Below are 144,179 nucleotides of genomic sequence, written 5' to 3'. Positions count from 1 at the left end.
TTCCTTAAACCTACAGCTACTGGATTTGAATGAAGACATGAGACTCCAAGTTTTGTTCAAGAAAAAAACACTAGGGTATATTTCTAGTTCCCATGGTCTGGGAGAAAAGGATGAAAATACAAAACCCAAAGGACAAATTGAAACTCAATGTGTGGTTTTTTTTCTAACTCTCATGATTACTTAGTGTTTCATTCATGATTTTTAACCATTGGAGTTGGCAATATCAGGAGCCTTGCACATGATTATATCCTCACATTTAGTAGAACCTGTAGAGTGGGAGTCATTGCATAAGTATTGTTTCAAAACGTAGTAACTATATGGAATACCAGCTTGTATGTGGGCAGCCTGTGTGTAGGTTACCAGCTTGTAACTAATGCCTGTAAGTGGATACTGTGCGGTGCAAGAGTGGGGCAAAGTACCACCTACAGCTGTGTCTCCTAGACAGAAGCTAATCACAGCTCAGGTGCTTGAAATCACCTCTATAATGGGTCACACTGCACCAAAGTGGACAGGAGAAGTTATGAAGAGAGTATGTCACATGTCTTGCTCCCAATGTAGACGGTGAAGCTTGCAGGCTTGGGCCAGGAAGGCACAACGGAGCCTCTTTAGGCATCAGACTCCACATGTTCTCTAACACAGAACCTATAGCATCTGTAGGCATGTGTGGATGAAATGGGGGCCCTAAACTGAAGCTGTGGGTTTTTAAAAACACTGCTTCAATTTAGGGTGAAGTATACCCAGATGTTGTGCACACACCCGTGCACTTACCTGCTTCTCTGGTGGCGGGGAGGGAAGGGTGAGCTAGCAGTGGGCAGAGCGGTCTCTGGGCTGCAGGGGGGACTGGTGCTTCCCCCAGCAGCAGCACTGGGCCCCCCCCGCCCACAGGCACCTGGCTCAGGCAGTCCCGGGGGGCACCTCAGCTGCGGAGGGAAGCACCGGGCTCTCACACACCTCAGAAAGGTAGCCAGGCTCCAGGGAAAAGGCAGGCAGGCTCCACTGCCAGGTAAGCAGGATCTGGGCTGCCACCTGGTTGCCTTCATGGGCTTCCTGCAGACCCCCTGAGCAGCACGGAGCCCAGTGCTTTGCTCTGCGGCTGTGGGGCAGCAAACTCCTCAGAGGAGTTTTAGTTTGCTGTGCCCCAAGTCATTTAAGGCACATTACGCAGCCGAATTTGCTACAGTGGCTGGAATTACTGCGCGATACGCCACCAACGCATGCACCAACACCATTAAAGCGTTGCAAAAGCATTTAACTCGCTTTAAAGTGTTGTGCACCCATGCCCCTTGTTTCATCTGCATGTGGCCTAAGAGAACAGGTCTACATTGGCTGGTCTGATTGCATAGAAAGACTATGCATGATGGACCAGAAGCAAAATGTTCTGAAGGAAGCATGACAAATATATGGGTCTTGTCCAAAATCCACTGACTACATGGGTTTTGCATAAAGCCCTATGACAGACTATACACGTAACAGTAGAATTGTAACCAACTAACAGAAAGGGCCAGAGCTGTTTGCTAAGATCACAATCAGAAAGGGAAACAACTATAATTCTTCTTCCTGGCTTTTTGCCCACCTCCTCTGACACACTGCAGGAGAAGGGATCACATAGACTTGCTACGTCACTAGAGCACTGTGCCACCATTCCCAATGCATCTGTAATGCAGATCATATGTATTTTGCTTCATTTGGCAGTTCCCCCACTTCACATCAAAGCCTAATAAGGCACTTTGGACGCTGCATCTTAGTTGCAATCATCCCGTTGGCATTAACATTCCAGTCAGAAAGGCACTACATTCAGCCACCTCTGAGATCACCCTATCTCCCCTTTCGCCTTGCCAGCAGGGAAACCTCAATGGGAATTATGGCCCTAAGCAATGTCTTTCCCCTGCTATGCTTCCCCCCTTTCTCTGAAGTCCAGCCTCCATGGAGAGCACATGCAGCCTATTTTTATTGAAAGAGCTAAATGAAAATCATCAGGGCAATTATTTTTCCTTGCTATAAGGACTTGGCTCTAGGGTACGGGGACGGCACACACTCTCCTCCATTATTTTATATGCCACACACACAAGCTGTATTAAGTAGGGTTCAGTGGACAGCATGAAAGCATTTGGATTTACATATCACTAAAGGGCCACTACAGCAGACAGGCCTCTTCGTCTCATGGCATCTGCAGAGCGGTGCCCAAACAGAGCACAGTACGAGACAACGTGGGGGAAACTTGCCAACTGAAGATCTGCCATGCCAAGATCCAGGCCATTCTGTTCGGTTGTGGCATCTGGCCTAACTTTACAGTAGGATAGAAAATGGCTGAGGAACTGGAAGCAGGCTTGCTGAGATGCCATGCCCTGGGGGTTATAGTTTAAATATTTATATTGTCTCAGTGTCCTGAGAACCACCCTCCATTCCCTCTGTATTTAGACTTTGTTTTTTTAATCAGGACGTTAAGTAGGGGATTTTCACAGTGGAAGCCAGGTTTCCCTTTGCTTCCAGCAAGGACAGTGCACACCGATGCTGAATCACTTCCATTGCTACCTTTTGTCTTTTTTTATGGAGTTCAATGAATCATAAGGTAGACTGGGCCAGGTATACACTGGCCAGGCCTAACTTGTGACTCAAAACCCGCTGAACGATGACAGGTAGATATGAGAAGCAAATGGGGGGCAAAAAATCACAAAGAAAAATGGATGTTAAGACATATCATGCACATCCTATGGAAAGGATGTGAGCCCTTTATATAAATGCAAATAAACAGATGAATAGCCATTGTTTGAACTTGGACGGTTGGGGGCACATTTACCTATCCTTTCTGTGATATGCATACACTGCCCAGTAGCAGTTTGCTATTGGCACTGAAGAGGTTAAATAGAAAGCTTCTTTTCCCTAGTCATCACACTTGTAAAGGACAGGACCCAGTTCCTACACTGCTATTTTCTTTAATAAAATCTTTATTTGTATCATATTAGAAAAACAAATCACCTTCTACCAGCCCACTGAAGCAGTCAGCAATGTACCATAGGGTGCCCACAACAGGAGGGCTCTGAGGCTGGAGCCACCCAAAAATTCAAGAGCACTGTCCCACTAATAGCTTTGAAACCAAAGATTCTTGAGACCTTCTTAAGTTTCCCTATGAAATTCTGTCATGCTTTTCCTAACCAACCAAAACAACAAAGTACAAGTCGACACAAGTAAGAGAACTGCAGGAAAACCTGGTGCATGTTAAAAAACAAGAATTCCAATGTTGGTGGGCTCCAGAGCTAGACTATTGTGAACAGTGTAATAATTTGACAAAGCAACCCGCCTAAAGTTCATACAGGACATGTAAACAGCAAGCCACGACTTCAGAAATTGAATTGGGTTCCTTCTGTGGGGCTGTTTCTTTAGGCAGACCACATACATGATAAAGTAAAGCATAATCTCTGTCTTTTTCTGGCCTCTTTCCTTGCAGCAATCAGCAGGTCTGGACCCTAACACCAAGGAGGTGACAGACAGAGCTGCAGAACTGCAGGCTGCTTTCTCATGCATGCCTTTATTTGCTTATGCCTGTGTTTATAGCAGCAAACACACAACAATTCAGAATCCTACTTTCCCCCCAAGGTTTTGCTTCAAAGCAGCAAGAGGCCTCTGGTTTAAACTATGATTTAAAGTGCACCACAAAAAATTAGACAAACAAAAAATTATATCCTGGATGGTCAAAAAATACTCATCCATGAACTATGTGTTCCCTCCTGTGTTAAACACTTGCTCCCTAGCTGAGATCAAGTTAAACTGTGTTGTTCTGTGAGTTGTGTAACATCTTCCCCCAAGAGTTGCTGGACATGAAAAGCTGGACATCTACAAGTCCATGGTCTCAGACCAGATGCACACAAAGGTGCTGAAGGAGTTGGCTGATAAGATTGCAGAACCATAGGCTGTCATCTTTGAAGACTCATGGCGATCAGCAGGGGATGTTGTGGGCGATTGGAAAAGGGCAAACATAGCGCCCAAAATTAACAAAGGAAAAAAGAAGGATCCAGGGAACGACAGACCAGTGAGCCTCACCTCAGTCCCTGGAAAAAGCATGGAGCAGGTCTTCAAGGAATCCATTTCTAAGCACTTGGAGGGGAAGAAGGTGATTAGGAACAGTCAGCATGGATTCACCAAGGGCAAGTCATGTCTGACCAACCTGCTTGCCTTCTGATGACTGGCTCTGTTGATGTGGGGAGACCAGTGGATGTGGTGTACCTTGATTTTACCAAGGCTTTTGATATAGTCTCCCACAACATTCTCCCAGGCAAGCTAAGGAAGTGTGGGCTAGATGAGTGGACTATGGGATGGATAGAAAACTGGCTGGAATATTGGGCTTAGAGGGTAGTCATCAATGGCTCAATGTCTAGTTGGCATCTGGTATTAAGTGGAGTGCCCCAGGGGCTGGTCCTGGGTCTGGTTTTGTTCAATGTCTTCATTAATGACCTGAAGGATGCCATGGAGTGCGCTCTCAGCAAGTTTGCAGATGACACCAACCTGGGGGGACAAATTGGAGGATTGGGCCAAAGGAAATCTCATGAGATTCAATAAGGACAAGTGAAAAGTCCTACACTTAGGACAGAACAGTCCCATGCACCAGTACAGGATGGGACTGACTGGCTAAGCAGCAGCTCCACAGAAAAGGACCTGGAGGTAACAGTGGACAAGAAGCTGAATATAAGCCAACATTGTGCCCTTGTTGCCAAGAGGGCTAACACCATACTCGGCTGCATTGGTAGGTGTGTTGCCAGCAGGTCGAGGGAAGTGATTATTTCGGCACTGGTGAAACTTACTCAGCACTGGTGAGGCCACAGAGGGAGTACTGTGTTCAGTATTGGGCCCCCCACTACAGAAAGGATGTGGACAAATTGGAGAGAGTCCAGCGGAGGGCAACAAAAATGATTAGGGGGCTGGAGCATATGACATCTGAGGAGAGGCTGCAGGAACTGGGTTTATTTAGCTTGGAGAAGAGGAGACTGAGGGGATTTAAGAGAAGCTTTCAACTACCTGAAGGATGGTTCAAAAGAGGCTGGAGCTGGACTGTTCTCGGTGGTGGCAGACGACAGAACAAGGAGCAACGGTCTGAGGTTGAAGCAAGGGAAGTTTAGGTTAGATATCAGGAAGAATTTTCTCACTAGGAGGGTAGTAAAACACTGGAACAGGTTACCCAGAGAGGTGGTGGCATCTCCATCTTTGGAGGTTTTAAAGACCTGGCTAGACAAAGTTTTCACTGGGATGATGTAGTTGGGGTTTGTCCTGCTTTGAGCAGGGGGTTGGACTACATGACCTCATGAAGTCCCTTCCAGACCTAATTTTATATGATTCTATGATGTGTATTCCTTTAATTATATCTCTGGATCTCTAGGTGTGGCAAAGTGGGCTTCTCTCAGGCCAGCCATCACTGGCCTCCCACCTGCCTACGGGCATGCTGCCCACCTTTCTCGCTCACCATGACTTGCTGGAAAATTAATAAGTAGATGTTGATTAAGCGGGAGGCTGCCCATTTCTTGCCCCGATGCCAGGGGACGCTATCTGCGGCTCCGATCCTTCCCTACACTGCAGCCCAAGCCTCGCAGGTGGCATCCAGATGTGACAAGCACACCAGCCCCACACTGGGCTCCAGAATCCTCCCCATAGGACCCTCCTTTGGTTCCTACGCTCTGGCGGCCTATGCTGCCTTCATCCAGGCTGCCGAGCTCCACATAGCTGGCTCCCCTCTCAGGCATGGTCCCTACTCAGGACCTTCGGCCCTACACAGGCCCTGGCCTTACCTCAAAGGCCAGGCAGGGTCCTAGGCCCATGATTCTGAGTGCCCCTCGTGGTGGGCCCCTGGCCCTTTTGACTTTCTTTGTCCTGGCCCCAGCATGGGTCAGTCGAGGGGGCACTCTACCTCTGGCCTCACTAGCCCACTCTCTCTCCAGGTCCCCCTTCCTGGACGTGGGGAGCTGGGGTACCTCACACCATAACTGGTGCCCTAGGGTCTCACAGGGGACTCTCACTTCTCCCTGGGGCAGCAGGTCATGGTGCTACTCTGGATGTTACTTTTGACCCATTCTCTTCCTCCTAGTGGAGGACTTATCGGGGTCAGGACTCACCTCCTTCACTCTGGGGCTGAGCACCCCCGTTCACTTGGCCCCTGGCCCAAATCTCAGCCTCAGGCATCCAGAGACTTATCTGGGCCTGCTCCCCTTGCTTGGGGCTCCACATCACCCCCTGCCTCACTGGGGCTTCAGATCTCTTCCCCTTACTAGGGGCTACCCCCTCACTGGGACCCCATTACTCTGCCCCTCCCTTGGAGCGAGCACACCACCCCTCACTGGGGCTACCAATCTCAGCCCCCTTCCCTGGGGCTCTGGGGGGGTGGGGGGGGTTACTCCCTGGTGGGCTCAGGTGGTTGTAGCCATGCCTGGCCCCAACTCTCCCTCTCAGAGTCTCACACCCCCACAGGGCTCAGGCAGCCTTTGCTGTACCTGGTCCCACTCTCCCCCTTGGGGTTTCAAACCCCCACAGGGCTCAGGCAACCTCAGCCGTACCTGACCCCCACTCTCCTCCTTGGGGCTTGCACCCCCACAACTACCTCCGATGGAATGCAAACCCACCCGAAGGTGAGGGCTAGGGTTAAGGCACCCCTACCCGCCTTCCACCCGGGTGGTAAGTGGTCTGGCATTTCCTGGGGGCTCCCATGTCACTGACAGCCCCACCAGGCCACCCACCCCCAGCAGGGTGCAGTTTTAGGTCAGGACCAGGAGCCTCCTGACCATCCCCTACAGCTCCTCCCTTACCTCCAGATGATACCAACAGCCCTACAGCCAGGTGATGTTGTTGCCTGGCCTCCAGCAGCAAAATTGCCCTGTTTATATGGGCAGCCCTAGGTCCAAAATGGCTGCCCTCATCAGGCACCTGGCAGCTGCCAGCATCAGGCCCTTAAAGTGGCTGGCACCTATGGTGCCCTGCCACACTAGGTACAGAGCATGGTCTTCATGGGGCACAGAACATACTACCCATGTAATGTATATATTAAATAATAATTAGTAACATAACTGAATGAACCATGTTGGTGGGCAGTGCCAAATGGAGGCACTGTGGACTCAGGTTGCTAGCAGTTCCCCAAAACATTTAATGCTGTGTGATTCATCTCAACATCCCTTTTCTGAAATTGGAGATGTGTTAAGGAATAGTCTCATACTGCTCCCCCCGCCTTCTTCCACCAAAGTGAAGTCTCATTATCTCCTGAAACTCTTGTGAGTTACCTGTAAGAAAAATCGACTGGGAAGATGACATATAGGACAGTAACCCGCTGAATCTCATACATGTAGTGAGTCAACTGTTACACTGTGTATCTGCTGGCATAGCTACAAGCTTAGCAAGAGCATATTTGAATAACGATTATGTGTTTATGTAGGTTACATTGGAATGAACCAAGATGTGAGCTCTGTAGCAAGATGCACTGGGGTCCTGTCATGGTTTTATGATTGCAATAATCATTTCACTCAGTATTTGCTCTTTTTTTCTAACTATGCACTCTCTGTGGCTTTTAAAGTCTTCCGAATCTCTTTCTAGTCATTTCCAGGGAATTTTTGAGAGAGCTCAAGGCATTACTATAGACTTCTGTTTGTCTTTCTGTTACATAGAGTATACAGGGCATTGCATTTCTTTGGCCACAAATAAATAAAAATTAAACAGAGGACAATACTCCATAGAGTCGGGACCAGAGCAGAGCGCTCATCCTTGAAATGACACATTAAATAAAAAAGCTTTTATTCTTCTATTCTTTCTGACTGTTTGAGGCCTCTGCAGTGTGAGCATGGGATATGTACCATGCCTGTTTGGTTTTTTGTTGTTGTGTTCCCAGAGATAAGAGTTTTGTTTAGTGTCCTAAAGGACTATGCAAACCACGCATGGTGCCTAAGGCAAGGCAGAGTGGAATGCAGCCTGGAGAGTGACAGGGTGGAAATGGACTGCATGAAAGCCTGTTTGTCTTCCAGTATGGGGCAAGGGGCAACACAGAGTGGAAAAAGACTCTTCACTGCTATTATGTTATATCAGACTGTTTGTTGAAAGACTGTTCATTTTCCTTTTCTCTTTTTCTGTCGCCCACCCAAAAAATCTAAACATTTAAAACCTCGGTTTGAATAGTGGAATGTGTGTTGCATTCTTTTCCTGCCTGGTGGGACAATGTGTGTGCCATGTGGGATTACTGTGGTAATTATTTATTGACCTTGAGTAATTCCGGGAGCTTATTGTAGGAAATTCCAATGTAGCATATCGTGTCAAAACTTTGGTTAATTTAATATTTTGGTTCAATTAGCAGTTTTTGCCCTTCTGTCTGTATTGAAGGCTGCTGAGGAAATGCTGAATAATAGGAAATGTATTTTACAGGCCACCCTTTCCCTCCAGTCTTCTAAAAGGATTGGAAATAATTATTTTTGTTTAGCATTTCAGAGCTTTCCCAGGCAATTAGAAGAAACTTTTTAGGCTAGTCTCAGAAATGATGGTTCATCATGTTGTCATTCTTATCAATAGTTCAAAATGCATTTAAAAAATAGAAGATAAAGCAATAAATGCATTACATCATTTTCAGGCATCCCCCTCCTCTTTTTTTTTTTTTTTTACCATTCTCGCATTTGACTGAAACATCGGCATCTTCAGATAATTTCACGTTGGAATTTCGTATTTTAAATTCTGCTATAGAGTGGATATATTTCAAGGAGAGAAAGAAGTAATGAATGAATTCCTTATTGCTGTTACTTTTGTGAAATGAGGTCTCTGCAAACTTGGTGTGACACCATGTCCCCATTTCCCCGTTCTCATTGAAGCTAGTAGGCTACAAAAACTACATACTGGGTGGGTTTACACATTGCCATGCGTTAGTACTTCCAAAAGGAGGTAAAGCATGGCACAGTGGTTACATGTGATCTCCAGCTATGTTGCTGTAACAGCGTGCATGGTTAAATTTCATCACTATGTCGCTGTAGTGGTGCGCTATACCCGGGGAGCACGCTGTTACAGCAACGTAGCTGGAGATCACATGTAGACACATGTGATTGCTACTTTGCTGTAGCGCACCATAGGGTGATGTAGCACATTGCTACGTCACTGTAGGGTGATGTGTAGACCCACTGAGAAGAGAAATCACTTCCAGAAGAAAAAAAGAAGAATCAAAACTTTCCATTCAGAAATCTCAAAATGGAGCATTTGGACATTTTAAAAATTGCTTTTCTAAGTTTTTAAAGCAACCAATTTCATTGAAATTGATATTAAAATGTCAGTTTAATCCAAAAGGCATTTTCCAGTGAGTATTTTCTGTTTTGACATTGTTTTCCAACCCATTCTAATGGCAAAGCCCCCGCTTTATAGATTCCCCTCTCGCCGTCCACTAGCTGCCTTCTGCCTGCATCTATTGTCCTTAAGTGAGATGCTTTTTGGCCTTTTGTCTACCAGCTGGGAGGCAGCTGATTCCTACTGATAACAATTAAGTAAAAACATTTGATGTGATCTAATTACAGATTATTTTAAAATCAACATTTTTTTTTAAAATTAGCTTTTAAAAAAACCTACACAACCCTGCATTATACCAGCTTTTAGTTCCTATCTGACTGTGGCTCAGTAAAGGAGGAATCGAACAGTTCAGCTGTGCTCGGAGCATGACAAAACAGATGCAGCAATGTACCAGTCATGTAATACATGTGATCAAATTAGATAGGTAATTTAATCCATATACTTTGTGGTCATTGAAAAACAAACAAAGACCACAAACAGGGAGAGATGTCTGGAGATCTCCTAACAACTATTAGGAAGACGTTGAGCCTATATAAGCAATACCATATATTTGTCAAAACAATACAGATAGAGTGAAACCTGCCATTTCTGCCATGCTGTTTAGCGTAACCATATCCTACAGCAACAATTTGAAAATTCAAGTACCTGTTTTTTAAGTAAATTGTTTCGTGAAACAGGCTCCTTAATTCTTTTCTTGTTATTTGAGGGATAACCTCAATTTGGGTCTGTTTTAACAGTGAAGTTTCCCTGACTTCAGTGGAGAGTAGAATCACAGCCGTGGACTAGGTACAGAGGTTCAAAAAGTCTAAGGCAGATTTGCACTAGCTTTTGCACTAATGTTTCTAAGTACCCTAGATTAGTTCTAGAGTGAACAGAACTCATGTTCGCTCTGGAGCGGGGAAGCCCAGAGGTGACCTGAACTGGCCGAGACCAGCAGGCTGGGGGTGCTCGCTAGGGATGTAAATTTTTTAAAGTATCTGTTTAACCTACTCTAATTATATTGGTTAAATGGTTAACTGATAACACAGCAGCTCAGACGTGGCTGCTGCTGGGAGCCACTCCCCGGCCCTTTGGGGAGGGGGAGGAGGAGGAGGTGGCAAGACCCCACAGACAATACAGCTGACCTGCAGCTGAGGGCTGGATGGGAGGGAGCACCTGTGAACAAGCAGCTAATTGCTTAATTGACAAGTCACATTAGGCTGCCCTTTGTTTTAATCTTTAACTTCATTGGCAAAGGTGGTACTAGTCTCCCCTTGGCCCTCCCTACCCTTACTCCTCTCTCCCTACATCTCTCCCTCCCGGCCTCCTGCCTTCCAGTTCCTGCTGAGGCATGGCTTCTCTTCCCCTCTTCCCTGCCAGGCTGTGCCCTGCCCGGTGCCAAACAATAACCAGTGAGCTATAACCAGTTCTCACCAAACTTACCGGTTAAACAATTAATCATTTAACCTTTCACATTCCTAATGCTCACAGAAAAGGCTGCTGGAAAATGTCAAGCCCAGCTGAGCAACTGGCCACCTCTGATTGACCAGTGCGGCCCCAGTCCCATCCCCCCAACAGTTGTCAGTGGGGGCTGGAGGGGAAGAATGGAGCCCCCTGTGACATGCCCCCCTAAGTGGGGGAGACGGGGCCAGGATGCACAGCTGTCTGTGACACCAGGAACTGGGGATAGGTGGTGGTGGTGGGGAGGGGAAAGCAGAGCCCCCTGCTTTGTGGATGCCCCCCCCCCATTTGCTGGCTTGGACCCAGGTTCATGTGGGGGGGGGGGTGGCAACTGCTGCAAGCTGCAACCAGGAACAATGACTTTGTGCTGCATGCTTGTCTGCTGCTTTGGGGACCAGGGGGTGGAGGGGTGGGGGGAAGCAGAGCCCCTTGCCACGTGCCCCCACCTCCTGTCCTGGATTGGGGCTGGAGCTGGGGCTGTGCAGCAGGGGGGGCGCCATCCCCCCACCTCACCCTCCCTCTCTCCCCTTTGCCTGGCCACACAGGCAGGAGACAGAGGGTTTGCTGCCTCCCATTTGGGGCAGCCAAGGGGTGGGGCTGGCCCATCCCTCACCTGGAGCAGATGAGCACCGCCTGAGGCTCGCACACTGCTCTGCAAGGGGCGCCTGGGATGTCAGAGGACAGCAAACTAAGGTGATTCACTACAGGACCTGAGACAGACGTTCGATATACTGCTCCAACCTAAACTGATTGTGTCTAATACAGTACATCCCCCCGGGTCCATCTTTGACCGGGTTCTGCCATTTTGAAACTGGTCCATGTGTGCTGAACTTATATTTTGCTACAGGTTTAGACTGGTTTCCCATCACTTGTACTAGTTTATGTGCAATGTCTGTACCTAGCCATGGTGTTTAAGAAGGATATTTTTGACACAAAGAAAGGATGATTCAGAACTGAAGCCCCTATTCAGATTAAAACAGACATTATAGGTTCTCACCTGCAGAGCTCCACAGCCTTTCTGTGACAAGTAGTAAAATGTTTCTTTTTCCCTTGTTGTTCCAACATGCAGCCCTCCAAGCTTCCCTTGTGACACAACTGAACAATTACGTACAAGGGACTTTGCAAGTGTTGCTCAGGATAGTTCTCCAAGGATTAGCATGCTGGATGGATTATTTTGCTGGAAGGCTTGTGAGTTTTGTCTTAAGTGGCAATCCAAGGAAAGAAACAGCAAAAAAAAGGTATGTCTGCTTCTCGGATCTCTTACTGGGAGCAAAGGCCTACGTTCGTCTATACAGATCAGCCTGCATAATGTCAGGAAATACATTACAGAAACAGGAATATGTAAGGGTTTGATCTCACATTCAGTGAGGTCAATGGAAAGACTGATTTCTGTTGGCTTTGATGTTTTTCGAGGGGAGAGGAGGGGTCAGTGATCCTGCAAGCTGAATACAAACAGGAGAGAGCTTTTGATTATTTTATGGGTGAAGGGCAGAGATGGAGCTGTTTGGTCCACTCCCACAGAAAGAAAATAATCCTTGTTGACAAAAATCCCAGGGCAAGACAGAGTTAAAGCATTCTGCAAAGCTCTGTGGTGCAAGCCATCGATCCATTCAACAACTTGCCATGCCTCCAACATTTTTCATAAGGCCTCTGTGGGCAGGTGGATTTCAGGCTGAAGGAGCCAGCTGGGTGCAAAGCCAATTTTTCAAAACCTTGTGCGCTACGCTGCAAAATATTTTTGTCTGTATAAAGTTCTTGCTGTCTGGTGAGGGTTTTTTTAAACCTCAAAAATTAATAAGATGCTTATAGACTTGTTAGATTCTTGGCATGTTGGGATGCATAAGGACTTATTTAATCAGGCAGATTGCAGAAAGTTGTTTATTTTAGTGCACCTGCTGCTTAATTAGATATCCTTCAACTCTCAAGTAGCAAACACTTTTCTTAGGCGAATGAGAATATAGTGAGATGTGTATGTATAGTTTGGGGAGGCTGGGCTTTTTCATTAGATGCATGTGCTATGCCTAGCATTAAGTGTCCCTTTACCCTTACCCAAGGCCTGTAACTGCTACCACATGAGCGATAATAAATTATAACAATATTAATTGATCAATACCACAATTATGTTTTTAACCAGGCTGGAAATGTGGAGGATGTTCAGTTTCCCTAAAAGGGACCTTGTTATTATGGAAACTTAAATGGGGCATGAAGGATGCACAGGCATTGCACTGGATCTCCAGACGAAAGACGGGAAGTTCTCCTGCATTGTGTAAATGGCTAAGTGAGCTTCTTGCATTAATGCTTCTGGAAGGCATTTGCAATGCACAAGCACACTTTACTGGTCCTACAAAAACCTTGCAGATTCAGTATCCGGAGATGTTGGCACAATGCTCAGCTACATCTCATTTAGCTTTTATTCATAAATTCACAGATTGTGGCTGAATTCACCATTCCCATGACTATTGATTACAGCTTTTTTCAATTATTCTTGGCTGTGACTGTACACAACCTCACCTCACTTTTGATTATGAAAAAAACAAAGGGATGGTTCAGCACTGAGACCTGGTTTGTACAATGCCCTGAAGTTAACTGAAGGAAAAGGGACATGTTTTGCACCCACCTGTAATTCAGGGATAGTAGCCGTGTTTACAGGGCAGCAGAATCCTGTAGTAATTGGCACTGATGTTCTGCAAGCCCTACAGCTGAAACTCAGCCTAGTGTTGAGTGCTGATCTATGGCTGGGTTATGTATATCACTGAAACTTTACATGCGAGGCACGCATGCCAGCCATAGAGCAGCTCTCTTTACTAGCCTTACACAGATCAGGGAACAGCTGTATGGATGGACGAGGGAAAGACCACAACATGCGGTGTGCGATCACACAGGTTTGCCTTTACACCCCCTTTGTATTTCACAAGCACAAAGTCCAGTTACTTATATTTCATGCAACTAAATGGAATGCTTCCCTATATTTCTAAATAATTAGTAAAAATAAGCCCCAAACTCTTAGCTTGGTAAAGAAGCAGCAATTCCCATTAATTATTGACATTCATTGATCGATTTGGTTATTGATTCATGTGTGGTGGAGGGGTGTAGCTAATTTTTGCAAAGACAAAGGATGTCATTCTGAATGTGCATCATAGGATTGACTCTTTCAGAAGGACTGTAGTTATTTTAGTGTAACGTTGGTGTGAGCAGACTTGAATCAGGTCTGAGGGTAGAGTTGGCAGGCTCCCAGAAGCTGCCTATCAATGTCCACAATTTTTTATAAACCGTGACTGAGCACAATGAGAATATTAGTATTTGCTTTTCACCTGGACTATAGACGGGAATAAATACTATTATTGCCATTTGTAATGCCTGCCTCCTTCCTCACATGGGGTAGACACATGGACTTCAATGGCATTGTTCATTTATACAGGTCTGAGATTTAAAAAAAAAAATCTGTAGTGCTACTGATTTTTTGAAAGAGTCAAAAATTCAAGTGGGAAGTATTTCAAGAGATCCCTGAGTCTTTCCTGAATGATGTGATAGATAAACAGGGTAAATTTATATTTAGTCATTCTAAAACATCAACTTGTGGGGGGCAAAAAAGGTTTAGAAAGCGCTAAATCCAGGAAATAGAAAGTTTTCAAAAAGATTCTGTCTGTTTGGGGGAGATGTTTATTTAATCATCAGCATCAGACATTTCTTTTATGTGTTTGGCAAATGGTAACCATTTTTTATTCATTTTGATTTGATTAATTAGACCACAATGAAGACATTGGAATAAAGTGGATGGGTTGCTTCTTTTCCTTTTGTTTGAAAAATAAACATTTGGTTTGAGACCACATTTTTCCACTCAGGCACATGAGAATATATTTTCATGAGCTTTGATTTTTTTGAAGATTTATTCATGAAATGTCAAACATGTTTCTGGTTAGTTTTTCTTATTTGCAGCTATGATTTCTTTTTTTATTAACCTGTAGTATTGAACCATGGATAGTTTTCTTTACAAGTAATGACTGAAATACACTGTTCTCAGCTTCTATATTCTACACTGATGAGGGAGACTCATCAATTCTAGAAGAAAAAAAAAATTAACAAAAATCCCATCAAAACAAAATGCTCTTCAGCGATCTTCAACCACACAGATCTTTAATAATTGTTAGAGGTTATGTGTGTTTCTTCCGAAGAGAAATTTCATGCTCTGGATGAAAAAGATACTTGTGATAACATCTATAATTCTCACAAGCCAAATGAACCTACATGAACGTTATGGAAGGTATGTGTTATCATTTACAGAGACATGGACCCTAACAAGTCTGCTTATATGCAATAGTACATTTTTTTCCAGCATTTACTTTGGAAGAAAAACAGATCTTTGTTCTTAAAACTTCTAACTCCTGATACTTATTACTCTACAGATCATCAGTCTGTGACATTTCACCTGGTTGTGGAGGAAATGGTTTGTGCCTCCTAGCGCTGCCTATTCCCAGCCAAGTGAAGGGAGCTGAATGGGATGAGATGATGCATACTTCCATCAGGGACATCTTCACTTCCTTACATTGAATCAAAATTAAGACACACAGGGTATGTCTACACTTGAAGTTACGTCACTGTAGCGATTTGCTAAAGCAACGTAGTGTCCACGGGTGTCTATATGTGACCAGCAGCTACTTCGCCATAGTGCCATGCTCCCCCCTTATAGCACTCCACTATGGTGAAGTAGCTGCTAAAAATAACTGTGTGCTGCACCTACAGTGCAATACAGGATTACTGTGCTGCAATTTTGTACTTCCAAAAGGAAGTACGAAAGCATGGTGCAGTAACAATGTTGCTGTAGGGCAACATGTAGAGGCACCTATAGTGCCCAGTGCAGGTCCTAGTTAGTCTATCTGTTCCCTTTATAGGAAGTTGGATGGGGATTTTAGGAAGGAAATGTGTTTAACATGTATCCAATTTGCTTTAAATGATTAATTTCTGCTTGCATGTACACTTCATTGAACAGCAGGATACTTCAAATCATTATAGGCACCTTCCCATCTCTTAACAGTCTGAAATATTTATTAAACTTATTAAGCCCAACAGTCTCAGTAGCTAATTACAACAAATGTACGTTTACAGAAATAAATCCAAGGATGAAGATTAAATTTAAATGAGTGCTAAAAACTCCTTGCCTTTGGAGGTTTTTGTTTTTCTTCCTGTCTTTCTTCTTTTTTTTAAAATTTGTCATGCCGATTTGCAAAGCTTCCGACTTAACCTGGCGATATTGGCACTGCTGATAACAGCAGACACTGTTTGTCTTGGATCAGAGTCAGTATTCTAAGCACATATCTAATTTGTCCGGACAGTTTTAGAGTCTCTTAAATTAAAATTATAAGCTTACCAGCAAGCGTTGTAACAACTAATCGCAGACTGCAATTCTGTGAAAGCAGTTCTTAAAGAAATGAAGTTCAGGGCCCTGTACAAAAGTGGTAGGAAGTACGAATGGGTACCGGCAATAAAGGTATTCAGATAGGGATTTCAGAGGATTTTGAGAAGCTCATTAACATTCATTTATTTAAAGGACAAAAATGATTCGGTGTTCTTATTCAAGGGGTAAACTCATCAAGGCTAATGGATTTTACTAACTCAACAAATCAGAGAAATGGACAAAGAGTACTGGTGGCTTCTGGGAACTTTGGGATGGGAAGGAAGCTGCAGGCAGAGCCTCGTTAACTCCTGACGGTGGATTACCAGTGTGCTCATTCCAGAAAAAGACCCTCTCCTGCTCTGATCTAAACTTATCTTGGCTAGAGAGGGTCTCAGGGAGCCAGCTTGATTCTTTGATCCATCCTGGTATTTCTGGTGATGATGTTACTAGGCAGCTTTACGTTGTACAACAGACACCGAGTCCCTTAGTGGATCCTGAACTGAGCAGGACTGCTTAGGTAGAGAAAAGGTTTTCCCTACCTATTTCCAGCACACTTCCTTTTGGCCTCTTCCTCCATAGAAAGGCCTCCTGTGCCAGAAGGAAGGGGATGCTTCTCTCCCAGCATCTGTGCCAGCCAGCAGTTCTCTCCTGCAAAATAATTCTGTGCTCACAACTTACAACAGGTTTCAGCTCTGTTGCATTTCCTGACAAAGACCCATTCTGGAATCTGGCTTGCGCGTGGGATTTTCAAAGGGCTGTGCTATTCTAAAATGATGCATCGCATAACTCCCCCAGCTATGAGCAGGAGAGGCCTGGGTAGTAATGGGAGCAGGCTGTTTATCATAATCATGAAAATGTAATCAAAACATAGACGATTTGTAAAGGGAGCCCCTAAACTTGCTCATGCCCCCAGCTCAAAAACCTAGAAAAAGTAATTGGGTACTCCCAGCCACCTTTAACACGAAGAACTTCCCCACCTCCAAGCGCTCTGGGGGAATATCTGCACTGAACAATGCAGCGATACATAGACATCCCAAGAAGCAAGGATAATTAAGGTGTTCAGTGCTTCCTGCTTACACAAATCTATTGTTTCTAGTATTCAAGATAACTTGTTTAGATCAACCTAGGGCAAGGGCGGGCAATTGTTTTGGGCAGAGGGCCGCTTACTGAGTTTTGGCAAGCCATCAAGGGCCACATGATAGGCAGCCAGGGGCATATAAATATTCATTTTCTAAATTTTTTAAGGGCCCTGTGGGCCGGATAGAATGGCCTAGTGGGCTGCATCCAGCCCACGGGGCTGCATTTTGCCCACCCCTGACCTAGGGTATCCACAGAGCACTGCATTGTGCACCCTGACATCATAGATCGATCTCACAGCAATAAACTTCAGAAAACATAGCAACAGAATATATCATATGACTATGGAGCAAAATCCCCCCCACTCACCCCAAAAACTTCACCAGTAAGCCAGCTAACTCCCTTCCTATTGCTGTAGAGAATGACCCTCCACTTCATCACTCCAGGGAACCACCAAAACAAGTAGCAGTAGTTATCCTACAGTCTCTCTGCGTGTCTCTTTCAGGTGCTGAAGGAGTAATTTATCTGGTCCTAAGTGCATCACTTTCCTTTCCCATGTGTGAGTGCTCCAGCTTTATTAGGGTGCTGAGTTGACAGGGTCTCTCCAAAGTCTACTCAGTTCTGCTGCTGTCTTCTCCCTCATCTTTTACTGCAAAGTCCTTAGTATATATTTAGTATGATCTTCCACGTGTCATTAATAGATGGTGTCTTGGCAGCCTACGCAAGGGAATAGGGTTCTCCTTTCTCACCCATAAAATAATAAAGGTGCTCTTTGCTTAATGCAGCTTCTGACCACAGCGCTTCCCGGGTATTACAGATTATTTGCGGCAAAGATCAATGGGAGGCGTGTGAGCTAGATTGAATAGCTGCTTGAATCTCTTTGCAATCCATGGGTAAACATTTCTGTACATTGATCCAGCTGCGTTGATTTGTCACACTCCTAAGCTGATCTGAAATCTAGGAATAGGTTGCAGTGAAATATGAATCTGGGGGGCTATGACCATTTTTACCAACAGAGAATTTGGTCCCATGCTCCCTGCCAGAAGGCTGCAAGAAATGAGGGCTCATTGATTTAACGAAATGATATCTAATGGTGTCATAAACATTTTTGCAGGAAGATTAAAAGTAAATGAGGGAGTTGTGCAAGAACTGTCAGGCCTGTGGATGAGGTTGATTCTACTGCATATTAAAACTAAGACTACATCTACTCTGTAGTCAGAGGAATGACTGCACTGTAAAGTGGCTCAAGATAGCATTAAACTAGCTAGTTCAGGCACTGACAGAAGTCTTATTGGATCAGCAGAGTGCTCCATCTGGGCTCATTTAGCCTATTTAACAAATATGAGCGCCTTCCACATTTGGTTACATCATCCCCATCTATTTTAGCTCAAGGTTTATGATAGAATCAAGCAGTTTTGAGGCCTGCTCCTGAAGTTCTCTTACATGAAAGTCTTGCATGGTTCACTACTTGTTAGCCCTGCCTCCTAGAGTCACGCTATTTCATGAGAATCTTAGATTTAATTTATTTAAATAATAGTAAGCTTCTAGTCTAGGCAACAGCTTTGACCTATGATCCCAGAAAGTCACAAAGAGTCAAAACACCAAGAGGCAAGTAAAAAGGGATTCAAAAGTATCTAACATGCTCCTGGATTTGAACGTGGGGTTGGTACAAACGCACATGCAAAATCTCACGTAAGCTCTAATGGGAATCTTACATTTGGAACATCTGCAGGATGAGACCTCAGTAATTCTGTGATGGGCAGGAAACCGATGCCACATTTAAAGTAGATGGGGTCACATTTGCTGGTGCAGAACTTTCATGATTCATAGAAGTGTAATAACAGTGTGAAAACACATAAACCGGAACGAGTAATTGGAGTTATCAGCAGAAATAAGAAACAAGATGTACAAAGCAAGTGCTCCAAGCTGAGACGGAGGTTTCAAATAGCATCCTGAGGCTTGAGAGTTTAAAACTGGAAGGCAGCCAATAAAAAAGGACAAAAGGCCTTGTACATAATCATCCTTGCAGCTGGGTATTTATTAATCTTTCAATAGAGCCATTTTCCTTTTTGATTTTTTCCCCCATATATGTCTATCATTTCTCATCTCCTACCTCTCTTATAAAGTAAATGAAATGAGTGCCCTAGAGAGAAACAAGGAACAACCAACAATGTGTAACATAAATAGCAGTGTGTATGGGTCACCACTACTGTAGGGATGGAAAATTAGACCTGCTCAAGTATGGGAATTTGTCACCCTCTAGTGGATAAAAACTAAAGAAAATCTAAACATGTAATGGAGAGAATCTTCGAGGTGGAGTTTAGGCCTAGAATATTTGGGTGGATGGTCCCAACTTCTTTCCCCATTGACAATTATACATTTATGCATCTATGCAACCCGGGTGTGTGGATATGGGGATAGAAGCTGGCTTTTGGTTGGTTCTGGTTGGATGCATAAATCCCATGGTAGCAGTTCTGGCTCCCAGATTGGTTGGAGCTACCATTTTCATCTGGAGAACTGAGAAAAAACCATTTTCATTCTGTTTTAAGGAGTGGTTTTGTGTGCTCTATATGGGACAAGCCAGAATACTTTGGAACAAAGATTGACAAGTTCGTCAAGAAATGATGACATCATGTCCATTCAACATCAATCGTTTTATTTTATCTTTAGTCATGATTCAAGGACTACATGCTTACCTCAAATCAGGATATAATGGCCATTATAATTTGAATATAACAAAGTAAATAATATAAACCGTTAATAGCTTTTGGTAGGTTATCTTTCAGCTGTACATAGATTATGTATGTTATGCCAACCATTGAAAATCCAGTATTTCATCTGTTATCCTGGAGGACATTCTGAAACATGGATTATTTTCCTTGATTTTGCCTCCAGCCTTGTATGCCACCCCATTTGTGCAGTTATACACTAACAGGAAAGGTACAGAAATGTCCTCAATATTTTTGTACATGTGAACATGGGAATTGGGTGCATTTTCATGTCTTGAAAAAAATCAACACTTTTAGGTCTATGTTTAAACTTGAGATTTTTTAAAGTTACTGGATGTGAACCACTTATATACCTAGATTTAGAAGGAATAAGACCTTATTTAAGGAATTTTTCATGAAATTTTCAATCTTGAATGTACACACATTTTTGACCAGAGACATGCTTGTAGGTTCTTGTGATCTTTCTGCGCAGAAGTGCCATTGATTGACACAATCATGAATCATAAAAAAAAGGAAGGAAGGAGAAATTCTTCATCTGGGGCCATTGTAATCTCAGACTGTTTGGTTTGGGAAGGTATGAGGAACATCTTCAGACTTTCTGTGCAGATTAAACTGATGATATTGATAATGAATAAAATGTTGTACTTATGGAGCTTAGTAAATGGGTGTATTCCTCTTACCACTTTCAATCCAATGCACACCTACCCTGTAAACAAACCCTGTATCTTGGGTTTTCTATTATTTATTTAAGAGAAACATCTGTGCTTCAAACCATGTTTTCTCCTCAGTTGCTAAGGCTTCCACTATAGGATCCTGCTATTCTGGTCTCCTCCAGAGTCACTCCAAGCATTGGGTCTAAGAGAACCCCCTTCTTTTAGCTGTAAGAACGAGTTCATGAGAAATGTGTCTTCATCTTTATGGAGGATCTTGGCATCTGAAGAGCAGTTGCAAGCAATGTTCTCACAGCTGGGCAAACTTTCCAACTCGAAGACTCGTTCACTTTTTGTAGAACATTTCCACTCCTACCTGTTACTTGAAAATGTTAAATATGTCTGCCACCTGTTCTCACTTCAGATCACCATATGGGGGGGGAACATATCCAAAAAGATTTTTTGTTCATAGAACATGCCAATAAATATTAGTCAGTTCATTCTTTTCTGGGTATGTTAATTATGAAATATTTTGTCTCACAGGCAGGATACAGATCTCAGGCAAAAAGTGATGTTGCATTCCCCGTTTAGCAATCTATTGCTTCAAAAATTAAGATGGCCAGTTGTTATTTATTCTTATGATGCTAACTGGTTATTAAAGATGGTCAGGTATCATCCCAATTGACAATATGCAATGCTACAACATATCATCAAGGCAGCTGGTAGGCACTGCTGCAAGTCAAACACGGACCATTTTGATGCCATTTTGGCATCAAGTCAAACATGGACCATTTTGGTTAGACAAAAGCATAGAAGTAGAAACCCCCTAACAGATCTGATGGGGGAAAGAAGGATGAATGAATACATTGCCAATTAAACTTCCCTCATGAGCAACTCTGTAGTGTTTTCCATTGAAATACTTTAACTTCAAAAGATAGACATTTGGCTCTAAGCAGATAGTTCCCATATTTACAAGCATCACATATAGCAAAAATCTCCCTTAAAAATGCCTGTGAAACAAATAGCAATAAAACTGCTCACATTTGGAATTTAGGGGATTTTTTTTTCTCTTCATTTGGCGCTTTGGAATATAAGTCAGTCTGACATGGTATTGCAAAAAGCCCGACAGTCTAGAATATTATAGTAATTTAGCCCACAAGCAATAGGTTAGAATAATCTGGCTGAAATATGAAAGTGTGAGCCATAATAAAAGCAGTGTGATTATTCAGGGGCTTTACAAGCCACATTTTTTTAGTTAATGAACAAGCAAGTTTTAACCATTACTACTGGGTTACTTGCCTCTGAAGTAGTGCCTTTTTCACACATCTGAAAAGACTGCGACTTAAAAACTTAGCACTCCAGATACTTCAGGAAACCTCTGAATCTACAGCCCATACAACCCGATGTGTTTGTCAACCGCACAAAATCAGAACAATAAAAATAGCAACACACTAAGGAACAGCAAAACCAACTCACGTTTAAAGAGTTAAATTCTACATGCTGAATTGTTTGAGCAGGTTTTTCCTAGACCTAGTAGGGCAAGTGTCTGCAGCTCCAAAATAGAAGTGGGAAACTGAAGAAAGCTTTGGATTTCAAACATCTTTCAGTGAGGAATTAGTTTAAAAAGACATACGACAATAAGCCATGAAATAAGTGCAGACACCATAATTCAGGGATAGAATATGTTATAAAACTGGCAGGCATCCAGGCTAGAGCCAGGTGCCTGTTTTGGACTAGATTCAAGTGGCCTTAGGCCACCTACAGAGCTTTCAGGTATAATCTGGAAGCTGCTCACCTCGGTGTGCCCTACCTTAGCTCTATTTCAGGTACTTGCAAAGGTTTCCCAGATGGCTGGCTCCCATCCAAAATCATATGCTTTCAGATCGCATCATTTGTGTCCTGGGATGAGACAGGCTTGCAAAAAATACTTCACAGGCTGCTTGCTTTGTTCAGTTTGCAGTGTTGCGGTCGGTGCATGGTGTGGTTTACACACGATAGCAGTATAGTGTATATTTACACATGATAACAGTATACATACATACATACACACACACAGACCCACCCCCGCTTTCACACTTGATGCACTTAATGCTGGCTGTGTTAAAAATAGATCTTTTTAAAAACAGGCGTCTCCAGTTGTGTTCTGTAGGTTATTCTCATACCATATTGCTATAGATTATTAACACTGAAAACATTTTGGCAGTCTAATTCACACTTTACCAGTTGTGCCCTTTATTTACTTTTTATTGGATTTCACGCCAAACTAGGAAAATAGACTCATTGGTTTCAATTTCTAGTTCTCAGACACCAACGAACGCAGCAATGTTTGCATTGCCCATACTTCACAGGAAGGTTCAAGTCTATTTTCATTAAAAATAAAATGATTGAAAAGGTCATGAAGTCACTTCTGGTAATATGAAGCTTGTAAACAGTTCCACAACAGACCAGAACAAGGTGGGGGTGCTACTTTGGGGGCTTTGTGTGCTTTGTAAAGGAGGGGATGGGGCAGTGATCATGTTAATAGGTAACTCCCTGGCAGATGCTTATACACATGCATCACTTTAAGCACATACATAAGCGTTTGCCTGAGTGCAGTCTCATGCTGTGTGGCTCAGATTTTCAAAGAAGTATGAAGGCACCAATTGGTGCTTAATTCTCTGAAACACTTTTAAAAATTCTTGCCTAAATGGAACATTTGTTAGCACGTAAGGTCCAGAAATACTGCCATAGGACCTAGTTCCATTCCCATTGAATCCAACTGGAGACTTGCTGCTACTTTCAATTGTGAAGGTTTATAGCCCCAAATGATTTAATTTCCTTTTTCTTCCCAACCTCTACTTCTTGTGAAAATGGAGGAAAGGAAAACAACCCCCTCTCATTTCACACGCAATACGGAGCCAGGAAATGTTGTCCCAGCAATCAGTTGAACCCTGAGTTGTAAAATCCTCAGCCTGTTGAAATAGTTCAGTTTGGAAGTGCATAGCAAAAGGCGATAGCTTTGGTTGAAGATTAACAATGGAAAGAAATTCTGCGGTAGATGAAAAGTGGTACGTTAAGTGAGGCTGGGCTCTCCCTTTTTTTTTCTGTTCGTGTTCAGCATTGCTGTAATGCTGCATTACAATATTAATGCTCCATTACAGCATTACTGCTATCATCCATGGAAAAGCAAACTATCTCTTATAGTGAGGTCCAACCTTTCTGGCAGGAGTGCCACAAATCAGCCCCATATCCTTGTCAAGTGTCACTCCACGTTCTTTCCCCTCCCCAATCTTTGGCTCTGATGTCTGCTTCCTGCCTAATCTGTTGCTCTACTCCCTTCTTTCTTCCCTGTATTCCCTGCCTAGTTTGCCGTTTTGCTTTTTGCTTCCTGCCCTGTCTGCCACTCTGCTACCTGGCTTCTTGTAGCCTCCGTATGTGATCAGGGCCATCCCTGATCTACTACAAAGGACACGGAGAAGATACCAAGGCAGAAGCTGAAGCACCGCATTCCTCCATTAGGAAGGAAATGGAGGAAGGAAACAGACTGATATTTAATTGAAAAGGGCTATTACAGATTATTGGTAGGTGCAGTCATTAATAGTTATGTGAGGCAGGCTGAAAGTGCTTGTGAACTTCTTTGCAAGCTAAGTTTCCAGCCAAGAAGGCTGGAAGTAACAAAGACGCATTGATGTGAAAGAGAGGGAAGTTTTTAATAGAAGAATCTCAGGAGCCAGCCAAATAAGCATTATCTTGTATTAAAAAAAAAAATCTGCAAATAATGAAATTCGGAGGAGAGAGAAGCCAGTTTTCTTCTTTGCCTGGCTTGTGAAATTAGTACCAAATAAAAGAAGAAACACATGGAAAAACGATTGGAGATTAGCTCTCCCCAACAGTATCCTTTACAAAGTAGGTCTTTCTTCCTAGTACGGTTCATTTTCAGATGGCATTGTCCCATGCATTCCCTGAGTGAGGAGGGAGGTTGAAACCTCCTCGTGGATTTTCTCTCTTGGGACCAGGGTGTTGATTTCTGGAGTTTGTGCTAGTGCAGGTGCTGGCTGCATGTAACCGAGAGACTGTGCTTTCCTTTTAGCACATTATGTGGAAACATTTCAGAAACCAATAGCCCCGTCTTCCAAGAGGATGGTTGTTTGACATGTATCTTTGCGATTCCATAACTGCATAGGGTAACGACGGTGCAAATCACTATTCATGAAAGGCATTTTCAAAGTGGATCTTTGAACCTGTACTGCGTGGTTGCTCCTGTGCTGTTCCGACCCATTATATAAATAGAGATTTTGGCATGCAGACTGCACTATAAACTGTATAATTGTTTTTATTAGAGTTCTGTGAGTTTAGAGGTACCTGTTCTTTAATTACATTTGGCACACTGCCAGGAAAACTCTTCTTGCAAAGCCTAATATAGGCCACCCACTATGACAGCTCTTATTTTTCTCCTATTAGTGATGGACATTTTCATTTAATTTCTCTCTCTCTCTGCGACTGAACCCCAAAATATCGAATCACAGCTTCTCCCTGTTCACTTACTAGCCATTGAATGTGCTGGGCAGTAACTTCTGATACTTGGAACCAGCCCGAATGAGTGGCATTTGCCCATTTTTTACACTGTCTTTGTAGCTTCCTTGGTTTGGAATTTCCCCTATTTTCTTTTAAATGCTGGTGACACTGGATATGCAAGTCAGTTAATCTCTTCTAAAATCTAAGCCTTAGCCTTCAGCAATCACAGGAAGAAAGCTGCAAGAGATCACTATGTGAAATATCTGTATGTCAGCCGTAAGTACCCAGCACAGAGGCATAGCCTTAGTTCTGCTCCTGAGCCCAGATCTCCTGGGTAGCAGGGTACAGCGAGCACAATACTAACATGTCAGCAGGATGGCTGGAACTTCATGCTCAATGCCAGAAATTAGGATGTCCAGCAAGCACAAATAAATGTGTAGAGCTAATCAAATTAGGAATTACATGCTGTGCAATACAGAGAAATCCATGTAAGCAGAAAATTGCTTGTAATATTTGTAATCAAAAGCATTTATTTTGGACTGTAACAGCCTAATGCTCCATGGTAGTCAGCGGAAGGGAAAATGTAAACACAATTTCTTTGATTTCATTGGGAGGTTGGGTACGGTAGGAATGCAGGATCAAGTGCCTTTTCCCGCTGTCGTGATTAAGCAGCTATGCAAAATGAATTTAGGGGCTTATTTACAGAAAACGTTACTGTAAATGGTGGTGAAAACCTATTCCACAGGGATCACTCTTTATTGCTTCAACTTTGCCAGAATTCATAGGATGCAATCCCAAAATTGTGGGTTTAGAGCTCAGTTGAGGAAATAGCTTCAGTGCTAACGCCACGTTCTGAGGCTTCTGCAAACATGGAATTTAACACAGAGACTAGGGAGATGGTGGAATTTCATTCTAGGATCTTTCAGGCTCCTGGAGAATGTGAATTAATGGAGGAATTGCACTAGTTCAGCTAGTAGATATTTTTGGCTTCCATGTCAGCTATAAACAGAATCACGGGTGACACTATGTGCGTCTATCCCATGTCATGTGTCACTTCAACATGCAATTAGCCATAATGCACAAGCAATATTAGCTGATTTGATAACCAGTGTGATGGTGAGAAATCCTGAAATGTGTTTTTGAGAATGGGCTACCATAATATTTTCTTTTTCAAAGGAGGTTATAGATGGATTCAAATTCCATGAAAATGAACAACTCCCTACACACAAGAAATATGGACATATCCCTTTTCAATACAGATGGAGGTGCTTTTAACAAAAAGTTCTAGAACTAGTGTTGGGGATGGAGCCTATATTTTGGAGAACATTTGAACCTGCCCAGGAAAACTGTCTCTTACTTACCCCTGGGATTATGCAGAACTGGCTAGAAACTGGGGGAGTCAAAAAAGCCACAAAGCTGCATACTCCAGCCATGCCCCTCCCATTCCCCATATCCAGGCTATGGTGTATATTAGAGTTTGATAGTTTGGCCAACAAATGGGCCAAGTGTTTGTTGCTCAGGGACCCCAACTTAGGCAGAGAGTATTTCCAAGGGGAGATTCATTAGGTGAGAGCCTAAATTAGTATAAATCAGTACAACAACTGAGCTGTGCTCACATAAACCAGATGAGGGTCCAGCTTCTTGTCTTGTACAACAAAGTGTTGGACCTCAAATTGTTATAGTCCTGAACCGTTGCTTATTTACTGCATTGTCTTTTGGAGGGTAACGTCTGCATGTCTTGGGTTGCTCATGCATTGCTGGAGTAGAATGATGTTAACTTGCCTGACAGAAGTTTTGTGTGAAGTTTTAGGTGAAGTTAATGGGTGAGATTCAGAGCGAGTGCAGATATTCAGGGAGGTTAGGGGGAGGTTAGATTGACCTAAGACCACCTGATCTAAGGTAAATTGGGATGGAGAGGGCTAGTGGGCAGAAGAGTTTGGGATTGGGGGACAAGCAGGGATTGGGGGTGAGATCAGGAGATTGGAGGCACAGGTAGGGTCTGTGGGGGGGGGACAGGAGATCAGGGAGAGGGACAGGTGGGGTCTACGGGGGGGATTAGTTGGGTCTGAGAGTCTCACAGGGTCTGCAAGGGGGATGGAGGGAGCCGTCTCTCCAACTCCCTGGCATGTGGGGGTATTTTTAGCCCCTGACCTCCCCCCACCAAGATGAACAGCTCCTCTTATCCTGCCCATCTCTCCCCCCATCCTCACTTGCTCGGCTCCCAGCACTGGCACTGGGAGCAGCTTGCAGGATGGGGGGAGGGCAGGGGTTGGTGGACTTGGCAGGGAGGGCTAGCTGGTTCATGGTGGGGCAGTTGTCTATCTGGGGGAGGAGGAGGGGCTCAGAGGCTAAAAATAGCCAGATTCCAGATGAGGAGGGTAGGAACTGGGGCTGGGGCTGGTAGCTGGGCTGGGAACGGTACAGTTAGATCAGTCTGAAAAAGCAAACCTGATCTAAGTTAGGTGCATCTCAGAGGTAGGGTTAACTTAGATCAGGTTGGCCGTTTTAAGACCAATCTAACAGTTCTGAACTTCTGTACAGTTTGACCTAACTAGTTTAAGGTCCATACCTGGTTAAACTAAGTTAGATCGGGTGGCCATTTTTAACATGATCTACCTTCCCCCTAACCTCCCCAAACATCTGTATGCACCCTTGAGGACCTGTGTCATGCAGGAAGCCAAAGCAGACGATCTCAAGGATCCTTTCTGGTATTAATGTGTATCAGTTAAAAACTGTTTTCTTCATAATCAATGCCTTTAGTTTCAGGGAGTTTTCCATGAGGCCTACTAGGCTCTTGACTAAAGTACTATTGTGTATGAAAGGAGCTTGAGCACCCTTCACTGTAACTGAAGTCCTAGGATGCCCGCCCTTCAAACGAGTGCCCAGCTTCCTGAAGAGTCAAGTCTGGAGTGTGCTCAGATGCAGAACTGGAATACTTCCAAAAATTCTCCATGTTCCTCTTGAATGAAAAGGCCACTTTCTTTAGCTTTAATTTTCTGTTTGTGTATGCCTGCCTTGGGATATTCTAGCTAATATGTTTCCTAAGAGGAAAGCTTTACGGAAACAGTTAATTGCAAATGGATAATTGCAGAAAGTGCATGTGTTGGTATTTACTCTGATTCTTACTGTTACAGTCCTCCATTCAGGGGACAGAAACAACACCATGTGACCTCTGCATCCAATCAAAACATCCATCATTTTTCCATTTTCAGATTTCAAATACTCACATTAAACATTTTACGGGCAGTTTAAACAGCAAAATTAATGGTACACGTTATCCAGATTGATTTTGAACAATGTGTATATTTGAACAAAATGATCCTGAATAAACTTGGGGACAGAGCAGAAGACTACATCTGTCAAACATGCTATGAATGAATCACTCATCTCTACTCAGTGGTCACAAATGTGTTGTGTGATAAAGAATCTGTTCTCATAAAGAAGCCAAAGCAAACACAATGGCATTTATATCCAGGGCATATTTGTTCTGCATGCTTGTCAGATCTATTGATGTTCATGTGAGTTCTGCACTTAGGACTTTTTCTCACTTCAACACTGGTTTCTCAAAGAAAAGTTAAATGAATAGAAAGGCAAGAAAAAGACATTTTTAATAGTTTTGAATATAAATGAATTATTATCCCCCTGTCTCCCCACCCTGAGATATTTAGTGACTTGTGACTTGGATTGTCTTCATAGGTAAGGAAGTGTGTCAGATGCACACTCCCTTTTTGGGCAACCCAAACTCATGGGTATGGTTTGAGGCTCTGAAATATACCTTTGCAACTTTTTGCTTGGGGTTTGAAAGAACATATAAAGGAGACAACCATGAGGATGTAAGATTTCTGGCAAGAAGCCTAAGGAACAATATTATGACTTCTTTTTGACAGACCTGAGAGGTCAATAGTATCTACTGGGAGCCACTTCTTTTTTTTTTTTTAAATGGAAATGGATATGTGCCCTGAGACTTTTCAGGGAACTTCTGATCTTTTGCTTTTTCTCAGGTCATTCTTGTAGCATTAAAGCACTCCATATGACTTTGGACAGACATTAGGCTGGGATGGTTTAGTCAGGGATGATCCTGCCTTGGGCAGAAGGCTGGATTAGATGACCTTATGAGGTCTCTTCTGTTACAGCAGACAAGCAAGGGAACAAGATGATAGTGGTCCACGTGAAAAGAAGTGAGGGCAGTCTACTAGCTGCTATCAGAGTAACAAGTTTAAAACCTAACTATATCAAAGTTCAGCTAATAAAGACCTAAAAGGATATGGACCTGCTGTTCGTCCGAGCTGGAAATTATTGAAAAAGAAACAAACTTTTGTTTTGAGCTTCATTAATGCTGGAAAAGATGTAGGTCTAGCAAGATGCATTACTTTGCCACAATGTATCATGGGGTGAGACTTGTCTTTTCTGCCTCTTCACACAGCAAGTATATTTTCCCTAATTTCTGCTCCAGTGTAATTATCTATACAGACACAGAAAAATGTGACTATCATTCCCAACTAAAAAACTCCTGTTGACTTTGATGGAGTCAGGCTTTCACCCTTAGTGTTTAAGATTATATAGTTTTATCAGTTCCCACAATTGCTGCAAAATATTGAATTTGATATTTCCCTTTGTAAATAAAATAAATGAAATGAAGAGAGAATCTGCTGAAAAAAACCAAGCATACTGAAAGCAGCCCGACCATGCAGATGGTGAGGAAACAGCTGCATCTAACTGGCCAAGTGTGTATTTTCTCTAAATCGTTCTAATTCAGGAAAGGGCTTAAAGGTGTGCTTTACATGCTTTGCTGAATCAGGGCTTTATTTGCATCCAGGTATTTATTTTGAATCTTTCTAGCAGGTGACAGATCCCAGAAAGATCTTGAAAATCAGGTAGAGGTAAAGACTGTATCATAATATGCTTAGCAAGATGATTATATAAGCCACTAGAAAATTGAGACAGGTGACAGAAGCATTTCATTCTAGGACCATAGACCTATAATCATCAGTACAAACTACCAGGTGCTTATTCCCTTGCTGTAATATTTTGGTGAGGGAGAGTTGGAATGAGATTTCAGGTAGATGTTCATTGGAAGGACGTCCAACACAGAAGGGAGGTCACAAGGTGAAGGACACTCATCAAAGTGCTGCCAAAAATGCTATGAACAACTTCTGCCTCAACTTCCAGCCTCTGCCAGCCCCACTGTCCTTGCCACTTTGGCTCCTGTTCAGATGATTTAGACCTTTCATCCTTTACTTAAAAAAACAACAAACCAAACAGCAGAAAATGCAACCTAGTAGAATAGGATAGGTCATTATAAACTGGAAATCGGTGCTGTATTTCACTTGATAAACAAGTATTAGTGTCTCTGGGGAAAACAGAATTTGGCATTACTGCCCTCTCATTCAGGGTGACTATCTGCTCATTCCCATCACCTGTCATGACTGTCACCTAGTGTTTTCTTCCTAGTACACTCTATGTTTTTTAAAAAAAATCTGCCTTAAAAATTAATCAAATAAGACTTTCTCCCTTCCTACGACTGAGGCTCCACTGCATGGATGTCTGTTACAGGACTCTCTTTCCCCTCGCTCATCTATTTTATGGAAAAGAAGAGTCCTGGTAGAAGTTGCACTCTCTTCTAAGATTCAAAAGCTGGTGTAAGTCTATCCCAAATATATAGCTGGTCCAATTAAAGAGATCACCCTAAGAGATCACTCTAAGCAGCAGTGCCCCTGCCCCTGAGGTTTATTTAGGTACCTGCATGCATTTTCACGATCAGTGAAAATCATTATTCCAACAAATATTTTTTACCTAAATATTTTTGTAAGAAAAGGGAAGCTGCAGTTTGAAGTTGCGGATCTAATGCAATTTTAAGTAATGGATGAGATGATCGGATTGATCTAAATTCTAAACTTTCATATTCATATTGGCACTGCTATTTCTTTAAAATTTGAATGTGTCCTTGGGCACAGAAACGTTGGGAACCCCTGCTCCAAGCCATTCAGTGCTTCTGCAGCCTCACACCCTACAAGGGCTTCTCCACTTCCATTGCCTCCTTAATCTGGGGACAATGCCCAAAGTGTGAGTGCCAGGGGTGCCAAGGACCAGCCTAGCGACCTTCCTGAAGCCTGGTTTGGACAGGCGAGAATTGCTCTTTGCCTTATGTCCTGTCTAAGTGGCTTAGCTGGGTGCCTGGCTTGGAGCTGGCCTGGAGAGGGGCACACTGAGCTGTCCTGTGCCCATTACGAAAAGGATGTGGATAAATTGGACAGAGTTCAGCGGAAGGCAATGAAAATGGTTTGGGGGGCTGAGGCATATGACGTCTGAGGTGAGGCTGAAGGAACTGGGCTTATTTAGTTTAGAGAAGAGGAGCTTGAGAGGGGATTTAATAGCAGCCTTGAGCTACCTGCAGGATGGTTCAAAAGAGGACTGTTTGCAGTGGTGGCAGATACCAGAACAAGGAGCAATGGTCTGGCTGCAGCAGGGGAAGTTTAGGTTGGATATCAGAAAAAAAACTCTCAGGAGGAGGGCAGCAAAGCACTGGAACAGGCTCCCCAGAGAGGTGGTGGAGTCTCCCTCCTGGGGGTGCAGCTGAACAAAGCCTTACCTGGGGTGAGGCATCCAGGTTGTAGCCATATTGGTCTCAAGGAAAAGGCAATCAGGACTCGTAGTAGAGATGATATATTTTATTAGACCAACATGATTTTTGCAAAAAAAAAAAATTCTTTAATCGCAATCTTTCGGGTATAAACACCCTTCATCAGGCACTGGAGAAAAGATTGTAAAAGTTCTCCTGGGTAGAAATGAAAGTTCATATTTCATAGCATTTCACAGAGGAGTCAATAGATGCAAAACTCCTCTGGGCAGTTAGTTGATAGCTGGTATGAACCTCCTCACCTCCTGAGAGGATCTGTGATGATGTAAATGACCTTGAAACAAAGGCAGGAGCAGGATCTCAGGTTTCAGGTGGTCACAGTTGCTTCTTCCTGCTTGGGAAAATATGAAGATTTCATTTTTAAAAATCAGCTAAAATTCGATACCTTCCATGTGTCAGGTATTCAGGTTGTAGCTCCATTGATCTAGAGGAAAAGTCAATCCAGACTCATAATAGAGATGGTATCTTTTATGAGACCAAAAAGATTTTTGCAAAAAAAATTCTTTAATTGCAAGCTTTTGGGCACAAACACCCATCATCAGGCACCAGGTTGTAGCCGTATTGGTCTAGAGGAAAAGGCAATCCGGACTCGTAGGACAGATGCTATCGTTTATGAGATCAACAAGATTTTTGCAAAGAAGAATGTCTTTAATTGCAAGCTTTCGGGCACAAATTGCAAGCTTCATCAGGCATTGGAGAAAAGTTCTCCTGAGTAGAAATGAAAGCATATATATGCCTGATGAAGGGTGTTTGTGCCCCAAAGCTTGCAATTAAAGACTTTTTTTTTTGCAAAGATCTTGCTGGTCTCCTAAAAGATATAATCTCTACTACCAGTCGTGATTGCCTTTTCCTCTAGAGCAATACAACTACAACCTGGTGCCTGATGAAGGGTGTTTGTGCCCAAAAGCTTGCAATTTAAAGAAATGGGTTTTTTGCAAAAATCTTGTTGGTCTCATAAAAGAGTTCATCTCTACTATGAATCCAGATTGCCTTTTCCTCTAGACCAATACGACTACAACCTGGTGCCTGATGAAGGGTGTTTGTGCCTAAAAGCTTGCAATTAAAGTTTTTGGTTTTTTTTTTTGCAAAAATCTTGGTCTCCTAAAAGATATCATCTCTACTACCAGTCTGGATTGCCTTTTCCTTTAGATCAATACGACTACAACCTGGTGCCTGATGCAGGGTGTTTGTGCCCGAAAGCTTGCAATTAAAGACATTTTTAAAAAGAAAAAAAATCTTGTTGGTCTCATAAAAGAGAGCCTCTCTCCTACGAATCCTGATTGCCTTTGTTTGGGGTGATGTGCTCGGTATCTGGGGTAATGCACTTGGGGTGTTGGACCTCAAATTGTTATAGTCCTAATGCCTGATGAAGGGTGTTTGTGCCCCGAAAGCTTGCAATTAAAGACATTTTTTGTGTGTGTGCAGATATCTTGCTGGTCTCCTAAAAGAGATCATCTCTCCTATGAGTCCGGATTGCCTTTTCCTCCAGACCAATACCGCTACAACCCAGTGCCTGATGAAGGGCGTTTATGCCCCAAAGCTTGCAATGAAAACCTTTTTATTTATATATATATTTGCAAAAATCGTGTTGGTCTCCTAAAAGATCTCTCTCCTACCAGTCCGGATTGCCTTTTCCTCCAGACCAACACGACTACACCCCTGGTGCCTGATGAGGGGTGCTCGTGCCCCGAAAGCTTGCAATTTAAGACTGGTTTTGTTTGCGTGCGTCTCCTAAAAGGGAGCATCTGCCCGGCGAGTGGGGAGTGCCTCGCGCGGGGTGATGCAGCCGGCAGCGGGGGGTGGTCCCTCGCCGTGCTCCACAGCAGCGCTCGCCCCGGCAGCGCAGGCTGGTCCCGCCCCCGCCCGCAGGGCCGCCGGGGGCCCGCGAGCCGGGCTGGCATTTGCGCGGCGCTTTAAAGCCCCGGCGCGTCCCGCAGCCGCAGCGCAGCGCAGCGCAGCCCCGGACCATGCGGGCGCCGCGGCGCAGGTAGCCCCGGACCATGCGGGCTGCGCTGCTCGCCCCGCTGGGGCTCGGCCGCGCCCTGAAGGCAGGTGAAGAGCCCGGCGGCGGCGGCGGCGGCGGGGCTCGCCCCGCGCTCCTCGCCCTGGCGCTCCTGCACGCCCTGCAGCTCTGCGGCGCCGCCGCGGGGAGCCGGGACAGCCGCAGCCTCGCGGCATCAGCCTCGGGTGCGTGTGCGTGTGCGTGTGCGTGTGCGCGGCGGGGCCACAGCGAGAGCCGGCGCGGGGTGAAGGAGGGAGCGGGGTGGGCTTCGCATTGCAACGCCGGGGCAGTGGGGTCCTCGCCGGGACGAAGCGGAGGGAGAGATTGGGTGGGTTCATGAAAAAGAGTCGAGGGACAAGTCAGCCCGCCGGGGAGACGTGCAAGCGAAGGAGCGGTACAGCAAGTGAGGACAGGGATCTATATCTAGTATCCAGGTCTCTAGAGATAGAAACAGTTAAGCATGTGCCGTTGATCTATCCATAGGGTGATGGGGCTGTTATAATTGAAGTTAAGGATGGACTTGCTGTGAATCAGGACAGTATGAAAGTGACGGACAGACAGAGAGACAGATGTGTGTCTGCGTAGATGCTATATCTCTATCTCTCCAGTAATATAGATAGATATCTATCTATCTATAGATAGCTGCTATGTATCTCTAGCTATATCTGTATAGCTATATCTATCTATATCTCTAGCTATATCTATTTATATATCTATTGCAATATAGCTAGATAGCAATATCTATCACAATATCTATCTCTCGCAATATAGCTAGATAGCAATCTATCACAATATAGCTAGATAGGAATATCTCTCTCTTGCAATATAGCTAGAAAGATAGATAGATTGCTATCTCTCTCTCGCAATATAGCTAGATAGCAATCTATCTATCTCTCGCAATATAGCTATAGAAAGATAGGTAGATGTAGTCCAGATATATATGTAGTTTTATTTTGGTTTCCAGGTTGCAAAAGACCTGAGCGCGTCACGTTATGCAGTCAGTGCCATTCAGAAGCCAGCAATACCTGTGTAGTTGCTCTGGATGGGAGCGGTAACAAGCCCAGTTCAGTATGCAGTGGGGGCTGGGAAGGGAAAAGCCTGTTCTACCCTGTGTCTGTTCACTGGGGGATTCCCTTCCTCCAGCAGCTGCTTGTGTTTTTGGCCACCAGCCTGCTTAGCGTCCTGAACTGCTGTCATTGATTAACACCACTGGAAGAAAGTGAAAGGCCTTGATGTATTGTTTCCACTGTCTACAGCAAAAAGCAACCTATCACTGGCTACATTTTCAGCATAGTAGGTGCCCAGTCAAATCTATTCGAGACAAGGAGATTAATCGGGGGGGGGGGGAGGGGGTTATTATTATTTTTGTTTTGCAACATCTGTTACTATATGAAAAGGATATTTGTCTTATCTTTCCTTACATTTAAATTTTCTCTTTTTAAGGGGAAAAAAGCAAAGTAGACTGTTTTCCTGTCAGAGTGCTGCATGCATTTGTATCGGCAGATCTGAATAAAGGGCAAAAGCTAAGCAGAGCTAGGAAGCAGGTTAACAGAGATATGGGTTTTAATATAAGCCCCTGCTATTACTTTCACACTGCCCTGATTCAGCAAGTCCATACCTAACTTCAATTATATAAGTAGTTCCATCACCCTATGGATGGATCAATGAAACTATGCACATGCTTAGAGTTAGGCACATGCTTCAGCACTTGGATGAATTGGGGCTTGTATTCTTTTCAGCTCCCCAGATATTTTGAATTAAACATATTTTTCTTCACGTGAAGTACCTTCTTTACAGATTCATGTATTTTATTCAAAACAGTAAACCTCTTTGACATTCATTTAGTAAGGCTGAGTAAACGTTCTTAGATCGACCCTAAGCTCTTTCTGTTGCAGGTCCATTACAACTGGAAACCCTCTCTAATCATGCCAACCTCAAAGAGAGGAATTAATAAATTAATCCTTTAATCATTTGAACAAGCGGCAGGACTGTCTACACGGTCTCAGTTATGGTTAAAACAATATAGCACTTAAAATATTTGTTTTAGGGGGAAAAAAAAAAACATTCTCCCCAGTCGACAGCTATTAATGTATGGGGAGGGGTGAAAAAAATCTGTAGACTTGCCCTTGATGACAAATGTCTTTACAAGAGTGATTGTGGGAAAGTTTGCAGCCATTCTAGTTAGTCTGTCTCTCTCAGTGGGGTGCAAAGGAAACAAATCCTGTTTTAAAGTCTGTGACTTATGTGGGACTAACGAGTTGCTTTGCACAAATTTCTGCATACGTACAGGTGTACACCTCGCCTGTAGGTCCTCGGTGTCATTCACAAATGAGAGAACTCTTCTTGCCATAATGAAAGTCTGCTGTTGAACATGACACCTACTCTCTTTGCTGGTTAAAAAAGGCTGATGGTTAAATATTTTACCGTTCCAGATTACATATTTGTGACACCCGTCAAAGTGGATTCCAGTGGATCGTACATTTCGCATGATGTTTTGCACAGCACTAGGAAAAAGAGATCGACTCAGAGTTCAAAAAGTTCCTTGCACTACAGATTTTCAGCATTTGGACAGGAACTGCACTTAGAACTGAAACCTTCTACCATATTAAGCAACAGCTTTATTGTCCAGGTCCTTGGGAAAGATGGAGTCACAGATTCTCAGGAACGTGAAGTTGACCAGTGCTTCTATCAAGGATTTATAAGGAACGATAGCACCTCTTCAGTAGCAATATCTACATGTGTAGGCTTGGTAAGTGTTTCTTGAAAGCTAATTTATTGCTAGATTTTCATAAAAAATAAAGCGCATGAATTGGATGAATTGATCAGATTTTTGTTTCCTTTAGGATATTTTTGCGTGTCATGCACACGTGACGTTTAATGTCAACTAACATCATCAGATGAACCTCTGCCGTCACCTTTAACAACAGTGTCTCAATTATAGGCAATACACTTTGTCATGTCACCAGTAGTCTATGGATCACTATTTTGAGGGGAAAAAATGTTGGTAGATATACATTAATTCAACCATGGGACATTTCATTCATCCTCAGGACAGTCGTGATATTTGCAGTATGCCGTATCTAGTTGTTCTTAAAATGTAAATGCTTGTTCTGCACTTAAAGGGCAGTCCTACCAGTCTTTAGAGAGAAGATTCCTCACGTAAGGAAGGCTTGCAAGGTCAATCCCTAAGTTTATGAGAAAATAAACAAGGTGTCTATGATTGTCCAGGGTCTAAGAGAAGAATTAAGTTCCATTTCTCATTGAAATTCGATGGGAATTAGGTGTCTGTCCCTTAGGATCCTTCCAGCCTACGCTGGGAAAGCAATCGTGTTGTTTCAACTCTTTCATGAATGCACCAAATATTATACCTACAATATTTGCTGTCTACTTCTGGTGTTGAAATTCATGAAGACACATTACTAAGAGCAATGCCTTTTTTTTTCTACAATACATTCTATGGTATCTTATTTTGAAGGAAGCTTTCATTGATTCCTTGGTACAATGCACAAAGATCATTCACAGATTTAAGTAATCACTGGAAGCCTCTTGGATAAAGATTCCCAGCTTTTTGTGCAGTCATGCTAGAAGAATGTCTAGTGTGCATGCAGGGGGAAGTGTGTATCGAAGCAATAAGATTCATGGTGGTACAGTATGTGGGGATGTGTTTCTTTGCGGGTCTCAAGCCCGGGTCAGGTGCTGGATGATACTTCAATTTTTTTTTTATTTGGAAGTATATTTGAATGTATGATTACTACTATTGTATGGCCAGACAGAAGAAGAAGGGGTTTGTGGAAAATACTGTTTCATCTGAGATACTTTTCATGCTGGTTCCTATTGAACTCCTGGGAGAGGTTGGTCCACTATGAAAAGCCATAGGGTATTGTTGAAGGCTTCTTGAAATGGTCTGGATTATAAATTGAACGTCATCTTCTCTGCTGGTAACAGCTACTGGAAGGTTTTAACATCTTCTTCTGAGTATCCCCATCTAGTTGAGACTAAAACTTTTGGAGAAGGTCCTGGGATTTGGAATGAAGCATTCATTGTTTTATATTTTATTCACATGATGATATTATTGACTGCTACAAGGATATTTAGTACTGACTGCTATAAAGATCTTGGCTTTGTTTTGAGTTGTCTCCTGTTTGTGAAGCTTGCTTTCCTGACCGCTGACTTTTTTATACTTGTTTGAAAACCTGGATATGCTTATTATTATTACATTTGTAGTTCCTCTGAGCTAGCTACTAGATATATATACTATGATATTTTGGAATATTAGAGTTGTTTTGGTAGGTTTTCTTCTTAATATTTCCAGGACTAAGTAAAATAGGATTTCAGCACTTCGTTTCTTTCCCTGGAGAACCAGGGTTCAAGTTTGCCTTCAGTTTATCTAAACTACAGAGAAGTTGAGTTTGTTAATTTTAACTTACTCTGAAAAGGATTTTTTTTTTTTTTTTTTTTTTTAGAGGAACTAAATTAGTCTAAGTGTAGTACAAGCTAGTTTATAATGAGTGAATCTACCTTGCCTTCTGCTTGACTTCAAGCTAACATGGATACCTATGTCTTTTTGGTCTTTTACCATTGTCTCACTGTATAAATCAATGCGACTGTCTGTCTGCTTAGGAGAGATGCAGGATCTGAACAGAAGTGAGCGAATAAAGTTGACTGAACAAATTTATTGTGGCAGAATTTGGAGAGTGCTTTCCAATGCCAGCTGTCTCAGGCTGTTACCCTCTCTTACCTAAAGCTGTCTTACAAATTAAGAGACATTTTAAGTTGACCGATTCATTTTAATGCATACTCTGTAATTATAGATTTAAAAAAACTGCAAACAAACCCTTCTTGTTCTTTTTTCAGCCTTTTTACAAACTTCAACATAACACATGAATGTTTGAGGGAAGGCGGGGACCCAAAAATATTCTCAGTGCAGAAGTTTACTACATTTTTCTGCTCTAAAAATATGTCATTGTCTGTCTGTACAGACAACCACATTATTTTTATTGTGTTCCAAATTCAGTAATCATATGTTAAGTCTGGACACTTTGCTGTGATCAAGGGCACCTTGTGAATAGCCTCTATATCCTCTTTGCACCAACTACTTTTGTCACTTGGTTGCCCTTCTTTCCTATTCCCTTTGTTCACTGCCGTTAAACCGAAAGTGGTGTTTCTTCTATATGGTTGGCAGCACTAATCTTTCCATTGTTCCTTTCATTAGCAGTAGCTTCTCTACAATAAAACAGCAGTGACCCATTCTTTCAAGCTTGGAACACCACAATGTGATTTGGAAGCAATTGCATTTCAATACACTACAGGGACTCTTTGATCTAATTTTTTGGATGACCTAGAGTATTCAGTCATTCAGCCGTCTGTTATCTGCCATTGCCTGCAGAGTAGACTTTGGGAGAGAAAAGATCTGTGTGGCTGTTAGGCAGAGTGACCCTGGACTAACAGTAAAAAGGAACAAGGATCTGTTGCTTTACTGTAGACTACATTGAACTCTATGTATCTAAATGAAACCTTGGCCTATAGTTTGGTGTGACATAAATAATAGAGTATTTGAGCCATGCATTTTTTTTCACACTTGTTTGTAGATTATGTCTAAAAGTTGTGTGTATTAAAATCAGCAGAAACACTTGACTGTAACAAGCAGGATTTGATCCAAGGTCTTTTAATTGGAAACAGATTTCATGGCACTGTGATCTATTCATTTGGCTAATAGATATCCCAACAGCTACACAGGGTTGTTTTTTTATTTTTTACTTTGCCATATATGGGCAGCTCTTATGGCTACCCACCCATACATTGTCATCATAAAATACAGTGTCTGGATATTTAGATGCTTTTCTACTTGCACTACAGCTTCATTGTCATGGACAAAAGTAAGTGTTTCTTTCTATTTGCAAGTGAAAGACAGGTTTCTTTGTTGTCTTCTGACCAGATCTAGGGAGAGAAGTGTATTACTTCAGGGGCTGCATCCATACGTGTCTGGTTAGAATATTTTCTACTGACATAGGATCACCAACAAGATTGCTACACAAGAACACTTAAGACAGATCTTCCCGCACATCTGTATCTGTCAACTCCATAAAAATGCCACTGTGCCTACTTTAGAGATAAGATATTTGTATATCAGAAGGCTTATTATGAGTTATTATTGAATTTCCACCATTTACAGTTTCCTTGGTATACATTTGTACTTAAAGGATTTAAATTATTGCCCAGGGCAGAGTACAAGAGAACCAAAGAGTTGCATCTCCTACCATGTGACCTAGTGTCATTTTTAATATTCGCATATGGGTTTATGAATAGAGCAAACATATTTTACCATTAGATAAGATCCTTCCACATAAAGTTAAACTGCCATAGAAGAGATATGCTATTATCCTATATGTGATGCATAGACAGTAAGGAAAGTTGTGGGTGAGTTACTTATTTGTCAACTTTTGTGAGAGTGTTATTTTACTGTGGGAGTTGGCGTATCCAATACAAGGTAAATATCAATGGATAAGGAATTCAGAGAGAGCAAGCAAATGACTAAGGTAGCTATTAGTACATGAATTACAGGACCTCTCCTGCAGTTGGTCATTTTGGGTCAGACCAAAGCCAATTACAGTCAGTGGAAAAACTCTGTTCGTTATATTATTCAACGTCCTGTCTTTGGGTCAGATACAGGCGTAAGCTAGTGTGGGATCATTGAGTTTAGAGGAGTTGCACCTGCATACACTAGAGCTGAATGCGTGCCTGTTTCCTTTGTATTTACATACCTCAATTATAGAGCAAACAGCCAGCTTCAGGCATTATCTAGAGTCCCGCTTTGTTTTTGAGAAGACGTGATTGAATCTGTCATTGTAAGGGTCCTCTTTGCCTTGTCTCAAGCTATATTGTGTCTGTTGGTGTCTAGTCAAGGGAAAAGAAAAAAAAGAGGAAAGGATGAGTCATGTTACACTCGCTGAGCTGTCAGAGGAGTCAACGAATAGGAAAAGGTTTGGAAATAGCAGCATGAGATCCACAGGAGACATGTTAATTCAATGGGAGTTGTATGTGTGCGTTTCTGAGGGCAGAGCTTAGTTCACAGTATCAAAGCAGCCACAAAATTAATGCCTTTTAGGCCACCAAAGAGGAAGGCAGGCAGGGAAACACATGTACCTACCATTCTTCCCAGTCATTTAATTGCACCCTTTATTAGCATTGAAGTGCACTCTCAACAACATCTGTCATTAGTAAAATACATTGAAAGAATCATAAGGCACTTCCTCAGGCAAATGTCAGTCCAAGTAAGTAGGCCAAATTCTGCTCATTTACACTGGTGTAAATCAAAAGTAATTCTACTGGTTTCAAGGAAGTTTATCCCAGTATAAAAGTAAAGGAAGCTTTTAGCCCTGTGGGATTTGAGCAAGAACTGAGGTTTTGACTCCTTCTGAAAAATATTACTAGTTTATCCAACATATCAATATTTAGATACTGTAATTATGGTGCCATTACACCAGAATAGAATGAATAATTTGAACTGTTCTTGAAATAGAGACCCTCTGCTGTTTCTGAATTGCTATTCCCTCGTATCCCGGAATTCATCCGTTACTGTAGTAGGATGAAGAAGTAGGAAAGCAAGCCTCCTTTTCACCTTTAGGAAAAATCTTCCTGCCATTGAGAAGAAAACAACACGCCTGAAAACATTTAACAGGGATTTAGATAGGGAACTACAGCTACTCCTCGCTTAACATCATAGTTACGTTCTTGAAAAATACGACTTCAAGCGAAACGACGTTAAGCGAATCCAATTACGTCACTGTAGTTACCTACTAGCAGGCAGCGCCCGAACGACGTTATGACCAAACGCTGCGCGACTTGAAACAAGTATGTTCTCTAATAGATCAGCGTCGTAATAATGAAACAACGTTAACCGGGATGACATTAAGTGAGGAGTACCTGTAGGTATTATAGTTCAGGACTTGGTCCTGCACTTGCTGACGGGAATGAGTTGAATGTCTGTACCACCAAATGGTCTTCTCCATCTCTGTGTGCTTAATCCCCTTTTTGTTGACTTCCAGGTGTACAGTCAGGCTTCAAGAATTCACTACTGTCTAAGTGTTGCAACAGAAGTAGTTGAGGCTAGGGATTAGGGAATGGCTGGGCTCTTGATGGCATTTTAGGTACATATGGTACAGCACTCCTTTAGTTCCTTTGAAGTAGGTGTGGTTCTACAGTATTAACTTCATTGCGGCATGTCATTGGCAGAGTCATTCATAGATGAAAAAATCCTTGCAGGACTAGAGCCTGTAGGAGCATTTGGCTCTACAGGCCCCAGCCTTTCCTCAGCTTCCCAGCTCCACTGCCCAGGCTCTGCTGAGGTAGCACAAGGATAGGGAACAGCTGCAGTTCCTTAACCTGGGGGCATTGGTAACATATATAAAAGAGCAAGAACAGCTAGCTCTTATGCCAGTTCACCCTGCAGCATCTGCAAGTGTAGAGGGCTTGGTAAGAGCATGTCTGGGGCATAATGACCTTACATCAGTTGCAGATAAATGGCAGATGATCCACTAGGGAAAACAGACAGATTTAGCTGGTCTAAGTAACAGTAGGCCAACCTTAAATCTAGCCTCAGGATCCAGAAACCAATCTGTTTTTTAAACCAGTTCCACCATCCTCTTCCCTTAGAGAGGCTGGCTGTAACTTCTGATTCACTGGAGGCTGACCCATATCCATTTCTCCAGCTACTCAGAAAACAGTAGTGTTTCTTTAGCTGTCACAAAGACTTCCCATTAAATTTGGTTCCCACAGTTATACAGGAGATTACACCCAAATGCCATAATAAAGGTCAGGAGAGGATGATCTGTCTGGATGGGGACTTGACCTCCTGATGACGGGATGTCTTTGATGTAAATGAGGATTTTTATTTTAAGCTGCATTATTTTGACTTGGACTATACTGATTATACACAGTAAGACTTTTTTTTTGTATCTTCTCTTGATTGTAGCATATGTTGGACAAATTAAACATTCCACTTATTCGAGTGGCAGTTTCTGGAGGCTACACTGAACATCCATCTGTGCTGGGCTTCATCGCCTTCCCCTTCAGAAACTGAATTTAGTATTGTGGAGGGTGGCAGATTTGCAGAATTGGAGATGAAAGGCCTGTGTTTACCCAAAACCCAATGCCAGCCAGGGAAATAGGAGTTCAAGGACCCCCATGTTCTAGGACTGTTGAAATGACACACGGAGGTGGAGCGGGTTGAAACAACATTTGTGCATTGCTCTCGTCTCCTGCACTGCGGCACATTCCTTTTACTGTAAGAAGATTATGTAGTGTCTCAAGTCTGTCCCTTGGAGCATGAGCAGGCATTTTCTTTTTCTCAGGCCATCATTCCTTAGCCATCCTGCCAAGCCACGACTCCAATTACGATGGCAGGTGGTTTTTTTTGGTTTGTTTTTGATGATTTGAGCACATCAACTGAGTTGACAACATTGTTTTGTTTCAAAATAAGCTTGACAACAGAGGTCGTGACCAATCTGGGTTGCTACAGTGACTTCCTAAGTCATTCCATCTTTCTGGGACTTAGGTTCAGTCATGCTTTATTTCAGGAATATTTACCATTGCCATAGATTCTGTTGGCAGGATATTCATAGCGATACTCAGCTTGTTCGGGGCACAGGCTGTTTTTGTCTTATGCAAGTATAGCACTTAGGATAGCAGAACCCTAGGCCATCATTGTGCTCTCTGGGCACTTCGTGATACAAATAATCAGCAATCATTATTTCTCATAACTTCTTTTGGAAAAGTCTGTTCCCATGATGCCCTACTGACTTCAATGGAGCTGTGACCAGATCCATATCTGAGAAGATCCATTTCTTAACCTCTGCAGCGAATAACTCATGAAGCTAACAGAATATCTTTGAAATACCTTGTTGAATCGACTCGCTTGCACCCTTCCTGTGACGAGGGTTGCACACTGAGCTTGAATTTGCTGCTTCGTTGAGCAGCCTAGGCTAACGTTGGAGTTATAACAATTTATCTGCGGGTGACACAAGTAGTCTGTGGAGCTCAAGTTTTTTTTCAAAGCATGGCTGCTCCAGCTAAGGCAATTAGAGAGGAGTTAACAGGAGGGGAGAAGCTGAGTTAGTTCTGCAGTGAAAACAAGATCAGTGGAGCTATATTGATTGACATCAGCTGAAGATCTGACTCCTTATCCTTTTGTATCCTTACCCTCTTTCCTTTGTATGGGGAGAGCTCCGACTAGCTGATAATACCTCTTTAAGAAAGCATATCTGAGTAGGACTTCCTTGAATGAATACCTTACAAACAGGTTTTCCTTTGTCTTTCTAATTATGACAATGGAAGCAGGGGCTTTGGTTCTTTTTTGCCTTTTCTTATCCGATGTCAACCCAAATTCTATTGCAACAGGTTTACCATAAACTACAGTATGCATTTTCTGTTAATTTGCACCGACAGCGGTTTGACCAGCCAGTGATGGTTTGATGAAAGAACAACTATTTTTTTCTTACAGCATAGCATCGACTTAATCATAGATGAAACAAATATAAGGAAGCTTGAAATCATAAGAGCTTTCATTAATGCAAAGTTTCCCGCATGGAAATCTCAAATCAGTTTACCAACATTCATTAATTAAGCCATAACAGGTACCCATGATTTAGATATGCATTTAAAAAGGAGAGCATAGCTCACAATCCTTTGAAAAAAACCTCACAGGACAAGTCAATAATCTTCTCTGAAATCAGATACTGAGGGCCGGAGAAATATTAGCCAATCAGATTATATAATATTATGCATATATATTATATATGCAAATAAATGAACCTTGAATGGCCACAGGTGAGTGCACCAAACCAACTATTGCCCTATGATGGGATTTGGAATAATTTTCCTGAACTTACACTTAACTTTAAAAATGTTTAATTAATTTATATGTTCTTAACAGGTGCATATTACAATAGCGTAAGTGAAAAATTATTTGATGGTAGACATGAGAATCAGGCATGGGTTGCCTGTGTGAGGCATTTGGTAGTTTGAGTTGATCTTTACTGGAAAGATGGCTGGCATGTGAGAGCAGGATTGCTTAATCATACCCATTGCTCAGGTAAGGAAACAGAGGCAACAAGATGATGTGATTTACACATCCCAGGCATGGGATGTTGGTTGGGTTTTTGGGTTTTTTTTAACCATTTTGTGGCACTTACATGCCATTCCATTAAACTCTACCTCCCACACACCCCTTCGCTCACAGACCTTAAGTGCTTGTGGATTTAACTTGTGAGATATAGATCTCTCTGTGTGTTCACAATGGAGTTGCTTTAATACTTCTGGTTGCCCTATGTCTTTTTAGAGAGCCCTTCTCTATCTCAACGTCATATAAATATTAATACTACTTCCCATTGAACCAACAAAAATAAACTAGACTAACACTAATTTTTCACTCCTGGTTTTTCAACTGATAGCAGAACACAGCACCAGTTCATTTAAGAGTGCAATATATTTTATGATATAGAATATATCACCAGATCCTGAAAATAAAGTGTGAAGACAGAATACCAAACATAGAGGTGCTGGAGCACAGAGGACTGACACACTTAGAAACCACTAGCAAGAAGAGGAGGTTGTAATGGCTCAACCATGTCAGGGGAATGGGGGGAGACTGTATTCCCAAGAATATTTTGTACAGTGAGATTTGAGACAACTGTAGAAAGTTGGGGCACCCTATATGGCAGTACCGTGATGTGTGGGGGAAAAATGTTATGAAGGATTCAGCATCAGGGTAGGAAGCTGGGAGAAGCACACAGAATCCTGTCTGATCTGCAAGGAACGTCTGGCACTGGATGCAGCACAACATGAAGTGGCTTTGATCCAGAGGATGGAAGCAAAATGAGAGAGAAGAAAGCAGTATGGTGTAAACTTGGACTCCAACTCAGACAGCATGGATCTGTGAAACTTGTAACAAGCTATGTCACTCTCGAATTGGGCTTGTCAGCTGCCAGCAGATTCATTAGGTACCTGACTTAGACCCCTTACATGATCCAGAGGATCGATGGTTGTCTATCATCATAGTCTGTGTTTAACAGACAAGCTCCTGAAACATCAATATTCTGTTTTTCTGCTACAAGATATAATCTTCATAAACAATTCCAGAAAAAAAATTAGATTTCCCAAGTCATCAAATTAAAAACAGCTCTGGTTGGGGTTTTTATTTTTTTTTAACACAAGTAATTATGCTTAAATGAAAAGTATGAATTCTAGTTTAAAAATAACTCTTGCTAGATCAGACTTGCTTTATGTACCACATCCCCATTCTTCCTTCCTTTTTTTTTTTTTTTTTTTTTTTGGAAGGAAGTCATTATTTGAACCACAAGTTTTAAAATTAGTTTAACCCTAAACCTCAGGAAATGTTTAAAGTTAATATTGTAATTGGAAATATAATACTGTAGGCAAAAATGAAAATGGTTACGGTAAGGAAATCTACAAATGATGCAAAATAGAGGATGCTGGGAAAGGTTTTGATTTAAAAAAAGAAAAAAAGGCCAAATGATGCATAGCACCTGTTACATTCTAGGATTCAGGCAGCATGTATTGCTTGTATTGAACATGTGCATAATATTGAGATCAAAATTGTGTAGCTGTGATTACTGGTAATGCCTGAGCCAAAGCCAAGTGAAATCCGGAAAAAGACATTTGTTGATGCCAATGCCCTTTAGATCAGATCCTACCACAGGGGAAAAAAATAAGGTGTATGGAGATGTATAGTGCTTCAAGGAGTAAGATGATCGTGGCAGACTGAAAGGGGATTTTAACATTATTTCATTATTATGTGGCTCAACAGTCAGCAGAAACATGGGGGAGGGGGAGAGAGAAGGAAGAGAAGAGAATATATCGCTGAGTCAGCAAGATAATCAAGAAGGTCGGTTTCCATTGAAAGCCAGTCGGTTTTGGCTTTTATAAGAACCTTGTAAATAACCCAAGGTAGCACCTTACGCTCAAATGTCACCCAATCCAATGTCATATACTAGAAAAATAACTAACTGAAGGATAAGGAAACCCATCTGCAGACTGACCCCATCCTGTCCTCAGGGGCTGTTATCACTGGTTAACAGCCAGAAGTGAAAATAAGCAGGAGGTCAGCCAGCTACCCAACAAACCAGCTGCTACTGCTGCCATTTTGAGACTACAGTGAAATGCTTGGCACTTGCCCTGCAGCTGCCAGATATACTTCAGTGCTTTGTTGTCAAGTGCATTGACTCTTCCTGGCTGTGAGAGCATAAGGACAGTGGGAAAAATTGAAAGGAAGCACACTGAGAAGCCAAAAGACAGGAAAACAAAGAGCAACACAGCTGGATTGTGCCCAACTCCTGAACCAAGTCCCTTCTGAAGGACAAGACCTGAACCAAGTCCCTTTGAAGTCAATGGATCACACTGCGATCACCGTTGACCTTCATGACTCTTGAAGGATACCTCAAGTGTAAACAGGGCAATGAACAGCTTTGCCTCCTTGTGACTTTCAGACAAGGGATGGACATAAAGTTCTTGAGGACTACCTAAGACCTTATTCGGCCTTAAGGGACTCAGGGGAAAAGTAGGGCACAGCCTCATGCATCTTCCACCCCAGTAAATAGAGGGAAGGGCATGTGACATCTGAAGAATGTTGTCGTTCTTGCATTGTCCTGCATGCCAGGCTGCTCTCGATGACCATTTTGCAAGCCAGAGGCATAGTATGTCCTCAGAGATGGGGTGCCCTGGACTGCAACTAGGCACTTTTAGTCTGCCTTGGAGAAAATCCTGGCTAAAATAGCTTGCAATCAGTATAGTGTGTCACTGGGCATCAGATTAGATTCATTGCAGAGGGACAAAGGGCTGCTTTCTCTATAAATCTGTGTGATGGCATAACTACCGATGTAAGGACAGTCTGGGATCAGGAGATGCGTCAGCGCAAGAAGCTGACAGACTATAATAAGGAGCTGAATCTCGGGATCAAAAACGGTATGTCAGGAGTTGGGACCTGATGACCTCTACATTGCAGCCCAGGTTTATGGCCTCTGGGATGTGTCATCCTGACAGGTTTTTACTCTGTAATTTTCTAGTCATCCCTTGAAAACAAGCTTTTTGATGTGCAAATTAGTAACTTGACAGCAAATGGGTTGATGAGTTTTTGTTGTTGTTATAGCTATTCTGATGCTTTATTGAGTCAATTTTTAAAAGTTACAGAAAAAAGGATGTAATATTCTGATAAGAAAGGAAAATGGAAGGAAAGAGAATCTTACTGCCTCAGAGATAAGGCTCTCTCAAATATATCAGCAAGTATTTATAACAGACATCAATATGCTGACACTCCTGCCTTATTCCCTAGCGGGGTGAAATGGGGGCATGATTGGGTTCAGGCAAGTACAGAAGATTATACAGTAGTTCCACTGAGTATTCAACCTTTTGCAAATCCTTGTGGACACTGCCTGTGTTGAGGGAAGGCTGGCCCACTGAGCTGGATGGAATTGCAACCTGCACCTGATGTGCTAATTAATAGGAAAGGAGATATTAAAAAAGATATAAAAAGCCACCTCATATACTCAGAAATTCATGCTAGCCTTTTACTCTTGCTTTTGCAACTACAGAACAGTGCAGTATCCAACTCCATTAAAATAGTGATATATACTAGGGGTGCACAAAACAGGCCCTATTTGATTTGGATTCGGCCTGAATTGGGGACAGTGATTCGATTTGTTGATTCGGATCAGTGTCCCTGATTCAATTCAGCTGAATCCGAAGCTGAAGATTTGATGCTGATTCAGAGAATCAGCGATTCGGCCATAGACACAGCCTTAAATATTTTTTCTACATACCTCGAGGTACCAGGCACGGCTTGTAAATACTTCCAGTCCACTTCCGGGTCCACCGAGGAGCGTGCAGGGGCCCCTGGCTTGGCAGTTGGCTGTGGGGAACCCCAGGTGCCCCCCCAGACCCAGGAGGCACCAGTCGCCGAGCTGGGCGCGCTCTCCAGTGGACTGGGAAGTGGACCAGAAATGCTTCTGTTCCACTTCTGGGTCTGCTGCTGAGCATGCTGAGGAGCCCCTTGCACTTCTGTGGGACACTCCATGTGCCCCAGCACCGCAGCATTCATGAGCCGCCTGCTCCCTTGAGGTATTTAGAAAAAACATTTAAAGTTGCGTCTATATCCAACTTGCCGAATCTTTCTGAATCGATTCGGAGAGATTAAAGGGTCTCCTGATTCAATTTGAATTCGGAGATTTGGCCACTGAATTGGGATGAGTCTCCACCGAATTGAACCGGGGACTGAAACTTTGCATAGCCCTAATATATACTATAACTTACAGAAAAACACATTGCAGTACTCCTCAGTCCTAACCTCTTTTTGGTGTGATGTTTGTTATAAAGCAGCAGCTACAAAACTACAACAGTTTAAAAAAATATAACTTCTTCATACTCAAGCAATTATGCTTTAATATAAAGGATACTTTACCATGCATACATTGCACGTGAATGTTTAGTCTGTGGCTAGGCACACAACTACTTTCATGCATATCAGTGAGTATGTTATGATTGTTATGATTACAACAAAGTCCATACAAATACATAAAAGAAGTAATTAAAAGTTCATTAATTGGGCTTATAGCATGGCTAATGTATTCTGCAAGATTGCAACGTGTATTTAGAGCTGCAGGATTTCATGAAAGTGTGTGTAATTGTGCAATATGATTTAAATGACTGTATGGTGCAATTTTGTGTTGTGACTTTCTCAGTTTGGTGAATTCAGCATGCAAATACCAACAGAAGCACAATCAAATAGTATCTCGGGGTGAAACTTTTTCAATGTGATTGTGGGGCGGGGAACTTAAAGTCTGGCTTATCTTATCTTGGTTTTATTTAATGCTCCTAATGCAGAATGGTTCTCACCCATGATATATTTGATTGATTCATAGCAACTGATGTGCAGTTTTAAATTACAGTGTTTTCAATTTCCTTGTTCCTGACAGATAAGGAGGGCGGGCATTTCCTGATTATATGGTATAAATTCAAAGCATTTTAGTTCCCTTGGGTGCTATTTGGGGTTAATTTACTTCCACAGAACATTAACACTGATGGTTTTATGCTGTGGGAGGAGTATATTGTGTAACATGCTGTGAAGAAAGGAAATGTTTCACAACAAGAGGTCCTTCTGGCTCTTCCTTTGTTTATGTTACCACCTGGAAAGAAGAAAAGGTGGAGTGAATGAGTGATGGTCCAGATGGACTGCATGAACAGTCACATCTTTAGTCATGACATGTTATACACTGTGCAAATTGCTGCTGTGAAGTGGCATGGTAGAACGGAGTTGCGTTTTAACTTCTGGCAGTACAACTAAAGATCACAGAAAGATATACGCAGGTATAAATACTGTGTGGCATCCTTAATACCAGTGGTCCCACTGAAGTAATTGGGAATGGATTCACTGAATCACCTGCCTTTATGTAGAGGGATGGGGTACAAGGCTGGGGAGAAGAAATGTATTCACTTACCAGAATAGGCTGCAGCTCCTCAAACTTTCTCCTACCCAGGCTTTGGCTTGAACTAACACTACCTGACATGTTGTTCATCAGTCGATCTCAAAGTACTTTACAAAGGAGGTCAGAGTCAACATCCCTGTTTTATAGGAGGAGAAACTGAGGCAAACAGAAGGGAAGCAGATTGTCCAAGGTCACCTAGCAGGCCAGTGGCAGAGCTGAGACTAGAAGCCAGATCCTACCACAATGCAGCATCTGCCAGGCTAAAAAGTGTATTGCCCTTTGTAGCGCTCATAGAGTAAAAGGGGTAGCAGACTTTTGGAGATATGCATTCAATTGTCCCCATTATTCCTTGCCCAGCCTCCTTCCTTGTTGCATCTCAGGTTGTGCAGAGATCCTGTGTTCCTTATCTACTCCACTGGCATAGAGCATCCTCCCACATACAGCATTGCTACAACAGCGTAACTGTGGTATTGAATCTTTACTCACTGAACCACAAATTTAGAGAGACTACTGTGCAAGGGAGATGGTCATGTTTTCTCCAGTGGCTCCAGCACCACTGAACTACAGTGAGAGACTGCATAATTGTTTTATTGCCTGCATGTTGTTGCACAGGTACACGGGCTGGTTATTTTCAAAGAAGCCTATGAGGAAATAGGCATCCTAATCCAAGCCTTCATTTTTGGGAATTAAAAGTCATTTAAATCATTACTTATTATCATTAGAATATGTATTTCAGATTCAGTTTCTCCAGCAATAAATTTCGCTTCAGTGTACTGTTTATTAACACATAAAATGAAAGCCTCATTGGTCCCTCTGGAAAATACTTGAAAATGAAAAACATTCACCAAAGTTTTAAAAAGTTCTCAGTTGTAAGAATGATACTGTCTAAGGCAGAGGTTCCCAAAGTTTTTATGCCATGGCCCGGCAAACTGTGGCCCAGAAGAAGCTGCAGCCCGGCAAACTGCGGCCCAGCAGTCGCAGCCAACCGTGGCTGGAATTTCTGGCTGGCAGACAGGTAAGGATGCCACCCCCACCCCCGGGCCGGGGCGTGGGCCAAACCCTGCACTGCTGCGCACCCTGCACAAGGAGCCATGGCCTTTCTGCCTGGCTCTGCGGGGCCACGGTTTGCTGGTCCGCAGCCACTTCCAGTCTGGCAGCCAACCACGGTGCAGACTGACAGCCGACCTGCCACAGCCTGGCGATTCAGAACCTCTGGTCTAAGGGGAAAGATGAATTCTTTTTATACACGTGGATGGCAGACTGCAATGGTAACCATTACCGTTGATTCTAAAATTTTCCCCATTCTTTTTCCATTTTGTTTTCCTGCTTTTTAAAGAATAGGATCCAGTTGCAGTGTTAGGATTTGTGACACTGTAAAGTAGACGGGCATCAGAGCTGGACCCCAAATAATGACATGCAGCAGGAATAAGGATTTCAGCATCCAAGCCTGGATCTGCTATGTGCAAGTGGTAGAATCAGACTCCTAATATTTTAAGGCAGCCAAAAATCTGGATATCACCCCAGATTTGAGTAGCACACCTTTAGCCTCTTTTTTTATTACATTACTCCTCTTTGTGTTGAGCTGACCATGAATTTCCTGCAAGTTCTAGACAGCTAGATGTTCATACAGTTGTACTGTGGTTCAAACCTCTATTGCCCTTTAACAGCTAACATTAACCAACTTCCTTACATCTTAGACCGGGGTGGGCAATTATTTTGGGTCATTTACCGAGTTTCAGCAAGCACATTTCCCTCTCCAGTGCAGGGAAGCAGGAACAGCCCCATGGTCCCAGGCTAAAAGCTTCTGCTAGGCAGGGTGGGGCTTGACATGCCTTGCTGCTGGGTCCTGCTACTGGCTTCCCTTGGGTCCTACTGCTCCTGGCTCCTGTTACATTTGACAGGCAGCCAGGAGCAAATAAATATAAATTTTCTAAATCTTTGAGGGGCCCCGTGGACCAGATAGAATGGCCTGGTGGGCCAGATCCAGCCCCTGGTCCGTATTTTGCCCATCCCTGTCTTAGACCAACTTATTTCAGACAGATTCTCCTGGAAGTAAAAAGTGCTTCCAAATCTAATCTTTCCTATGTTGTTCTGTCTCTCTGTTTTGGGGGTCCATGGATCCTTGAAGGGTTATAGATCATTGGTGGTCCGTAGACCATGCTTGGAGAACCAAATGTACTAGGCAATTAATTTAGAGTGTAGAAGCTTTCTTCAAGAAATGCAGTTCATTTGTTTGAAACAAACAACCTAACAAGTGTTTGCCAGATGCAATGAGAATCTAAGACCTCTCCTCCCTTGGGACAGTTTATAGAACTTTATAGGAGAGGGAACATTTATGTTCTTCACTCAGTTTCTTTTCCACCCTCTCATCTTTGAACCTCTGTAGGGTACAATATAACGAATCCCTTCCACTCCTTAATGCAAAGAAACATAAATACTCCTACGCAGTTTATCACGCTTTTCATAACAATAGCCCCAGCCAAAAAGCATGTTGTAAAATTGCAGAATGTGACAGACTCAGTGTGGTATGTTATACTGAATTTACCCTTTCATTACCATTTTTATTATATGGGGTATGGTAAAGAAATAAGCTTTATCATAAAAGGAATTAAATCACAGTGCCATGTCTAAACACCTGTGAACTTTGGGATGTTAAGAATAATGATACAAATGCAGATCTAAACACTGCACTTTGGCCCTATCACTAAATCAGGTATCCCTCACTTTATGCGGGGTCTGTTAAATACACTCTTACGTAATGACCCTTTTTATACCAAAAATTCGTTATACGTGAGGTCAATTCACTCCTATGTGATTGGTGTGGTAGAAGCCCGTAGTCAGCTGTCTTGTGCAGTGCATTGTGGGAGTGATGTGCTCCAAAATATAGTCTCCTGTGGGGATCTGTGCTCCTCACTCGTTGTCTGTGACACATGTTTCTGTAGTTGCCATCCCTGTTATAATAGTGCCCGGTGCTTGTGTGTACTGTCTGCTGGTGATGAGTACCAAAATTGTCTTGTAAAAGTGGCAGAAACGGGTCTGGGGGTCAGTACGGTTGAGGTCTTGGAACGTATCCCTATTTGTTATATTGTAAAGTGGGTTCCCTTTATGCGAATTCGAGTTGTGCTGTTTTCCAGGAACACATGTACAGCATAAAACGAGGGAAACCTGTACTGTAAATCACCTTTTCAACAGCTGTAAATTGGCATACCTTCACTGATTTCAAGGAAAGTATCTGAACTTATGCCAATTGATAGTTCAGGCCAATAATAAATCTAATAATAGTGTCCTAGTAAAGACAGTTGCAATATTAAACAGTTATAAATTCTTGGGAAGTCACTGGGTGTGATAAAACGTGTTTAATACAGAAAGAGCTGCACTGCCAACAGTGAAAGTTGTCTTAGAGACCTTTTAAATATAGTGATAGTAAGATTTTTTTTTTTACAATGGGCATATTTAACTGGGTGTAGCTCAGCTGATTTTTAGCAATGTTGCATGAACAATATATTTGGCCACTTGTCCCTTATTCACTGTGTTATTGGGTTGACAAATATTACAACCCTCATTTTTGTTGTTGGCTTTTGAGATGGTGACCTAAATTGGCATTCATGATTTTCTTCCCCCTTTTTGAATGTATGTAGTGTATGTCTTACAACTGGACTATAGCTCCTTAATTGTGGATATAAAGTAGTGGTAAAAACATTCCTCATTGAAACCACAATTCATTTGGTTCACATGAAATTAGGAAAGTGGATTTTATGATTGCAAATTTTGCCCATAAAAATGAGGCTTTTTGTGAAAGAGAATCAAGATAAAAAGTATTAAGTTTAGTTTGACAGATAACTCGCTACTTCTTTCAGGGTCTGTTTTAAATTAAAAACTGGATGTTCTAAGAAGTTTGTGGCTCACCATATATCTAAATGTTATAGTTGTCATTACATAGGTTTCAAAAGGTTGTGAAAAACTGTGAGAAAATGATGAGACATTTTGAACCAGCTGATGTTCAACAGAATAGTGCCGCTCTGCAATTCGGATTTAACGCAATTTGAATGGCCTCCAACAAGAAATAAGTTTTGCTGTTTTTATCACTGCTTAAAAACAAAATGAAATTCAGATGCATCATGACTACTATCCCATTTCATATGGGCGATCACAGAAGAGATTAAATTTATTCCCTCCCATCCAGATGTCAAGTGAACAGGGTAACAGCACATGGATAGGCTGTAGAACAGCAGGGGAATTACCTGTCTGTCTTCAGGTACTTATATGTTCCCTTGCATTGGAACCTAACCACAGTCTTTTATGTCTTTCTTATCACATTGCCGTGAGAACATGTTTTTAGTCATATTTTACAGCTGAAGATTTGAAGCACAGAGAGCTTAAGTTTGTGGAAGAACAGGGAACTAAATCCAGGTTTCTCAAGTTCCACACTAATGGCTCACACCCAGTGATTCTCAGCCAGGGTACTCTGGGGTGTTAGGTGTGCAAACACCTACTCACAATTTATAAGATAAACCCAAAGATTTCAAATAGAAACTCATAGTGTCAAAACCATTCTGACCTGGAAGAATTGCTGTATTATTTTTCCATAATCAAGAAATGAGTGAAAGCTAAGAGCTGGCGTTTTCTGAGGGGTGCCTTAAGTCTAAAAACGGTTAAAAACCACTGCTGTAACTAGTGGGACATATTTACTTGCCACACTTGTCCTCACTGTCCTGACCAAGAATATACTGGGTCAGACCAATGGTCTGTCTAGCCCAATATTCCTCTTCAACAGTGGCAGAAGCGGACGCTTTAGAATAGGGCTGTCCAGTTTCTAAGCCCCTGGGGGCTACACCAGAGGGGGTTGAACACCTTGGGATCTACCTCTAGAGAGGGTTAAACGCCAGGAGCCTCCCCTGCAGGCCACATGCTGAGCAGATGCTCCCTCTGCTGCACTGTGTGCCCACACAGGCACCCTCTCACTGCTGCACTGGGTGCCCCTCTCTACTGCTGCAGGACACCTCCATACTGCTGTACTATGCAGAGGTGATTCCCCCGCTCTCACTTCAATACACATCTGGCAGGCACCCGCAGTGCGGCATTGAGGATCCCCCCACTGCTGCCTTGTGGGCATGCTCTCACCTGCATGGCCCCGATCCTCCTGCACAGCTTGGACTTGCACCCAGCTACCCTAGCCCAGTGCCAGATTTAGGCTTAAACTATATAAGCTACAGTTTAGGGCTTCACAATATGAGGGGCTTCTAAATAAGAACCCCCCCCCCAAAACTGACTCAGTATCAAGTTTTATAATAATCATTTGGGAGATAAAGGAGATATGGGAAAATTAGTCTAAATATGGACATTGTCATTCGAATATGGCTCCACAGTTATTATTCATACTGAGTTCATAAATTTGTGCAGAAATCACAATAATTCATCTTAAACTTTCATGAAAATCCATTTTTGTGGATTTTGTGAATTATTTTTCTGTTAAGGTGGACGTAGCTTAGGGCCTCAGCGTGTCATCATCCGGCACTGCCCCAGCCCCTGGGACAAGGGCAGGAAGTGCCAGCTGGAGGAGGGAGGGGGAACCCAGACATTTTGGTTGCTGTTCCAGCCAAAGCGAAGAAGGGAGTGGTGGCCGGGTGAGAGTGGGGGCCGCGGTTTAACCCCTGGCAGGTTGCATGTGGCCCACCAGTCAGACAGTCCTGCTTTATAGGGGGAGCCTATGGGCTTTTTTGGGGAGGGGTGACAGTGCTATAATGTATGCTCCCTACAAAGTTACTTTTGGCCACTGGTGTAGAACTAATTTATTTCAAGGGGTATTTCAGCAGCCATTCAAATCAAAGGGTTGGAAACCACTAGTTTGACATCTTAGGAAGCACTGCAGCTGGCAATCAAGCGTAACCTGGGCCCAGAATCAGACAACGTTGTTTTAGGAGCTGGCTGAACTATTCATAGCAAGATAAAATTGTTACGTGACTTGAGCTCAATTTGTTTTGTTCTGTGCAAATTACTGCAGATCGGTCACCGGCCCTCCTCCCGTGTGTTTGGTTACACCACTCTAGCTCCATGCTTGCCATCTCGCAGTACTGAGTTCACAAGGTCTGGCTGAGGAAAATAATACATGGGCACTGCCCACTTTTACTCTGGCCATCTCTGGCCGGTGGAATAGCCTTTCTAGATCCCTTGCAATTGTGCAGTTTAAAGCAGACCTGAAGTTCACAGTTTCATTGTTCTCAAAAAGCACACCTGGTCAGCAGCCAGCTCTGTGTTGTAGCCAGGATCAGCTTGTTGTACTGGTTTTGGTATTAGGAGGCTGTCATGTCTTACAGATACGCTGCTCCCTGGCCCCTTTCAATATTGCCAGATCTCACAATTTTATTGTGAATCGAGTGATATGTGGTGTCTTTCTTAAAGCCCGAGTTGCTAGACCGGTGTGATTCTGTGAGAATCTGGGCTTGCATTAAAAATAAAATAAAATAAAATAAACAGGCCTCTAATGCTTATGGTTATGTCGAAAAGCCTTGAAAATGCGACCTGTAAACCAGAAGGCAAATGAAAAAGCCCCAACATTCATTATTTTTATACATGTCATGATTTATCTGTCATCCTCATGATTCTGCGGGGCCTGAGGCATGATTTTCGATGTTTAAGGTTTCATTTCTGATCGAGGGGGATGCTGCTGGTTTGGAACATTAAAGCAAGCATCTGATAAATGCACAATTCCCATTGCAGAAAAGGATGTTCAGCTCTGAGTTTTAATAGTTGTCAGCAGCTCTCTACGCTGAACTGTTCATTTTCTGTTTTATTATTTTCCCGTGGTATTTATTACTTTTGTGTCTATCACAATTAAAGTCGCATCCAATTCATGAGGGTACAAATTTAATAGAGTAAAGCTCAGAGAACATTAGCATAGACATATTATATCTGCTTAAGTACTATTAGCCGTACATGCAAAAGACATATAATAGTGATAATACATTTTCATTGCACCTGTTCATTAGTGTGGACGGAATAAATCCTAACAAATACTTTATTACGAGGGAATTCCAGCTCTGTTCAAAGGTCTATCACAAGACCTCATTTCAGTCCTGCTGTAAGGGTTAAGAGGGTGATTTGGCCTTCTGATCATCCATAGCAGTGGTGTAAATTTTACCTTGTATAAATTTGGCCTCTTGAATGGTAAGGCTCTAGTCATCCTGGAAGCACCACTGACCCAGCAAAGCATTTGAGCATGTGCATTACTTTAAGCAAATGAATAATGCCATTGACTCAGTAATGCACATATTTATGTGGTTGGCTGGATCAGAGCCTTAACGAACTCATGCTCTTATGTCTACTGTTATTGCTCTTGATGCACCCCAAGCATCCATTCAACTGTGAGACAACACCTGACAGATACCTCACTGTCTCCCTTTTAGAAAAATTGATGCATCAGTGAATTCCTACAATAATCCTGCTATTTCCTGGTTGCTCTGTGATATTTTTATTCCTTGTGGCAGTTCTGAAATCCATCTAGATTTTATCTTTCTGTCACACAGGCCTTGCTTAAAGAGACCATCCTCAACTACTTGAATAATGATCAGGCCTAACTTGGATCTATTTCTTTTAGCCCAAGTTGCTTCCTGGAACCATTAGATAGGATAAATATAGATTTTTATGGGTAAGTTTGTGTTCACACTGCTTTGCTGGGCCCACACTGACAGTCAGTGAAGATCCATATTACCTAGTGTGCGACTTGGCAGACATCTTGACATTTATAGTTAGGATGACCAGACATCCTGGTTTGGCCAGGACAGTCCTAGTTTTTGTAGGCCATCCTGGCTGGTTGGTGAAAGTGGAAACAAAAGTCCTGGATTGGCACCACCCTGCTCACACTGACTTGCCTGGATCCTCCTGAGCAGCAGCTGGAGGCTGGTGGTGGGCTGGACTCTGCAAGGCGCAGCACCTCCTGCTTGGGGAGGGACAGGGTTAGGGGGAGAGTGATGCTGTGATCGTGGTGTGTGTGTATGTGTATGTGTGTATGCATGGGTTTGTGGGTGTGTTTGTGGGTGTGTGTGTGGGTGGTGCTCTGGGCAAGCTTGTACAGGCAACCCCCACTTAACAGTGGTTTCCTTAGTGCTATTTCACTATATCGCTGGTTTTAAATTGATAACCGATTCCACTTAGCGCTTAGCGAGTTTTGTTATAATGCTCACAGTCACCATCTTGGTTCATCCAAAACTTTTGATTTCACTTAACGCTATTTTGCTTAATGCTCAGTTTTTCGGGAACCAATGAAGAGCACTAAGCAGGGGGTGCCTGTGTTTTGGTGCCCTTTGGTGCCTTCTCACTGGCAGGGGGTGGGCAGTGGTGCTTCCAGGTGGGGATCAGGGAGGCAGTGTCTTGGATTTTCTGAAAAATAATACGGTCACCCTGTATACATATAGAGAGTGTAAGTGTCATTCATAGAAACTGGTCTTTGTTTTCAAGGCATAAATAGTGTCAGAATGCAAATAGATATGACCAAGTATCTTAATTTCCTGCAAAGCAAAGTTAGTATTATTCTAGAATATATCATCATTACCCTGCAATAAATGTCAGCTTAATATATTTAAGCACTAATGTGACCGTTCAGTTACCTTAACCTAAGAAGCAAATTAAAATATTTTTTTCCTATTTGCCACATGTTAATAAAAGCAGGATTGCACAAAGATGTTTGAGCAACTTCAGTCAACTGCAAAAATACAAAGGCACTATTGAGAGTTAACTTTGTTCATGTAGGAATAAAAAAAAGACAAGCAATTGTGTTACCTTGTTTTAACAATTGCTGAATGTTCAGAATAATGCTTGTGCTGTACATTTTAACTGAACAGACTACTCTTTCATGATGAACTCAAAATGGCTCTTTAAAGGTCCTGGACTCTGAGGACCTTTGAATGAGGCAGAGTAAATGCTATGTTATTAAAAATCTTGACATTTTAAAGCTTACAATATAGGCTATAAGCAAGCTATATTATTCTGCTAGAAAACCAATTCGTTCAGAATAGAGTTGAGAATTTTTCTGCTTCACCCAGATTTGGAAAGAAAGTGTGAGAGAGAGATACGTAATGCAACTAATAAACCAGTTTGGTTTGCCAAGTGACTTGGATATATTTTTTCTTTGATTAAAAAAATGTTTAAATATGTGTATTGATTATTAACTGAACCTAAATATTCAAAGTGGTACTGGCCCAGATATCACCAATCTGGTATAAATTAGTACAGCTCCAATGACGTTATTTTCACCATCTCAATCCAATGAAGTATTGTGTTTTTAATTATTAACTCTGGGATTGTCAACAGCCAATGCTATCCATTATGCAAATGACTCTTCATGTTTTCTCAGGGATGGATATCATGAAAACTTGGGAATATGCAGTTAACTTGAATTCTCAGTAATATTTTGAATCCTCTCATGTCTCCTCGCTGCCTGGTTTGAGATGGGATAAAAAATGGAGTTTTACTTGTGGGATCTCTGACTTCAGCAATGCATGTATGTCATTGGAAGTCTCTTCCATTCTTACTAGTTTCTCAGAACAGTTTCTTAACCATATCGGTTTGGGCATATTCTGGAAGTGTTTACAGTCTGTAGACCAGACACAATCCAATGGGACCTTTGGGTCCTCAGCTCTTTAAAAAGTAGGTCATTGACCCACGTGAGAAGGGTGGGGAGGCTCCTATTTTGAGTCTTCAACTGTCTTTTTAGACCCTTTGCCAAGTTTTCTCATCATTTTCATGTCTCACGATTTGTCTGTTTCTGTAGGATTAAGATCTCGGTCTTCTTTTCTCCAGCCTAAATAAGCCCAATTCCCTCAGTTTGTCCTCATAAGTCGCATGCCTTGGCCCCCTAACCATTTTTGTTGCACTCTGCTGGACTCTCTCTCCAACTTGTCCACATCCTTTCTATAGTGGGGGGCCCAGAACTGGACATGATACTCCAGATGTGGCCTCACCAGTGCTGAATAGAGTGAAATAATTACTTCCCTCTATCTTCTGCCAACGCTTCTGCTAATGCAGCCCAGAATGCAGTTAGACTTCTTGGCAACAAGGTCATACTGCTCACTCATATCCATCTTATTGTATATCCAACCACTGTAACCCCCAGGTCCTTTTCTGAAGAGCTGCTGCCCAGCCAGTCAGTTTCCAGGCTATATTGGAGCTTGGGATTGTTTCATCCTAAGTGCAGGACTTTGCACTTGTTCTTGTTCAACCTCATGAGATTTCTTTTGTCCCAATACTTCAATTTGCCTAGGTCACTCTGAATCCTAGACCTCCCCTCCAGCATTTCTACTATCAGCATTATCCACCAACTTGGGATGGAGTGCACTTCATCCCATGCCCCATATTGTTATTGAAGATATTGAACAAAAACGGCCCCAGAACTGACCCCTGGGGCACTCCACTTGATACCTTGAGCCGTTGATTACTACCCACTGTGCCCAACGTTCAAACCTGCTTTTTATCTACCTACAGTCCATTCATCCAACCCATACTGGCTGACATATCCCGAGGTACAGGAAGAATTTCACTCCCCTTTCAGGACTCAGTAAAAAAAAAAAAAAAAATATTGATGCCAATGGGAGGCCTTCCATTTTCTTCAGTGGACTTTGTATCATGCATGCAGAGAGCAGGGCCCACTTTCTCTGCCTTGTGAAGGCAGTAACCTTGTCCAGGCAGCCACTTGAAACAAAGGGCTCTGCATCCCGTTACATTGTGACTGACCCTGAACAGAGGCGGGTGGGGAAACTCTCCATCTTAATGTCCATACTCGTGCATGTAGAATTTGAAACCAGAGACCTAACTTCCTATTTCTAGGGGCCGGCCTTAGCTGCAAGGCAAATGAAGGTTGCTGACAGGCAGCTGTAAGTTGTCTGGCTGGTTTAACATCCTATGCAGCTCTGCTCTGCCCTCTCTCTCTCTCTTCAACATGCTTCTTTTTATTGCAGGAGTGAGGGTCAGACACAGAGGATCCAGAGCTAGAGTATTTTAGCCAGGAGGGAGTCGCCTTCCAACAAGAGAAGTCTCTGATGGCCAGTTGTGGCTCCTTTGTGTTTCCTGAGTGGTGCCAGAAGACCAGAGACGTTGTTAAAGAATCAGATCTAACAACAGAGCTGGAGTTCATGCTTGAATGAATCCCAGCTAACAACGTTCCCCGAGCTTTCACTGCAGTGTGAACAAGAAATAATTCTCTCAATATCCAGTGATTATTATGATGGGAGTTTTACAATTACATTCATCTGCTTAATTAATCTCTGATAATTTGGGGATATTGGAGACTCTTTCCTTTTAGGAACTTTCCATTTGTTAGGAAAATTCTTCGTTTCTCTTTTCCTTTTGCTAGTCTCAGAAGCCACAGAAGGTCCTCCTGTAGCACAGAAGGTCCTATATCAGTGTTCATGGAGTCAATAGTAACTTTTACAATGAATGAAGGTGGCTGTGTGCATGCATTTATAACACTGCAGACCATTTTAATAGGTGCAAACCCCTAATATTTAACCCCTTACTTTTGAAAGGTTCTTCATTCTGAATGTGTCCATCCCTATGTAACAGGAAGTAGCTTATTCAGTGGTCATTATTTAAAGTCAGTATTTGCTAATGGCTAAAACAGAGTAGTTCTTGGCTTTTTAAGCTTCAGAATCACATGTAGTATCATAACAGGGAACTAGGAAATATATAGTGTTGCTTAACAGTTATTTTTACATATAGTTTTAATATTCTAGTCTAGTCAAGGTGATTCTGTCATCATACAGTGAGTAATTTCACTTGGTATAAGCCTAAATTAACTAGTTGTATTTATTTAGCAGATTTTGCAGTCCATCTGTTTGACTGTACTGCGTCTTCTCAGATTTGAATTTCATGCTGCTGCATTTCTTACCTCGTTAGCTGTGTCTGGATTGGGACTCTTTTGTAACTCTTAGTGCATATGGATGAGTTGTTGCCTGTAATTTAATTAACACACAATAAAAGTGGCTTTATGTAAATATGAAATCTACTGCCACAAGGGTATCACAGTATGGAGAAAGGTATATACTGCCTCCATAGCTCACATTTAAAAAAAAAAAAAATGTAAATAGAATAATATCTTTGAAAAAAAAATCTGCTACAGGATGACGGGTCTTTTGGCTGTCGTTTTGTGTCCTACAAAGAGAGCTGTTTGGTGAGACGTTGAGTGCTTGGAAGTGAGGAATGATCATAACCTTCAGGAAGTGCTCTGAATTTGGCAAGACTGGGCATTAAGGACCCAGTGCTCTCCTGCCAACTTCAGTGGGATTTGGGTTAGATTCCCAGAACATGGAGGAGAATAATATAAATAATAAAGTAGTCTTGTAGGCTCTTTGAATGAGATGCAAATGAGACTTGCCATTGGAGAGAGAACATTTTAGAGTGGGGTTTATCAAAAGTACTCAAGATGGGTGTGGCAGAGTGGGAACTCCCTAACCAGCCACAGTGCTCCAACCCCTCATTGGGGCCCCTCCTTTCTGGGGCCACCCCTCACCAGGGCATTCTTAACCCACACCATGACTGGTGCTCCAGGGTCTCACAGGGACTCTCACTCCCCCCTTAGAGCAGATGGTCATTGTGCTCAACCACAGGTCTTACTTTTGACCCACACTTGGCCTCTCAGCAGTGATAGACTTACCAGGGTCAGGACTCGCCCCTTTCTCTCCGACTGAGCCCCCTTGCTTGGTCTCTGGCCCAAACTGCAGCCTCATGTGTCCAAAGACATACCTTGGACTTCTCCGCTCACTTGGGGTTCCTAGCATGTCTTCTCCAAGGCCTCTGCACCACACCCCAACCTGGGGTCTTAAGGGGGGGGTCAAAACTGACTTCTTCTCCTGGGGTTGGGCCCATGTGCTGCCCTTCAAGCTGTCCCTCAGCCCTACTCAGCACACTCCCAGGCTGACCCTCTTCCCTACTCAATCCTCTTCCCTAGGACCTCACTATTCCACCCTCTCTCAGGGTCTTGGGGTCAACCATCCCCAGAGGCTCAGGTGACACTCCATTTGCTATACCTGGCCCCATGACAGTCATTCCCTGAGGTCTTACACTGCCATCATGAGCTCAGGTGGCTGCAGCCATGCCTGGTCCCACTACTGCCTCCAAAGCCCACCCAAAGGTGGGGGCTGGGGCTAAGGCACCCTTACCCGCCTTTAACTGGGGTGGCAACTGGCCTGGTATTTCCTTGGGGGCTCCCATGCCACTGAGAGCCCTACCAGGCCACCCACGCATGGCAGGGTGCAGTTTCAGGTGATGCCCAGGACCAGGAGCCTCCAAAGAATCCCCTTTAGCTCCTGCCCTTACCTCCTGGATGTTGCATGCAGCCTTGCAGCCAGGCAATGTTACTGCCTGGCCTGCCAACAGGGAACTGCTCTGTTTATATAGGCAGCCAGAGATCTAAAATGGCCACCGCAATCAAGCACCTGTTGGCTGCTTGGCTCAGCTCTTAAAGTGGCAGCACCAACAGTGCCCTGCCACAATTGGTCTCGCTTATTTTTTGAATATAGTAGGAGCTAGTCCAAGGCAAAGTGCTTTCTGAAGTTCTTACTCTTAATCCTTACATAGTAATCACATTTCAGTGAAGAAATCCTGAACCAGATTTCCTGTTAATAAGCACCCATGTTCAGATTACTCAAAGAGATTCTCCCTTCTTTCTGAAATTTAGCAGGAAAATTCAGGACCACTGCTTTTGCAATAATGCCCCGACAATGTGAAATTTTATAGAGGACTTACAATTTCATTAGCAGTTTCAAAGAACTGAGCACACGATTCATACTAAATAATTTATTTAATAAATATTGGCTTTTTAATGCCTGGAGACTTTACAATTGGTTTATTTGTTGATTCAGCATAATTTGGTGTCTTCCATATTGTAGCTTCTATCTCGTATGGTATTGAAAAAAGGTAAGTCTTAGAACATGGCCAGCAGGATAAACACTTTGTTTTTTGGCAGAAGAGAAGGGTAGTAAATTTGAATTGAGGACTTCTGGGCTCTTTGCATTAGTAGTTACATTGTTTCTTTGTGTAGTCATGAAGATTAATACCACATACTGGTGTTCCTTAACCATGTTAGGAACAGACCTTAGGCTCAACTAGACCTTTGACCTTTCTGATATACCCTTGGTAGCAAACTAACACAAATTGTATAGCTTTAAGGCTACTCTTTTTTACAAAGACCAAAACTGAAGTAACTGATGCTTGAGAAACAGGGAATGTGCAAGTACCTCCATAACTGTATACCTTGCTCCAGTCCCACAACTTGTGGATCTCAATACATTAGGAATCTGAGCCAAATTTTCAAAGTTATTTCTGAATTACTAATGAAATCAGCTAAGTGCAAACACCAGAAATGCTGTTGCAATTTGCAGAAATGAAAAATTACATGTGTTTGAACCTACGGTCAATCTTGCATAGACCTCAGCACCTACGCCTCTAGAACACTAGAGAGGCTGCATCAGAAAAAGTAGACAGTATTCAGCCTTCATAATATTTTTTCAATTAGGAAGATCATTTCTAATTTAAAGCCCAAAAGGAGAGCATTTCATCTGAGAATTGAGCCACAGCCTCGACTGAAGAAAACTGAATCAGTTTATGGGTCCCTCACCTGCAGCACATAAAATCATGCAGCAAAATGAGTTCAGCACATGGTTCAGGATTGAGTTCATTGCATATTTCTGGAGACCTTGGTCTACCTGCATGATGTTAAATATAGGAATTACATTTGGGATGAAAACTTGGTGTACATCAGGGGTATTTCTTGCAAGGAAAACGTAGAAAATCCTTTGTTCCATGTGGTTTTAATCATTTATTAAATGAATCCTGTAGGAATGATTTCAGATGTGGAAACCTTTAAAATGGAGAAATAAAAAACAGATTTACTCTGTTTCTGTTTTGCAATAGATGGGAGTAAAATCAGTAAACAGATGCTCATTTATCAATGTAGTATAACAGATGATTGTATGGAAGGGAGCATCTTGCCCAGAACTGCAAATGAATTGTGTTACTTCTAAATGTCTGATGACATAAATCAAATAATTCAAACATTAGATTTTTCCCTGTAGGAATATGATTTTCTCTGCTGTACTGTGATCTGAAATTTGATGTTTGCCAGCCCATTGAAACTGGTAGGCAAACAACTTACATTCTTGCACATGATGAGAAGTTCCTCACACCCATTCTTTCATTGAAAGAGACAATTTTGCCCCTTTCTTAAAATGTGTTGAATGACTAGGTTTGCTTTTTGGTCAATTTATGTTGAAATCCCTGCTAAATCTGTTTATGGTGAATATACTCAGTGGGCATGCCTACACAAGATACCTTACTGCACAATAATGTAGTTTACTGCACAGTAAATGACAGTATTCACAACTAAATTTGCTACCTGCAAACCTAAGTAGGAAATTTACTTGCGAGTAGTTACTGCGCAGTAACACACATGTAGATGCCAACCAGGAGCAAATTTGCTCCATGTTAGCCCTGCCAGTAGGGGACCAGCCTGAGGCTAGCCCCAGGGCTCCTGGCCTGGGAGCCATTCCTGCTCCAGGGCTGGGCCAGCTCTATGGTAGTCCCAGCCTCAGGCCTTTAAAAGCTTGCAGGCATTTTGAACCCAGGGACACATGCATGAAGTCTGAGACCACTCCAGGTCCCTGTGTCCCCTTGGGTAGGCCACAAGCCAGCTACACCAGCTTGCCTGCACCCCTGCGCTGCTGTCTGGCACTGCAGTGCCGCACAGGTGCCAGGCCCGACCTGTCCAGACCTGCAGGCTGCTCCAGGCTCCTGCTAGGCCTGTCAGCACCCAGGCTCAACTGCAGGCAGGTCCTGGCCACCAGGGCCAGCTCCAGATGCCCACAGCCCACCCCCAGCAACCTGTCTGGAGTCTGCAGGTGCTGTGGTGTGTTGTCTGCCTCAACATGTGGCTGCCAGTCCTGTGCCGTGGCCCTGTGCTGGGCACTGCAGCCAGCTGCCCAGGTCCAGCAGTACAGAGACAGCTGTGCAGAGGCCCAGAGAGCTGGCATAGGAGCCCCAATGGCCTTGTTGCCATCCCCACCAGTGCCCATCAACTGGTCACAGGCGGAGATTGGTGACCTCAGGACACTATGGGGCAAGGTAGAGGTGCAGCACCAGTTCGCACAGGGTGGCCACTCCAATGCCCACGTGTATGAAGGGCTGTCAGGCCGGATGCAGGAGTGTGGGCACAACCAGTTGCTGCAGCAGTGCCGCATAAAGGTCAAGGCCTTGAAGGCACAAAGGGTCATATCACCAACCACAGCTGGCAGTTGGGGAGTGCCCTTAAACCACAGCCATGCTGTGTGTGGCGGCATAGGTGGCCTGTCTGAGTCCCTGCTCTGGTGTGGCACTAATGGTGACATGCTACTGGGGCCCCTCAGGCCACCACCAGCCCGTCCCACTGAGCTCCCCACCTGCAGCCTCCACCAGCAGCTCAGGAAGCCTGGGCCAGCACCTGTCCTGACAGTTCTGCAGCCTCAGCCCTAGCCATGAGGCATGGCCAGCCGTGTCACTGCCACCCTCCAGCAGCTCCAGCTCTACCTTGGAGGTGCCCACATGCTGCATCCTGCCATCCAAAGGGTCCACTAAGAGCTGCATACTGTCACCACCAGCCGGGACTGAGCAGAACAGCTGGCTATGCCAGCCATGGCCCCACGGTAAGCTGTGCACTGAGAGAAAGGCCCTCCCCACCTCAGCTCTTGCCCCTGCCCCCACTCCCTGCCTAGCCCAGCTGCACTCCCCTGTCTCCAGGTTCCCTCTCCCCCCCCCCCCCAGCATGCAGGGGGGCAGGAGACAGTGCAAAACTTTATTAAGCAGCTCATGCCCCCGCAGCTAGGTGGGCATGGGCCTGTCATGCCAAAGAATGTGTCAGTGCCAATGGCAATGTCCTCCTCAGTTGCGGGAGGCAGGGACATGTAGCGCAGCCACAGTAGCCTTCCAGGTGGTGGTGGTGGTTGCAGGGCAGCCCAGGCCTGCCCCCACCCCCACCATTGAAGCTCAGAATCCCATGCCAGTTGCACAGGTGTACCTGGGGTACCACAGTGAGCAGCAGCAGTAGGGTGTAGTGGGTTGGACACCTCTCAGTCCATGCAAACAGCATCTTGTGCAGTGCCCAGGACATGTGCAGCAGGGGCATGCTGAGTACACAGCACTGCCACAGTGGGAGCTGGCCCTGGGGTGCCTCCCTGGAGAGGTCTCCTGCAGGGAGGGCAGGGGTGTAGACAGCTCCTCATCCTAGTCATCTGGTAGCTCTGCAGTGTGGGCTTGGTGTCAGCACAGAAGAAGACAGGTTGCCCTGTACCATCCTGGGAATGGGGTTGGGGAGGTGGGCTGCCTGTGGTCACCACTCAGTAGCTCGCCAGCCCCAGGGGAGTGAGTGGAGATGGGGAGCTCAGCCAGTGGCTGCTTTGGCCCAGGCCTGTCTGGCTGAATTACCATGGTCCCTGGGTACCCGTGAATGCCCAACCCCCAATCTGAGGCTGGGCAGCACATGGCCCCTAGTACAGAAGATCTTATCTCAGAAATACTGCAAACTCTCACAAACAGCTTCTCTCTCATGGCTCTGCAGGCCCTGCAGCTGCACACAGGGGAGAGATTGCAGTTGGCAGCTGGGATGTGGGTTCAGGTTCATCATCACCCACAGATAGGGCCCTGTGAATACACCAGCTCTGCAGGAGGTGGACCGAGGACTGCACTGTCCTCCTGGGCCAGCTGGTGGATGTAAGGGCCCAGCGGGTAGAAGACATGGCTTACCAGGACAGGTGGCAGGTGGAGGATGTGGCCCATGAGAATGCATGCGACCAGTGTGAGGAAGCATGGGACTGAGTGGACTGGGAATTCCAGGTGTAGCTCCTGGCCCTGGAGTGTAAGCAGATGAAGGCCCTGTGGGAGCAGACCACAGTCCTGGGCAGGGCAGTGTGGGCCATGGATGATGACCGCCAGGTGCTAGACACAGTCCTGGCCTGGGCAGTTGGCTTTGTGCCGCCTGCTTCCCTGTCCCCAACCTTAGCCCTGCCTACCCTCTGGTAGTCGCTTGCCACCCAGCAGCAGGCCCCTCCATGGACCTGGGCAGATGTCCTGAGGCACCTGCACCAGCCAAGAAACCCTGTCTTGGACCCTGTCCCAGGTTCCCCACCACCCAGCCCCACTTCCTGGGCCCAGGCCCACTGCTCACCCCAGCTCCGCATCGGCGTGGAGCCAGAATTGCGTGCAGCAGGGCCAGGACTGCATGCTGGCTCTGAAAACCAGCTGCTGGAGTGGGAGCTGCCCATGGTGAGGGTAACTGCCCGCTGTTGCCCGAGGAGGAGCCCCTGAACCACCAGGCCTGCTGTGGCATGCGTACCCGCAGGGGAATGGCCAGAAGCTGTGGTGCAGGCCGCCTGTCTCTGGGCTCTGCCCTTTAGGTGCCCCCACCCCACAGCTTCCTACCCTGGGATGGCACACAGAACACATTGTAAATAGTTTGCATGGGGAAGAGGGTGCTTTATTGTTGGTGGGTGGGGTGGGTGTTGAAGGGGCTCTGTTGTGGGGGGAGAGGGAGAAGGGGAATCTGTTTATTGAGGGGGGAATCTGTTTGATGCAAGAGGAATAAAAACTGTTGTTCTTCTAAGATGTGTCTGCAGTTAGCATGGTGCTGGGGGTGGGCAAGGGTGGTGGGGACATCCATGGGAGGCTGTCCAGGTGGGCTACAGCAGGGAGTGCAGGAGGAGGTGGTGAGCCAGTCCCTCCCACACCTGGTGGCTTGGCCCCTGGGGCCTGGTGTGTGGCTTACTTGAGGCCTTGGTGAGGGGGGGACGACTACTGTTGCTGCTGCCTCAGCTACTGTCCCCACTGTCAAGTGTCCTTCACCCACTGCACCTCCTCCACCCAGGGCTCATAGAAGAGCTCTTCCCAGGCTCCACAGATATTATGCAGCATGCAGGCTGTGAGGATGACCCGGGGGAGGTTGTCTTCAGCAAACTCCAGGTGGGCAGTGAGGGTGTGCCAGTGTCCTTTTAGGTGGCTGAAGATGCATTCCACCAAGGCCCCGGCCCAGCCCAGGCCTGGTGGGGGTCCAGCTGGCCAGTGTAGGGCCATGTGAGCCAGCGCAGGAGTGTGTAGTTGGGGTCCCTGATGAAGAGGGGCAGGACCACCATGGCACCCAGCTGCAGGTCTGGCACCCCCAGTGCAAAGCGGCTGCTTTGCACCACAACGGAGTTGCAAAACACATGGGCATAATGGACACTGGCCGCCCAGCTGGCACTCAAATTTGTGAAGGCACTGTGGTGGTCAACAATGGCTTGGAGCACAATAGAGTGAAAGCCCCTCTGGCTATAGTGGTCACCGTGGGGTGGGCAAGTGATGGGAATGTGGGTCCCCATCCAGGGCCCCAGTGCACTGAGGGAATGCCAGGGCACAGAACCCCGTCACCACCATCAGGGGGTCATGCACCTGGAGCATCATGTGCCCCAGCACATCCTGGAGGGTGCCACACACTTCCAGAACATTCTTTCCAGCAGTGGGCCTTGCCCACCCCAAGGAGATGCCCCACATAGCGGAGGCTCATGAGTGTAACCAGCTTCATCATGGCAAGGGCCAGGTGAGTGTCCCCGGGGAGGGGTGGCTGCATGGCGGTGTCCTGCCACTCCAGGTGTGGCCAGAGCTTCTCCAGGAGGTCCTAGTAGGTGGCCTGGGTCATGTGGAAGGCTTCCAGCCACTGCTCATTGTCCCAGGTCTGCTGGATGACTTGCAGCCACCAATCTTGGCTGGCCTGGGAGGCCCAAAGGCAGTGGGGCTGGAGGCCCAGAAGGGTGAGGGTAGCTCCAGCGGTGACATCCAGCAGCCCATCATTGGCATCCCTGCTGGGGTCTGGCCAGCTGGACGGGGTCTAGGCAGCAGCTGTGCTGTGGCAGCTGCCCTGGGACAGCATGCTTTGGCTAGACAGACAGTTGCTGTGTGTGGGGAAGCCAGGATGGCCCAGATGGCCATGGGCCAGCTGGCGGTTGGCATGGCAGGAGCCTGGGGCTGCTGCTGGTCATCGCTGCCAGGGGCAGGGACTGAAGCAGCCAGGGCGCAGGAAGCTGGAGGCAGTGAGGGGAGAGCTGTTGTGTCCTGCCCCTGCGCTGTGCACACTGCGCCTGGCCAGAGAAGTGGCTGGCCAGGGAGCAGAGCATGGGGCTGCTTTTTCCAGATGGCTGCCAGCTGCTGGCAGCTGCAGCCAGAGACTTGAGCTCTCCCTGATGGCAGCCAGAGACCATTGGAGGGCCACAGGAAGTGGCACCATTTTGCTGCCAAGAGCAGCAAATCTGCTGCCATGTCCCTGCATGTGTAGATGCCTGCCTGGGAGCGATTACTCACAAATAGTTTACTTGCAAGGAAACTGATCTCAGATCAAATGCATGTGTAGATGCATCCAGTATCAATGGCAGCATTATCCTGAGTACTAAATGCTACAGTTAAAGCCGTGAGGATTTTGTATTTTATTCTGTTAAATTTTCCTCCTGAGAGGAAGCGTAAAGAATACCACAAAGCTGAAGGAAACACAGCAGGTAATGATGTATTGAAGTCCTCTGACATCTCAGTTTGGACAGAATAGAAAAATGGGTCAAGATGAGCTAGTGGTGCACATCGTAAACATGCAGCTGTAGGTGCATAGCTGTGTCGTCTGCCGTCAGAGAGCATTCTGTGGTGGCATCACCAGCTGCGGCGTCTACTGAGAGAACTCACACGTTATACCGAGTGTTTCGTAAAGGCCACCGGCTGGTCTGTAGGCGCTTTTACAAAGCCAGAGAAAAGGCCAGTCCTTCGGGGCTGTCACTTCTGGAGATGGTCTTGGCATGAGATGGTGCCTCAGTGATCTACAACACGTTCCATATCTAGAATTACGTATATAGTTGTCTGCTGAGGTATTTTGTTCTTGCTTTTGACTACAAATTGATGCTTGCTGCATCTATCTGTTGCAGTTTTCCTTGATAAAAAAAATGTTTATGACAACAACTTTTATAAGTCTCGGAAATGAGAAAAAACAAAAAGAGCTAATGATGTGAATAAAAATGCTTCCTCATTGCCACCCACATTCTTCTGGAAACACTTAATCGCATATGTAGCTTTATTTATCGTTAACGTATGAAAAATATAGCATATGTTTCCCAACTTCAACTCTGCCTTCTGGTGACACCAGGAGAAGAAAAATGAGATGGAAACATAAATGTATCTTTAAATACAAGTTTCCTCTTATATCTGGGACCACAGACACTCAAATTCTGTAGTTAAATTGTTGAATGTTAGTGTTAAGGTTGCTTGCATTTCCATATCTTCACATGCTTGGGAAATTTTGAAATATAATCTTAAACTGGAATTTCCTGGCTTTATAATACTTGGTTTTGGAACAGACACAACTTGCCACCAGCGTGTTTTGCTCTTAAGTTACAACACGAACTCCATTTTAATATTCTATATCCTTTTGCAGATATTGTTTGTCATGCATATTGTGCAGGAAAGAAGTTTAATATTTCCTAAGAAGTGGATAGTTTACTGCTTGTTAACAGGTGTTATGCTGACAATGCTGTTGTCTGACACCTTCGCAGTAATTGGTCCAGCAAGTACTGGGTGGCATGAATCGATGAAACCTCAGTTCATGCTACCCAGTAGTGTCCCACTAAGGTGTCTGAACCCTACTTTGAAGAGACATTTCATGACTGAGAAGGTATTCATTATCCATAGTCCACTCAGTCCTTGGAGTGTACTGAAATTTATTAAAAAAAATGTCCATATTAAAAATGTTCTTGTCTGATCTACTTTGGTGCCTGGGACGTGACTATTAGAGAGAAAGCTTCCGAGGAGCATTTTGAGAGCCACTGTAGCACCACCTCTGACTCGAGTCTTCTGGAGCATGAATAACTTTGTGGGATGGCGAGTCCCGTTATTTGCTAGAACGTAGCACAGCAGGTAGGATGGAGGACTAGCAACTAGGGACATCTCTTGTCATTAAAGCAGAGGATTCAGTGATTAAGTGAATGCTACAGAAGACTGTTTTCCATGGGAATCTGTTAATTTTATTCACCCTTCTCCAAAGTCCAAATGGGATATTTCACGGTAACAGAAACAAAATTTACATCCATTTTTTAAATTTCATTTTGGAAAGGAATTCTGTGCTCATCAAACCACCGTTGTCCCCTTTTGACCATGCAACAGTATTTCTGTCTTTTTGCTTTTCTTTTCCTGGTGGCAATATTGCCTGATAGATTCAAACAGACCTGAAAGCCTAACCTCATGGAAGTCTTAATTTTATAAAATATACTTTGCAATTCAGAGAAAAGAGCTACTTAGAAGGAACCCAGTGTTCACAGGTAGGCAGAAATATATTTGTTGTCAAACTATGATGTTTGTTTTTTTTTCCTTATTTGTATTCATTCTTTTTTTAGTCAGGTTTGATAAGGACACGGGAGAATGAATTCCTTATATCTCCATTACCTCAGCACCTAGCACAGGAACATAATTATACAGCACCCGCTGGACATCATCCTCATGTCTTATACAAACGGACAGCAGAAGAGAAAGTGCACCGGTACAAAGTATCTTCCAGCCCCAATCACTTTTCCCCTGGTCATCACAGAAATCACACTTACTCCAAGTATCATGGTCAGGCGAATGATTACCACCTTGGAAGGTTTCAAAAGCAGCATTTTTGTGGACGTCGCAAGAAATGTATGTAAGGAAACTTTCTCTCTTTGCTTGCGATAGTAGTTCTTAGAGACATTGAGGTGCTACTTTTAGTGGTTTGCAACCAGTGCTGTGATGGGGACTGAAACACTTGGCATGGATACAAGGAGCTGGAGTAGGCATTTGAATGTATGATGCTATCCACCTCTGTTATTACCATACCTCTACCAGCCAGTGACTGGGTTGCTTAGGAATTTGCTGCATCGGGTGGAGGATCGCTTGTTTTGATTTTGCTGAGGCTGATACAGCTTTAAATGAAGCATCCCCTTTCATGTTCTGGCTTTAAAACTGCCTCTTTTTCACAGTTTCCAATGCTGAGTCCCTGCTCTATTTACTTTTAGTTTTGGTATATGCAACTATACCTGAAGGTGAAAAAAAAAAACCACATGAAAAACATTACTGTGGAAGAGGAGAGGGAACAAGTCTCTCACAATTTACCGTTTCATAGGGAAGTTCTTAGCAAGCAAGATCTTCAGAAAGAACATCCCTAGTAAATTATTTAAATGAACTTCTTCAGAAGGTATTGAAGTGATATTATTCTGCCAGGGTCCATGCTGAGGTCTTCTCTAGACCCTCAGCATTATAGACTCTAGAGCTATAAAGAGTCCCCAAGGATCTTATGGCTATCCTTATTATATTTATCTGGAAGCTGATCTGCCTCTGGTTACAGCTTCTTATCTAGAGCCCCAAGAAACTGCATGTACTTATCAATAACAATCTATCAGCTAAAATGTGTCCTTTCAACTTCTTACTTAATTCTGGGACAATAGGAAGGCCTCAGTTATAAAAGATGCAGGATAGGAGGAGGAGAACTCTTAGAAAGGAAGGGAAGAGAAAGTTGGGAGATGGATACTTGATTCTGTTCTAGATGGCTCTTGACCTGCCTGAACATGATCCCCTTTAAGCTTGACATGTCTTTATATTTTTAGTTCCTCATGTTTTCCATCAATATTTCAGCTCTCTCTGCTGCATATTTCACCTAAATCCTCCATAGTTTAAGAAGCACCAGTATGCAGTTCTAGTATGAAGCCCAAGTTGTCCTCTTTCATACTAGTTTTTAAACTGCTGTGCATTGAATAGCAACCATGGGGGACTGCTTTGGAAATGCAGCTGAAAGAATACTTCAATAGCTTGTGATCTTCTTCTCTTCCATGAATACCAGTATTTTTTAAAACTTTACTTAAAACACTTAGGATATTGATAGTGCAAATAGATTCAGGGGCAAGTAATTATTTTGGGTGGATGGCCGCTTACTGAGTTTTGGCAAGCCATTGAGGGCCACATGACAGGCAGTCTGGGGCAGATAAATATTAATTTTCTAAATTTTTTATGGGCCCTGTAGGCCGGATAGAATGGCCTGGCAGGCCACATTTTGCCCACCCCTGTAATAGATGATAGAGGGCAGACTCTTCCAAGTTACTTCTAGCTAGCTGCCTACATGTATATATATTTTCTGGTCCCTGTTACCATAATATCCAATCACCTCACAATCCTTAATGTTATTTATCCTCATAGCACCCCTGTGAGGTCAGCCAATACTCTTCTTGCAATTTTACACATGGGGATCCAAGATATAAGAGCTGTTGTGAATTGCCCAGGAAGTCCTGAAGGAAACAGGGTGTTGAACATCAGTCCCATAAGTGCCAGGCTACTACCCTAACCACTAGACCATCAATCCTTCTTGTCAGGGAGTGAAAGGGAATATTACTTCTACTTTCAAAGGTGCTAGACACACAGCAATGGTAGTTCAAATATATGGTTAACTGGAGTTTGAAAATAAACATGATCCTTTACTAATTTGTATCCAACATGGCACTGAAGGAGGAAGGTGGTAGTACATGGGGGTTACAGTCAGTGTGCAGGTAAGTATTTGCTGATTTTTTACCAGGTGCCTTGATCTTGTGTATAAAAGGAGTGGTTTCTCTACCCTTTTCGTGCTAGAAGCTGCAGCCCCACCTTACTAGGATACAACCATGTACTGATTTCTGCTTTAACAATATGGGAAGGACAAGGGCATCCTAAGCCTTGAGTGCTTGTTTGCTACTCTAGGTTGAGAACTCGTGTGTTAAACATGTAACTTTAAACTTTTAGTTGCGATCAGGCGTGCTCTAATAGTTGTTTCAAGCAGAAGGCATTGCAAAAATGATAACTTCAGTAATGCTACCTGGAGGAATAAGGGTTTCAGGGTCAGGAACAGAAACATTTATATAGATTACACATATGGGTTTATATAAACACATAGAAAGTTATATCTATTAAACTATGTTAAAAGAGCATTATTCAAAAGTGAAGAAATACCAGAACAAAGATTGCTGAGGAATTTTAATTCAGCCCCACAAACATATGCATTATGATGCAGTCTTTAATTATTTCATCGGATACTGTTTTTACCTCCCAGAACACCTGCCTCTTTCAGACCACAGGAAATGTGGTGCTTACTTAATGAGCAGCTATGCACTGTTTTGTTTCATCTTCATTCTCCAATGTGTGGCCCCATGCTGCACATTATTCATACACTTATCTGAATATAGGATTATTAACGTCCTCTAGGGCTTTTAGGTGATACTCATCACTACAGGAAACATGTACTTTGGGGCATGCTGTGTGACCCTAGTTGTACGAGATACTATCAGCTGTGTCCTGCAAGGGCAAATTGTAGCAATTCAAACCCAGACTCGATCCATTTCTGCAAAACAGTATTAGTATAGCTTATCCCTGGAAGATATATGAACCTGCAGTACAGAAGCATCACTAGATCCAGTCAGCCATATTTTATGCTACTCAGCATAGCATCAGTGTTACAGGGATTGAGAGTTGAACATATCATGTCCAGTAAGCGATCATAAAGGTGAGAAGTGCTATTGCTCCTTAATCATTAGTAGCAGTAGTGAAACAGTTGCAAAAGATTAGGTGAATCTGAGGGAACATTGCTGCTGAGATCAACCTAAAATTCCTGCAAATATAAAAGAGAAAATTTCTGAATCAAGAGACAGCAAGTTTTACAGCCTTCTAGACAAGGCACCACTATATGTTGGAGATAGACCACGCACGTGATTGTTTGGGTGGATGTGTGTCTTGACAGGATAATAGTTCTTAATGAATATTACTGCAAAAACATCTTTGATACACTCCGTTTACACTTTTAAATATAGTTTAGAATAACAGAATTCTTGCAAGTAAGTCAGCAGGAACAATGCATTGTTACAACTTGCAGCTGCTAAACCCCTGCACACTGGGGCCTGCAGCATATTCAGTGGAATGGTTAGGACCAACCCAACGCTCACCGTTATTATTTGGGTTACCTCAGTGCTTAGGAGTCGTAGCCCCAAGCTCAGGCCCCATTACTGGAGGCATTGTACAAATATAGTACAAAGAGGCACTCCTTGTCTGAAAGACCTTCTAGGCAAAATAGCAACTAAATAACTAAGACAGTCTAACTAGGGCTGTGCGAAGCTTTGGTCACTGATTCACTTCAGTGGAGATTTGGCCTGATTCGGCGGCCAAATCTCTGAATCCGAATCGAATCAGGAGACCCTTTAATCTCCCCAAATCGAATCAGAACCCCGTGTCGGTGTCCGATTCGATGATTCAGACATAGACACAGCTTTATATGTTTTTTCTGCGTACCTCTAGGTAGCAGTCGGCTAATAAATGCTGAGATGCTGGGGCAGATGGATCATCCCACAGGAGTGTGGGGTGGTCCCTAATGTGCTTGGCACTTCCAGTCTGCTTACAGGTCCGGTGGGGAGCGTGTGTGTGTGCATGTGTGTGTGTGGGGGGGGGCGGGCCGTGCCTATCCGGCTCAGCGACTTGTGCCTCCTGGGTTGGGGGGGAGGGGGGAGCCACCTGGGTCCCCCTGTGGCTGATCGCTGAGCTGGAGAAGTGTGGGGGGGCCCCATTGTGCTCCCTGGCAGACCTGGAAGTGGACTGGAAGTACTTCTGGATTCGCCGCCAAGCACACGGGGGGCCCCCCCTGCACTCCTGTGAGATGCTCCATCTGCCCCAGCATTGCAGTGTTCACAAGCTGTGCCTGGTATCTCGAGGTATGTAGAAAAAAACATTTCTAGCTGTGTCTATGGCCGAATTGCTGATTCTCTGAATCAGCATTGAATCTTCAGATTTGGCCAAATTGAATTGGGGACAGTGATCCGAATCAATGAATCAATTCATTGTCCCTGATTCGGGCTGAATCCGAATCTGAAACAAATAGGGCCTGTTTCGCATACCCCTAAGCCTAACCACCAGAAGCCCTGAAGCCTGCAGACCACAGCTCTCAGTAGCGAAACTAAGTGGAGGACGAGTAGAAATCCAGCCCCAGGCACCAAGCTGAGGGGTGCAAAACCTGCAGGTGCCACTGCTGTCCTGGCAGTAGCAGCAGCATCCCTGCCACTGCCCAGCACACCACTGCTGCCCATTCCCAGTGCTGAGTCCAACTTATCGAGGTTCAAGAAGGCCTCATCTTCAACCTGCCTCTGAAGACTAGGGTCTTAAAATAGTGACCACAGGCCTAATTCTACTTTCCATGGGCTGAAAAGCTGTGAAAAGAGGAGGAAGTATGAAGTAGAATTTCTCTGCCTTGAGTTCCTGAGACCCCAGAAAGAATCCATTCTATGCAAGCAGAAGGGACAATAAACTTAAGTGAACAGGAAATATAAGCACATGTATACCTGACATAAGTTTGGTTACTATTTCCTACCCTCATCCTACACTGAGTAATTATACTCCAAGCAGAAATAAGCATTGTGGAGGCTACTGCCAAACAAAACGTGGACAAGCAGTATCTGTCGTCTTTCCAGAACGTCTTAGTTCCATATATTTATTGAGGGAGGAAGAGTATGACCATACAATAGGTAAGCAGCAGATACAGCAGTGCTTAGTAAGGTGGCAGGATGCACAAAAAGAATGTAACTGGTCACCAGAAATGCTAAGTAGTCCCCCGGCAGCATATGAAACTCATAACTGTTCCCTCTTAATTGCTTATTGAATTCAGTTTTTCCTAAAGAAGAATGAATCAAGTCTTATTTAAGAATGGATAGAACAATGCATTATCTAACAGCCCATATCAGTTAGTATCCAGCAGTGGCACAATACTATAAAATCATTCAGGGTCCTAGTCCCCTTGGCACTTTATGGTCTAGCTAGACTGCTCATGAAAATGGTCTGTTCTAAACGTGTCCAAAACTGTTTGATTTCTTTTTAGATGCACCTAAACCACCCACAGCAGATAGGTACATTTTCTCCGATGAGTATGGTAGTTTTGCAAGGTTCAAAAGATCATCTGTTAAAATCCAGAAAAGCAGAAGTCTCAGTGTTGAAACCCTTGTTGTGGCTGATAAAAAAATGCTGGAGAAGCATGGAAAGGAAAATGTAACCACATACATCTTAACAGTTATGAACATGGTAAGAGCTGGTGTGAGTGAAATGCATACTGTTTGTTGTCAGGGTGCAAGATATATACCATTGAAAGCTGTTTCTTGTGTAGGTGTGAGCAAGGAAAATGCACACATGGATACCTCAAGTTCTTTTTGCATGGATGTATGTGAAATTCCAGTATTACCAACATCAACAGTATCAATTATTGTGGACTATCTATAAAAAAAAATACTAAAAAATATGAATTATGATAAAATCATGAGACTGACAATAGTAAATAGTTTTGCATGTCCAGTATGCACCAGTCCAGAAACCCCTTTTGTTTTTCAGTGTTGGTAGCATTGGCACTTACATTGATTCTGACTTTTTTCCCCTTAATTTTGCTAAGATTAATTTTCTTAGCATTGGGTCTATTACATGACATGTCCCTAAGGGCCATATCATCATTCTGTAGGATGCTGTGCATAAAGATTGCATGTGTGCACACCATTATGGATATCATAATTCCTGCCTTAATGTGCACTGTGTCTGGAAAGAGAAGGGGAGCCAATTCCATAGCTACTTGTGGCTGGGGTAGCCCCAGAGTTCCCCATATTTCTTCTGTCCTCACTTGCTTGCCTGCAGAGGTCCTTACTCTACTGGCATCTCAATCTGAGTTGGGCAGTCAAATGGGCTCTCTTCCCACTTACTTCCTTGTATAGGTGCATAAACTGCATGAGAATCATGTTCTAAATGGTCAAAGTCTGGCAACTTTTTTTCAGAAGAGAAGTGGTGTTACACAGTAAAAGCTTTATTTATCGTCTCTTCACCTACTGCACTAAGGACTTGTTTCCCGTACCTTATTTTTATGTGGAAAAGCAGATACAGAGCTTGAAACTTTATGCTCTGTTGATATGCTGTGTTATCTCTTCTTGATATGCAAATCCCAACTTTAAATTGATTTAGCCCGATAACTGCTTTGGCTCTAATCCAGCAGGGCTTGGGACAGACATTCAAAAAGCCTGAACCTGAATTGATTCAATCTTTGCAGGTTAGTCTAACCTGGCTAGGCTAAATCAGTTTGTAACTGCACAGAAATCCCAGACATGCAGGCACATGTCTGCAGTGGCTCAGGCTAGAAGCCTGGGGGCACTAGAGCAGCCCTCCCTTCACTTCCAGTGCTGAGCTAAGGCAGGCATGGCCAGGCCCCAGCAGGATGCTCTGGTTAAGGAGGGGTTCCCTGCCTCCTAACCAGCCCAGCAGGGAATTGAAAACACAGTGTTTATCTCCCTTTTAAGAAAACAGAGGAAAATTACCAGGTACCTGTTGAATCTCCCTTTGTCCCATTTGACACAGCATGGGCCATGGCCAGAAGGTGGTCTGCTAGCTAATGCTGAGAGATGTCTGCAAGGCAGAGGGGATGAAGAGGGGAGGGGGAGCAGGCAGATGCCTGCAGTCTCTGCTGAGCTGCAGCCAGGGAGCAGAGGGGAGGGGCCAGCCCTGCTGTGGAGCAGAGAGCCCCGCCCAGCCCAGAGACCATGCGGGGATGCTGGGGGAGTGTGGTTTAACTTAAACCAGCAAGGTGTCTGGGACAGGCATTGCATAAACCGATTTGAGCCAAATCAGTTAAGTCTGATACTACATTCAACCAGGTTTATCTCAAACCAGTTTCAGCCATTTTCAAACTGGTTTATGTGCACTGAACATCTGTTCTGTTATAGCTTTAAACCAGTTTCTGATCACTTAAACTGGTTTATGTGTAATATCTGTCCCAAGCCCCGAGGTGCAGAACTGAGGCCCCATCCAAATCTCAGTGAAGTCATTTGGAAAGTTTCCGTTAATTTCAATAGACATAATGTCAGGCCCAGTCCTCACTTTGGCTGGATCGGTGTGTGTGGGATCCAGTCTTGACACGGCTGGATTCCCGTTTAAGCCTGGAGCCTAAAAGGATAATAAATAGTTTACTCGTATTAAACATTTCTTTCTTACTTACTTGATATTCCTCCTTTCCCTCCCAATCATCACACAGGTTTCTAGTCTTTTTAAAGATGGAACAATTGGAAGTGACATAAACATCATTGTTGTGAGTCTCCTCCTTTTGGAACAAGAGCCTGTAAGTGGAATCATTATTCTTATGTAGCAGAATGTATTTGATATAGTTTGCAAACATTTCTGGATTTTTCCATGTTATACCAAAGAATGTCCATGAAGGGCTTCTTATGACCTCAGAAGACCCAAGCTTGAAAGGCCACCTCATCACCACAGCTCTCAGAATCACAGTTTTTCTCTCTCCATGCACACATTTTACATATACACATATGTGTGTGTAGATGTAGATGTAGATGTGTGTATACATATAAAATATATATAATATTTACCAAGATTTTATATATAATAGATTCAGGAGTTGATTCAAACTCCCTTTAAACTTTGAATTTCTGCAATAGAGATAAAAACTAATCGCTTTCAATATTTTCTCATACAGGGTCTCCGTAAAGCCCTTGTCACTTTTAAACTGTAATAACTTAGGTTGCGTAAAAGGACTTTATGAACACCCTGTATATTAAAGTGATCCTACATAATGAGCTTTTTAAAAAAATTGCTGGCTGCTCCAGGACGGACACGTTGAGGGGACTGGTTTCTGGGATGCTAGTGGAAGAGAGCAGGGAGTTGAAAGGCCCTACACTGAAGGAAACACCTTTGGAGAGTTCAGAACTGAAACTATATATGTATTTTCTAGGGAAAAAGTGTATGCGTGTGTGGAGGTATCAATTAGAGCAAGAGGGGAAAGCAGCTATTGACTGTTGTGATAGCATGAGAAATTTGTGCTCAGTAGAGCTGGCCAAAAAGCTTAATTCAGAGGAAGATAATGCCTGGCACGCGTGCAAAGGCATTTTGCTTGGCACGTATGCTATGGTGAAGGGTGCAGGGCTGCACTACCACAACAAGGGCTGGGCACCATGTGGCTCCCCTGCCATCTGCCCCGAGCATGCCAACATCCTACATACAAATTGCAGATGTTTTTGGCACTCTTCCCAAAAATGTTGTGGCTCCCTGGTTTAATCACATCTTCTATTTTTCAGCCAGAGAACAACAACAAATTATCTGAACACTGATTTTTTTTTTTTTTTGACAACCAGTCCAAAATATTTAGTTCTCAGACTTATAGTTTTTTATGATAAAAAGAAAAAAACCCAAGCAACTGACACAAAAGAAAAACAAAACAAAACACAAAACCACTTAAAATAACAGTCACTCCAGTCCAGAACCCTATTTTCCATGAAAAAATAACCAATGGGACATGTTGAAGTAACTCTAAAGTTGTGCATTGGTTCATCTGCTTTAAATCATTTAGTATTTAAGTCAACACAACATATCTAGACTTGTGGTTTCTTATGAGTTTTCTGGTTCCTGTATTGCAAAGCTTTGTAAATCAGATACACCTATGACATTTGTTGGAACTGAGGTGTATAAATACATATAGATTTTTAATCTGAAGGTCTGGTTTTCTTCTGTAGCATTGTAGATTAGGGGTAATGCTGTTGAAGTCAGTGGATCATACCATACATATCAGCCCATGTGCACATCAGAATCAAGCCCCACTTTATTAGTGTCCTTTATATTAAAAAATACCAAGATGTTCTGTAGTCCTAGCCCAACACTGCTGTTTGAAACAGAGCAGCTGCGGTGTTTCACATGATCACTCTAAACCCCTCAAGTGGCGTTTTAAGCGCTGCTGCCTTCTGTAGTTCTTGCATCCATAGCATATTGTCATGAAGAAAAGCAAATCAGGAGAAATAAAGGCACTTGTGTCTGTTTGTCTGAAAACTGCATGTGTTCAAGTTTAGAAGTAAAATGCTTTCCAGAAGGGAAAGCCGAGTCCTGAAATCATTCATATTGCAATTTAAGTTAAAAAGGATTATAGAGTACCTTTTGCTATATAAATGCTGTAGGGGTGGGGATGGGGTCAGCTTCCAGAGACTTTCTTAGATGCTCAGATCCTAATAAAAATCAGTGGGAACTAGGTGACTGATTTCCACCTCTATCCTTGAGAATCTCCCCATCATGATGACTCTATTTCATTTTATAATAATGAATGAATATCTGGGAGACATTGATTCGAAAGTCACCTGATTTATGAATTCATAGATACCTGACTAAATATACTAAATATAACGCCCTTTGCCATACCCCTAGGTGAACTCTTTTTCCTTCTGTCACCTTTCTCAAGGACTGGTGGACTTACTTCTCTCCCCATGATATATCTGCAGGGTGGATTGATGATCAACCATCATGCAGACCAGTCATTAAACAGCTTTTGTCAGTGGCAGTCTGCTTTGGTTGGGAAGAATGGAAGACGCCATGATCATGCCATCTTGCTGACAGGATTTGATATCTGTTCTTGGAAAAATGAACCTTGTGACACTTTAGGTATGGTAGAAAATGTGCTTTGATACACTTCTAAATGTCTGCTGCCAACAGCTTAAGAAAGAGCTCTGAGTCTTGTGGTTAATGACACAAATATATAGAGTAGCCTTCCATTGCTAGCTTTTTGTTTCTAACTAAAAAACTATCAACTATCTAAGTAAAAAAAAAAAAAGCAAATCAAATTACTCATAGTTTAGCACCAACAAAAGAACGCCAAAGAAATCTTCTGAAAATGTTTGGATCATTGCTCCATTCAGGGAGTTTTCTCCCTCTCTGATATCATCTTAAAATTTGAAAATGTCTCTGGGCCCCACAACCTTTTTTATGCATATTTCAGGTAATGGTGTGTTCTAGTTTTCCAAAATGCCATAACTGGTATGTCAGATAAGCAAAAAACGAGCCCGTATTAGAACTTCTGTAGGCCAGCAACTGAAAAGTTCATTTTTGCTTGTTTTGGTCCTGTGTGTGTGTGCGTGCATGTATTTCCCAACACAGGATTCCCCTTCATGTCAAAATGAGGTCTGCCAAAATGTGCCAAACTTATCTTGCAGTGAACCTTTGCCATGTGCCTATGCTGTACTAGCTTAAATCTTTACTGTTCAATTCAAATGATATATGTGTAGAATAACACTGCTTCCATCTTTTTTCCCCTCCAGGATTTGCACCTATTAGTGGCATGTGTAGTAAATATCGTAGTTGCACCATCAATGAAGATACAGGTCTGGGTTTGGCGTTCACTATTGCCCATGAATCTGGACACAAGTAAGCTATTTCTCATGAATTTTCCCTCAGCTCCTTGTATAAGTAAATATATACACTAAATGGCACGATAAAACTACTACAATCAACTGGTGCCTGACTAAAAAAATAGATCATTTATGGAGACAGGTCTACTTTTAAGAACATGGGACTGTTAGAACTGTTAAGTCATGAACATGCATTCTGCAGATACAAGTGGAAGGGACACAACACTGGCAGATTTTAATATCTAGGGACCACGGAAAATAAATCCATATTTAGGGAACCAATGTCACACCATCCGTAGTCCTTCCCTCTTTGGACCATTCATATGCTCCTTTGCTGAAGAGGGCTTCATAGCATACGCGGGAAATGTCCTGGAGCCTTAGGTGCTGGAGCTGCTTCCCTTTTGTTTTTTCCTAAAGCTGTGGATAGCAGAACTAAAAAAACTCCTGGCTGAAGCCATTATGACCTTTGTCAGCTGTAGCCTACAATTCCCCAACAATCCCAAATGTTGGTGGTATTGTGTAGGGTTGACTGCCTAGGGTTAGCCCAGTCCTTACAGTGGGAGAAAGGAGCACAACAGTGAACACTAAGGAGAGGTAGCCCCTCTATGTTACTTGGTAGTCTCATCAAGTTTATGGACCAGTTCCCTGTCACCCAACTTTGTCCTACCCCATCCTTTAGCCTAATCTACATCAATCCCACCCCGCCATTAGGATGGACTGATGGATGGCAAACTTTCAAAAGACTTTGGCCACTTGTTACCACCTCATATTCCACTTCTATTGGGCTTGATTTCTATGGTACCAATTCTTTCTATTTTTCTAAGGATTGCTGGTCTTCTACTCACAGTAGGGGTCTAACTTAGGTTGTCAGTTCATTAAGATATGACTTTAGGATACTGGTTTGAAGCTAAGGAATCTGATTGGATTTTATGGGTTTCTTTCATATTGTTTGGCTCTTTCTCAGAAAATTCTCCTTCTGCATTTCTTGATCTTGAGTTTTAAGCTGAGTTCTATTTAATTATTTAATTATTAACTATTTAATTATTTCTCACAATAGAAACAAAGCCAGTATTGTGGCCTAGAGATCCCATGATATCAGAACATGATTAACGGCTTGCTAATACCAGGCCAGGCCTTAAAACCAGTTTCTTTGTTTCAGAATCTTTATGAAAATAAGGTAAAACACAGAAAAAAAATCCTTTGTAGAGTAATATTCCTATGCAAAGGAACTTTGTCAAGGGCAGCACTACTGCACTGTGCTGCACAGTCATTGGCTGAATCCCTCTGCTTCTGCATGACTGGAGGGCTATGTAGTTTTCATTGTATAAATAAAATGTATAACGCACACTATGATCTAACGTCTGCATGAGTGGCCCTTTTACAGGATTCTGTGCATCTGAAGGGAAACAAGGAATTGGGGAATAAACTGGTGACTAATGAAGTTAATGGGAGTTGTGCCTGTCATTTCAGTAGGGCTATGTAGATAAAATATGTAGGGACTGATTCAGGGCAACTCCATTAACTTCAGTAGATTTATGAATGATTTAAACTAGTATTAGGGAGAATTGGGTCCATACCATTTAATTCCAGAAATACTTGCTTTAGTTTCTAAATTGTCCTTTCTTCTCATTTCTTTTTTCTCTTTTACATTTTGGGCTGCTTCTCTATTGTTCTTTGATCCTTCTTATTTTCATCAGCCTCTCTTTGGGTTCCTTCTATATTTCTGCCTCCTGAAGGGAAGAAAGTCCTTACAGACTAAATAAATACACCATCTTTGAAATATTGCTATTTTCACTCTGCAGCAACAGGTAGAACATTTCCTGTACTGCCATTTGTCTGAGCTCATGTTCCTGGCACAGCGTTGTACGGCAGGAGATAGACTTTGGCATCAATGACCTTTAGATGCCTGGAAGCAGACACTCTATAGAAGTATTGTCTAATAACATTATGAACAATCCCATAGTAATAATATGTGGGAATTTATGTTTGAAACAAAAAGGAGATTTCATCATAGCTGTGACCTGAGGCAATGGAGTAACTGCTTTTTTCTAAAATCAAGGATTCTACTGATCATTTAACTAAGAGTTCCAGGAATACTCTAAAGGTTTGCATTTGAGGAATGGTGATTCACAGTTATAAAAAAGCATTTATATGTGAAAAAGTGTAGTGAGATTTGTTCCCCATATGGGGCTCTTGGGGCTGCATTACCCAGATCTTGTAAAGCTGCAAACTAATGGCCTATCTCATTCCAAGAAATGGGGTTGAATGAGGTGTAAGAAAGAACAGAATCTGCTTTTTTCCATATGGTACAATTTCCCTGTCTCCTGTCAGCTGATGCAGGAAGAATACTCCTACAACTAGATTTATATGCTTTAGAGGCACTTTGTGCCACTAGAGTAATCAAAGGCTGAAGATCTGAGGATCTGCCCTGATGTTTCCCAGCAATAATGGTTTAAAGTCAGAACCTCTGTTTATTTTAACATGATTTCAAGTGCAGATTTCAAGTACAAGTGAAAGCAGGAACAAGAATCTCTTATAGACATTTATGAACATAGATGGCATTGTAAAGCATTGCTCACCTTACAGGCCAAAGTCTGTTTACTGGGGTTGTCACAGTCCAATGTGCGAATATCCAGCGTCTTTCTTAGTCATGCTTGATTTGACCAAATTTCCTCTTAATCCCTTTGAAGTCTAGGGAAAAATTAGACTTGTATCTTGGACATCAATTTTCCTCCTATTTCTACAGCAATCCAAGTACAAATTTTGGAAAAGACTATCTGAAACCTATAGTTTTGCTGATCTCTAATGATTCTCAGTATAATTATGGTCACATTAAAGCGTTGGTGTGTCTTTCTCATGAGCTGATGAGAGAGCTTTGGAGTTGCCAAGGTCTATTATGAAAAATACTAAACTAAGGATTTTATAAAAGGGGCATGTCTACACGTGCATTTACACCGGCTTAAATTGACTGCACACTAAATTACTGCTCAGTAAGCAGGAATAGGCTGGTGTCTACATGTGCAGGCATTAAAGCACATTAACCCTGTGTGTGGACTGACTTGGGACCCAAGTCAGTTCATACATGTAGTGTATCTAGAAGCCTACGCAGTAAGGCTTCTACACATGTGGTACTACGCAGTAACTAATCGGGCATAAATTTGATACCTGCATGATGCAGGTATTAGGGTGATAATATTTGGATCTTGGGGAGCACTGGATTTGGAGTTGAATAAAAAGGCACGACCTGTGGCCTAGCGAAGCTGCTAACCACAAGGCAGAATTATATCTAAGCCAGCCATTTGCTTATGTTAAGTAACCATCTTAACTGTGTCAACCATTTTCTGAGGAACATATACAAAAAAGTGAATGGTGATTAGTGAAGAAGCCTCCAGAAGCTTCCAGGTTTTGGTCAAAGTCCGCCCACTGACCAAAGAGCAGAAGTCAAGGTCTAAGACATGCACTCATAGCAAAAAAGCATGTAAATGGACGAAATGCATAGGCAATTCCATGCTAATGAAGCAAACAGTGAACAGAGGCGAAGCTTGAGATGGGAGGAGAAATGGGTGGAACAGAAGGAGGGACAGGAGTGGAATGAATGTTAATGAGTATAAACCAAAATGTATAAATGTGGGAAAAAAACCATTGTTCATTGCTGCTCCCCTGGTTTCACGAGCTGTGTGTCTGTGAGGGAGCTCGCCCGAAGTTGTCTCCATGCTGAATAAAGCTGTTGCGAGCAATGTGTGCTGGTGTTTGCTCCCTGCCTGCTCTGGCTAATGAGTAACAGAATCCATGGGCAATTGGATCATCATCTCCCTACTCGTTGGGTGCCTCGTGGAGTCGGGGTCTAACAGCAGGTATCACATTTATAGTCAAGTTCGTATAAGTCACCATATTTACTGTGTAGTATAGGTGTGCATGTGTGAATGCATGCCTGTACTGCACAGTCATTTTGGTTACTGCACAGTAAATGCACACATGTAGATGCACCCTAGGTATATATTACATGCTAGGTAGATCACACTGGCTCCTTTAGAGTGCCTGCTATTGTTATACATTTTTACAGCCTTCTTTAAATAGTTCATGTTTTTGCCTGAGAGTTTAATAGTTCCTCGGGGAGTTCACAGTCTGTTGTGTCACTGAACATTAAATCTGTAGATTCTTTGGCTATGAAGTGCACGAACTAACTGTGTGTCCTGAAAAGACAATAAAATATCTGCTGGGTTAGAAATGTTGTCCACTTGCAGAGGGAACCATATTTCTCAGCAGGGCCAGCGGGTGGCAATCAGTGTAGTGCCTTTGATAGGCCTGCCCTGATTTACAACAGCTGAGGATCAAGCCCAATAAATTAGCTAGTCCCTGCATACACATACTCATTACATGCTCAAAGCCGCCAGTGTACCCCAGTGTTGAAGTAACAGATTGTGAAATGCCTGTTCAAAACACGCCAAAATTCACAGATGTACAGTATATAAAATAAATATAAAGCAGTAAAACAAAAAAAAGATCTGAAACTTAACTGTTGTATAGCCATAAATTCCACATCATTCAATGTTTTAATGTGGGTTTTATTGTTGCTGCACATTATTTATGTTATGGTATAAAGTATATTATGTAGCATGTAACCTACTGAGTTCAAGGCTATATTGTAATAGAGACTATACAACACACCTAATCGGACATGGTACCTTCTCCAGAGAGTTTGTAGCCCCAACAGGGCATGTAAAGCTTGCTGGATACAGTAAAGGGAAATGACCTGCAAAGACTTCTTCAGCTGCAGAACCAGATCTCTTAGTGTTGACCCACTGTTTTGTTCCCTAGAACACACTGGCTAGGGACAGAAATTATACATAAACCGGTATACGTGAACAGTAACACAACAGAAGTTCAGTGCATATGAACCATTTTCAAAATGGCCAAAACCAGCTTAAGATTAACCTGGATGGATGTAATATCACACTTAACTGCTTTAGGTTAAATTGATTTATTGAACTTCTGTCCCAGATCTCCTCCAGATTCAAGTTAACTCACAGTTTCCCAGCATCCCAGGATGCTTTGTGCCTGCCCTGCAAACCCTTCTTTGGTGGGCAGGCTAGCCTTGGCCTAAGCTGTCTGCTCCAGCTAAGCAGGGAGGCGCGCTCTAGCACCTCCTGGCTTCTGGCCTGGGCCACCGCAGGCATGTGGCTGCATTTCTGGAATCAAAAGTGAATCTCTGTTCACTTGCTTATCGGCTCAGCCTCCACAGCTTAGATTAACCTGCAAAGATTGAATTGATTCAGTCTTGGGCTTTTTGACTGTCTGTATTTAGCCACTGTCTGCATAGCCCGATGGTCTATAGTTTGAATGTGTTTTTGGAATACCACTCACAAGCACTACCAAATTAGTGTGGGAGGAAGAAGATTCTTTATAAATACAGTGATTTTTCACAGACATGCAAGTTAAAAACCTGTTGAAAATTCCATGGGCTATAAAATCCTTTCTTCTGGAAGTTAATGGCACTTCATTCATTGTGGCCAAGATTGCACTCAAGTATAGGTGTATTTATCCTGGACAATTATAATTTAGAGGAAGGTTTAAATTCATCACTAGCACTCACATTAGAAATTCTCTGCCTATGCCAGGTATGTATATGGCTTAGCATTTTCAGTGGGCTGTGAGTATTGTAAGGTACTGCTGCTCTATCCCAAATTATAATGATAGAAGCAATGCTAATGTCATGAAAGCTTTATTGGCCTTGTATACGGACATCAAAGTGAGATATAATAATCTTCTTTGTGACATTTTAATGGGTCATGCCCAAGTACCACCCATCATTCAGGTTAACTGATCTTTATTTTCATGGTACTAAGAACATTCAGAAGGCTAAACAGTATAAAGCTAGATTAATCTGCTTGAAATAATTAGGGAGGAGACTGTGCTGTCATGTAGTCAGACAGGCTTAATCTTCACTGGTAATTCATTAATAAAAAGTTCCCTGTGTCAATGAATCACTGTCTGAAAAGCATTCGGTTACAAGGGGGTATTATTTACAATGGCAGAAATGAAAAAGGTCCTGAACCAAAAAGTGTGGCATGAATGCTTCCCTCCCAGTGACACAGAATGAAAATCTGGTTGTAATTTACTCTCTGTAACCACAGAGAGTAGTGGTGGACGGGTTGTACTCAACCTGGTGAGATGTGAGCAGTGGGGTACCCCAGGGCTTGGTCCTTGGGCCCGCACTGTTTAACATCTTCATCAGCGACTTGGATGAGGGGTTGGAAAGCACGCTGTCCAAGTTACTGGTGACACTAAGATGTGGGGCGAGGTGGACACACTTGAAGGGAGAGAGAGGCTGCAACTAGATTTAGACAGACTACAAAAGTGGGCAGACGAGAATAGGATGGGGTTCAACGTAGACAAATGCAGGGTGCTGCACCTGGGGAGAAGGAATCCACAACATGCATACAGGCTGGGGAGTTCCCCTCTTGAAAGCACAGAGGCGGAAAGGGATCTTGGAGTCATTATTGACTCCAAGACGAACATGAGCCGCCAATGCCAGACCGCAGCCAGCAAGGCCAGCCAGACCTTGTCATGCATCCAAAGGTGCATCTCAAGCTGGTCCAGAGAGGTGATCCTCCCCCTCTATGCGACTTTGGTCAGGCCGCAGTTGGAGTACTGCGTCCAGTACTGGGCGCCACACTTCAAAAGGGATGTGGCCAGCCTGGAGAGGGTTCAGAGGAGGGCCACCCACTTGGTGAGAGGGCAAATTCAAGAGGAGGTTGGACGATCACCTGTCTCGGGTCTTGTGAACCCAGCATTCATTCCTGCCTGTGGCAGGGGGTTAGGCTAGATGATCTGTTCTGGTCCGGTCCCTCCAGACCCTAGCTACTATGAAACTATGAATTTAGATGGTGTCATAATGTACGATGCAGTGAAAATGGTTTTGATTCTCAACATTTGAGACAAATGGTGCCGAGTTGTGATGAGAACTGGGAGCATGGGCAGAGGGACTAATTAGATCATATTATTAATTGTATCACACATCATCATCTATGCACCAGTTTTACCCATAATATGCTAAGTACTCTGAGCATATGACAATTCCCATCCCAAATCCCTAGCAGGTGATGAAGAGAAGCAACATATGGAAGGAAGGAAGAACAATGAAAGCGTATATACATAAGGAGAAATTGGATTTGAACATTCCCATTGACTTCAGTGAGTTCAGAGTTATGATACAGCTGAACAGTCCTCTAATCTGACCATAATTACAATGGAGGAATTGTTTCATTGTGCTGCTGTAAACAGTTTTTGATAAAAATAATTATATAAAAAGTAAGTCAAGAAAGACACCTGTGAATAACAGTAAAGCAACTACCATCACGAAGGCAAAGAACTGTTCTTCGGAGTGCATATGCTTATAATTTGCCCATTGGGTCAGGGTACTGCAAGATATTGATATCTATAAAACATACCCAGTCTGAACAGTGAGACAGTGGCATGGTAGTATTTTCCCATAGATTCATAGACTGTCAGGGGTTGGAAGGGACCCCCACAGATCATCAGGTCCAGCCCCCCCACTCTAGGCAGGAAGACAACTGGAGTCAAGTGACCCCAGCGAGGTGACCGTCCAGTCTCCTCTTGAAAACCTCCAGGGTAGGTGACACACATCCCTGGCATTTCTTTCCTGGAGGGGCTATTGCTAATGAAGAGAAAGGTCAATTCTTGGCTACTGCTGTGATAACTGTAAAAAAGTACCTCTGTGTTTACTGCTCTTGTTTAATTTGAGGAGAAAAGTACTCTGCCACTGCAATGCGCCCACCAACTTATTTCACATGGGGCACCAAATGGATGATAACTGTTTTATTAGCAATGCATGATGCAACAGGCAGGAAAATGGAAGGAAAGATAATCTTATAAAACACGCAAAGTTGGTCAAGGCTTTAGTGCTTCTGTCCTTGCAACCCAGCTTTGACTTATGCTTTTAGGGACCCTGTCTCTCACCAAACTAGGTCTCCCTTGCAATTCATCTCCATGTTCAGTGTATGAAATGACCAAAGAAGGGCACTTACTATGAAGCTGGGCTTGTTTCAAGCTTGCCTGTGGTCTCATCCTTTTGTGGAGCTTTTGTTTATAGAATTCCTGCCATAAAACAGCAGCATATTTCTCCAGAAAGCTGTCTCTTCTTTCTGATGTGTTTTGATTTTAGCTAGCTGTGTCATTTATGGTTTTTGTTTCAGCTTTGGTATGATTCACGATGGAGAAGGGAATCCCTGTAGAAAAGCTGAAGGGAATATCATGTCACCCACGCTCACAGGAAACAATGGAGTCTTTTCTTGGTCTGTATGCAGCAGGCAGTACCTCAACAAATTTCTCAGGTAGGTCAACGATAGCTCCTAGAAATGGTTTTCTGGTGTGCCCTCTTGACTGAACCCCAAATCTTGGACTTCTGAGGGTTGTAAACGGTGCTATATAAAGGTCTTTGTGCTGGATTTCTTCAGCCTCCATCAATGTACCATAGTATTCACTTGAATTGAACTTTTCCTTACAAACATTGTCCTCAGTGTCTACTTTTTAAAAGAATATTAGTGGGAAGAGGACACAAAAGGAGGTAGACAGTGTATCAAACAAGTAAAAATAAAATATAAATGAATACTCTCTTGTTCTAGTCCATGCCATGAATAAGCACATTTTATATTCCCTTATATAGTTGCTGGGAAACTTGGTATCCTATTATTTCCCCTAAGATGTTGGTACAAACTAAGGATGCTGTTAAAAAGCAGCCTATGTAGTGCCATCAGAATTTCAATGGCTTCAACATATACTTGCACTTTTATGATGTCAGCCCCATAATGCCATTAATATGCATTATTTACCCTAACTATAAGTGAATACTTGCAGAGCAAATTATTGTACCAGAGCATAGAACAAGAAAGAGAAGTTTTGGCTGATTCTTGTCTGCTACTGTGCTCCATGTTGCTGTAAGCACATGAGAAAATTACTAAGCCAGTTAGGAGTGTTCAACTATTTGGCATAAGGCAACAGACAAACACATGGAAGGCTCATCTTAGATTGACTTAACTTTCACAAACATGAACCCAAGCATAAAATGAGGGATCATGATGAACCACGACATGACATTTCGGTCTTAAGATGTGCCCCACTTACTGGTCTCAGCTATAAATCAGTGGCCTGTTTATCTTTCCACATGAAACAAATACAGAAATAAAACACTTCACATGCTGATTCTGTGTAAGTTCTTCTATCCTGCTTCTGGGAAGCATAGTCTAGGGGAAAGGAACAGACCAGATCTCCTTGTACTTGGTTACACTCCAGTAAGGAAGAGAGAAAGGAAATTCATACAGTTTATTTCTGTTTGCCCAATAATCCCAGAGCCTGGATTCTTGCTTCCTAAGACTTTGCAGGTCAGGCTATCAACAAAAAACCAAGGGCTTTTGGCTCCTGCAGCAGATATCTCATTCCAGGGCATGCCTATAAAGCTAGTTAAAGGTATGCTGTACAAAACCATGTGTTTTTGCTATTCTGTAGCAAAGAAAATATTTTGATAGAAAGATCAACATCCTGATTAATACATATACATTCTCATTATAGTACAGCTCAAGCTGCTTGCCTGATTGATGAACCTAAGCAAACAGGACAGTATAAATACCCTGATAAACTGCCAGGGCAGATCTATGATGCTGATACCCAGTGCAAATGGCAATTTGGAACGAAAGCAAAACTGTGCAACCTCAGTTTTGTGAAGGTACCTATTAATATCTTTATCACAATATGACAACTTACATTAGACAACTGCAGTGCACTAGGAATTAGACCAAGTAGTACAATGAACTATGGGATCTAGAGTAGTTCTCACCTTTTCATTACTTGGCACTCTGCCTCTGCTGGGATGCTGTACCATCTTGGGGGAATGTCATAAAAGGACTGTGCTTCTGAGATGAAAATACTGACCAGGAACTATATTCAGTACAGATGCACTGTATTTTCCACTGCACAAGCTGTACTATCCACTCAGATTCTGCTAGGCACTCCTCTTTCCACTGCCTGGTTGAAATGACTATCAGCCTCAGCAAAACTAGGAAGCATTGCAGTTTTGATCAGACCCTGTCCAGTGGGTGAAAGAAAGGGAAGAGCTCTCGTGGCTTCTTTTACCCTTATGTACTTGCACAAAGGCTTGGAACAATCTAACCCTGCATTGAAGGATTACTTCAGAGCAAAGATAATGCATTTTGATGTCCTTCACTTTTTGATGTAGGATGTAATTATATAGAGTGAGCAATACCCACCCCATTGACTTCCTGGAAAGCTGTTCTTTCAAAAACTCTGTGCCGGGATTCTGAATAGAAGTGTTTTTGTTTCAGTTACTACTACTATGTATGTTGACTTCTTTCACACTAACCAGGATTTTACTAGGCAATGACAATTATTTTTATTTCACAGCTAATAAACTAAGAAGTAGGACAAAACAGTGCAAGGATGAGGCTGTCATTCCAAACATAATATGTGTTTCAGAAAATGGAGGCCCTCCACAGTCTTAGAATCCCAGTAGACTGTTTCCTATTCAGTCCTTGATGTTTTAAGAGCTGGTTAGTTCTTTTATAATCTCACTTTCAAAAGAAATTAAAAAAAAAATGCAAAGGAAATCAAATAGGAAAAACAAGGTAGCAATCTTGAAGACAGTAGTCCAGCATGTATAACTATATCATGAAGCTTGGGTCTAGAACATCTTCATTCAGGAAATGATTGGTTTTACAGGACTTTTGCACTAGGAAGGGCAATAGCAGAGTCATTAATACTTTTCTAGGTATCAGGTAATAATAGGGAAATTCTCTATTTTTTTTCCAGGATATATGCAAATCACTCTGGTGTCATAAAGTAGGTCACAGATGTGAGACAAAGTTCATGCCTGCAGCAGAAGGGACAGCTTGTGGCATAAGTATGGTGAGTCATTTAATTTGTGGAGAGACGCAACTTCAAAATGAATGAAAACAAAGTGGATTCAGCTCCCACTGAAGTCACTGGGAAAATCCATTGATTTCAGGTGTTAGAAGAAGTTTGCAAATTCAGAGGAAGCAAAGATAATGCATTTTGATGTCCTTCACTTTTTGATGTAGGATGTAGTTATATAGAGTGCAGCTCCTATTTGAGTGTTGCTTATTCCTGGAATGAACTTGGCTAGGTGTCTTTGCATGTCTGTATTAGCTTTATTGATCACGGTGCAGAAAGACAACCCAAGGGCAGGATCATTTGCCTTGCTATAACTCTAAATACACGTGAAAAACTATAGTGGCTACTATTGGGACATCCAATTCGATTTTGACTATTTTATTTTACCGCAACATGTTACTTATAAAATATACTGTTTTAATTTCCAAGACCTTGATATGTGTTTTTTGCCATGTGGGAGTATTTTTTTCTCCATTTTGCCTTCCTTCTCATTACAATACAAGTACATTAATAGAGAAGAAAACTGATTAGATCCTCAATTTTAAATGCCACAGACTTGATTTAGGGATGCTGGACACCAAGAGGATGTCTTAACTTGATCTGGAATTTTAAGTGCTCAGCATTTCTGAAAAATCAGGCCTGGTATATCTGGAGTGGGGTTTAAAACTGAGGCAACTTGGTCCCCCATGATTTAAGGCATGGGCCTTAAATGGGACATTGCTCATGTTTATCTTTTACTTACCAGGGCCTCACTCTGCTGCCACTTCTGCAATTGTCCGATTTTGTTGAACAGAACGAAAAACTTTAGAAGTTAAGTACTTTCACAGGAGTTTGCAGGACTGGCATCTAGGTCTTCTCAACAGTCTAGTAGGTACCGCAGGACATGTGATGGGACAATTGTTGACATTCTTTTGACAGTGGTGTCGAAGAGGTCAGTGTGTCAAATATGGAGATCATGGACCCAAGCCTATTAATGGCCAGTGGTCTGCTTGGTCTGAGTGGTCAGAGTGTTCTCGGACCTGTGGAGGTGGAGTAACATATCGAGAGAGACACTGCAATAACCCAAAGTAAGACATTGATCTGAAAAGGTATTATTTTTATTTCTGCTATTACAGTATAACAAAAAGGGGAAAGACTAGATTTTACAGGAAATTAATATACTCCCAGAGAGCTCCACATGATACCCTGAGTAATCTATTATAAATCAGCAAAATGAAGAGCTCTGAAATATAGAGGATGTTTTTATATTTAGGAAGAATGGGTTTGATTAAAACCCACTGAGATGTGGAGAGACTGAGATTATGGGCTGTAGATCAAGTCTGCATGGGTTTAATATAGAATTCATCAAAACATTTAGCAATGTCTGGACTCAAAAAGGTACACTTTTTTGGTTCATTTTTGATCAACTCTAGTTTTACATTAGCTTCACTTTGTAATTCTTTTAATGCATACATTCTAGTATACCTATATCTTTAACTGACAACTGTACACATAAAGAAAAGATTACTCAGAGGTATAGAAGTACTTTCAAGTACTGTTTTAGTTGAGCAGAGTAGGGTTATCAGCTCCTTTCCCACATAGTTTAATTATACAATGCTAATGGTAATTTTATTAGAGCAGAAATGAGTAATTGTAAATCCCCATTTGAATTAAATCTCTATCAAGCATGCAGCAGATGAAATGTCAATGCTACAAACAGCAATTTCTACAGAATATGTTGTATTAGGATGGAGAAATATCCTTCCAGGTGCATTTCAGACAATAACACCTTTAAATAAATGCAAATGCATTGGAAAAGAAAGTTTTATCTAATTTAGCAGCATGGAAACCCTAAGAGGAAAAGTTTCACTGCATTTCCTGGATGTGTATATCTACTTGCACACACAATACATTTTAATTGTTAACATTTAAATTCTTGAAATATTAAATTTAAACCTAACATTTGCCCCTGCTCAGAGGACTCTCCAAAGGACTTCAGCATGCTGCTGAAGACTGGTTTAAGTTTCTAGAAGAGGGCTCCTACATATATGGGCTGATTTTTCCAAATCACTCATTCCCTGTGGATTTCAACAGGGGACTGACTACTGGGTGTACAAGAAATGCAAAAATTACACCATTCATTTAAAAGCTCAAACAAGGACAAGGAGTATAACTTTAGGGTGCTACCTTTGAAAAACGTATCTATGCTCATGTGAGCTTCTGCTGTACCCAATACCCATCCAATTCAGTTCCCTTTCTATTGATCCTCATAAAACAGGCTCCATGGTCCTGCCCTAGAGTCTTTTGAAATGACCATTTGAATTACAGATGACTTTCACTGCTAAACAACTACTGAGGTCCTCTGTAGTACACTGAGCTATGCAGATTTGCTAAAATAGTCATTTCTATAAATGGTCACAGTGTAATTTCATGGATCTAGTTTTCATACATCACAACATTTTACAATCGAGATATTTTTCTGAGAAAGAAGTAGATTGCATAATTTAATAGCTCAGCTGGTAAAGAACCTGAATAGTGCCCAAGAGATTTAAGTTAATACCTAGGTTGTATCTGTGGGATTGCATCCTACGTATTTCAAATGGCGTATTGTTCGCTAAAATATTAGAATACAGCCTGAGGCATGCATGGAATCAAAAACCTAAAACAATAAAATTGCTTCAACACACATATTTTCATATTTTGTATACAATGTCTAAATGAATGATCAGAAGCACGGTAAATTTAAAAGAATGACACCATTAAAATATTAATTAAAGAAAACCTGTGAAAGGCCATGTGTAGACCATTGTATTCCCATAGAAAACAGTATTCTTAGTTTGTAGTGCTCTAATTAACATGGCCTGAGCTGAGTTCACATGATTATCCCCGAAACCAATCTAGTTTCTCTTGCTAATTGTGATGTTTTGAATACCTTCCCATTTCAGAAGGATGACCAAATCATTTTGTATTCCATGTCTCTATTACATTTAAATGCATAGCCATCTCACTCTCTTTTAACTGCTACTTAATCTGATGTCCCAAGTCTAAAAAAATCTTGCTAACTGATATCAGTTTTTGGCAAATATAAGCCTTGACAGATCGTTTGACTGCTACAAAAATAATGGCACGTTCGCCTACTCACACACATGTACATATACACATACCACTAGGATGCTTATAGGAGTTGCTGAGTGTTCTCTGATTATTGCAGAAAAGTGAATGCATTCAAGCTACTCTAATGGCATTTTAATCATCACTCATTGAGTTATTTCTTAGTTAATCTGTTTATACTCTTGCACTTGGACTATTTGAGGTGATTGATACATTTTCCCCTGGAGTACGTTTTTAGTAGTTCTTTTCCAAAACTCATTGCGAGTTTTTCTGTCCCCTTCCTTTGCCTACTGTTTGATATTAGGAGATGAACACACTTTGGCATGTGCTCATGTCACTCCTGTGCAAGATAACTGCATATAATGTTGGGGGGGGGGGTAGGGGGGATGTACGTGACACATTTAATGGTTGCAGCCCAAATGAAGAACAAGGGCACCTCTTTCAGTGCGTCTCCAGGTCGATGAAGTTTTATACCACCCTCAAATGCAAAGCTGAGGCTATTATTTAAGACATAATCAAGCCCTGCATGATTCTATTACTTTTCTTATTTGATATCTTTTACTTGAGAAATATATTGGGTTTTTTGTGTTTGCTTTGCTTACATAGGAAGAGACTTACCCTTTAAGGCAGAAGGAGGTTAAAGAAATCATAAATATAACAAAGTTGTAAAGGAAGCTCTCTGTATAGAATGAGCATGGCCCAATCATTTTTGTTATCTTTACTTGGGCAAAATTCCCATTGATTACAATTAGTCAAGATAAACCTGGATATCTATTTAAATATGCATCCACCCAGAGCTAAAAAAATACATTTGATTAATTATATGGTCACTAATCATTGCAGGAGGGTTGTTTGAGTAAGATCTTCACTCTTGGGCCTAATGTTAGGATGGGTGGTAGCAGTTCTAGACCATCAGCAGGTGAAGTGAATACAAAGCTGCTCCCTACAGCTTATTTCCCTAGTGCTTTGTCCAGTTTTCAAGTGACTAACATTTGGGTTTCCCCAACTTCCTTTGAGAGACAACTCCAGTATTCATTAAAGACTTCTGAAAAAGTCAGCCGTTTTATACCTTCAAAACTTTAATGCTCTTTCAAGACAGGGCCCAACTTGTTTTATAAATGCATGAGGATTAGAATGAGGAACTTGAATGTAGCATGAAAAAGTAAAAAATCAAATGCACCTGAATTCAGAGAGTTGTCTTCATTACATCACTATGCAATGAATTAATCAGAAAGTACATTAAGATAAGTTACAAGGTATCCTGGACATAGGGTACATTTATAACATACTGGGTGTGTCTACATGTGCATTGGACTGTGCAGTTGTTGCTGCTTAAGCAAGTACTAAATGACTGTGTAGTAACTGCTGTTACTGCAGAGTCCCAGCACTGCACAGGTCATTTCTGATGCTGCTGTGTAGTAGCAGCAAGCTACTGTGCAGCAGCTCATTGCTACTGCACAGTAATATTGGCATGGTTTGTGCCTGCTGACACTGCGTAGCATCTTGTGTAGACATGCCCACTGGGTGCATTTACAAGTTCATTAATGTGCTTTTGCTATTGTGCATTAAAGTTAGTACCTCAAATGTGAGGTACTAAATAGATGTGCATTAGGCTACCCTAGTGCACAGTAGAGAAAGTGTATGCTTTTGTAATGATACTTACTGTGCAGTAGCCTAGTTTACTGTGCATCAGTGTATCAAGTGTAGTTTTTAATGTGATGATCTAATGTGCAGTAAAATAGGTTACTGCGCATTAAAGTGCATGTATAGACACAGCCACTGTATAGGGATTTAAACAAATAACTTCCATTGTTCTTACCAGGAAGGAACTGTGCAAGGACTACACCCTATAAATTATTCTGAAAATATTTTTCTTCAAGGTAGACGTAATGCGGCAAAGGCATCCACTGAAAGATCATAGCATGTGTTCCAAGCATGTATTTTCCCTGTCATTTTAAAAGCCTTGATAAAAGTGTATGCAGGTGCAGAATTTACATCTTTTTTTCCTACAAGGATCAAGCAGTAGGTGGAATAATGCAACCAGTTCTTACAGTTCTGGCTTACGGATGCTTGTCTTCAGACTAGCCTAAATTCAGGAAAGCATCTTAGCACACACTTAAAGCCCAATGAACACTGAAAGTTAAAAATGAATGTAAGTGCTTTCCTATTCACAGTCCTTTGTTATTTTCTAGAAGTTTAGCTTATACAACTATTTAAAAGTGCATATTTTGGTTTTAACCATACTGAACAATTGTTCATTCTATTAATATCTTACCAGTTTAATGTTATCCTAAAGTTCTTCCTTTATTAATTACTTTTATAATAAACAATATTTTTGCAAACATGAACCCTCTTGGATCATACTAGACAGAAAAGAGCCATATAACTTATCAATTTATTTATATTGTTTACTTCGTCCGGTCAGTCATAGTGAGATGTACAGCTCTGTTCACCAACCTGATAATATATGCTAATAAAAATATCCTGTTAGGCAAGAATTTAATTCAATGAAAACGTAATTCCTCTCTACCAGGGTGCATATTTAAATTAATATAAAATAATACAAATGGGTGGTACATGTTGATTATGTAGCTGGGCTCTCAGGACTATTAAAATATCCCTGGACCTGATGATCTCATGAGGTCCCTTCCAGCCCCCAACGGTATGAATCTATGAATCTTTTCAGACTGGCTGCCTATAGACATGTTTGTTCACATTCTGATTAGAACATGGACAAGTGGCCTCATTATCACACATCTATTAAGCCCCGTCATATTTCAAAATGACCATGGGGGCATTTTAACTTAACATTGTTGAATGAGCTTTAGTTAAAGCGCCCCTACAGTCATTTTGAAATGCAAGCAGGGCTTAATACACATGACAGTGAACTGTTTTAATCTGAGTGGCTGCCTGGGAACCGCTCTAATGAAAAGCCCTCTCCCCCACACCTCTGAGCACATGTATAGGTAACTAGTGATCTCAAGTCAGCAAGTCTTCCTGATTAAGCTCAATAGTCAGTACAATGACACTTATGTATTTACTGGTGTTTAATATATGTTACAGTTGTCAATCCCATTCATGTTCAGTTTTGCAAAGACCTTCTCTCTTTTCTTCATAGGCCACAGTATGGTGGCAAGTTCTGTCAGGGTTCCAGCCGTATTTATCAGCTTTGCAATATTCAGCTATGCCCACCTAATAGGCTGGGCTTCCGAGCACAGCAGTGTGCAGAGTATAACAGCAAGCCTTTCCGTGGATGGTACTACAAATGGAAGCCCTATACTAAAGTTGAAGGTAATTTTCCTACAGTTTTGATTGACAAAATAACTTGCAGAAAGCAGACTAGTTCACTTGAGTTCATCACTATTTGGGCTGAATGCAGCCATGGTGTGAGTGAGTCGAAATTCAGGGGGTTTTTGTGGGTTTATAATTACTTTCTAGAAGGGCTTCATTTGACTTTCAGTGTGACATTATAGTCAAGAAAAGGCAGAAAATTGGTTTGGACTGTGAATTTCATTCCCCATGTTTGTGCTCCTTCACCATTGCTACCTCTTATTTTTATTTTATACCGTACATGTTTATGTGTTAAAAAAAAAATCATTTTTTCCTATTAATTCCTGAATGTGGGTCATACTAGCTTCTATAACAGTGCAAGAATGTTCTCAGATTTCTAAATGTAACAGTAAATAAGACCATTTGATTTTCCTACTGATGTAGTCCCATGAGAAATGGAGAGAAAAGAAAAGAACAATGTTGCATAAATTCTATAAATATATCAGTTGTTGCTGAGGCTTCATAAGACTTATGTCTCAATAAATATTTTATCTCTTTGCCTTAAGGGTAAAGGTATTCTTCCTGTATGTGACTTGATATTGTAAATACCTGGAATTATTATTGTACAGTTACTAGTTATCAATATTTCTCTGCAGCTTGCAGACACAGTGGATATTTACAATTGATATTTATCAAATAGAAGTGGTGGGTAAATGTCATATTGTAACTGTTTTTGTCTAAAATGATCAGGAGTGCTTTCAAATACTCTGAGTCTGTGTGTGTGTGTGTGTGTGTGTGTGTGTGTGTGTGTGTGTGTGTGTGTGTAAATATATGATTCCAGGTATTTAAAATATATTAAAAATGACAGTATTTGTGTCTGGTTGAAATATCCTTTAGTGGATAGTCCTAATTTGTTAGGATTGCACAGATTTAAGCTTTGTTTGTTTCTATAGAAATATTAGAAATACTTGGATTAATACTTATAAACCCATGTTCTGAAATAGTCATTGTGGGTAAGACCTGTGTGTAAAACTAAAGAAAAAATATCTAATTGGAGTAGTTCTCATATCAGGTGACAATGCCAGTTGCATCTTCATGAGCATCTGGAAGTGATGGTTCTTATAAAGTTGTTGCTAAAAATGTATAATCACTTTATAGCTAATTGCTGTTTAGCTTTAATTTGCACGTGTAACAGAGTCTGCCCCTGTGGGGAGGCTTCCAGCTACACGGGTACACTATGCATCAATAGGGCTGGGAAACAAAGTCCCCAGAATTGGATGCTAGCATCCAGGCACTCCACTCACGTCAAATCGAATAGTTCCCTTTTCACACAGACCTATTCTTTACTGTCCAAGTATGCAGAGTCTGGAATAGACTCCCCCAGAAGTGGTGCAAGCACCTACTCTGGACACATTGCTTGGATGATTATCTTGCTAGGGTCCTCTGACCCCAGCTGACTTTCTGCCCTTGGGCAGGGGGCTGGACCAGATGATCTCACCAGGTCCCTTCCAGCCCTAATGTCTATGAAATCTATGAAGGGAAGTTTAGGGTAGATATTGGGAGAAACTCTCTCACTAGGAGGGTAGTAAAGCACAAGTTACCCAGAGAGGTTGTGGAGTCTCCATCTTTGGAGGTTTTCAAGACCCAGCTAGAGAAAGCCTCGTTGTTTTTTGGGATGATCTAGTTGGGGGTGGTCCTGGTTTGATCAGGGGGTTGAACTAGATGACCTCTTGAGGTCCCTTCCAACCCTATTTTTTATGATTCTATACTTGTTTAAAAGCCTAAATATAGATTTAGGAGTCTAACTTCAGTCTCCTGTTTTTTGAATAATTAAAATACAATAATAAGAGCTCTGAAATCTCCCATGTAAAGTCCCCCTTACGTTATAATATGCAGGTATAGGAAGAATGTTGATTGACAGATACCTATGCAAATCTCTTTAGGAAAAAAATATTTTAATGGGAAAGCTGGCTTTAGTCCTAGCTCCCTCTTAACATGATCATTTGTGTTATCTTACATATTTTCATTTTTTAATAAAAAAAAAAAATCAGTGACAATATTACAAATCCCAAATTTATCTTCCTTAATAAAAAATGAAACTTGAAACTGTAATCAAGAGGTGCTGAAATTTGGGGCCACATCAGCAGAAGAACTAATGGCATATGTCTGTTTTTAGGCTGCTGTTTGATTTTAATTATACTTGTGTGAATTTCAAATTCATGTGAGAGTTAAAAATGGCAGTGTATGAGCTACTGTATTTGGCTGCATTTCTACACCTTCGGTATTTCAAATACATGATAAATCACTCAGTTATAGTGGTTTTTATTGTCACTGCAGATGTAGGATGGAATAACATCAGTACTCTGCACCCTGCTATGTATCTGCTAATGTCTTTGTATATTTTCAGAGGAAGATAGATGTAAGCTGTACTGCACAGCTGAAGACTTTGATTTTTTCTTTGCAATGTCCAGCAAAGTGAAGGATGGAACCCCATGTTTCCCAAATGCATATGACGTTTGCATTGATGGAGTTTGTGAAGTAAGGCAAAATTCAGTTTCCTTTGATCCTAATTTCTTTTTTTTTTTTAAGTGAATGACTGGGTCCTTAATTCAAAATGCAGCTGTTACTTTAAATTCCTGAGCCCTTTACTTCTGCCTTTTGGTTACAGCAAGTTGGGTGTGATCATGGACTTGGATCAAAAGCTGTATTGGATGCTTGTGGAGTTTGCAAAGGAGATAATTCAACGTGCAAGTTTTTTAAAGGCCAATACTTGATCCAGCACAAAGCTAATGGTAAGGAAAGCTGTTTCCACGTGATCATCAACTCATTGCTCTGCTTTATCCCTGTTCGATGTGCACAACTATTTGCTCATTAGGGCAGTGGCTCAGGGTCCAGATGTGATCTGAAACTCACCAAGAGAGTGAGAGGAGAGTTCATATTTCTCCTGTTCCTTGGTAACAGTAAAACCTGTGAACATTAGTCTTAGTTAGCTAAGTTGCAAGAATGCCTGTCATTTCTTAATAGACTTTCCTCACCTGTTTTTCCTTTTGAATTATTTTTGCTTGATTATTTTTTTTTAAATAAAAGCAACTGTGAAAGACTTTGATGGCACAGGTGAGAAAAAGTATCTCTCTAACCAGCTTTAGTGGATTGTGAAAAATGATCACAGGCTAATGACAAGTATGCAGGATTTTTTGTGCGTTTGGTGAGATAGCTCCTTTAGAACTTGCAGGAATGGCCCAGGGATTAGGACATAGATCTGGGGTTTAGGAGACGCAGCTTCACTTCCCTCCTCTGCCATAGACTATGTGTGATCCTCAAGCCAACCATTTATTCTGGGCATATCTACACAATACGCTAACTGTGCAGTAGCCTAATACTGTGCAGTAGCTTGCCAGGCAAAAACTGTGCTAATACACTACTGAGCAGTAATATTAGGCTACTGCACAGTTAGCATCACTAAAAACCCATGCACTGGTGCTACTGTGCAGTAGCACGAGTTACTGAGCATTGATTTAGTACTTGGTTACTCAAATACTAAATTTAATGCTCAGTAACTACGGTGTATTAATGAATGTGCCCTTTCAGATGAATGCCCTCTGAGCCTCATCCTGTCCAGCTGTAAAATGGAGAAAATGGCATTTTCTTATCACACCGAGGTATTGTGAGAATAATCACTTAAGTATTTTGAGGCCTCTCAAATCCTAAGTCTATAGGACATACGAGTAGCTCTGCTGTAGACATATCGAATTTAAATGCTATGTTGGGAAAATATTAGATGAAAAGGCAAATCTCTTCACCAGGAGAGATCTAGTAGCATTTAAGACTTCAGGACAAGCTCTTTGTGCCTGGGTTTACTTCATGCCCAAAGCATGCTGGTGTTGTGCTTTAAACACCACCTTTTACCACTTGTGTAGGAAATACAAAAAAAGCATGGGAAAACAATTCAGATACAACCAGTGCTGTTCTGATATGTATTAACATGAAAGACCGTGTACTTTATCAGTCTGAAGTCAAAAAGAAAAACAAAATCCAAGAACTGATTGATCCTTGGGGTGCTCCAGTCATAAGCAGGTGTAGATCCTTTAAAGTCTGCCATCTTAAAACTGGAGCAACCACTTTGGTGGATCAAGTCTGCTTTCTATGTAATGCCTTTGAGATTCCAGGTTTAGTTAGATTAAGGTCCTTTTTTAATAACCGCTACAAAAATATTACTTTATTCTTTCAATTTTAGACTATTATCCAGTAGTCACTGTTCCAGCTGGAGCACGTAGTATTGAAATCCAGGAAATGCAAATCTCCACCAGCTACCTTGCAGTGCGCAACCTAAATAAGAAGTATTATCTCACAGGGGACTGGACAATTGACTGGCCAGGAAAGTTTTCTTTTGCTGGGACAACTTTTGATTATCAACGCTCTTTTAACCATCCAGAGAGTCTATATGCGGCAGGGCCGACTAATGAGACGCTAGTCTTTGAAGTAAGCTTTCTTCTGTTTATTCTATCATTGATGTCTATTACAGAATTAGCAACGACAGCTTTAGTTCAGTGCGGTAGCTCTCAGACAGATTAAAGAATAGCATGAGTCATGGTACTATTCAGACTTAATTGTGTAGTCATGCTAGATTGAAAGGCCTTTCACCAGTTTATCAAGGTCTGGGGGTCTTAGCAAATTGCCACGAGGTTTATGAAAAGAAAAAATAGTCTAGAATGCCCCACACAACATTATTTTTCAGCTGGCACACCCTGGTAATGGAGATAAGATCATCATACAAATCCTACACAATAAAATTCAGTGATACATATATCAAAATGAATCATCATGGTTAAACACATGTTCAAATATTGCCTCTGAAACTGTGCATGTGCGGCATTTGTGCATGCAGATTAGGCAATCCGTTGTCTAAGTGTGCATATCTCTACCACATGTTGATCCATACACAATTTTTATTGATGCTGTGTTATAGCTAATGCTATAAAGAAAAAAGGTGAAAGAAAACATATTTTGGAGTCAAATATCTGTCACCTGTTCTCTTCATCAGGTGTCCTGGGATAGAACTGAATGTAACTGGAAAGAAATTTGGTGTGTATATTGTCTTTGGTTTGGTTATAGAATTGGAGCCAAGTATATGCACTTTTGTTCTGGGTAAAATAAATCCCTTTCCTCTTCAGGTTGCTTTTACCAGACTTTCCTTTAATGTGCCTCAGAACACCTGAAGGCCAATTGCTAGTTGATGATAATTACAGAGGCCCTAGTTACTGCTAGCTACATTATTTTACCTGCTTTGCTGGAAATCTTTGGCAAATCCCTGGATCTTCTAAGCTTGTCTGGCGTGTTTTGATGAATCCTTAACTTTCAGAGTGAAGCAGCAGTCCTTCCCCTGTAGAATTCAGCTCTTTCCCGCACTTTCCAGTAGTGCTTAATTGAGATTACTACCAAATGTGTTGCTTTGCCTGCAGTGTACATATGGAAGGCAACAATGAGTGTTGTACCCTATCTTGGAGGCAGCCAATTCTCACAAATTGAAAACTGGCACCATCCAAGAAATGGAGAAAGGATTCATTTCTAAAGGATCCAAGTCAGCAAAGCAGTTAAGCACTTTTTAGAAATTTTAAATGTGTCTGTCAGTGTTATTGAAGCCAAATGGGCTTAAACATATTCTTAAGTGCTTTGTTTATGGATGAAATGCTGAATTGGGGACCAAAGGCATATTTTTCATTGATCATTTTATCCTGATTTTATATGCTTTTACTAAGCTTCTGTTTTGTCAGGTCAAACACTTTCATTCTCCACATGAGTTAATGCTTACAGGAATAGCGTAGTGTAAAAGTAACAAATTGCAGATATGATTCCCCAGACTGAACCCATTTCTAAAATAGCCTTATAGAAAAGCTGCAAGTGCACTTATAAATCTAATTTGTCATAATGCAATGTAATTTGAGCTATATTGTTATAGGCCTCAAAACTAAAGCATGAATTATGAATTGACATACAAGATGACCTACTTCATTGCTGAGCATGTAAAAGTCTTGAAATATATAGATTAAAAACACTGTCTTGTTTTAATGCCAAACAACACTTCTATTTTCAGTCTATCAAATAATGCTAAAGAGCCCCACAAAGATTTCACATTTAACTTGAGGCTATTGCTCCTATGAGGGCTTATTTAAACTTCCCATGTATTTTTATTGAAATACCTACACCACTATCATTGGCAACTAGGGATTTTAAATGAGAAATAAGTTAGAGAATATGGTGCGTTTTCCCAAATTATATAATCTGTGAATTGTAGCTAATATCATTTTTTACCCTCCACAGTTTCAATAGCCTGTCTCCTTTAGACATGTGAAATGTTTTCTCTCCAAAAAGGGTATGCTATTTTGGCTCGGTCGCTGATTCTTAAGCCAGTAGTTTTCAACCAGGGTGTTGAAGGACCCTGGAGTATCTTGAGATCCTTTCAAGGGTGATGCGGGGTACATCACAATATTAGCACTGTAGGTGTGCATGATTCACAAGTTAAACCTAGAGATTTCAAACAGAGATTCATAATGCAAAAAACATTCTGACTTGTTGTGGTCTTTCTGAGTTTTTGCAACAGAAGAATTGCTCTACTATGTTTCTGTAGTCAAAGACGAGTAAAAACTAAGAGGTGGCATTTCCCAAGGGGTGCCTTGAGTCTAACAAGGGGAACCTTGAGTCTAAAAAAAGGTTGAGAACCATTTCTGTAAGCCATTAAAAAGGTGATCAAAATTAAAAATGAGCACAGAGCTTGTGATCAGAAACCATGCATGCTTCTAAAATATAATATGGCAACTTACTGTTTTCACTAAAAAGGATGAAGCAAATCCTGTTTCAGCTACAGATAGCTAAGATAGCTAATTATAAGAGGTATCTCAAAAACACATTTGAGAGCCAAGTCCTGCTTACCCTTTTGCCATGCCAGCAACTCTATATTCCCATGATGTAAGACTGTACAGGATGAGGTCTTCCTACAGTTGTCAACTTGTATATTGTCAACACTTAAGTCTTCCTCAAAAAAGCAATATTTTATTGCACATCAATTTTCTCCCAAGGTTTAGCCAGTATTTAGTTGTCATTCGCTAGAACAGATTTCCATGGAGGGTGCAAAAGGGTAACTAAACTCCTGCATGGGGGCGCATTATTGATATATGTATGTACGCACTGAATACTAGCATGGACACAAGGAGGAGGGAAGGTCTGTCAGGTTTTGTTAGTGTACCTGATGCATCTTCCAGAATGATCCTCTGAACAGAATGAGTTTATTTAATCTTTGCATGCAGGTATCCTCCGAAAGATAATTGGAACCATGTTTTAAGAGATGGTAGGAGATATAAATAGGATACATCTTTATTAAAATTCTTCTTTTACAGATTTTTAATGGCCCCCAGGATTTTGTTTTAATATATTGTATGCCTTTTCCTCCTAGGGAATATCAAGGTATTCAAAAGCACTAAAGGACAGATTGTGGAATTATAATAAGCCAAGGAATAGGTATCACATCCTCACACAGTTAAGCCTATGGTTTCTTCCTCTCTCCAACTCTTACTCCCAAAGCAAAGCAACTTCCAGTATTCCTTTTTTATATCGATCAGCCATACTGAGCACAACATTAATTGGGGGGCCATAGTAGTTAATGGCTCCATTTGTTCATTGTCCTCCTCTACCCGTCTCCTGATAGGATGGGTCATTGTGACCCATGACATGCACAGTAATACGCAGGATCTTTACTGCCTCCTTGGGCACATCGGACAAGAGGCATCCTTATCTTAAGCTTCTATTAAATGCATCATACATGCAGTAGAGTCCCTGATTATTCAAAGGGTTCAACTGAGCATGTATCTTTTAATCAATTTTACAGTATCATTAAAATGCTATTGAAAGATTGGTGAAAGAAAAGAAAAGAAAAGCATGATGTAGGGATTTTCATATTTACATTGGAATATTACAACCAGTATATATAATTATGGGAGCCAGTCATACCAAGTAAGACAAAAGAGAGAGAATCTATAATTTAGCTGGGTTGCGGTGAGAAAAATACAAACATCAGTGGCCAACTATTTTCAGTGGAAGAGAATAAAATTGAGAGAAGAATGTGAAATGAAATGTGCAGAAGCAGTGGGATTTCATTAGAGCATCTCTTGAAAGTGTAAAGCTTGAAAGCAAAATTCACTGGAGGGTTTTTCTTTTTTTTTTACTATACAGTACAATGAGAGAAATCACTTACAGGCATTAAAGCACAACAGTTATCCCAGATGTCAGTGCTTCTTGGAAGCAGTGCAGAGCTCTGTAGTTACAGTTCACATTATTTATAGTTTGCTGATTGTGGGTTTACAGAAGCCAATGAAAACTTAGATGACAAAAGCACGTATTTCTGTGGATTCAGAATGCAACTCCCAAAACAGCCAGTTTCAGACTAGATGAAAAAAAAAATAGACAAGACTTAAAGTGGTAGAAATGTGATAGTTAAATGATAATCTGGGGTCAGGAATTAATAGTAGGCTTTTTAACATCTGGTTTTGGTAATACAATGTGTCATCTTAAGTGGAGACATACTGGAATTACTTTTTTTAATGCAGTTGAATGCTCAGTCCTCTTACATTTGTCTGAGATTCAGGCATAGGTAATTTAAGGTCATCCGGTTTAAATTTAAGGAAGTTGTCAGTGGTTTCTTCTGCTTATTTAGAACAAGATTTATCTAAGAAACGATAATAATACAGGTTCAACATGGCATTTACCTAGTCTTGGAAATCAGGCCTAACATTGGCAAGAAGTAAGTACAAAAAGATGTTTTTCCATAGTGGATTAGCAACAATGAAGAGACACTTTTTTGGCCACCAGAAACAACTACAGGTTTCTAAAGGATCTTCTGAGAGTTGTTAGGACTTCTAGTAGCCCCAAACGATCTGCCATTCCACCCAAATTGACTAAAATTATAGAATACAATAAAACAAAAAAAAATGTTCTTATGTTCTAACCGACCAGTGGGCATGTCTACATGAGATGCTTACTACATGGTAGCCTAATAACACTGCACAGCAGTGTGCCGGTCAAAAAACGTGCTAATAAACTACTGCACAGTGTTATTCAGCTACTGTGCAGTACCCATCATGAAAAAACCATACATCAGTGCTGCTGTGCAGTGGATGTAGTTACTGGGTATTCAGTTAGTAGGCCTGTGCAAAGTGGCTAGTATTCGCTTCGTATTTGAATTCAGTCGATTCAGCCATACTGATTCGGAGATTTGAATCACTGTCCTGAATCAATTTGGCCGAATCTCCAAATCATGCAGGCTGGGCCCATCCCCCATCTGCTCTCCAAGCCCCGGTAATGGCTGCCCCAGCTCCTGGCACTTTGAAAAAAAAAAAAGCCCCAGCTCACTGGGTGCTGCTGGGCAGGGGGGGTGATCCCCGCTGTCCTGCACCACGTGGGAGGCTCTGCATGAGCCCTCCAAAGCCCTGAGGCTGCTGCAGGAGCTGATGAGTCCTGGGGTTTTTCTCTGGTTTTTTTCTTAAAGGGCCGGAGCTGGGGTGGGCGGGGCAGCCATGTGGAGACTGGAAGAGTGAGGGGCAGGGTGGGGGGCTCATGGCAGAGGTCCCCATGCAGTGTGGGGCAGTGGGGATCACCCCCCACCCGGCAGTGGTGGGGCCACTTTTTTTAATGAAAAAAGTGGGGCCCTTTTTTTAATAGCAGCGGGAGCTGGGGTGGGCAGGGCAGCCATGGGGGGTGGAGCTGGGCAAGTGGGTGGGGGTTGAGGGGGCTGGGGGAACACACAGGGGATGGGGACTGTCAGGGGTCCCTCCATGGTCCCCCTCCTCCAGCCCCTCTTCCCCACCCCCTACTTACCAGCTCCAAATCTGGCTCTAGATCCCTGTTGCAGCCACCAGGGAGTGTCTAAATCATGGAAGCTCTCTGAATCTTTTCTGAAGATTTGGAGGCTTTGAATCGATTTGAACCTTTTCATTGGCCCCCTGATTTGATTCAGATTTGGAGATTCGGCCACTGAATCAGGGCAAATCTCCTCCGAATCGAATCACCACCTGAAGCTTCGCACAGCCCTATCAGTTAGTATTTCACTAAGGAAGTACTAAACTAAATGCGCAGTAACTATGGTGCATTAATGAACGTGTAGTCATGCTCAATTAGTTGGAAATCTCTCACGGATATGAGTGAGAAAAAATTAGCTCAGCGCTGGATTGTTAAATTGATTGGGATTCAATATCAAGTGCTAGCTAGGTCTTTTGTTTTATTAATGAAATATTCCACCATTTGAGAAAGCACAGTGACTTTTTTTTTGCATGTGATATGACATAGAATCAATGAATTGATTAAATGGGAATGGGAAAGATTAAAGCCTTTGGCCAAAATGACAACATGTTGAATAGGAGAATTTAGGAAACCTCACCGAAAGGAGATGGTTTATCTTGACAGCAATAAGGAACAGATGGGAGGGATGCTTTTAAAGAGAGGGGAACATGTACTGGAAAAGAAGGAGACTGGGGCTTCAAAGTGGGAAAACATGTCTAATTAGAAGCAGTAAATCACTTCCTCTTTGTCAATAGGGAAAAAGGAAGCCAGGTGGAATGACTTTACTGATGATCTACCACTGGGAGAGAGCCAATTTGCAGTTATAAGGCATTACATTTATTATTAGCTGCTCAATGATAAATTCATACTGATTTCCCCTGAAGAGAGGGTGAGGGGGAGAGAGCAAAGATATGCTGATAAGATACAGATGTAGATTCAGTACAGGGAATAAATGGGTCCTTTTAAGTGAAAAGCGATTTGCTGGATGGCATCTTGTAAGATTGTGTATTTAGCATGTGAATAGTTGAAAAGACAAAGGAAATACAATAACACTACCAGATAAATCTGGAACAGCTGAAAGGAAGAGTGAAATCATACAGGACCTTCCAAAGCTATGCTGTTTTGTTTTTTTTTAATGCCATTAGTAGGCTTACTTCAAGAGTCCTAATTTTTCATAAGCTTTTAGTAAGAACTACTTAAGATGCCTTCTAGAAATACTTAAGGGATAAGAATCCTTTTGGTTTGTGGATTAAGCTAACAAGAAGCTGATGGGAGAATCCTCCCATATTTTCGTTATCCATTATAAGGATTTTCTTTTTCCTCTGAAGCGTCTGGTGTTAGACGCTGTCAGGGCCAGGTTACTAGATAGATCCCTTCAGTATAGCATCACTAACTTCCTAATAGATGTTCACTGAAGCACATAGTGCATCATATTCATAGATTCATAGATGTTAGGGTCAGAAGGGACCTCAATAGATCATCGAGTCCGACCCCCTGCATAGGCAGGAAAGAGTGCTGGGTCTAGATGACCCCAGCTAGATGCTTATCCAACCTCCTCTTGAAGACCCCCAGGGTAGGGGAGAGCACCACCTCCCTTGGGAGCCCATTCCAGACCTTGGCCACTCGAACTGTGAAGAAGTTCTTCCTAATGTCCAGTCTAAATCTGCTCTCTACTAGCTTGTGGCCATTGTTTCTTGTAACCCCCGGGGGTGTCTTGGTGAATAAAGCCTATATAAAGCCATATATTGACCTCTTTTAAACAATTGAAAAGAGAAGCAGTCCAGAGAAGTCAGATGAATTATTTTAGATGTATGCAAAGGCCAGTGAAATCAGAATCTGACTTAGAATATTGACAGTTAGTAGGAAGTAAAATTTTGGGTATATTGTACAGCAAAGAAATAATTTTAGTGCCACTGATGGATAGAGATCCTCAAATTTTGGACCCAGCAGCAAACTTCTTAATGGAGGTGCTAGTATTCAGGATCTGGGTACAAACCTATCTCTGTAAATGACACACATGTAGTACGAGCACACGAAAAATCTTACTGCCGTACACATGGATGATGATAACTTTGTTTTTTGTTTTATAATCAGTTTCGAATTCTTTTCTCATTTTTGTCTCCTTGCCCTACACAAAAGCTGTATCTGTCCTCTTCCTGACAGATTACATCCGCTGCTTATGTGTTCGCTTCTACATCATGCAGGATATTGTGGGCTTTTTATCTTGTCTCAGCCAATGTAATTTATGGCACTGTATTGTCAGTGACTTAATGTATTCTTGTTATACAAAAACATGATTTAAAAATACAAATCGGTCACTCAGCCAAAGGATGCACTGATAGCCACCTAAAAGGTTTGACCTGCAAATGTAGGTGTGGTATGGGAAACCTGGGATAGGCAAGGAAAAGGACTTTAAACAGAGGAGCAGATGTACAGGTGGCTCAGAAAATTTATTGTTTTAGCTTTGAAATCAAAATTAGCAGCAAAAGAGAAGGGTTATTTACTCAAGAGACTTCAATTTATCCATTGTTTTAACATTTTGTGCCCTAAGCAAAAGCCACAGCTCTCTTTCGTCAGAATAGATCTGGCAAATTCCAGCCATCAAGTCTGTGGTTTTCAAACTCAAGAAGCTGTAAATTTTATAACTACGCCCTGCGGTCAGAGCTGCTGAGTGTTGTATCTGAAGTCAGGTGGTTGGTGTGTTAAAGGTAGACATTAAACAGTTCTGTTGAGGACCTGGAAATGTTTAAAGCAGTTTTTTGCCAGCTGTAAATTTGGGAGCAAATGCCAATTGGCTGAAAAGACTTTGGAATACATCCAGTTAAGTAGACTGGAGCATTGGAGGTCTTTCCAAATTTGTAGGTCTGATAACTTGGCGCTATATACAGACTTTAGTTATTGGGTTGTTAGAGAAGGACTTCAAAATAAATGCTTGAAAATATGACGGAAGAACTATTCATATATGCTTGCTAAATTAACAAATTGCAGCTTTTCAATAGTTTGCATTCTTGACTGAATTTAAAGGAACAGTGTGCTGTCGTTTCAGATGAATGACGCAATATAGATGCTATTTCTAGAATTTTGAACTGTAAAGTGCTGGGTCCTCGGTAGTCATATAAAGCTGTGCTACTTAGCTGAACAAGGGTGGAAAGAAGAAGGTGTTTGGCTCACTATGCCTAGATCCAAGGTCCAAGTCTACATATTCCCTCTTGTGAGCAAATGATTGCAGAGGAGCTCTTGCCTTGGTTTCCATCTCTATAATTTACCAGTCAGAGTAGCTGACTGCAGATGATTGGGAAATTAACTTGTGTCCTTTCAATAACCATAGTAATTTATTCTCATATCCAGGGAGCATCTGTGTATCCCAGCTCAGATATTTAAAATGTATGGACCAATCTTCCCTTTACAGAGATGAGCTGAATTAGTGTGGTTTTGACAGCCTCTTACATGACTGTTAAGTGACAGACACTGGCCTGCCTTGTTCTAACTTGTGAGAGATCGTATAATCTCTTTCTTCTCAACGCTGTCAGTGTGGCAATCTCCCTGTGCTTCAGTGAAGTGAAAGGGATTGGTTGTCATGTCCCTTTTATCTTCTCATTCTTCCTCCTCTTTGATCTGAATTCTACTTCTCCAGTTTTAGACTACATTTGCTTCATTCCCTGCCTTACTTTAATAGCCCCTAAAATAAAGAGTAGTACGGCTGTAATTCTTAGCGGGTAGATCCTTGTATTACTTCATAACATTAGTCTAGGGGCTTCTCTGAGATAAATTGTCATCTTGACCTGTCATCCACCAAAATTGAGGCCGTCTTGTTGCTCTGTTTGTAAAGTGCCCAGCAGAATGAGGTTTGAAGTCCATGCCTGGGGCACATAGGTACCAACACAATACTGTTAAACTGCTTCTGAATCTCAACAAATACTTTTCAGTTTGTTCAACATCTGAGATGGAACCCAAATAGCTTGGTATCTAAATCCTTCCTCTAATGTTAGACCTCACAATGGATGACAACTTACTATTTCCACTATTTACTTCATTAGTTCAAGTGGCTGAGGTCTGGGCAGTGGATCTAAAGGTACCAACCTGGCTGGTCACCTATGCCAGATTTGATAGTAATGAGTGCCATAGAAAAAAGCCCCTGAGGAAACTAATAATACCACCCAAAGAGGAAGAGTGAGAGTAAGCAAGTAAAGTAGGCATGAGGCCTCACACCAGATAATGAGGAGAAAACAAAATATTGAATAGTTCCTCATTAAGTGAGCACTAAGCAGGGGTGGGCAATTATTTCAGGCGGAGGGACACTTACTGAGTTTTGGCAAGCCATCGAGGGCGACATTACAGGCAGCCAGGGGCAGATAAATATTAATTTTCTAAATTGTTTAGGGGCCCCACGGGCCGGATAGAATGGCCTGGCGGGCCGCGTCCAGCTCCTGGGCTGCATTTTGCCCACTCCTGCACTAAAGGGAGGAACAGTCTGATGGAAAGAAATAATATGAACAGTCCGATCATTTAATTAAACATTATGTCATAACACACATGTACAACAGAACTGATTTAAGGCTGCCCCGATATGCATAATTCTAGTGTTTGCTAACTTTTGAGGGCTTGGCTTCACAACCTGCAGAATTTTTAAACTTTTTTTTAATGTATCCAATACTAATAGAAGATGAATCTTGATGCCATCTTCTTGTGTGTACTATAAATCATAACAATGCTTATGTCAAAATTAGCGCTGCGTGAAATGGCACCATTTCATTTTGACTTCCGTTTCGATGTTTTGGCAGGACAGTGTTTCATTTAGTTTTGAAGCACTGTTCTGTTTTGTTTCGTCGAAACTCTTTCACTGTTTCAATGCTGTTTCGACATTTCGCCCATAGGCTATAATGGAGAAGCACAAAACTGCCTATAACTTTGTCATTTCTTGGCAGATTTAAATAAAAACAGCAGGGATGGTATCCCCATCAGAGGGCATGAAGACTGCCAGGAAATAGGTGCAGGGGGTTCTGGGAAACTTCACCTCAAATTCCTGAAAGCAAAACCCATGTCACTTGTAAGTGTGAAGGTGCAGGGGGATGGAAACTGCAGGGATGGTAGCTCCTGCTGAGGCCACAAAGCCTGCCAAGTTTCAAGGAGATAGGTACAGGGCTTTCTGGGAAACTGCACCTCAAGCTGATGACAAGCAAAACTTGTGACACATGTGACTATATGTGTGTATTACAGCACAGCTGTTTTTCCATCCCTCCCCCAGAGCATTGGGATTGGAAGGGACCTCAGGGAAAGATCACAGTCACTGGCCAGCTACACAGTCAATATGAGAGCAGTCCTTCCCTGCTCTTCCCGCTCCCTCTCCTTACTTTCTCTTTCCCTGGAGGCAAGCCCAGCTTCAAAACTCGAAATGTTTCAAAACTTACAAAACATTTCGACTGCCCCCGTTTCATTTCGAGGCTGCTTCAAAGCCTTTTGTTTCATTTGATTTCGCTGTTTTGAGCTCGAAACCAGTAAAAACAGCATCGAAATGAAACACCTGGTGAAATTTTGCACAACCCTAGTCAAAATTATTCATTGAAGCACAAGAGTAGATAATTAAGACTTTGTGTATGTACAACTATAAGCTATCTTACTACTATTATGAGTCAGTCTCTGCATGTGTCAGTGGAAGGTCTATTATGTGGACATGTCAGTGGAAGGTTAATTTTGATTTTAGTTTAACATAGATTAATATAATTAATATATGTTATAGGGGCATTTTGACTATTAGGAGTCTCCAACTGAATTTTGCAGTGAAACAGAGAGTATACTGTATTGCTGAATGAATATATTTTGCCTGTAAATGATCTGAACTCCTATATTCTCAGTCTAGAGCAATATCAAGAATCACTGGCTGAAATAAAATATCTGGCTACTAGGAATGGAAAACACAGCTTCCTTTTTTCTTTCTTCTGAAAAATAAATATTACGTTGTCCAAATCCTTCATGTGTTCAATATTATTACACTGCAGTTCATGTGAATTTCTTCTGAATTTTCGCTATCATGGGTCATTTCTTTTCTCCATTATGTACATCTTCAAAAAACTTGAAACCCCTTGAGTGCATTTAAACATTTTATAACATTTCTTGAACATAAAAGGCAAATTTAAGTTTGCTGCTGGTTTTTGAAACCCATCTGTTTAGAGACCATGTCTACCTACATGGATGTGCTTGTGCACTTAGGTTAGACATCATATGACATTAATTGATACTGACTGCCTGCCATATTTTATTAGTATCCCTTAAGGTAATCATTAACACAAACTGGAATTGTTTTTAAATGTTAACACTTATCAAAAATTGTGGTTAGGAAATGAGGTTAACTGCACCTACTCTGTATCTTTGTAGTGGTCAGATCCATATTGCTGAGGAAATAAAACTTAATAGAACTCTATAATTTTAAAACCAATATAAGGGTGACGCTGTTTCTATGGAACATGAATATATATAAGCGTAGCTTAGCTGTCAAAAAGCCCTATTGAAAACAAATGATATAAAATAGGCGTTTCTGTTTAAATTCAAATTCAAGTTCAAATATGTGTCAGGCTTTTATTCACCTTGTATTTATTTTATTCCATATTTTATTGGAATAAGCTCAGTAAACTTCAGAAAGTTTTGCAAATTGAGGGTGAAATACAATTCACTGGAAATATATTAAATGCAGTGAACAGCACATTGAGGAGCACCTCCAAGATCCAGACCCACTCAGTTAAGTTGCTACTTAGTTATCATAGTAAAAAAATATATTTCTGATGCTAGTCTGACCATGCACAGACACAAATGGGAAGGAAGATGCAGTATGCACAAGGGAGAGTTATATACTTTCCCATAGACACAATTCATGAGCAGATCTTCAACTGGCATAAATTGTCATCATCCCAGCTACTTCAACTATTCCGACTATTATGCCAACTGAGTTTCTTCTCCATGGACTTCTCACCAACATTTGGTTTTGTAGAGGTAATGGCAGTGTTACAATAAGTGTGCAGGATTATCCATTTACCAGCAAAATGTCTATCTTGTATGTCAAGGCTAAGGAACTGAAAAAATCGTGTTCAACCACCTCTATTCCAAGCCTGCAGCCATGCCTTTCCTTTAGGATCATAAGAAAGTAAGGCTAGAGAGGACCTCGCAAGGTCATCTAGTCCATCCCACCACTCCAGGCATGATATAACCAGGATCATCTCTGACTGTGCCATCCCAGCTAAGTGTCTGTCTAATCTGTTCTTGATAACTTCCAAGGATAGAGAGATTCCACAGTTACTTTAGGTAGTGTGTTCCAATGCCTGCCCACCCGTATATGTAGAAAGTTCCTCCTAATCTCCAACCTCAATTTCCTCTACTGCATCTTGAGGCCACTGTTCCTAGTCCTCTTCCCTGTGGCCACAAAGAAAAGCCCATTTCCATCCCCTCTGTAATTGCCCTTCAGGTATTTGAAGACTGTTATCAAATCACCCCTTGTTCCTAAATTAAACAGATCCTGAGTTAATAAGTCATTTCAAATCTCATTTACTGAAATGCTTAAATGCCTTGCTGGTGCCAACAAATGAATTAATAGATTTCATTGTCACACAGGATTATCTAGTTTGGTCTTCTGCACAGTGCAAGACGGAGAATTTTACCCAAAATTAAAGCCCTAAATCTCCATCCAGCAGCTACATTGCTACAATTAGGTTTCTGAGCCTATACTGAGGAATCTACCAGGGGAGAGGTATTTTTAGGTCTAAGGGATTAAGAGACAGGACATACGTTCAGGAAGAAACTGGTCATGATCAAACTGAAATAAATACTTGTCATGGAGTTCTTGGTCCTACTCCATGCCATCTAGTTGTATTTCTGTATCATTAACCTAACCTAACCTAACCTAACTCCCGTGTGGGACTTTTCTGTGTTCCTTATCATGTGAAGTGTCACCCCAAGCATGATTTGGCTTTATGGCATTACAATTGGAACCATGCTGCATTAGGATTACAAAGGTGCACTGGGTCATTGAAAATGTATATAATTAAGAGTTAGCATCCTGAGAACTCTTAGAGAAATGTGACATATTAAATATATCATTTGGGTACATCTTTACATAGTCTCAGCTACCTTCAGAATTCCAGAATCTGTTTGGTTTTTTTTTAAATCTTACCACGTTTTTTTTAAAACTCTCTAGATCTTGTTACAAGGCACAAATCCTGGTATCTCTTGGGAATACACATTTCCCAAAGCCATCAGTGAGAACAAGACATCTGCCAAGAAACACAGCTATTCCTGGGTGACGATACAGTCAGAGTGCTCAACTGCATGTGGTGGGGGTAGGCAATTTTCCTATTTCCAGTCTTCTCTACCTCCTTTTCACGGCATCTCCCTATAGTCCAGCTCCCTTTAATATGACTATGGTCTATATGAGCATGTGCAAGAGGTGTTTATTATCCAATAACAATTATTAAACACCAAAATATCTAACTTCCTTTATCTTAGAATTTTCTCATTTTGTCCCCAATTCAGGAAAGCATTCAAGTTGGTGATTCAGCCCATCTTGTTCAGGCCAATACTTAAGCAATAATTAGATTCCTTTGAAGACATAGTACACAAGATGTGCTATATTACTGTCCAGATAACAGCTCTTAGAAAGGAAATGATAAAGGAGCTGAGAAGTAGCATAGCAGTAAAATTTACAGCAGAATATTTAGAGAAATAAGTTACATTATGCTTAGGATGACAGAAGCAGCTAGAAATTCCCCTGCATTGCCTGTCTGACTTGTCTTTGTTGTATCTATGGACTGCATGTGATGTAAATAACATAATACTGGGCATGTCTACACATGCATTTATGCTGGTTTAAATTTACTGCGTAGTAAATTACTGCATAATAAGCAGGAATAGACCAGCATCAATGCATGCAGGTGTTAGAGCACATTAACACTGTATGTGTAGACTGACTTGGGACCAAAGTCCCAAGTCAGTCCACACATACAGTGTTACTGTTTAGTAAGGCATCTACATGTGCATTACTGTGCAGTAACTAATCGGGCATAAATTTGGTACCTGCATGATGCTGTTCACTCAAGTCAGTGTAAGTTACCATGTTTATTGCACAGTATGGGTGTGAATGTGTAGACGTGCGGTTACTGCACAGTAAATGCGCATGTGTAGACGTGCCCACTGTAAAGAAAAATAAGTAAATCCATGGAGTCACTCACTGTTCTTAAATCATTTGCAGCCCTCACTGAACTCAGTGGACTATCTTTACATGGAAAGAGGCAGACTACCCCATAGCAAGTTCCAGCAGGATTACTTGTGTGAAATAGAGCAAGGAGGATTTGGCTCAGAATACATGCACTTACGATCAAGAGACTACGGCTCACTTACACATTACCATAATGTGTCAGGACTAATTCCTTGATTGCAAAAGCCCTGACATCCAGAAACACTCAAGGTTCAGATAAATGCAGTTTTTGTTTGATTAAATCTTAATCTGATAAATTCACAGGCACTATTCCCATATGTCTTTTTCCATTATTCAAACTAGATATGCACCAGTCAAAGCAACCTCAAACAGGCTGAGGATAGCTATAGAGACAGAGAATAAACAAGGTGACAAACACTTTGCCAGGTTTTAACTACATGGAAAAGGCTCTTTGAAAGCTTGTCTGGATCCTACAGGTAGCTTGACATATTACTAGTTTTGACCTAGTGATTCTGCTATATTGCTACATTCTGCAAATACACTGTGTAGGTTAATATGTTAAAGATGAGTTCAGTGGTAGCCGTAGCATTTGCATTGCATAAGAGTAAGTTAATGTTAAAAATAAACTACCAAATTCTCTTCTACTGTAATTCCACGTTAAGTCAATGAAATTGCATCGGCAATGAATTTGAGCGGTGTACTGCAGTTTAAAATACTGTGCTAACACATTGTTTCTCCTTTTATTTAGAAGCTGGGTAATACTTAGTTTTATTTTTTGCTGGTATCTCCATAGGGCACTTTACAGCAAAAGCACTTTGTTTACAAGACCATCACATGCGTGTGAATTCCTCTTTCTGTGACCCAAGGACAAAGCCTGTAACGGAAACAAAACTGTGCAATACTAACCCCTGCCCAGCATAGTAAGTGGTGCTTATTCTTATACCATTTTTGCTATCGTCTTTGTATTTGTTGAGGAATAAGTTCAGTATTAACCTGCATTCTTCTGAGTACTTTGTGCCATGTATCAGTGATGTGATTGATTTCAAAGCGCACCGATTTCTCTAGGAAAATAAGTGAATAATGATTAGGTTGTCTAGGCTTCCTGCACAGCAGTAGCAAATGAAGGTAAGGAGGATGAGTGATTAGAATGGGGTTTGGGGAGCCTCGCCTTTCTGTGAAGCTTCATGATTAATTATTACTCGAAGCACAAAATACTATATATATATATATATTATTATTACACCAGTAAGAAGCACATTTAAGCCAAGCAGCTGAAATGCCAACAGCATGGTCAGTACTGTATGAGATGCAACCAAACATAGGCTGCCATTGATTCAAGGATCTAATTGTTTAGAAGACATAAACACCTAAGTTGAAATTCTAACATAAAAATGAGGGCAGATCACCTGTTATTTCCCCTGCATATGCCTGTGAGAGTGAGAATCTCTTATTTGCAAACATCTTATTTATCATAATGGCTGAGAGGAAAATAGCACGCTCACTGAAATTACTCACTGAAATTTAACGGGATATTTTCCTCCATCCAGGAATAATCTGGTGAGATAAATCTAAGAGATTTGTGCACTGTGTAATAGCCTGGGTTATAGTTAAAATCTATGGCTTCAAATACATTTAACATGCTTAAAAATGATCCAATAATGGTTTGAAATTTCCTGCAAAATTTAGAAATTACAACACAGGACATAAAATCCAAATGGCAAATTATAGAGTAGGGCCTCAAAAAGATAGAACTAAGATTGAAGTAGGGGCAACGTGACACATGTGCCTGCTTCAGCAGTTTTTTTGGATTGCCTTTGGCCACACTATTGTCTGAATACTAATTTTAAGTGATCTTTGTAGCCAAACACAGCCTGTTTGTGTATGATTTATCTGTTGCCAAATGTATTTTTATCCAATGGGCTCAATTTGGTGTAGACAGAAAAGCAATTGGTGATGCTTCCAGGATTTTTTTCTAGCTGTTTATATTTTCCTCATTTTGATTTGGTGTAGTCTTGGTATAATGAGTCAAAAATACAACATTTTATTTTAATCTTGTACTAGGACTACACATGTAACTCCTGTTACCATTAACGAGACTTCACATGCACTGTGCAGCTCACATTTAGTGCATACAGCTATTGAGAGGGAATATGTGATGAAAAGATTTTTTTGAGGTATGGTATCATTCCTCCAGGCTGAATTCAACTCTGATTTTGTTACCTGAAGGCAGTCAGATAATGAATTTTTAACAATAAAATACAGTATAACAGAGAACATGGACAGCAGGACGGCTAGGATCCACTGAATGCATGTTTGAGCAGCAAATGGGGGCATATCATCAGATGGTGTAATACGGTATCTCTTCCTTCAACTGAATGGAGTTCTGCCAGGTCGCATAATTTAGGATCTAGCTGATCAATGTACAGTGTGCAATAGGATCCACCCCACCTAACTGTGGCAGCCCCACGGTTTTAAAATAATACCTAACACTGAGAAAACAGATAAGGAATTGTAAGGAGAAAATAAAACATAAAGAAATAGATTAGGCATAATCCAGGAAGAACAACCAATAATAGATAATGCACATGTAGATCAACATCATCTTTGCATGACAGCATAAAATGGAAGACTGTAGATGTGAAGGGTCAGCAAGGAAAAAAATTAGTGCAGAACAGGAACAAAGACTCAATGAGGAGGTACAAAATTACTACCCTGAGAGTGCCAGAGGTAAGAACAAAAAAAGGCAACAGAACTGTATAATGTTATTATTGGAGCAAAGGGCTGCCAAATCTGGTCATAATTATTGAAGTTATTTGAGCTAATGAAAGATAGTTTTGGAGCATGGCCAAAATAGTCGTGGAAAATGGCAGCTTAAAGAAGGCATTCAAGCAGGTTTATAACAACCTTCTATGTGAAAAAGGATAATCTAAACAGATATAGTGTATAAACTCTTAAAAAAAAACCTTTCTATTTTACCTGTTTACCTGAGTAGTATACCTGAGTATAACCAATGAAAACCTATAAAATTGATTAGAATCATAACTTCTGTCCAGAAGTGTGTGTTTCGAGTGTCTTTTCTGAGGCAGACTGCAGAGGGGATAGTCATATGATTTTGGAGGCTTAATATTCCTTTTTCCTTGAAATCTTTCACAGCTTTGGAGCGGTGTGGAGTGTGATTGTGCATGTGACTTTAGAGACATTGTACAAAAGTAAAGATGGCCAAGCAATTAGAATGCATATATGTGCCCCCCACCCAGTGTGCGTGTGCGGGTGTGTGCGCGCACACGTGTGTGTGTGGTTAATTTGGCATTGTTTTATTTATATGGCTGGTTCTGCTGCCTAAAGTATTTGTTTCAGGATATCTTCTAAATCCTCTGAACCCTAATGACAGGCTTGCTAAATTTAGCAAGCCATTTCTTTTTTTTGTTTGTTTTATTTTAAAGACGGACAGAGCTTTATAAACAAATATATTATCCAGAGCGAAGGCAAGGCAGGAATATTGGGATTCAGAATAGAACTGGGCATCACCAATACAACATCTAGGCCCATGTGCTTTAGCGTCTGTATACAGATGCTTTCAGAGTTGAATTCCTGAAGGCTGAGCATCTGCCCAGACATATTTGAAGATGTAGTTCCCATTTTTTCTCTCTCCTTCTGACTCTTCAGCATGTGTTTCAGTGGCTCCTCTTTTCTCATATGTTCCCTTTGGGGTCTGACATGGTTTTCTTCTTGGCCTCCCCTCCTACAAGCTTCCTGAAAGATAACGTCTTCTCACGTGGCTTCAACCACCTCAGCCTTTCTACTGCTTTCTTGTTTATGGGAGGTCACCTACAACTAAAAAAGGAATATGGCCAAAACTGAATTTCTGAATATTTTATTCCATCAGCCCAAAAAAGCTAGCAGGAGGAATTTCTGTAGAGTTCAAAATCCTTTCTTTATGTTCAGACCCATTGTTGTGCTGGCACATATATACCCTAGCAGACCAGGCACCATACAAGTATTGGGTCAAATCATAGCTAAAAATCCCTAGTAACTTTTCTTTGAGGCCTAAAAAAACCAGGTCAGAAAGTGATGGCTCTGGTATGTTCTTTCATATTTTCTTGCTGTACTTTACCATATATTTTTTTTGCATATAACATGCACCTTTCCCCAAAAAGCAGCTGCTGGAAACTAGAGTGCATGTGATATGTGAGAGATATGGTAAGTGCAGGTTCTGGCATGTGTTGCTGAACCCCAAAATGAAATCTGCAGCAACCTGCAGCAGAACAATAAGCAGGCTCAGCTTTCCTAGCTGCTGCTACTCTGTTACTTACTCCAAGGTAAGGTCTTTTTTCTTTCAGTCTGCCTTCCAGGAACAAGATGCTTATATTCCAGTGTGTGTTGTATATGAGAAGATGTGGTATTAAATGCCCCCCAAACACACCTTCCTTGTCTTTTTGATGATTTGAGGCCATCAAATTATTCAATAGCAAGCTATATATCTGTGCAATTTTATTATGGTTTTTTTTTTGGTCTTCCCTCTTCTTCTTGTTGCACTCGCACAGTATGACCTGTTATATATTGAATCATGGGAAATGGCCCTTTGTAAATATTTATGAAGTATGCTAGATATTTATAAAGGTATCCCTGTGGGACTATTATAAAGCAACAACAATTAAGAGCTCGTGATTAAAGGCTAAATGGTTTGTAGTTCATTCATATAAAAATGTGGAGTGTGCTTTGTTAAATAGAAGACATCAGTATCACAGAAGAACATTGCCAAGCCATTTAAATGCAACACCAACAGAAAGCATGACATTTTGTCACTGGGCTGTTTGTTAAGTACATAGACCTTGCATGCATTGGTTTTAGAGGGTGCCTTATAGTTATGCGTTGGTAATAAATTAAGGTATTCTCTCTTTTAAGCTGGTCGACAGGTGAATGGAGCACGTGCAGCAAATCTTGTGGTGGAGGGCAACAAAGTCGCTTGATTCAGTGTGTCCAGAAAAAATCTTTTCAAAAGGAGGAGGTGGTAGCACATTCCCTTTGTCCAGTCAGCACTCCAGCTCAGGTACAGATGTGTAATAACAGAGACTGTCCCCCTGAATGGAGCACTGGACCTTGGTCTCAGGTAAGACTTGCTATGTGTTGTATGTTAAAATAATAGATATGTTGGTACATGTTCTGATGGCCTAGGTGGCAAGAAAGAATTGAATAAAGATTCTGCACTTGGAGCCTGCCCTTTTCAAAGGTCTGTTTATTATAATACTATGTACAATCTAATTTGTTTTTAGATATCAGCCTTCAAAAAAGAGATCCAAAAGTAAGGCTGATATACCTAGATGTATGAAGTTGTACCTGTTTACACCAATTCAGAATTTGGCTCTCAATCAACAGGGGGAAAGGAACAACTTCCTGGTACAGCCCTACCCCCCAACCTTCTGCCCCCCATATACAGGTTTATCTAGTTTTCTCAAACACAAGACTCTATGGTATCTTGAAAGAACAGGCGCCTTACCAGTATATCAGAAATATTAACATTTCTCAGAGAAAGAATATCATCAATGATACCATGGAGGACAGAATAATGAGCAAGTGTTAGACTTCCACACTAGCAGACATATTCACTTTTTAAGTCCGGGGAAATACAATTCCAATTTCCTGAAGGACATGTACAGTAATTGCTTATTTACTTCAGTCTTTGTTCGTGTAGCCCATTCCAAATGAGTAATTTAATTGTTCAGTAAATTATTGTTAGTGGCTTAAGTCAGTAGCGGCATGCCTGCAGGCAGATTCCTCTGTGCACACCCTCTTTCAGAAATATATGAAAAGCCTGAGAAGCTATATGGTTAAGGTAAAAACTCAAGCCTGCTGTTTTTCCAATGCTGTTGATGCTAGCAGATAGTGAATGTTAATTTAAGGGTAAATGGACTGCCACAGGATCTTTAAATTTAAGGGAGAACTGACACTGTGGATCTACATTTAAGGGAACTGATTTCATTTATTGAGCTTCAAGATTGACTGGAATCTATTGTAAAATCTAATAGTTTTAAACACAATAATCATTATAACACTGCTACTCTGTGAGAGATTAAAAGGGCTGATTTAGGTAGATACAGTTATGACGGGTGTACTTTTCCGATACTTATAGGTTAAGTAGACGTTCAAAAAGCCTGAACCGGAAGTGATCTATGTTTTGTTTTGTGCTTTACTCTAAGCACCCAAGGTTCAGTTGAGAGCAAACAGAACAGATGTTCGCCCTTTGGTGGGACAGCTGCCAGCCCTAACTGAAACTAGCAGGTGGGGAGAGGAGCTGTACTGGTCAGCTGGGCTAGGAGTAGGGAGGAGGGAAGAAGCCCCCATCTCATGCCCTGCCCCCCAGCTGTGCTGACTCAGGCCAGGGCTGGGCCCAGCTGGGGCTGGCGCTCCCCTCTCCACCCCCCAAGCCACTGCTGACAGCTGGCATGGCCCCCAGCCCACCTCCTGCCTGTGGTCAGCTCTGTGAGAGCCCCCTTGGCCAGAGCAGATGAGCAAGGCTGAGGTTAGCACACCACCCTGTAAGAGGGGGTTAGCAGAGGCCAGCAAAGCAGCTTGGGATACTGGGGGACTGTGACCTAACTTGAGCCAGGAGGGAATCTGATACAGAAATTCGATAGACCAGTCTTGAAGAAAAGAAATATTCACGTGCAATGTCTGTACCTGGCTGTAAATTTAATAGTTTTGTGCCACTCTAATTCCAGTACACTCTTCCTCTCTTTTTTTCCTGTTTTACTTCTTTCACTATTTTAACGGCAGAATTTCAAGGTTACAGATTTTATAATCGTGGCAACAGAGCAGCTTGTTCCTCGGTTTTATATTCTGTTGACAGTAGAAAAAAAGAGGCTAATTTTAAATTCCCTCAGGTTCAGAGAACATTTCTTTTTGCCGCAGTGTTCTAAGACCTGTGGGAGAGGCATTAAGAAACGGGATGTTTACTGCAAAGGCAACAGCTCTTTCAAGGTGAAAATCTTACCCGAGAGTTTGTGCAGCAGAGAACCCAAGCCAGAGCCCCAACAGACCTGCGTGCTAGGACGATGCCCCAAGAACGACCGACTTCAGTGGATGATTTCTTCATGGAGTGAGGTACACTGCCGAAGTCTTAATGACAGCCTGTCTTACCTTACAAAAGAACGCTGACATGAACAGAGCAAATGAAAGGGAAAAAAATGCTAGGGATTCAAAAAGGGTTAAAATACAAATGCTAATTGAGTGATTTGTACGGGTTTTACCTGCAACTAGCATAGTCTGAATTTTGAAAAATAATTAGTAATTTTGGGTGCCTCATTTTTCAGGTGTCATCCTTAAAACCATTCAGAGGGGCTGATTTTGGAAGTGCTGAGCACCTGACCTTTGAAAATGAGGCCCTGCTGAGGAGTTTTAAGTAGGTCACTGATAACAATGAGGCGCTCAACTTCAGTTTTGAAATTGTACGGCTGCGTATCGAAATACACTTAGCTGTGCCGTGCTATCAGTTTTTACGTCAGACTCCACTCACTTCACAAGACGTTCCAAAATTGCAGCCTGCACATTATCACGGAAACATGTTTTCAGTTCTTCGATGCATTTCTAACTTCCACTAAAACTTTTATAATCTTGAACAGAAGAGATATCCTTTTCTTACATTTTTTAAAATATATTTCTGAGCTGTGTGCTTTTTTCCCCACAGTGTTCAACCTCCTGTGGCCCTGGTGTAAGAAAGCGGGAAATGAAGTGCATTGAGAAAAGCATCCACGGAAAACTGATCACCTTCCCTCAGCGAAGATGTCGGAACATAAAGAAACCAAGCATAGAGCTGGAAGAAACATGTAGCAATGGAGCTTGTCCATTGATTACATTATATGGCATGGTGTCTGGATGGTACTCCTCACCCTGGCAACAGGTATGAAAGGAAATAATCAAGCAGGAGAATAGAGGTCCCTTCCATACGTTCTGTCTTTTACACAATTACCCAGTTATTTTATAATAAATTTAGATTGGCTACATGTGCAAGTTAACTTTGGCGCTTTAAAAGGTCCAACCAGCTATAACGTTACTGCTAAAAAATGTGTAATAGCTTTATAGCTGGTTTCTAGCCAGCCTTAATTTGCACATGTAGGCAAACCCTGTGGCTGGGAGACTGCAGCTGATGTTATTTCCCAGCTGGGGCCAAGATCCTGCCACTGATTCTCAGCCCCAGAAGCAGCTTGCAGCTGTGAGACTCTGGGTCCTGGCAGGTGTGGGTCACTGCTGTTATCTCCCAGCTCTGAGGGTGCATGTTATATCCTGCAGCTGGGGTTACAGTGGCTGCAGTCTCCCAGCTGCAGGGCTGCATGAGACTCCCCTGTGGCTGGGAGCCCGGTCAGCGGAGGGGGCTCCCAGCTGTGGGCGCCTGCTTCTTGTTGGCGTAGAGGGAGCCTAGGATTGGGTTCCCCCCTCCAGTGGCAATAAGGCGTGATGGGGTCTAATGCATGATCCCACAATCACCCCTCCTGCCATGCACGTGGGTTCCTTCTAGAGTTCATCCTACACAGCGGTTCTGTAGCATTCCTCATGTTTTCCCTGCTTGCGGTGAATGTGGAATGAAAAACTTGACCACTGGCCTCAGGTGAATGAGTGAATCTTTAGTAATTGAGACCCTCCCAGCTCATTTCTCTTAGCACACAAGAATTCGGTGTGGTCAGCTAACGAAGAATGCAAGCATCTTTTTATCATCTTTTTGTTGTTACAGTTTCATGGTACCATTGGGGACTTGTCCATGTGATGGGTGTTTAGTCCTCAGGATTTTATTCTATGCCCCCTAAATTGAAACAGGTTTTTTCAAATGGTGTATTTTTTTAATTGAAACCCACTGTTTCAGTTTTTCTGTCATGTTACAGTGATCATTTTTTGTCAGAGCCAGAGCCTGCCCATGGCCAGGGGGCAAGCTGCTGGCAGGCTGAGTGGCCCCGGAGCTGTGGCAGCCCCTGGTTCTTCCTTCCACAGAGGCGGTGTCCCCTAGGGCTGCCCGGGTGGGCTGCTAGCAGGCCAGGTGCTGCCTGAGCTTGGAGGCAGCACTCGGCCTGATCCAACTGTTCCCTGACCCCACCCAGGGAGCAGTGCCTGGTGGGCTTCCAGCGGGTGGGCTCGGGGAGGAGTTAGATTGGGCTGGGTGCTGCTGGGGCAATACCCAGCCTGCTAGCAGCCCACCCGGGTGGCCGGGGGGGTGGAGAGGCACTGCTGCCACAGAGGGAAGGACCGGGGTCCCCCACAGCTCATCCCTCGGCTATGGGAGAGGTGGTCTGCAAAAAAACAAAAAAAAGCTGCTTCTGCTTTCAGCAGGCTCCTGCTGCCAGCAGCACATCTGGACCTACCCAGGAATGAGCTGGCTTGCTTCTGGGGCAGCACAGGAAGGTGGCAGGAGGGTGGCTGGGTTTGCTGGCAGGCAGAGAAGGTGTCAGGGATGGTGTGTAGGATGCTGGAAGCCCAAGCAGGCTGCTAGCTGGCCAGTGCTGCCCCAGCTTGGAGGCACCCAGTCCAACACTTCCCCAAGCATGTTCAGGCTTTCAGTGCTCTGTGCACCACCCCCATCACTTTCTCCAGGTGCCAGCAAACCCAACTGCACCCTCCTGCTGCCTTCCTGCTCTGCCCCAGGGGCAAGCCAGCCCATTCCTGGGGGGGCCAGTTCTGCCAGTAACAGGAGCCTGCTGAAAGCAGAAGGGGTGAAGGGCCCAGTCCTTTTTTTCCTTTAGCCTGCCTGCCTCTCCCATGACTCGGGGGTGAGCTAACAGCTGCATCATTGCAATTTGCAACCTTGCAAACTAAACTACATTGGGATGTAGTTTAGTTTGCAATGAAGCAAACTCATTTTAAACCCCCAAAACTCTTGTACGTGTAGTGTGACACTTTTAAGTCACACAAAGTAACATTTTCATCATGTGTACATGGTAATAGCATCACATACAAGTGCTGATTGGCTTAACATTTAGCAGCAGACTTGGGGCAGCCAACGGGAATGTCTGTTCTTCAGGGTTGTTGGAGTTTTATGAGAAAGGCAGACTATGGATAGTGTAATGCTTGTTGTAACACTTGCTGAATTTTGAATAGTTACAAGACTTGGCAGGACCAGCAAAGACAAGAGGATTGCACAGACAGCTCACGCACAGTAGTTCAGCTTTCCCAAGAGAAGTCCAGAGCATGGTATAAGCATCCACAATGGGGCTGTTGATTCTTAGACAAGATCTACACTGTAATCAGGTGTGATTGCAATATGACAGCTAGACATCCCTGCAGGTCTGTATTTATGGCACTAGCTTTACATCTAGCTACTTCAGGTACTAATAGCAGTGAAACAAGGACTGCACAACCCCACCAAGGAGCCCAGGGGGATGGCTCAGGAGGTAATTTTTGCCAATATGTTCCTATCTATTTCCCAGCTGGAGGCCACGCCAAAATTACTTCACTGATTTTAGGACTCAAACAAACTGGGCTTAAGTTATCTACAGTATCTCTCTCTCTCCTCTTTGCTATTTGAGATACGGGATATTGGGCCAGATGGACCTGTGATCAGACTCAGTATATCATTTCTTCTGTTCTTCTGTTTAAGAGTTGAGCCTCTTAAAAGTTAATAGACTAAAGTTAGATCCTAAGAAATGTCAGACTATATAGATGTTGAAGCATAATTCAGCTGGTCAATATTCATTATATGTTTTCGTGCAGACAGTTTCTTTTTTCTGAAAGTGAAGACTATAGTTAATAATGCTATCGGTGCTCCAGAGATGTTCCATTCCATGGTCATTTCCCAATTCTGCCTTTCCATTCTTCTTGAAGTGTACTGTGCTTGAACTGTTATATATCTATATGCATAATAGATTTGAACATCTGCACAGATAGTTTTCAGTTCCCTAAATACTTTGATTAATTACTGGATCAGTCCATATTTATTTCTACATTCTTGCAAACAAGCTTCTGTATTTCTGGAACTTATCTACTTGGTGAGATATATCATATCTATGAGACATACTCATTTAAAAGCATATACATGCAACAATGTATGCCTGACAATTGTAATTGGACAAAAATAATCACAGCTGTCTTAAGGGCATGCTTTTCATGAAACACATACAAGTAAAAGACCGATTTCACTTCATAATACCTCATATATCTTCTTGAAAATGCTTGATTTTTTCCCCCCCTCCCAGATACTTTCACATTCCTGGCATCATTAAGACATTGTCTTTCAAAAACACCAGCAGTGCACCCAGAGACTAAAAGTTTCAAGAGAGTTAAGCACATGCAATCAGGGGAAGCTTTTTTAAAGAGCATAGCTCCCAGGAAGAGCACACACCAACTGCTGAAGCTTTCTTAGCCTGATGAAGGGTTTTTGAACCTGAAAGCTTGCTTAATAACTATTCTCCAACCATTTGGGTTGGTCTAATAAAAGATATCAAATTCACCCAAGGAACCTTGTCTGCCTATGTCCTTAGACCAACACGGCTACAACCTAAAACCCTAGCTCCCAGTTAGGCACCTAAGTAGGTAGTCAGATTTTTCAGCATTGCTCAGCATATTGAATGAAATCTGGGTGTAGAAATTTTTGAAAATCTGGCCATGGCTGTAGGTGCTGAGCACTCAGGACATCTGGCCTTGAGCTTTTCCATGCTATTGAGCTACGTTTCGTTGAGTCTTCTTCAAAGTACTTAAGAGCATTTCCATTGATTTTGGAGGTGTTTAGAAGACTACGTGCTTCTTTATGAAATGTGGTTTCTCATTTTTCCCCTTCTGCAGTGTACGGTAACATGTGGTGGGGGAGTGCAAACGCGGACCGTGCAATGCTTGAGGCAGGGACGACCAGCATCTGGATGTCTGCCCCATCAGAAACCGGCTATCTCAAGAGCCTGCAATACCAACTTTTGCCCAGCTCCTGAGAAAAAAGGTAAAACTTGCATTTTTTCAGGATGGGGTGGGTTGGATCACTCAAACTTTTATGCCTCAGCAAAAAAAATCTTTTATTCCAGGAGCATTTGGAACATAAATAGTTTTTGGTGCTTTCCTGGCCAAATCCAAAACTGTTCAGCAATACCATGGCTCTCAGCACTCCAACACATTTGTGAAGTGCAGCATCTTTCTTTTCACAAGAAGCCTTCTTAAAACAGATGGAGGAGGATAACTGTGAGATCTGATCCATACAAGGCAAGGGTAGAGTTTTTAAAAAGCCAGCACAAATTGATTAAGAAGTAGATACATACTTTCTACATACTTCCCCCCCCCACCTCCTTGGATCTCCCTTGATGCTTTGTTTCCTGTTAATAAGAAAGATCTGGCTGTACTGTGCATTATCTTCATCACCACCCTAAAACGCTGCTGGGAGCATGCCATACACACATTAGTAGAAGGTTCAAATTGTGGATTTTCAATAGAGTATTGGCAAAGTGCTCTCACCGTTGCCACATTGAAGCTCCTCAGAACTTCATTTTACTCTCGCTTGTCTCCCTTTGGTTTTCAAGATATGGTGAACAAGAAGAATAACCTTTTACATGCCCAGTCCTGTAGTGTCGTTCCCCCACCCCGCACCGGAGCTGTCATTTATGGCTTAGCTGTGCCTTGAAGACACTGCTTCTAGTAAAGGGAAAGTGTGGAGTTCCACCTTTCTAGCAGAAATATTCAGTCTTATGAAGCCTGCCTTCTGCAGCTTCCAGGCACGTATAAGTTCAAAGCTCCTGATGTGCACCTAGCTCTTCCATAATTAGCTGGCCAGCTCTTGGGGTAGCTAGGCGTAGAATGACACATTGTACCATCTACCTGCCTTATCAGGGATGCTTTGTAGCTATTCACAGTGGAGCGGATGAACTGTGAGCAGATGAACAGGGAGCAAGCAGACTCCATGCCCTTGCCAGGGAGAGAACTAGGGCTCTGACTCAGCCCTTATACAGGCTGTGAAAAAGAGAGAGCTTTTTTACACTTTCTTCTCCTCCAGACTGTGCAGGAGAGTCATGGCCAGGCAGAACATGTGCTCAAGTCCTGAAGTGAACAAAGTCCCTACTTAGGTCAAGATTTATCAAAGTGCTTTACAAATCATTCATTCTCAAAAAAACCCTGGTGAAAGATTTTAGCACTCTTCAGCTAAGCACAGACATTCAAAAAGTCCAAGGTGGATCTAAGTTGCATGGTTTTCTGTCAGTGGTTTTGGATTGGTAGCAATCAGAGCACACATTCGCCATTTGGCGGGAGGAAGGGGATGGGCAAGTCTTAGACCATGTTCTGCCATTTTTAACCCGGTCTGTGTGCACTGAACTTCTGTTCTGTTATGGGTATAGACCAATTACTGATCACTTAGAAGTGTAATGTCTGCTCACTTCAAAGAGGGGGAACTGAAAAAGAGTTCTTGCACTTCCCGTGGCCAAGGCAGAGCTGAATTCCTTCAGATCCTAAACATGGGTGACTGGTGCCTCCTGAGTCTGGGGGGCACCACATTGCCGACCAGGGGCGAACGCTGACTGGGGTGGAGGGGAGATTCCCCAACAGCCGATTGCCGAGCCAGCGGTACTTCTAGTTTTGCAGCTGGTTCTTCCAGAGGGTGCACGGCTGATCTCAGGGGGTACGTGTGCACCTGTTACACATCACCAATAATCCTAAAAAAAGGCAATAACACAGCTTGGACCAGAAGGCTGGGCCAGGCATCCTGATGTCATAGATGCTAGGGTCAGAAGGGACCTCAGTAGGTCATCAAGTCTGACCGCCTGCCGTGGGCAGGAAAGAGCGCTGGGGTCAAACCTTCAGTTCTAACAGCAGATCAACGTTCCTCCATATTGATTCGGGAAGCTCATTAAATGGGGCAGGTCCCACAAAGCATAAAATCCATTGAACCACTGTAATACCATACTACAATACTAGCACATGAGCCCAAGATAGAAAACAGAGACAGAAGTAATACAAAACCTGCTTTCTATGAGAGCCCTGGGTCTCTAATTTGGGATTTATCAATCAGCTGAACCTGGGCTGGACTGAAGGAATGGATGAATTGGTCCTGAAAGGGAAAAATAAATAACTGAAACTAGTTTGAAAAGTGACTGGAGGCTTCTGAAAAATCAGAAGTGAATACCAAACCTTGCTGTAATCCCTGCTGTACTTCAAGACATATTTTTTGTGAATTTATTAAATTGCCTTCCATCATGAGGTACAAACCTTCCCTCCCCTCATTTCCCTCAGCCATATTTTACGTCTGGGCTAATGTCTGTTATTAATTTTGGCCTTAGTCTGTTTCTTCCCGACCCCGCAGCTGTAGAGCCCCCTTTCCCCTCTATTGCAACTGGGTCTCCAGACTCTGGAGATCAATTATCTCTTTGCTGCTCTCTAAGCCTCCATCAAAACCAGTGAATGTGGAGGGGGCCAGCTGTGCTGGAAGCACATGGAAGCAAATCACTCTCAGTTACCAGCCGCAGAGCTCCAGCTTCGTGGGCCATTAGGGAGAGATTACGGTAAAGAAATAAATGTTTCTGGGAGAGTTATCACACTCCCCTAGACAAGTTGGGTTTCTCCTCTAGCCATTTTTTTTCATTTCTATCACTCTGCTAGACACAGAAACAGGTATTGTAACTCACAGGCAGTAAATCCAGATATTTGGAACACCTTGACAAGAAAACAGCTTTAAAAAAAGCAGTTATATCTGAAAACTCAAATTTGTTAGGGTCAACGGGAATCTTTCCAAAAATGTCTGTGGTCTTTGGATGAGGTCCTGAGACCTCTCCCAGAGTGTCTAAGTGACTTAGGTGCCTAAATCCAATTTTCAGGCTGGGCTTTGGAGGCCAAGTTCTGTTGTCCTGGGTGATGATAGATGCATATGCAGTTTTTGAGTCATGAACCCTTTCTGAAAATTTACCCAAGGTGACCTTAAGAGCATGGCTGTGTTGGAGCAAGTGCTGAATGATCTTTCTCCACATTATTCTGTAGGCATCCCTCTGTCATTGTCTGCAATGCCCCTTCTCTTCAGTCAAGGCCCCGACTTAAGCTGTCATTGTCAGGCATGGTAAATTGTTCAGTAATCTGGGCTTTGGGTGGTGGATAATGGGTTAAGTAATGCAAAGTTGGGACTACCAGTTTCATTCCTGCTTGACTCCCCACTGTGAATGCAGCACTCCAGAGGGGAAAGACTGCCGCCTGGTACCAATCCAGGGATTTTTAGAGGAGCGTTTGCCTAGTGCCCGTATTTTTGCTTCGTGATGCTGCGTGCTGTTTCCTGGAATATTCACAAAGTAGCACAGACATGTCTCTTTTCAGGTCTTGTGATTTTTTTTTTAATGCCAGTTTATAAAAATAAAGGACTTCAAAAAGGCCTTCAGCATTCTTAAAAAAAGAACCAATATGATGAAGTAGCAGCTCATAACAGAGGCATGCTGGTGAGCGGTGTGCCTGAGACGGGGGAGGTTTTTTCCTGTGCCACCACTTGCAGTGGCAGATCAGAGAATACAGACGGCAGTAGCTAGATTGTCTACGTCTCCCTGTAAATTCCTTTACTGACCACGTGAACAGGACTTGAGAGCTGAGTGGAATCTTTTCCCCATGACATTTAATATTACAGCATAGCTATAAATTTGTCCAATTTAAAAGTTGTAATGCTTCTTCAGACATTTTTGAATTTGTTTATAAATCATCCAGATGAGTCATCACTCTGGACTTTAAAAGAAGTATAAAGCACCCGTTACACAAATGTGGAGTCAGACGGCCAGGAATTTTTTAAAACACGCGGGACTTTACATCCAAAAACTCTGTACTAGATAAGCAAAGTAAAGCATGGGATTTCATAGTCTGATTTTTTTTTTTTTTAATGAAAAGGTGCGACTTTCAAAGGTACATTCTGGTGAACGAATCCTTCTCCCACTGAAACCAATGAGGATTTCCCCACATCAGTTAATGGGAGCAAGAAAGAGCAAGGCCAATATCAAATGCTTGTGAAAAACCCTAATTTTTTAAAGTCAGAGAGCATATATATGATATAGTAGATTGCATGTTGCATTGTGATTTAGATTGCTCTAGAAGCCTCAGCTCAGATGCTACTTAAATTACATCTATAATTGATAGAACTTCTAATTTGTACTCACAAATACTGGAGATATTTGAGTGTCAAAAGTAAGGAAGCTACAGTAGAATTTGTATTGTATTGCAAATCTTAGCTCTTGTGGCTAGGGACAGAAGTTACACATAAACTGATTTAAGGGATTGGAAACTGGTTTAAACCTGCAACAGAACAGAAGTTCAGTACACATAAACCACTTTCAAAATGGCCCAAGCCAGTTGAAGATAAACCTGGTTGAATGTAGTATCAGACTGAACTGATACTACAAAGCAGTTTATGGAACTTCTGTTCCAGATCCCTTCCCAGTTCAAGTTAACTCACAGTCCCCCAGCATCCCAGGATGCTTTGCAGCCCTGGGCTATGCTGTCTGCTCCAGTGGAGCAGGGACTGCCTCACTCCTCTGCTCCATAACCTCTTCCTTGCCTGTGTCCGTCAGCCCATAGGGATGGGGGGTGGGAAGGAGAGGATGGGGAACAGACCCCCAACTATCCTAAGGCAGGTTCTACACAGCACATGGGGGAGGGAAAGCCCCTATGGTGGGGGCTTTCTGATCCTTGGTAGCTCTCCCCACTCCCAGCTGATGATCACTTCAGCAGCTGCCACAGGAGGGAGGGGGAAAAGAGTCCTCCTGGCTGGGTACCAGCTCATGCAGCCCAGCATGGGGTCACCGGGGAATCCCAGCCTTGGGGGGCTTCTCTTCACCCCAGCCCAGGGTCCCCCAGCCCAGGGCAGCCCCAGGCAGCTGCGGGGAATTCTTCCCCTCCCCAACCCCAGAGCTGCTTGCCTTAGTCCCTGCCAGTCTCAGGGATAGCTCAGGGCAACCTCAGGGAGCAGAGGAAAATTCTCCTGCTCCTCCACAGCCGGTTTTGCCTGACCTGCTGCACGTCTGAGGCAAAAAATTTGCAGGGAAATAGAATTCCCCTCACTCCTTGATGCTGCCTGGCCTGTCCCTGAGACTCACAGGGGCTATGGCAAGCAGTTGTGGGGTTTGGGAGGGGAAAAATTTCCCTCAGCTCCCTGGAGGACTTTGGGCTGAGATGGGGGAAGCCCTGCTAAGGCAGGGGCTCCCTAGTCCCCCCATGCTAGGCTGCATGGGCAGGTACCCGGCCCAAAGGACTTCTTCTCCCTACCTCCTGTAGCAGTGGCTGAAGCAACTGGCAGCTGGGAAGAAGGAGGGGAGGATTCCCCTTTGCTCCCCAGGGCTGCAAGGGCAGGGGAACCCAGACTGGGGGAAACCTTTTGAGGGGGAAGCTCCCCCAAGGTGGGCCAGTACCCAGACAGGGTGTCCTTAATCCTCTCTGGGGGCTTAAGGGTGTCCTCAATCCCTTGTGTGTGGGCAGGGCATTGAGGACATGTACTGGGGAGCCAACTGGGGATACTCGGCTGGGCTGGCAATGGTCAGCAGCCTGGGAGATGTGCTCTAGTGCCTCCAGTCTACTGGTGTGGTTCAGTGCAGGCCTGCTCCTGCCTTTCCCAATTGAAAACTGAATGTCAGTTCAGCTGGTTATCAGTTCAATCTGTGCAGTTTAGAGGAAGTTGCCACAATTGAATTGATTCTGCCTCGGGCTTTTTGGCTGGCTGTACTTGGCCTGCATGCACACAATCTTGATAACACATACAAGCCATGTAAAGAATGGTAAGATGTATACAGTTCATTGTGTGCATATAGACCGGAGTCCAAACATTTAGACATTTCTATAGAGGAGGAGAAGCGCACACATGCACACAAACAGTGTATACTATCTTTGCTGCAGATCAAACACAGTATAATAGTTATATTAACAAGCATTATAATATGCTTTACTCAGCGGTCTGTTTGTACAAGTAGCTGGTTTTACTACAGTAGTCATAATCTATAAAATTATATAGAGATTAGGGAAATTCCAGTCCCATTAAAATCAATAGACGACCTTTGATTGACTTCAATCAAGTCAATGGGCCTGTGGTTTCACCCTAAACCACTTTTAAAGTGCTGTGCTATAAATTGTTTCCATAGGCTCTCAGAGATCTGAAGCACGTTATTTTAAAAAGGTGAGCTGATAACTCAACAAGAAATTATAATATTGAAATGAAAGATGGTTCATGGCCCTGCCCTCCTTTAACTCTAGCCATCCAGCAGGTATGCATTACCAGCAAGTGTGTAAAAATCAATATGCTCCAGTACTGCCCCATTTGCACAAGTGCTGAAACATGATCTAAACATATTGCTTGGATTTTTCTTTCAGATGATCCCTCCTGTGTGGATTTCTTCACTTGGTGTCATCTGGTCCCCCAGCATGGTGTCTGCAACCACAAATTTTATGGCAAGCAATGCTGTAAATCATGCACAAAGAAGATCTGATAGCAATATTTTATTCCAGCCCTGCAATGACAGGATTCTTCCCTTCAATTTATGTTGGAATTAAGTTTATTCTGTGGCAGGACATGGTGCCACATAAACCACTGGTGGAAGAGACACATGCCATAGAGTAATATTTTCTAAGGGAATGTCTGAGGTACAGTAATTGGACAAATGGTGAACAAGGCCTGGTTTTTTTTGCTGACCTCACTAAAGTACAGGGTACTATGGATCACTTGAACACTAAGAAGCAAGGGACAATTCGTTCTTTAAGTGTACCATTTTGCACTGTCTTATAAGGAAAACCCTAAGGCAAGCAAGGCTTATTGGGATAATTTAATGGAATGCAATCAAAAGAGATTGCCAATTCCACAAATAAGGTTACAGTGTGACGGTATATATACCACAGTGTTAACATAGTTTCCTTTCCCTATTCGCTATGATGATAAACCTTCCAAAGGAAGGAAGGTGTTTACTGCTATTCTCACAAGAGAGAAATTCAGATGACTGTTGCTTGGAGAATGCAGTGTCACAGGTGCTGTGACCTCAAGAAGTAAAAGAGTGCACTACGGAGATATATGGTGCTTTTCTATTACACTTGCTGCTGGAAAAGCGAGTTTTGCATCATGCTATTGTTTTTATTGTTTTGAAGAATTCACCTTCTGCTTCATGTAGAAACTCAGAGGTGGTTACCTAGCAACTTGAAATGTATTCCTAGAAATATTCAGCTGTTAGACTATGTTGGACTTTTTGCATTGCTGTGTATTCCAAATACAATAGCATTTTGTATTTCAACTAACTCAGCCAAGGATTTGGTGAGCTTAATGGTTATAAAGTTCTCCATCTTCTAAGCTCATTTGATATGTAATGTTATGGTTTAAACTTGGTTATCGGTAATAAATACTCAAACTATGTTTTGCCAGAAGCTAAATGGTTTGAATGCCGATATGTTGAAGAATGTTTCGTTCTCTCTCAACTTTCTCTTCGGATTTTGGTTCATCAGTTACCGAAAAAGAAACAAGCTTGGCCAATCTTTTACTTCATGCATACACGTTGCTGAAGAGTTATTTATTCGTACATGCAATATCATTAACTGAAAAGTTGTAAGCTAACCAGAAAAAAATTAAATCAATGATATATTTATATATTTTCATAACTATCAAAATCCACTTATTTAGATCAGGGGCCTTAAAGCAAATAGCATGCATTTTATAATACCTGAGATGATATTTGCAATAGCCAACAGGCAGTAGAGACCATATATTGAATGATACAATTTAAAATGTTACTGCATTGGAAAAACACCCTATTTGCCAAAACCATGCTAACTGAGACAGGGCTGTGTCCTACTGTAATTTTCTGGGGAGTGGCTATAAGGGACATATTTATCTAATTCCACCCATTCCCACAACTGCTTTTGATGAATGCATCTCAATTTTACTGCTTGTTAAAATATCATTTCAAACTAGAATTAGCCAGCTCAGCACTAATGCCAGACAGTGGTCAGTTAAAATTAGCAGTTCCTTTTGCAACAATTTAAATGAAAAACATGTTTACTATGATACTTTAAGAAATGATTGGTAACATATCTCAATCTACTAGGCTCTGTCTGATATTGGACATCGTATAATTATAACTTCTATTTTTTTCTAGGAAAACTGCAAGGGTTTTTTGTTGTTTTTTTATTATTGTGTCCTTTTTATTATTTGATGTAAAATAATTAATTTATTAATGCATAGCTTCTTCTTTATATTTCATTGCTTACTTCCTTGAGTAAGTGACAACAATTCAGAAGAGAAAATGATAGTGCCACATAAAATATGGATTATAGTGTAAAAAAGCAAAAATATAAGTGTAATATTTAATTGTTTTATAAGTTTTTATAATAAAGTACTCTGTTTCATTATATTTTGAATTGTAAAATTCTTGAATAAAAATATGGAGGTTATTAAAAAATGCAGTGTATAGTGTATGCAGTTGATTAAAGTACTCTTGTACCCTAGGATGACATGCCATAAGGCCCTTCCCAGTAGTCCCAAACCTATGCTATAGATCTACCTAAGCCTGGAATGGTAGCAATAGTCATTCCCACAAAAAAAATGATTGGAGGGATGGGGGAGAGGTGATACCTTAGGTAGGTGGGTCTTCTCTGCATCCATTTATACAAGCAGAACTGTGTGCACGTATGTGTGCGTGCGTGCGTGCGTGCGTGTGTGTGTGTGTGTGCACGCGACTGTTGCACTCCAGTCATCTTCTCAAGTTTTCTTTTCCACATTTGAGAGTTAGATGTGCTTTGTGTATGTGTGCATGTGTATGCGTGGGGGGTGAGGGAGCACATTGGCCATAGAAAGATGAAATGCTGACACTGTAATGCGACTCTTGAAACCAGGACCTTAGGTATATACGTCCAGAGCACCTATGATTTAACATAGACCAGATGCCAGACAGGATTCATCTAATTAGCACACAAATAAAGAATTTCTGTCGTTAAGGTAGAGGATTCATCTAATTAGCACACCACAGAGTATCAGGAGAATGGTCCAATTTCTTCGCCCTGCACTTGTATCCAGGAGAAGGAAGAACCTATCAAAAGATTGTCAGTTTACAACTGTGTATGGGAGCTGTGCATTACACTGAGATTTCCCCCCCCCCCCTTCCCACCAAAAAACACAAAAAAACACGCTAAAAAAAGAAGATTATTGTGCAACGTCAGGAATTAAACATAGGATGCATACCTTTCATGAATTAGGCCTGAAATACACCACTGGTTATTCAACAGAGCAGGCATGATGTGTGAAAAATCAGAGCTATCACTCAAATGGAGTTGGTTTCGCTTTCACCCACTTCAGCACAGGAAGGTAAGAATGATATAGGTTCAGGATAGGATGGGGGGCAACACCACAATTCTCTTGTACTCCTGATGGCGTTTATGTTCGGTCTGCCCGTGCACCTCTGACTAGTTTGGAATCACGTGCAGGAGCTCCCAGTAAGAAACATCATTTGTTTGCAGAAGCAAAAATACCCATCATCTGTCTTGCCCTTGTCCCTTCTGTATTTCTGCTTCATCTTTCCTAAACTCCAGCACTAGGATCTTTCAGTGGCTGGGATGCTTTGGGGGTAATGATAGTACCCTTCTAGCTCTCAGGTTACAATAAGTCATATACAGAAATTAAAATAGTAGGATTTTTCTCCACAGGTACATGTGGTTTGGGAGAATTTACAGTTTACTCTGGGTGTCTCTCTTCTCCTTTGTCTTGTACCTCGTAATTGATTCTTGTATGGCTTTAGTTCACAAGGAGCAAAAGAGAAATAAAGGGCACCAAACCCACCCCCAAGAAAATAACTTCTTAGTGAAAGGGGGTTATTTTTATTCTTACTACAGATTATCCAAACCAATCAGAAGATCCAAACTGTTTTACAGGGTGGTTTTAGAAAGATTGTTTCCTGGACAGTCACCATCATAAAATACTCCTAAAGCATTCACTTGCAAGGAAGATTGCTGCAAAAAAAGATTTTATGCATTTTAACTTCCTTTATTGCAATTTAGCAAGTAAAAATAAAGAAGAGCAATCCGAATAATGTTAGGTCCTGAATGATCTCTAGCAAATGCTCTATTAAACCCAGTTTAGGACCCACAGATTTAAAGTTACTAATATGTCTCTCCATGAATTCAGAACCCAATCTACCTTGGACTAAATATTTGGGATTAAAATGGACTGACAGCTGCTGCTGATTTAAAATATTGGAGATGAATGTTGGAAAAGACAATATTGAGTAAAAATACACTATTGTGTTGTTGGATCAACCCCAAATCAGTAATTATGGTTGAATCCTCACAGTGGTATGCAAACTTCGGCAGGTTTCAAAGAGGTAATTGCTTCAGGGCGCAATTTATAAAGCAGAATGGTAGCTTTTGATTTAAGGAACACCTCTGTAAGATTTCTTCACACTGGTAAAGGGTGTATCTGAATGGCTGATTGTTTAAATCAAATTCAACTATCTCAGATGTCCGGAAGACAAGAAATGTTGTTGGAAGCTGACGAATATTTCACTCTATGTGGTTTTATAGTAATGCAATCCAAATAGCCTGCTTCCTTTATTTTTAGGAAATCCTGTTCAAACACATCAGCACAATACATTATTGATTTCTATTGCAGCAGCACCTACGTGCCTCACAGTCAGTGGCTAGGGCTCCACGGTACTGGGTACAGTGTCATACATGTATAGTGGAAAGATAGGCATTGCTACAAGGAGCTTAAAATCCGAGAAACAATAGGTGGATACAGCACACACAAAAAATAGCTGTGAGTAGTAACCGAAGACTTAGTTCTAGCACAACTGCTATGCGCCCTTTATCATGCATTTCATTGGCATCACAGGAGAGGTCAGATTTAAGGAGGGTTTTGGAAAAGCCCAAGATGAATTAGAGGAGGGAACAAGGTGAATAACCAATGGAGGAAATGAGATAGGAGTGGGAGTTAAGTGCCAAGTGAGGAGCAGGAATAAGGGCTGTCAGTGGAGAAAATTGATAAATACAAAATATGAAAAGATTTATCTTGGCTGTGAAGGAGGTCTGCAAAGAGGTAAACTCGGGGTGCGAACACGAGCCTTTGTTCCATCTTTATTAAAAAGATAAAGCTGTCAGAAAGAACACCTTGAATGCTCACTAACCAAAGCTATATGGATATCAGCCAGATCTACCTGACCTTGCTGCCCCTTTCCTGTACAGTGTAGCAGTCACTGTACTGCACATGGGAACAACAGGTTTGAAGATTCACCTGTTCAGATGTTCTTCAATTTGTAGTATATAAGCTCTACTTGACTTCTGACAGTTTAACTAAGGGCAGACAGATTCTGGGGTTATACGCATTGGTGGGCACACATGATTTGCTTTGCTTTCTCTCTCTCGCCTGCCTTTCTGTAAGGCTGGATTCAGCAGGCCCTTTTAATATACAGATCTGTTGTAGTTCAACCTCAAGTCACACCAGCTTATCGGCTTTCTGCATTAGTTTCACTTCTACTGGCTCTGTTAATCAATCAAACAGACAAAGATGTGAGATGTTAACATATCATTCCATTTTATAAAGCAGTGCAAGTACAAGTTGCAACTGAGCCTTGATAAACAAGAGTTTATGCAAATTGTAGTTGTCGTTAATGGCCATGCAGAACTTTCATTTACCAACCTTCACCCCACCACCCAGGGTTACATAGTACTTTATAACTAGCATAAATAAATTATATATCCCTCCAAACTACAGTGTTAACTTATATTGCATTCAAAATAAACAAGAAAGGAAAAAAAACCCCAACATGTGAATGGAGTTTGAGACTGAGTTAAAATCAGTGTCAAGAACATTCAGAATTTGGACAGCAATTTGGTCTTTAGCTTAGTCTTTGTGTTGTGATACATGGTTTGTCTATGTTGAGAGCAGGAATATGGCACTAAAATGTTTTGGGGCCATCATATGCAGAAATAGTAGTCTGCATTATCTTGAAAATTAAAGGTTTTTCCTTAAATTGGAAGGCAGGTTCTAAGGTTCAAGCGCTAGGACAAAATACAAGTTCAAGAGTTTCTACTGGTTCCTGCCAAAAGAAGTAGGTAAAATGGTGAAACAGTCCAGAAACCACCTCCCATAAAAGAACTAGACAACCTCACTGGAGTAATGTGAGCCAACATAAATGAGCCTAGTGGTTTGGGCAAATGATATACGTGCAGAAAGGAACACATTTATAAAAGTGCTGCTGAGTATCTTTGTATGCTCACTTTGGAATGAAATGCAAAAGAGATGCCAATGTCTGCTTTGGTTGCAATAGAAGGTTAATGAAATATTTTAACTTGAAATAGTCTATACCCTCTGAGAGAGTCATTCTTGTTTGAGCATGACAGACCATTTAGCTTGCATGGACATTGGTATTGTGGTGAGCTGTAGATATCCCAACTCTTAATTGCCCCACTGTCCTAGATACAGACAGACACAGATTCTTCCCCCAAAAGCCTTATATTCCAACCAGAAAATACACATCAAGGCTGGGAGAAAG

General features: G+C 42.2%; 1 protein-coding gene and 1 long non-coding RNA gene across 3 annotated transcripts; one reads left to right on the top strand and one right to left on the bottom strand.

Moving 5' to 3' along the window:
* The first annotated feature begins 33,548 nt into the window (after positions 1-33,548).
* ADAMTS18 (ADAM metallopeptidase with thrombospondin type 1 motif 18) lies at positions 33,549-140,100 on the top strand. Of its 2 annotated transcripts, XM_006260253.4 has the most exons (22): positions 33,553-33,888; positions 36,136-36,452; positions 72,606-72,888; positions 78,104-78,303; positions 80,285-80,368; positions 82,527-82,686; positions 83,340-83,445; positions 91,646-91,783; positions 93,018-93,171; positions 94,272-94,367; positions 95,292-95,440; positions 100,582-100,754; positions 103,141-103,271; positions 103,402-103,525; positions 104,968-105,212; positions 118,741-118,882; positions 120,551-120,677; positions 124,663-124,867; positions 126,667-126,858; positions 127,442-127,654; positions 131,518-131,665; positions 138,028-140,100. In XM_006260253.4, exons 1-22 carry the CDS (start codon positions 33,702-33,704, stop codon positions 138,141-138,143), a joined length of 3,690 nt encoding a protein of 1,229 aa, XP_006260315.3. In that variant the 5' UTR covers positions 33,553-33,701; the 3' UTR covers positions 138,144-140,100. The 2 variants fall into 2 exon arrangements, with proteins under 2 accessions (XP_019343740.2, XP_006260315.3); XM_019488195.2 differs by lacking the exon at positions 138,028-140,100 and having other exon boundaries at positions 33,549-33,888; positions 129,838-131,609.
* Positions 60,928-63,574, bottom strand: LOC132243609 (uncharacterized). The gene is made up of 3 exons (XR_009455301.1): positions 63,502-63,574; positions 62,075-62,138; positions 60,928-61,362 (listed from the first exon to the last, which is right to left on the bottom strand). It is a non-coding gene; the product is annotated as an uncharacterized LOC132243609 (long non-coding RNA).
* Positions 140,101-144,179: the final 4,079 nt, after the last annotated feature.

Source organism: Alligator mississippiensis, chromosome 10 (genome assembly GCF_030867095.1).
Source record: "Alligator mississippiensis isolate rAllMis1 chromosome 10, rAllMis1, whole genome shotgun sequence".
Taxonomy (NCBI): Eukaryota; Metazoa; Chordata; order Crocodylia; family Alligatoridae; genus Alligator; species Alligator mississippiensis.
Note: the sequence above shows the minus strand (reverse complement) of the source record. Positions and strands in the feature narration are given on the sequence as shown.

What these genes read in the sequence shown, in the direction of transcription:
- ADAMTS18 (XM_006260253.4), top strand. Translation starts at nt 33,702, where the DNA reads ATGCGGGCTGCGCTGCTCGCCCCGCTGGGGCTCGGCCGCGCCCTGAAG. An exon ending in AGACACTGCAATAACCCAAA is followed by an intron (nt 95,441 to 100,581) that starts GTAAGACATTGA and finishes TTTTCTTCATAG; the next exon opens with GCCACAGTATGGTGGCAAGT. An exon ending in TGATTTCTTCATGGAGTGAG is followed by an intron (nt 126,859 to 127,441) that starts GTACACTGCCGA and finishes TTTTCCCCACAG; the next exon opens with TGTTCAACCTCCTGTGGCCC.